At 47.1% G+C, this 144,179-nt stretch overlaps 2 protein-coding genes and 4 non-coding genes across 8 annotated transcripts; 2 read left to right on the forward strand and 4 right to left on the reverse strand.

Moving 5' to 3' along the window:
- Nucleotides 1–794: 794 nt before the first annotated feature.
- Nucleotides 795–38,723, reverse strand: BNIP3L (BCL2 interacting protein 3 like). 2 transcript variants are annotated; one of them, XM_066593510.1, is made up of 6 exons: nt 38,608–38,723; nt 25,479–25,662; nt 22,565–22,631; nt 10,054–10,157; nt 6,275–6,424; nt 795–4,596 (listed from the first exon to the last, which is right to left on the reverse strand). In XM_066593510.1, exons 1-6 carry the CDS (start codon nt 38,645–38,647, stop codon nt 4,548–4,550), a joined length of 594 nt encoding a protein of 197 aa, XP_066449607.1. In that variant the 5' UTR covers nt 38,648–38,723; the 3' UTR covers nt 795–4,547. The 2 variants fall into 2 exon arrangements, with proteins under 2 accessions (XP_066449607.1, XP_066449608.1); XM_066593511.1 differs by lacking the exon at nt 38,608–38,723 and adding an exon at nt 38,198–38,215.
- Nucleotides 38,724–45,631: 6,908 nt separating this feature from the next.
- Nucleotides 45,632–69,792, reverse strand: PPP2R2A (protein phosphatase 2 regulatory subunit Balpha). 2 transcript variants are annotated; one of them, XM_066593513.1, is made up of 10 exons: nt 69,644–69,792; nt 61,022–61,096; nt 54,201–54,292; nt 53,681–53,843; nt 52,973–53,085; nt 50,539–50,716; nt 49,871–50,035; nt 49,091–49,260; nt 47,973–48,064; nt 45,632–46,741 (listed from the first exon to the last, which is right to left on the reverse strand). In XM_066593513.1, exons 1-10 carry the CDS (start codon nt 69,648–69,650, stop codon nt 46,462–46,464), a joined length of 1,335 nt encoding a protein of 444 aa, XP_066449610.1. In that variant the 5' UTR covers nt 69,651–69,792; the 3' UTR covers nt 45,632–46,461. The 2 variants fall into 2 exon arrangements, with proteins under 2 accessions (XP_066449610.1, XP_066449609.1); XM_066593512.1 differs by lacking the exon at nt 69,644–69,792 and adding an exon at nt 65,187–65,337.
- A 1,404-nt stretch (nt 69,793–71,196) lies between these two features.
- Nucleotides 71,197–71,268, forward strand: TRNAE-UUC (transfer RNA glutamic acid (anticodon UUC)). Its single transcript has one exon. It is a non-coding gene; the product is annotated as a tRNA-Glu (tRNA).
- A 422-nt stretch (nt 71,269–71,690) lies between these two features.
- TRNAH-GUG (transfer RNA histidin (anticodon GUG)) lies at nt 71,691–71,762 on the reverse strand. The gene has a single exon. It is a non-coding gene; the product is annotated as a tRNA-His (tRNA).
- An 8-nt stretch (nt 71,763–71,770) lies between these two features.
- TRNAR-ACG (transfer RNA arginine (anticodon ACG)) lies at nt 71,771–71,843 on the reverse strand. The gene has a single exon. It is a non-coding gene; the product is annotated as a tRNA-Arg (tRNA).
- Nucleotides 71,844–72,274: 431 nt separating this feature from the next.
- Nucleotides 72,275–72,346, forward strand: TRNAE-UUC (transfer RNA glutamic acid (anticodon UUC)). Its single transcript has one exon. It is a non-coding gene; the product is annotated as a tRNA-Glu (tRNA).
- The last annotated feature ends 71,833 nt before the right edge of the window (nt 72,347–144,179 follow it).

Here is a 144,179-nt window from a genome sequence, read left to right on the forward strand (position 1 = left end):
CGCCCGATTAGACGCGCTTGCGCAGAAGGGTCTTCTCCCTTCTCTTGGGTCTCGGCACGAGTGGCGTTCTGGCTCCGCCCCTTCTACGCGTCATCGCGTAGCTCCGCCCCGTCACGTGTGCCGATTCTAGCCAATCAGGAGGCTGGAATCGGCAATGGACCGCACAGAGCCCACGGTGCACCATGGGAGAAGACCCGCGGTGCATCGTGGGTGAAGATCCCGGTGGCCATCTTGGTAAGGTAAGTAAGAAGTCGCCGCAGAGCGGGGATTCGGGTAAGTACTAAACTTTTTTTTGTTTTTTAACCCATCCCTTGTGTTTGTCTCGCGCCGAACGGGGGGCCTATTGAAAAAAAAAAAAAAAGCTGTTTCGGCGCGGGACAACCCCTTTAAAGGTCGTCTGTAGATTTGAATAGTTTCTATGAACAGACCTTGTCTTAAAGGGATATTACTATCTTAGTTTATCATATTCAAGATGATAATATTACCCTGTACGCCATAGTCAGGAGTACAGAATAGCCAAGCTGCGCTACACTGTTACTGTAACTCCCATCCACTTCTATGGGAGTTACAGAACCGCCGTCAGACAGTCCACTTGGCTAAAGACAACCTTGGGCCACCAGATACAGGGGTGGCCGGGCTCTGATCTTGAGATAGGCGTGAGTCCCAGAGCTGGGACCTGCAGCTATCAGACTGTGAATATGCCAGACGGGAATATATATTTAATGTATGTTATCTACAAACAGTAGGATATTCTACATCGTGCGGATATAAGAAATCAGACGCGAACGCAGACGTATAGTGAGAGCTTTAATGGTACAAAATGAGTACAGCTACAATTTAGGCATTTCCCTGGAAACTCTATAAAGGATGATTTCAGTATTCGCCTCGTTACGTTGGCGTGTAGACGGCGCCTGATGATTACCCGGCATGGAGACAGGCATCTTGTAGGTCAATGCCATCATTGAAGCAAAACGCCTTCCCATGCATATTAGTGTGGCCTCCAACATGGCCGCCTCAGGCGCACCGATTTAACATCTAAATTTGCCATTCCAATACAGTGGACGTAAAAAGTCTGCACCCCCCTGTGAAAATGCCAGGTTGGGGTCATGTTAAAAAATCCGACAACGATGAACCATTTCAGATTTGTTTCCGCCTTGAAGGTGCCCGTTATTTGTACAGATGACGGGTCACACCGAGGGGGGAAATAAATCATCGGTCCGATTTTATAACATGACCAAAACCTGGCATTATAAGAGGGGTGTGCAGACCTTATATATCCACTGTAGATGAAGATATAAAACCAGATACCAAAACTGCGGTCTCCCTTTTGCCCCTGATTATGGGGTATGTGGGGAGGGTAAACACGGCACTGCAAGGCTCTGCCAACTGAAGAGCGCAAACCATCACGGCAGCCATTTTTATTTTAGTCCGTCCGTCCTGTAAACACGCGTCCATTGTTCTGTGAGAACAGATATCTGTGTAGGTATATAATATAACACTGGATTGTGGACTCGGGCGCTGGCCGTATCCAATACAGTGACAAGGGTTACGCTTTACAAATTATTAGGGCCAGGTAATCTTCATGTCAGGGTCTCAGAATAATGATGCCGGGACTGAAAACGTGGTGGGATCCCAGCAGTTTACACCAGGAACGGCCCCTGTATGTTTACCGCATCTGTATGATGCCCTAATGATGCTGAATGGCAGCTTTATATAGGCTGGGGTAACAGCTTCCTGTATATGCCCCTCCCCTGCGAGCCCTCTTGGCCAATCAGGTTACTTGACACTTCTCTGCAGCTCTGACTCTCTTTCTGAGGGGGATATGGCACTTCTTGTAGCCTCAATTATGTGCAAGTGCCCATTTAAGCCCCTAGTGATGAGGCTTGTTTGGGCCTCACCAGCACACTCATTTGTTTTCATTTTTTCGTTTGCTTCAGCAGCCATAACTTTTTTTATTTAAATTATTTTTTATACAGATATTTTTTATTATATAAATTATATATCGCTTTGCTATCATTTAGGGGTAATGTGTGATTTGCATAATTTTCTCCTAAGTGCCACGAGAAGCCGTCAGGGGTGCCACAGAGTGGGAAAGGTTGTTTTTTTTAACGCTTTTTTTTTGTATTTTTTTAAACCTATTTTTTTTTTTGCAGGGGTGCCACGAGCCTAAAAAGATTGCGAAAGTTTGCAATAGGCACATCTCAAACTGTCTATTCGCTTAAAAATAGATCTACGCGGCCTACTAGCTGGAGCAGATTTCTGGCACTATTCCACGTAAATGTAAAAAGTGACAATTGTTTTTGATTGAGCCGAAGTGTTTCCAATTTTTTTTATGCCACCTTTGGTATCGTAAGTTCCCCCATAGTGTATTGGCATATTTATGTACACTAATAGATTATCCTGTGTATCAATATGATGCAGGTTGTTCCTAGGGCATCACTTTGTAGTTGACTGCATGGTGGTCTCCCTGTCCCTGATCGTGGCACAGTTGGTTGGAGGTCCATCATGGCACTGGACATTGCAAAAGTTTGCAGCCGGATAGTGAATTTAGACTTGTTTGGTCTGAACTCACTAACGGGGAAGCCCAGTGGTCCAAAAGGAAGGGTGGAGTCCCCATTGATCATGCCGCAGTCACTCTTTACCACTGGGATCAGAGACTTGTCTGATCCCGTCCTTTAGAGCAGGAGTTTGGCTGTCATTAGACAGTCGACTATCTACTCCAGGTCAGCACGAGGCTTATTTTACAGCAAGGTCCTGTAGGCCCCTAAATGACCGCCGTAAAAAGTCAGATTGGTGGCCATTAAGGGGTTATTACTTTAATTGTTCCCTTAGTTCTGCCTAGTTAGGACATCATACAGATACCTCAGTCTAAAGGGAGCCTATCCTTTTGACAGGCTCCCTTTAAGAAATAAGAAATAAGTAGGGCCTATGGGAAAATAACAGGCTTGAACAAAATGTACCTGCCAATCCACCTAGATATTGGATTGTCGGCACATCTGCCAACCAAGACAATGGGCATCAAGAGGAAAAGCCATTGTCCTTTAATTTAACATCTATGGGAGATCAGATGTGCCTTTATTAAGACTTGCCGCTCTTCTCCTATATTTGCTACATCGGCCACTAGTCTTCACTTGCATATATTGGTATATAATAGGAAGGACCTTGGTAACTGGTAGCGTTAAACAATCCATGACATGAAAGCTTCAGAGTCTCTTGACTAACAGTAGCCAGCAGTATAATATAATATGCTCCTCAGGCAGTCAATGTTACTCCACGGGGCCCCACGTACTCTCCGTGTCACAAGCCAGACCTCAAGTATTTCACAGTTGTGGTCCTCATCTTTGCTTATGCTCCAAACAGTCCATTTTGCTGTCCATATTGGCTTGTGCTCATGTATTATACGACTACACGTGGCCGGGGCCGCAGATATGATCCGCACGGAATGGACGTCCTAGCGTTACAGGTTCTTCAGTATCTTCTAAGCAATACAAATTCACATTTTGTATGTTAAAGATAAAATAATAAAAGACAAACATAGGGAGAAAGAAAGAAAACCACGGGAATGAGGGAAGGATCAGGCCACACAAGGTAACGACTGGTGGTGAGACTGATGACATTATGAGGGGGCATACCTAGGAACTGACTCTACTAATGGGGGGCAGAGCAGTAAAACTGGAGATTGTGATCCAGGTTCTAGCAATCCTGGTTGACGTCAGTGTTAGGAGGGGTGCTCAGTGGGATTAGTATCTCTACCTATATATATACCCTTCGGGCAGTGTGTGATTAGTCTCCAGGGACAGCGGTTTATCTAGAAGACATGAGATGATCATCGGTCCAGTTCACACTAGGATTTGCTATCTCTGTGAATTGGCAGACTAGTTACTTTACTTGAACCTTTCCAAAAATTGCATCTCAAAAAAATGAATGTTTCTTAGCAAGCCTCAAGTCCCCAACATATTACGGTATATTCTGTGGCAGTCCTGAGTTGGGATCGGAAAAGGCAATTCCAAAATTCCCCACCGTCAATGGGGTCAAATTATGCAATCCAAATAGATGAGCCCCGTGGGCCATCTGGCTTCTCTGCAGCTTGGGCGTTGATGGGACCAGATATGTGGACACCTCTCTGTTGGTGAAGGTGTTTTTGGGTGCTCTCACCAGAAGGCTACAGGGTGATCAAGTTATAGATCTAGGGTTGGGGCCCATCGTAGGCATGACCTGGTGGGTTTGGATGGTTGTCCGTGGAGAGAACATTTCTGGTCTGAGCCAGGCAGTGACCACGTAAAAGCACGGCTGGCTTCAGTCAGACACTTCTTCTTCTCCCGGGGGCTCTCAAGAGATGATCTGCTTGGTGAGTTGGGTTCTTCACATTAAGAGATTGGTGCTCCGAACCTCCTCGAGGTTGCTAGAAAGGGCTCCCAGGTTTGTAAGATGGGTGACAAGAAGAGGGTGCTTTGAGTCATGCTTAACATGGTGCAAAGTTCAAATGCACAAATGTGACAGGAACACACCTTCACGGGGTCAAGGGTTCGATTCCAGATCATGCTCCATCAATAAGAACTGGCAGATGGGAGGGTCAGTCTTTTTCCAATGTAAATGCTGCAATGACAAAAACACAAAATGGAACACAGTAAGAGATGGGCGCCCCTCGAAGCCTGGCAGTCTGATAATTCTATGCAAATAAAATTTTAAAAGAGTATTCCCATCTTGGACACTTATGGCATATCCACGGAGTATGCTATAACAATCTATTAGATGTGGGTCCCAACTCTGGGTCCTGCAACAAAGGCCAGAATGAGGTCCCCACACCCTGTCCTAACTCAGCGATGTGGCCGCAAGTACTGAAACAGCCAAGCTGCGTGTTCTACAATGTTTCTATATCTTCTCTAGAAGTGGATGGGAGTTAAGGAAACAGTGAAGAACAGCCAATTTGTCTGTCTTAGTACAACTAGCCACCAATGGCCGTGTCATACAGGCTGCTGGGCTGAGATGGGAATACCCCTTAAAAGGGCAACTCTAATTTACAGCAACTTTTCACAATTAAAGCCTACATGAAAAGTTTAGTAACTCTGTAAATACTTTCCACAAGTTACCTTGTCCTAGCTTTTAGTTGTATGGCATCATCTTTACTATCCAGATCCAAAATGAAAGTAAAGATTCCCACAATGCACTGCTATCTGGTAAAAGGAAGCCAGCAGAATTCTGAATTCAGCTTTATGTGCGAACAGAGAATAAAAGTTAAAGGGCTTTTTTGTCCTTTAACCTTTTTTAAAACTGATGAAGTATACCCTACCATCAGTAGTTGATGGAAGGGTGTCCGCCGCAGGGGATTCCTGTCCTTCAATTGGTCATCCAGCCCGCCATCCAGTACAACAGGTCAGATGTTGTCACAGCAGGAAGTGGGAGTGCTGGCTTCACTCCCATTGAAATGAACGGGAGCGCAGCGCGGCTACTACACTTCCTGCTTCTGTCCTGGTCAGCCTGGATGTGCGGCGCTCCCATTAATTTCAATTGGAGTGAAGCCAACGCTCCCACTTCCTGTGCTGACCGCTGATGACAATGTCTGGACAGCGGGTCAGAGGATGAGTCATCAATTACAAAAAGGGTGGAAAACCCCTTTAGAAATCTGAACGAGAGAGTAAAATATCTGCTAACACGACATGTAGCGTGGCTTTAAGTGTAAACATGCTGTGTAGAGATGAGCGAGTACCTGCCCGCCCGGAAGCAAAGATTTGGCTGCCGGCAGCGGCGGGGGAGAGAGGGGGGGGGAACGGAGGGGAGATCTCTCTCTCTCCCTCTCCCTCTCTCCCCCCCTGCTGACTGCCGCAACTCCCCTGTCACCCGCGTCGGCACCCAAACCTTTGCTCCCGAGCGGAGAGATACTCGCTAGGGGCAATGCTCGATCGAGCAATTGTCCTTAGCGAGTATGCGCGCTCATCTCTAATGCTGTGCAACAGTTGGGTTTTCTTTTAGGCCGTGTTTACACAACGGATTCTCCTATGCGAGTTCCGTTAAAGTGCGATTTGGATGGAACTCGCACAGCAAAATTACCCACTGATTTCAAGTTTAAGTATTTTTTCAAGTGAAACAACATGCAATTTTCACGCAAAACGTGTCAGACTCGCAGGCAAAAATCGCAGGTTTTCAAGTTTCTCTGATAGATATTGCGTTGGCCTGTGTGATGGGTCATCTGCAGTAACGTGGTGTATCCAGTCATACGTGGCACATAAACAATACATTAATGACGCATATTTCCAGTAGGGGCTGTCAGACTTACCCCAGCCCCAGAGCCAGGACATGGGAGATGAAAAGAGAAGGAATGAAAACTTTCAGGAACTCTGCAGAGAAGATGCCCCCTTTCTTCATGGCCCCCGTCTTCCTCATACTTAGAGACACTGATCTTTTGGGGTGTCGGAAATGAAACTCCCTGGTGAAAAAAAAAACAGAAATTAACACAATCCTTCTGGAGTTACTGGATGAGGTCACTGCCATCGTGTTCTGCATTATCAATGATCAGCCAGAAGGGGGAGCTGTTCTTCATCTCTACATAGTAAGAATAGATGTTGTACCGCTACCTATACATGGAGGTGCAGCTGCTACACTCACTGCTGACCATTCACTGAAGGGTCCGTCTCCCTATGGCACCTAGTTGTGCGTACCAGGAGCTGCTCATTAAGGTCGGGCCCTTTTTTAAATTTTCGTTTATTCCTCCCCATTTTCAAAAAATCCTAACTCTTTTATGTATCCATCGCCGCAGATGGTTGTTTTTTGCGGGACGAGTTGTATTTTTCAGTGGTACTATTTAATGTTCCATATAATGTACTGAAAAACTTTGCATTGTTGGGGTCTCGAAATTGTGCGAGGGAACGCTTTTTGCGGGACGTCCTGTAGTTTCTTTTGGAACCATTTTGGGCTATGTATGATTTTTAAACCGCTTTTCATGAATTTTTTTCTTGGAAGTGGGGTGACCAAAGAAGCGCAATTCTGGTGTGCGTGGTTTTTTTGGGGGGGTGGGGGGGATTCACTATCCGGGATAACAAATGTGGTACTTTGATAACTCGGAACTTTACAAATATGTTGTATTTCTTTTGTTTATCACTGATATGGGAAAAGGTTTTTAAACGTATTTTTACATTTTTTTTTAGTCCCCACAGGGGACATGAACATGCAATCATTTGGTCACTCATACACTATATTGTAGTACCACAGTATTACATTATAATGCATTTTGATCAAGGCTTGCTATGGCAACTGAATGGGATGTCGCGATCTTATTGCACGTGGGCTGTTCGGGACCCCCGAGCTTTGATTGGGGCATTTAAAGGCCATTGTCAGAATTTACAGCGGCATTTAGAGTGTTAACATCCACTGCTCTTGCTTAGAAGCAGCCAATACCCCTCCTTTATGTAGAGAGATCGACTCAGGATTCTGCTTCATACAAATCTCACATTAACATGAACCCTATTCTTTCGAATAGGGTCACATACATGAGCGTCTCTCCCCCCCCCCCCCCCCCCCTCCAGGAAAAAACTGCAGCATGTCCTATGTTTGGGCGGGTATTATCTTCTCACCACCCGGAAGCTAGGGGTTTGACAGGGCTTGGATGGAGGAACACCCCTATCAAACCCCTAGCTCCCGTTTGGCTGCAGTGCTAAAGGTCCTAGCAGCAGCGTCTGTAGTGACGTGACCGAAGCCTACAGAAGCCTTTACAGCAATAAATGTAAGTCTAATAGGAAAACTAACTCCTAACCCTAACCCTCCAGGCCAGCCGCTGCTGCTGTCCCTGTGCTCCCTCAGTGCTCCGTGCAGCCATTTCTTTGCAGCCGGCTGTCAGCTCCCTACCCGGCGCCAATTGCCCCGGTTACTCACTCATGGGGGCCGTTTACCATGTGGCTCAGCCGCTGCCTCTGCCTCACCCGCCGCACCGACTGTTGCCGCGGTCCTCCTACCGTGCCAGGACGCCACTTGGAGTATTCGAAGAGTCCGCCGCTTCCAGCCTTGGCGGTGTCCTCTGGCGTTTCTGCCGCCTCTGTGTGTGCCACCGCACCCAGCCTGGCCGCTGTCTTTATGCTGTCGCAGAATAGCAGTGGCCGATGTCCTCCGGCGCTTCTGCCTCTGACTGCGCGGCCGCTCCCTGCCTCGCCGCCATCCTCCTGCCCTGTCTGAATTTAGTAACGCCCCCCAGCCAATTAGAGGCTGGGGGCGTTAGTAAATTCTTTGACAGCTGGTACCTTGTCACCACCCCTAACTTACGGTGGTGAAATGGTACAATAATACCGTTTGGGCGTTCCCTTGGGGAGTCTCGCCCAATGTTTTCAGGGGAAAGCAGAAGCATTGTGCGGCGTACGAGGTGAATACAATGTGAGGCTTCCAATTAAAGACAATAGGACACACTTGCCGATCTTTCAGCTGCGCTGAAGGATCGCTGCTTCCCTGAAGTGATGCAAGGCATTTTTTGACACAGAAACGCTTCACATCTGTGGGCATATCGGACATTCCCAAGCGTGATATTAGGCCACGTTTCATGACCTGATATCGCACTCGCCCGTGTAATAACACCCGCTGGGGCACGTTACAAATACACTCGTGTGAAACTGGCCTAAAGGTAAACCAAAGACAGGGCTCCGTCAGGTGAATTGGTGCCTACAGATACATTTGGGCTTCCCCACTTCCCTAAGGCCTAATGCATAAGACAGTCTATATGGTGCTTAGTGTACAGAAGTTCATTTATAGATGTTTCAGGAAGGTGCTGGATGATCTATATAGTCTTATGAGCATGGTCAGTACGTTTTATGTTGCATGAATAAGACGTGTATTGCCTAGCTGCAGCACTGAAGGGGTTACTGTCTGGGTCATGTCTGGAAATGTATCTTGTGTAAGTCATGTGACCATGTTTCTTATATGTGGTTGCAAGCTGGATGATTGGGCTTTTTGCTTCGAGTCTTGGCTGGGGCCTGAGTTGGAAGTAGAGTGTTCTGTTGGAGTGTGGCCCGCATGCAGGCACCTTCAATCTGCATGTGGTGAAGACGGAAGAAGCAGAGAGGTGGCCTTGAAGTTTTCCCAAGGACCCGAGCCCTGAAGTGTGCCTGAATTGTGAAGTCCACTGTGCAGAGTTCCTGCAAGACATGTGAGTGACCAGTAGAGAGTTCGTGTTCTCCTACGGACTATCTTTTCCAGGAGTGGTGCTGCACAGATAACTTGGACTGTGGGCATGGTGTCATCCTGTGTCTGCCTCCCTGTCACCATTAATTCTGCCTGCACTGGTGTGTTTGCTACAGCCACTTTCATCTACTGCACTGTAGCTTATGTAAGTTGTTCCAAGTAAAGTTCCAGTTGCTGACTGTTCCTGGCAATTGCGTGTTTTCCCTACTACCCATGTGTGTGAACTTTATTACATTTGCAGTTTCACTGCGGAGGAAGGAACGGTGGCGTCACCCGTGACAACCACAGAATCAAGTAAGCAACCAACCCCATTTGATAGCCTGCCCTCCGCCCCTGGTTACCTTCCGGGTTGGAGACTGTAGTACCACTGTGACAAGGCCCTACTGTAATCCCCGCCGTCTTCTAGGCTGAGACCCGCTCCTGGGACGCTGCAGTGGCAGACATAGTTTCTACGGCTCTGTACTCCATGCGCCACCAGTTCTTCTAGCGCCATAATACAGCATCAAATCCCTCCAGTACTGTATGCTATCGGAGGTATACAGAGGTCCAGTGAGGCTCCTATGGGTGCCATATTACAACACCATAAAGTAGCCATGTGTACGACACCTAAAGGGATGTATGGGGCCTTTTGTGTATTTCCTGCTTTCTTCATGCAGAATAAAAGCCCCCATAATCAGGGCGATTTTCCATAAAACAGTTGTGGGAACATTTGGCCGCTCTGTAATATCTTCACGTAGCGCAGCTCTGCAAAGACTAATGAAAAAAACAGACTTCTTTATACCACATGAGAACGCCGGAGGAAAACAGAGGGAGGCAGCGGCCGGGACGGCTGCAGGGATCACACAAGTATGCCAAATATTTCCGCACGCTGCACAATATTAGTCAGCCACTTACTTTGGGGGGATGTTTTCGGGTCTACTAGACCAGTCGGATACCCAGTCTGCGCTCTTCTTTAACGCTTCTTCTTCTTTCTCTACTTCTCCATCTTCTTCTTCAGACTGCAAAAAAATATTGGCCTTATCACTATTGTACATAAGGTGTGCACGGTGAGTTTACTGCAGGCTGGAGAAAGACCGCAAGGTCGAAACGTTGCCTGTTTTTTCTAAACATGGAGCAATAAAGTGTTTTTGCTTTTATTATTTGGATACACCGTTGTTGCTGCGTTTAGACGGTTGGATTTAGATATGCATGTGGTAACAGAAACATAGTGTGTAAGGTCAAAAAAAGAAACGTGTCCATCTTGTTCCCCCCATTTACCCAATGTTGATCCAGAAGAAGGCAAAAAAAAAAAAAACAATGAGGCAGATGGGTTTAAAAATGTCCCTTTTATTGTCTGTACTCTTATTTGTGAGGACAATGCCCCACCAATAAGGTTACGGACATCTCAGAGCAGCTTGAATGATATAATGTATATATGAAGTAATAATATTATTATTCTCCATGGCCAGCCTGGACACACTACTCTAGAGTGAGGTGGATTATGGGTAAATATGTGCTGGTTTACACAGCTGTGTCCATGTGGTATCTCATCTTTATGGCCAAATACAGGGAGCGCCATGGAAAATGAGCCCGGCATCACACAATTATGAAAGTAGTCTTTAAAAAAAAAAAAAAAAAAAAAAAAGCTTTGCCGCCCATAGCAACCAATCACAGCGCAGCTTTAATTTTACATGACGTAAGGGTGCGTCATGGCAGCGGGGTACTTCCTGCAACTGGACGTACTCTCACGTCATGTGGATAGCGTGAGAGCAGCGGGAGCCGGTTGTCACTGATAGCCGGCCTCCCGCTGCAACAGCGGGGGTGCATCAGAGATGCGACCCCTGCTGTTAACCTCTTCTCTGCCGCGATCTATGTAGATCATGGCCTGGGAAGGGTTCACAGAGGGAGCGTGGTATCATCGTGTCCATAAGTTGAACACACTTTTTATCCTGCATGGCAAAAAGTGTAAAAAAAAAACCGCTAAATAACTGAGGCAGAATGCTAATTTTTAGCATTTTACCTCCCAAAAAACGCAATAAAAGTGATCAAAAAAGCCGTATGTACCCCAAAATTGTACCATTAAAAACTACAGCTCGTCTTGCAAAAAATAAGCCCTCACAGAGCTCCATACATAAAAGAATAAAAAAGTTATAGGACTTTGAATGCAGCGATTCAGGGGGGAAAAAAAAAAAAAAATCAAAAAAGGGGTTTTATTGCAGGAAAGTGATACAATCTAAAAAAAATATAAGAATTTTGGTATTGTTGTAATTGTACCGCCCTGCAGGAAAAATGTATTGTGTCATCAATTGATGTCTTCTCTCCCTGCTATCATAAAAAATGTATAAAAAAGTTTTACAATATAGTCAATGTACGAGAAAATGGCAACGATAAAAACTACAGTTCGCCACGCAAAAAACAAGCCCTTAAACGGCCGCGTCGACGGAAAAATACAAAAGTTATGGTTTTTGAAAAATTCTGATGAAAATCTGCCAAAAATCGCTGCGTCCTTAAGCCCAAAATAGGCCGTGTCCTTAAGGGGTTAAAGCTGCGCTGTGGTTGGTTACTATGAGTAATTAGGACAGATTTTTTTTCTAGATCGCTTTCATAAGAGTGTGGCGCCCAGCTACTTTTCCGTGGTCCCCCCCCTGGATATGTATGTACCTGTGTGGACAATTCGTGGTCCTCCCTAAACAGCTATTGGGGACCATATTCTGACAGCATGTTTCATATGACAGCACTATGGGGTCATTATCCGTCACAGGTTACACATTATACATGCCAAGACGTTATTGGGCCTTGTGTATCAACATGGTCTCACAGTAAGACTGTCCTTGTTGCCCATAGCAACCAGAGCGCAGCTTTCGTTTCTGAAATGGCTGAGGTAAAATGAAAGCTGAGCCCTGATTGGTTGCTAGGGGCAACAAGGACAGTCTTGCTGTGAGACAGTTCTGCATTGCATAGGCTGCTACATCTGTATAAAAACTGAGCAGAAAGAAGTAGAGGGAGTTGGAGTCCTCCACCTGGGGTGCAGGGAGTTTAGGGCAGTTTTCACTTGCATATGGGTGTACAACCTGATGAGTTTTGCCCTTTTTCTTATTTATGATCCTTTGCCCCTGATTGTGATCATGTAGTCCAAACAGTTTCCTGTACGGAGGAGGGAGTTGGAGTCTTCCTCTCATGTCCTTGGGAAATAGGGCAAATCTGTAAATCATACGGGTGATTTAGCAGATGAGGGTCTATTTCAGGCAGCCGGCAATCTGGATTTTTAACCTTTAGCAAGTGAATTTACAGTTATAACTAATACAAGTTACACTTTAGGTAACTCGGACCGGGGGATGACACCTTTTGGCATTTGCTCTTACTTTAGTGGCTGTTTTCAGTCTTCATACAGATACCCTGTAGTCAACAAATGTGAGAAGCATTGACTAGAAGGGGATTACTGGGACTACATTATTGATGATCTAGAATATTCTCCCAATGGATCCCTCCCAATCAACTGATTGAAGATGGCACGGTTCACACAGCAACCTCTTCTCAAGCATGTGACATCAGATTCATCTGTCACATGGCCTGAGAGCAGCTCTGTCCCTAAGTGAAAGGACTGAGCTGCAATACCGTGCACAGCCACTATACAATGCATGGAGCTGTGCCTGGCATGGAATGAAGTGCACAAGCACTCTTGTCAGTTCAATCAGTGTAGAAGTCAAGCAGTGGACCCCCCTCCACATCAACTGTTAAGTATCCTGAAGATACTGTAGGTTATCAATAGTTTAGTGCCAGAAAACCCTTTTAATTCTGGTCTGAGCACCTACAAATAATTGTATCAAATTAAGGTTACGTTCACATCTGCACTTTTTAAGGTCCACTCAAGCCCTGCATGTCTTGTCTGTCCATAAGGACAATGGCTATAAGTGCTTCACAAAGACCGTGATCCGTGCGGGACAAACCTGAAATAGCAGGATACAGATTAGGCAGTGATTTGTCACTAACTGGGTTACCATACTTCATACCCGCAGGCATTAGATAACAGGCTGATGGTGTTCCTGATGTAGGATGATAAAGCTACGGAGCGGCGGGCAGACTCCTCCTGCCTTACAAAGTGCTGCCCTAACAGGCGGATGCCTTATACCTCAAAAACAATGCTGTGGATGTTCAGGCGTAACTGTACTGTATGTAACCCTAACCTGCGGGTTAGCTGCGTGTGAATGCACCCTTAGACGGGGTTCAGAAGGACACACGAAGGGTGATATATGATGTGGACACATTAGACTTAGCCCCGTGCAGGTATAAAGAGCAGAGGACACCGTGAAGTACGGGGATGAGTAAGTGACCGAGCAGGTTCGTCTGCTCTATAAAAACACTCCAGCGTTCGGACTTACTTCGTCAGTAAATATTTGGATGCACCCATGTAATTACCGATTTCCAGCATTGTTCCCGTCAATGTAATTTGCTTTATAACCCAGGCAAGATATTTCAAAAAGATTTCCACGTTTAAGCTGCGGGTAGTATCAGTCTTATAAATCACTTACGTGGGTAGTATCAGTCTTATAAATCTCTTACCAGTCTTATAAATCACTTACGTGGGTAGTATCGGTCTTATGAATCTCTTACCAGTCTTATAAATCACTTACGTGGGTAGTATCAGTCTTATAAATCTCTTACCAGTCTTATAAATCACTTACGTGGGTAGTATCGGTCTTATGAATCTCTTACCAGTCTTATAAATCTCTTACGTGGGTAGTATCGGTCTTATGAATCTCTTACCAGTCTTATAAATCACTTACGTGGGTAGTATCAGTCTTATAAATCTCTTACCAGTCTTATAAATCACTTATGTGCTTAGTATCAGTCTTATAAATCACTTACGAGATCACCATCTCATATGGAAGCCAAACTTCTCTTTACAAGCTTGTTAACGCAGTCAACATACATTAATAACATTATAACCACTGACAGGTAAAGTGAATAAAGCTCCATTTACACGCAACGATTATCGCTCAAAATTCGCTCAAATGATGGCTTTTGGATGATAATCGTTGCGTGTAATTGATACCATCGTTTACTTTTTGGCTGAACGATGATTTTTAGTTCAGCTTAAAATCCATCGTTCGGACGGGATCGCTTCTCCACGGGAGCGCTGATAACATTGTATTCAGCTGCAGTCCCGCAGTAGAACAAAAAAGCTGTATGCAGATAACAGACCACCTGCTGTTCTTTGCATACAGCTCTGGAGGCTCATTTACATGTAAATGAAGCTAATAAGCTACTAATGGGTATTAGTGCCCATTAGCAGCTTATGCAAAATGATCGCTCAAACTGTCATTATCCCTATCTTTTGAATGAATTTTGAGTGATCATCTTTGCATGTAAATGGGGCTTAACACTGATCCTCTGATGACAATGGCGCCCGTCGGGGTGGGATACATGAGGCAGCAAGTGATTAGTCGGTTATTGAAGTTGATGTCTTGGAAGTAGTAAAATGGTCAACTGTGACCAAGGGCAAAGTGTGATGACTAGATGACCGGGTCAGAGAATCTCTTAAATGGAGGGTCTTGTGGGGCGTTCTTAGAATTTCGTAGCACATACCTACTAAAAGTGGTCCATGGAACGACGGTGAACCAGCAACAGGATCATGGCTAATTAACCCCTTAGTGACCAGTCCATTGCCTTTTTATGTCCTGGCCTGCTGGGCTTAATTCCCAGAGGACGTAAAAACATGCATCCTCTGGGAATGACAGCCCTGCAGGCTCTGGACGTGACAGCTCCATGCTGTCAGTTACGGAGGTAGCCGACAGCATGGAGCGGTCATCCCGGGTCGCGGGACCCCATTCCCGGTCATGCGATCGCCGGTATCCACCGGATACTGGTGATCGCATTAAAGTCTATGGATAGTTTAAAAAAATGAAAGTTGCAGCTCCCCTTACGGATCGGATCTGTAAGGGGTGCTGAGAATACTCACCCCCGGTCCTCTGCGCTGTCCGGCGTCTTCCTTCTCCTCCCCAGACCCACCGCCGGTGTCTGCGTATGCACGCCAGACGCATTACATCACGCGCATGTGTAGAGGGCCAGGAGGCCCGGGAAATTTAAAAACTCCCTGCTCCTGGCTAGTATGAATAGCCGAGAACAGGGAGCTGTCACCGGGAGCCGCTGTATGCAGTTCCCGGTCACATGATCGCTGCTATCCAATGGATAACAGCGATCATGTAAAAGTTAAAAAAAAAGTTTTAAAAAGTTTTTTTTTTAAAGTGTAAAAAAAAAAAGAAAACATTTTGTTTCATCTCCCCTCATATCATATCATAGCCGTAAGGGGAGATAAAATTAGGTACCTAAAGCCCCCGGATTCATCCGCAGACCTTACCTCAGCTTCTGCGCATGCGTCCGTTCCCAAAATGGCGGATGCAGGTGCAAAAGCTGCAGATTGCCGGGGTAATTTAAAATCTTCCTGCACCTGGCTACTAAATGTAGCCAAGAGCCTAGAGATTTCATGGGGGGCCACAGTATGCGGTTCCCAGTCACGTGATCGCAATGTCCCCCGACAGGATCCTTATCCGTGGACCTTTCCCCAGCTTTGGTGCATGCACCCGTCGCCAAAATGGCGGACGCAAGCACAGAAGCTGGGGAGGGTAAGGGGAAATTTAAAATCTCCTTGCTCCTGGCTACTAAAGGTAGCCGAAAGCTTTGAGATGTCACGGGGTGCTGCGGTGAGTGTTCCTCGGTCACGTGATCGCCATTATCCATGGATAATGGCGATCACGTAAAGATTAAAAGACAGTTAAAGTTTGATGTGCCGTTCAGTTTGGGCCCCGCTGTGCATTCAGACAGAAGATTAGGGCCACAATGGGTATGTCTCTGAACATGGGACAAACGGGGATCCATTTTGGGGTGAAAGTCTTCATTCCTATGTATGCTGTACAAGAAAAACTTTTTAAAATGACACAATTGCCATTGATTAATTCAAAAACGGTGGAGTCAAAATACACAGTACACTGCTAGATGAATGCGTTAAGGGGGTCTAGTTTTCAAAGTGTGATTTTGTGGGGGATCTATATCGTTTTGGCCGCTCAATAACTCTACAATTGGACAACGGGGTCTAAAACACCTTCCAGCAAAATGTCTGTTCTGAATCCCCCCCCCCCCTCTCTTTTAGGTTAGGGCCCTGTTCTGCATACAGACAGAAAATTAGGGCCACAATGGGTATGTCTCTGAACACGGGACAAGCAGGGGGATCCATTTTAGTGTGAAATTCTTCATTCCTATGTGTGCTGTACAAAAAAACTATTTTTAAAATGACATAATTGCTACAAAAATAAAAATCGTAATCTTTTCCTTCTGCTTTGCTTAGATTCATTCAAATACAGTGGGGTCGAAATACGCAGTACACCCCTAGATGAATTTGTTAAGGGGTCTAGTTTCCAAAATAGGGTCATTTGTGGGGGTTCTATATTGTTTTGGCCTCTCGGGGGCTCTACAAGTGGGCAATGGGGCCAAAAACGCCTTCAAACAAAATGTCTGTTCTGAAAATTACCGGCTGCTCCTTTCGGTTTGGGCCCCGTTGTGCATACGGACAGAAGATTAAAGGGGTTGTCCCGCGCCGAAACGTTTTTTTTTTTGTTTTTTCAATAGCCCCCCCGTTCGGCGCGAGACAAACCCGATGCAGGGGTTAAAAAAAAAAAAAAAAACGGATAGTGCTTACCTGAATCCCCGCGCTCCGGTGACTTCTTACTTACCTTGTGAAGATGGCCACCAAGATCTTCACCCTCGGTGGACCGCAGGGCTTCTGTGCGGTCCATTGCCGATTCCAGCCTCCTGATTGGCTGGAATCGGCACGTGACGGGGCGGAGCTACGAGAAGCCGCTCTCCGGCACGAGCGGCCCCATTCAGAAAAGAAGAAGACAGGACTGCGCAAGCGCGTCTAATCGGGCGATTAGACGCTGAAGATTAGACGGCACCATGGAGACGAGGGCGCTAGCAACCGAACAGGTAAGTGAATAACTTCTGTATGGCTCATAATTAATGCACAATGTACATTACAAAGTGCATTAATATGGCCATACAGAAGTGTATAGACCCACTTTGTTTCGCGGGACAACCCCTTTAAGGCCACAATGGGTATGTTTCTAAACACAGCACAGATGGGGGTATCCATTTTTGGGTGCAAATCCTCATTTACATGTGCACTGTAGAAAAAAATCCTGTGTTTAAAATTACATATTTGCAAAAATATGAAATTTTATATTTTTCTCGTCCAAATTGCATTAATTCCTGAAAAGAAACTGTGGGGTCAAAATACTCCTGACCCCCCTTAGTCAATACATTAAGGGGTGCAGTTTCTAAAATGGCATCATTTGTGGGGGTAACTATCATTCTGACTCCTATGAGCCTTTACCATCTTGGCTTGGTGCAGGAAAAGAAAATGTTCCTCAAAATGTTGATAATTAATGTTAAATTTGTACGTCTCCTAAATGGTTAAAAAAAAAAAAAAAAGGTTTTCCAATGTGCGCCCAGAATAAGGTAAACAGATGGAAATATATATTGTATCAAAAATTTCTATATTATGTTTGCACATATTTGAGATATTGCAGTTGAAAAGGTGAAAAAAAATGACGATTTTTTTCAAAATTTTCCCAATTTTGTCCCTTTTTAATAAATATTCACAGATTCTATCGGTCTATTTTTTCCGCCTAAATGAAGTACAACATGTGGGGAAAAAACAATGTCAGAATCACTGGGATATGCAAAACCTTTACGGTGTTAATCCATGTTAAAGTGACACATGTCAGATTTACAAACTTTGGCCTGGTCATTAAGGCGCAAACAGGCTTGGCCATTAAGGGGTTAATACACATGTGGAGTTAAGGCTGTCTGGTCCAATCCCACAGAAGAGCTATGGTAGTAAAAATGCTTAAAAAGTTCCTGTGTTATGATAGAACCGTGTCAGATCACACAAGACATCGCAGCTCACTGCACAATATTAGCCAGGTGGCTTTAATGTGACGGCTGATCAGTATACAGTTTGTAGAAATAAAAAAAACTCGTCCTGCAGTTCCATCTCAGACAGATATACAAATGATGAGAGTTGTGGTGATTAGATGGACGGTCTTGTCACCTGAGGCCCTAAAAGTGGTTCCTCCCTTGGCCTATAAGAGGCTCTCGGAGGCTCCTTGTGTGTAGTGACCTCTTCTTCCGCTTGTGTAGAGCTTGTTGGCCACTAGACGCCTCTACGACGCAGAGAAGAGATTTCACCCCGTTACCAGAGTCTGAGAGGGGCGCATTTATGGGATGTGAGGAGCTGGATGGTCGTATCGAAGAATTGTCCCCCACCAGGGCCGTTCTGACCAGACTGTTAGGAGGTGTTAGGACCAGTGGATGTGTGAGGCTACACAAGGTGACCAGGTTCAGGACGCCCCCTACAGACCACCAGTAGGGAGGAGCGTCTGACCAGACTGTTAGGGGGTGTTGGGCCAGTGGATGTGTGAGGGCACACAAGGTGACCGGGCTCAGGACTTCCCCGACAGACCACCAATAGAAAAGAGCGTCTGACCAGATTGTTAGGAGGTGTTGGGACGAGAGGGTGTGTGAGGGCACACAAGGTGACCGGGTTCAGGACGCCCCCTACAGACCACCAGTAGAGAGGAGCGTGTGACCAGACTGTTAGGGGGTGTTGGACCAGTGGATGTGTGAGGGCACACAAGGTGACCGGGCTCAGGATGCCCCCTACAGACCACCAGTAGAGAGGAGCGTGTGACCAGACTGTTAGGAGGTGTTGGGAACAGTGGATGTGTGAGGGCACACAAGGTGACCGGGCTCAGGATGCCCAACAGACCACCAGTAAAAAAGAGCGTCTGGTCATTCGACAAGCATCAGTAGCTCCAACTATTTAGTTGTCTGCCATCCAGAGACAGGGGCGCCATCGTTACACCCTTGTGTCTGTTGGAACCATTTCCAGGCCCTTGGCTGAGGGATATTTGGTCTCACGTATGCTACCCTTGTCACCCACTGTTGTATTCTTTTGCAGGCCTATCGCGAAAGACGAAACTGGACTACAAAACAGTGGAACCGGGTTGTCTCCAGCAATAAATCCAGGTTTTTTTGGGTACTTAAGACGACCTTGTTCATATCTGGAGACCCCGGGTTGAGCGCCTTAATCCTGCCTTTGCTGTGGACCGGAACACTGCCCCCTGCTGGTGTGATGGTCTGGGGAGCCATCGCATATGACAGTCTGTCCCCCCTAGTAGTGGTACGAGGGACAATGACAGCTCAGCGATATGTTCAGGACATCCTGCAGCCACATGTGTTCCTCTCATGGCGGCTTCCAGCAGGATAATGCTCAGCCGCACACAAGGGGGTCACAGGAGCCCCCACAACATTGTCACACTACCATGGCTACCCGGTCACCAGATTTATCACCAATAGAGCATGTATGGGACCATCTGGGGGGCCAACATCTACAGCCTATGAGTTTGCACGATCCAGAGGCTCAGTTACAGCAAATGTGGACCGATATGCTGCAGGATACCATACAGAACCCATAAGTTCCAAGCCTGCCCATATCACATCTTCTATACAAGCTAGAGGTGGTACAACAGGGTACTAGAGCCTCCATGCCCACCCATATTACATGTTGTATCCAAGCTAGAGGCAGTACAACAGGCTACTAGAGCCTCTATGCCACCCTGTATCACATCTTGTATCCAAGCTAGAGGCAGTACAACAGGGTACTAGAGCCTCCATGCCCACCTGTATCACATCTTGTATCCAAGCTAGAGGTGGCCCAACAGGGTACTAGAGCCTCCATGCCCACCCATATCACATCTTGTAACCAAGCTAGAGGCGGTACAACAGGGTACTAGAGCCTCCATGCCCACCCTGTATCACATCTTATATCCAAGCTAGAGGCGGTACAACAGGGTACTAGAGCCTCCATGCCCACCTGTATCACATCTTATATCCAAGCTAGAGGTAGCCCAACAGGGTACTAGAGCCTCTATGCCACCCTGAATCACATGTTGTATCCAAGCTAGAGGCCGTACAATAGCGTACTGAAGAGGGAAATTCGAGATCTTTGATTTGTTGTTGAATATGTGATTTGGGGGAGGAGTTCAGCCAAGGACGGCCCGCCTGACCCAATGACCCATGTAGAATCTGCATGTCATGTAGTGGCGCCTGATTCTTCTCACCAGTAATGATATTTCATGGGATACAGAAATGCAGGTTAAACAATTGCAATTAGTGTGAGCAGCAAATCTGGAATTAATTTATATGTTGTAAGAACTGGAAAAGTTATAATTAGAGCCATAAAACGTCCCTTGGCTGCAGCGGGCAGCATCTCATCTACTAATGGGTTAACAATGGGAATCTGGAAGTGAAATAACAATATACGCTCAGTTCTCAACCAGGGGGCACATGACCCGTCCTCAGGCGGAGGATCGCAGCCTCGGGGTACACCCATGTCATGTTTTCCCAAATAGAGGGCACTTGGTTTACGAACGCAGGGGAACCCCGATATGGAGAAGTCATGATAGGGTGAGGATACTGGCAGTACAGAGGGCCTGTGGTTATATAAAACAGCACAGCTGCAGGTCTTAGAACTTTGGCGCAGCTTAGTGCCGGGTTACATCAGCCGATAATTGTTCAGGTTCCCGCGAAACCAGTGAGGATCTGAAGGATTATCGCTAAGTGTAAACGCACGCAGCGACTGAACGACCAACCAGAATCTGTTCAGGGTTTTCTAAAAGGCTTTCTCTTTTTGCTGTTGTACAACGCTATCATCTGCTGACTAAAGCCAGTGTGTGTGCGCCACAGAGGCTCCGACAGCGGAGTGGCCGGCAATAGATGGTAAGAATACCCTGTCGGACGTCTTCTGACATTGGAGCTGTACAAGCTTCAATCAGAATGTAGGAAGACGTCAGACAGTGGATTGGAAAGGGTTAAGATACACAGCGGCCGTTCGCTATTGAACGGCAGCTGTTTAAACTTAAAGGAGATGTCCCGAGGCAGCAAGTGGGTCTATACACTTCTGTATGGCCATAATAATGCACTTTGTAATGTACATTGTGCATTAATTATGAGCCATACAGAAGTTATAAAAAGTTTTATACTTACCTGCTCCGTTGCTAGCGTCCTCGTCTCCATGGTGCCGACTAATTTTCGGCCTCCGATGGCCAAATTAGCCGCGCTTGCGCAGTCCGGGTCTTCTCCTCTTCTCTATGGGGCTCCGTGTAGCTCCGTGTAGCTCCGCCCCGTCACGTGCCGATTCCAGCCAATCAGGAGGCTGGAATCGGCAATGGACCGCAGAGAAGCCCTGCGGTCCATGAAGACAGAGGATCCCGGCGGCCATCTTCAGCAGGTGAGTATGAAGACGCCGGACCGCCGGGATTCAGGTAAGCGCTGTGCGGGTGGGTTTTTTAACCCCTGCATCGGGGTTGTCTCGCGCCGAACGGGGGGGGGGGTTTAAAAAAAAAAAAACCCGTTTCGGCGCGGGACATCTCCTTTAACGAAGAGCTTCGTCGCTCATCTTTTATGCAGCATAAGAGATGAGTGATGAAGCTCATCACTCATCGTTAGGTTTAAACAGCCACCATTCAGTAGCGAACGACCGCTGTGTATCTTAATGGAGAGGGGTGGGGGAGCGAGAGTAGAGAAATCTCCTGCACTGCCCCACCCCCCTGCTGGCCGCTCCGTGACCCAGCCTGCTGTGCTAGCTCCCATGCAGGAGCCCACAGGGACGAGTGTCGGGCATCGTTTGCCCGACACTCGTCCAGTGTAAATGGGCCTTAACATTACTTATCCTGTACTGATGCTGAGTTACACCCTGTATTGTCCTCCAGAGCTGCACTCACTATTCTGCCAATTGTTATGGGCAATAGTCAACAAGCCTATTGTTACCCTCAGTACAGCCACTATGGATGTGTCTAGTGGGACACTTCCAGTGCTTAGTCCTAGAATATGAATCAGCAGAATCAGCTCATTTCAGACTATGAGCCGGCAAAGAATTATGGGAGATTTAAGCTCTGAAGCCTGCAGAATTGTGAATGCAGCTCTGAGCTATAATACACAGGATTCGAACAAGTTAAGTAATAAATGGCATGGGCATAGCAATAACAGATCACACAAGGGTCACATGGGTCATGTTAGTCCATGGCAGAATTGGCAGCCCCTCCTCCTCTAGACCGACACCAGATCACACAGTACACAAGTATTGGGTTCATTTACCGTACTTCCCCCAGGTACATAGAGAGAATATATAAGCAGCCCCTACTAGCGACAGGAACCCACGGGACGCCCTGCTTCCATATGCTGGGTGCTAACGATGACGAGGTGGCACATGGAGTGCCAAGTCCTCGAAATAGCTGGCGCTTCTCAGGGACATCTGCTCAGAGACATGTGATGTGTTTATGTATACAGCGCGAACGCTTATGATCCTTACCTGGAAGCTGTCTTTACTTGTGTGCATCTCCACATCAAAGGTGATCTGCCCTTCTTCAGGCGAGGGGCTGCAGGAGCGGGGGAGAGAAAGAAAAGTCATTACACAGTCCGAGCAGGAGGGATAAAATGTACCAGGGAGAGGAAGGGAGATAAGAAGCTGGAGATGGACGCAGGTAGGGAGAAACAGAAGATCAATATCAATGGACAGCAGAGGCATATTATATTACTAGTGAGAGTACACACAGAGGCACAGCAAGCTTTAAATGTTTTTTTTGTTTTTTTTAATATTTCAGACTGTTGCATTTCTGACCTATCCTTAAAGGGGTATTTTCACTTTTTACTATTGATGACCTATCCCCAGGATAGCTCTTCAATAGTTGAATGGTGAAGGTCCACCACTCAGGATCCCAGCCTATCAGCTCATCCTCCGTCCACATTGGTGTCAGGGCCGGAAATGTAGTAGGAGGCATCGCTCCTTTTGATTTCAATGAGAGTGAAGCCATGTACTAACACTTTTGGTCCTGACCACTGATGCAGAATGATCTGATTTTTGTGCTCCTTTTCCCCACTGCACCTTTCTGTTTCTCTTAGACAAGAACGGTCCTGGAACTGGTCGTCTGCTGTTATAGATAATATGTGGTAAGGAATGATGAGTTGTGCGTTCAGACATGTTAATTGGAGGACCGGTTGGTGTATTTGGCTGCAATGGGCTTAACTATGCAGTGCTTGTTCATCAGAATGATTCCTGACATCCTCCTCTGACCCCTTTCATCGGTGAGTTGTTAAGGTCCTCAGGATTTCCTTTTGCTGGATGTGTTCCTCCATCGCACCACTCTCAGTAAGCTCTCCGCAGCATTACATGAGAAACCCCCATGCAGCTGGTAGTGATATCCCGGCCCTGGCTAGTCTAGCATCGATGATCGGGCCTCGTTGGAAGTCACTCAGATCACTAGATTTTCCCATCTGATGTGGATTCACACTGGCACTGATCCACTGATAACCTGTCATGTGATTTTATGCTGCACTCCGGGGTCACATGGATAATTTCTATACAGAGAAGCGCGAGTTGTGCATGGGCGAGGGTCTCTAACAAAGTGGCCGTTCAGTGTATAACGGATGATACAGGGACCGCTGTGCATCCTACCATCGCAGTCACACTGCTCAGTCTGACACATTACAGAGAAGCTCAATTGATAAGTTATTTTCCATAATATATTTGGGTCCTTATTAAGTGTCACGATTTGGTCTAAAACTGTCCCCGTATCTGTATCACATGGCCAGGGCGTTCCCTCAGAACACATCGACCATTGTTTTCAATGGGCCCGGAAAACAGATTACACCCCGTGCGATATGCATGCGAGGTTTCCCATTGAAGACAATGTGAACCACTTACTGATCGTCCACCACGGCTGGAAGCCATGCCGGAGGATCACAACCGTACTGAAGTGATGGTCCTCGATTTCACAGGTACATCGCTCGTGCGTGAGCGCGATATCGGGCGGAGTTTCACGGTCAGATATCGCGCTCGGTTGTGTGAAACAAGCCTCAGGAGCGTCAAAAATCAGCCTGATGTATCTGATGAGTCCCCAAGATCAGAAGCTGAACAGCCGCGTGTGGAGACTAGTCTTCCAAAACCCAAAGAACAAAATTCTAATCGGCTTTAGCTACATCAGTTTGACTGTTGCGCTTATAAACCGCTGCGCGTCCTTTTCAACGCAGGTTATTTGCGGTTTTATACAACTGGCAAAAATAAAGCAAATACAATGCATCCACAGCGGATACAGCGGATGCAGGGTATTTAAATAAGTCGTTTATAACCTCTTCTATGTGATTCCGCAGGCGCCTGACATAATCGCACATGGAAGCTACAGGACATGTTGAACATTGCCTGCGGTTCTGCAGTGCGTCCCGCTAGGCTTTTTAGCGCGGTTTTCTGTGGCCGGGTATGGACATAGCTTTAAAGAAGTATTCCGGTTGCGGGCATTTTCTTCTACCCATCCACCGGATTGGTGAAAACTGATAGAGTGGGAGGCCGACCACCGAGACCCACACCAATCCGAGAACAGAGGTCCCTTCTCCCTGCAGTAAATGGAGTGCAGGTTGTACGTGCGCCGTCCCACTCCATGGGATTGCCGGATATAGCCGAGTACAAAGCGCTCTGCTATTGCCGTCAGCCCTACTGAAATGAATGGAGCGGTGGCTGAGCAATAGTGACCTGCAGGTGAGAGAAGTCACCTGGAAATGAGAAGGATGTGGGAAATGGGACCCCTGTTCTCGGGATCGGTGGGGGTCCCGGTGGTCAGACCCCACTGATCTGTCAATTTTTGTCCATCCAGTGAATAGGTGAAAAAAAATGTCCGCAACCAGAATACACCTTTAAGGCCCCCATACCCTTTAGAGTTTACTTGTCCGGACCCTCAATAACGACAGGTCGGATGACTTTCTACTATGAATGGGGGGCAACTCAACGTTCCCCCAACAGATGATGTCTGTTTTGCTCCCCAGGAGATAAGCCGACCCCACAGCTCACCTCCTTAAACACACGAACATTCGGCTGAGCAGATCATTTATGCTGGATGTTCATGTGAATCATACATCATTCACGTGGACGGAGGAGCCGGGGAAAGTGCTGTCAGATGAATGATCATTCGTCCGACAGTTGTATGGGCACCCTTATACAGGAGTGTATGGCCGGTCTGCACACCCATTGCTTACATTGAAGTCTATGTACACAGATAAGGACATGTACTTAAAAACTATACACAGCACCCCCATAAACTGGGGTCCCCCACATCTTTGCTCGGGATCACAATGTCAGATGGAGTAAGTGCCATAACATCCGCTGTACAAGACCCCTTTAAATCAGTTATAAGAGAAAGGGGAGGGGGGGGACGCGGAGGGTGCGGACCACTGACCTGTCGCACTGGGAGCTGCTCCGAGAACTGCTCTGCCCGGACTCGTGCTGGGCGTCCAGGAGGATCTTCTCCATGTCCCCGTTGTGGATGGAGGAGGAGGAGGGTACGTGCTCCAGACCCCCTCCGTTCTTGTTGCTGTCCATGTTGTTCCCGTTGCCGTTCATCTGTAGTTCCACCCAGGAACCTGCGAGGAGAGACGTCTGATCAGCCAGGATGAACGTCTGCGCAATCTTATCACACGGGACAGACAGAAGAGGAGCGGGCAGATAAAACAGCTGAGCGGCAGATTAAACAGCTGAGCGGCAGTGATAGACCAACTCGGAGCGGTGACACGTCTAGGACATGCCCAGAGCCCGGCTCACGTGTGTGAGCGACGCACAATGGAATGACAGAAGGAAGCCGGCAATTAATTACATCATGTAATGACCGCGCAGCGACACCCTCCCTTTATACTTTCAGCACATGACATTACCCGAGGACTATGCGGGATTTAACCCTTTACTGGACCAGCGGACAGACACGTAGCTGCTGCATCATGGGAGGACTATGTGCAGAATGCAAAAGGACCGGACAGAAATAAACTTTACAAACTTGTTAAAAACTTTACTTCTGGGAACAGTGGGCAGCGATGGCTGCTGTGCGGAAGCTGTGCTGGGCTCGGGGGTGACAGGTCTGTCCTGTTATACAGTAAGGCCAGGCGCACACAAACGGATTTGAATTGCGGATTGTGCGACCGCGTCCGTGAGGAAGATTCGCGGTAAATCGCAGGGATTAAAAAGGCATGGATTTTCGAATTTCCCTTCACACCTGCGAGTACAAATTACGCATTCCGCAAGCACAGATTCCGTGTGGCCGGCCTCCATTAAAGTCAATGGATGTCTTAACATTGCGTATGAGCAGCGGAAACGCTCGCAACTTCTTTGGAAGATCGATACAAAAGCCATCTGGAGGGGAGAGAGATCCGCTGTTCATACGCATACATCGACACGGAAAAAACATCCGCGATCTTCAGCGACCATTCGCAATTACTTTCCGCTCACGATCTCAGGTTCTCCGCTGCGGGAATCAGCATGCGGAATCTGACCCGTTCGTATGAGCCCAGCCTAATACACCATCCGTGGAATCACTGGGTAAGACGATACGTTTGCCAATCTGGAGTCCAGGAAAGCTGGGTGGCAGCCATCGTGCGAGCCCTAGGGTTGGCCCTAGAAGCAGATACAACTAGGAAAAGGGCGAATAGACGTTTTATCAAAAGACGAGAGGGGGAGGGGGTGGAGACGCATGAGGCATTTACTTGCTATCCTGGTACACGCACACCATTTTGTAGGAACCTACATGGGTGAAATATGGCGCCGCGTCATAAAACACAGGATTTTGTATACAAAGGTGATAGTTGCCGTGGCTCAAAATGGGGCGCCATGTCGCAGAATCACGGGACGCTGAGCCACAATTCATCCAGGATTAGGATTCTTGATGTAATTATCGCTCTAGCTAAAGGTAACTTTACACGGGGCGATTAATGCCCGAATAATTGCTTAAATCAGTAGTCTTCTGTGACTGCCTGTTCACGGTGAATGGAGGCGGCCGGCCGGAAGGGATCTCCGACGCACTTTGCCTCTGATAACTATGGCTCCTGTGTGAAAGTGCAGCAGTGATAGTCATTGGGACAGTTGTCGGGCACATAGCTGCACCTTACAGGGAACCAGTCATCATGTCTGAGACCCATAAACTACGTCCAGCGCGTCTACATCCATCTGTGCGCGGCCACGTCGCCAGGACTCCAGGGGAGCATGAAGAGTCGCTCTCCGCGCTCCCCGTTCCATCATGTCTGGCCCCATAAACTACGTCTACATCCATCTGTGCGCGGCCACGTCGCCAGGACCCCAGGGGAACATGAAGAGTCGCTCTCCGCGCTCCCCGTTCCATCATGTCTGGCCCCATAAACTACGTCTACATCCATCTGTGCGCGGCCACGTCGCCAGGACCCCAGGGGAACATGAAGAGTCGCTCTCCGCGCTCCCCGTTCCATCATGTCTGGCCCCATAATGGAGTCCAGCGTGATGACAAGTTCTCCTTAAAGCAAAATCATCAGCATTTTAACCCAAATCTCCCGTATTGTTGCCGGCATCAACATTTCAGCTCCAGAAACCCAAAAATTAATCATCCTGCGCCCCGGTACTATTATTTTTCTGACACCAATGGTGCCTGATGTAGCCCATTAATTAGGATATGAACCGATGGGTTAACGTAATGGTAGCCATCTTTGTACTGGAAAAAATAGTGCCGTGCTGTGCAATATGTTTTGGACATTTATAAAAAAAAACCCTCATGTGACGGAAGGTGTGAACACGGCCTTATTTTGGAGTAGTTACAAAGTAGGCTAAAAAAGTAAAAGAAAAGGGAGAATCCAAACCAAATTCCGTCAAATTTCTGACCCACGTGAGCAGAAGCAGGGCAGCTGCTTCACACGGGGGGTTGTTTTCATGCAGAATAGGCGCGCAAAAAGATCGTGGCTAACCGCGCAAACAAAAAAGCGTGAATGAGCCATTTGCAGCTATCAAGTCCTGCGCTTAACTAGCGGTGCAATTGCCCATCACACGATCGGGAGCTGCGCGGTGCGTGCTGCCAGCTCCCATAGGAGTCTATGGAGAGTCCCACACAGCTCGCACCGTAGGTAGATCCGGTCCTGTCCTGTCTTTTCTCGCAGGACGGACCTGAGATGCGAGCTGCGCAGTCACATATTCTGTACGGGTTTTTTTCCGTGTCTAGTATTCCTTCATCTGAACGTTTCTATTGGAAATCATTGGTTCTAATAGACGCGATTTTTTGAGGCGCCTATTCTACAAAACGAAAATTTGCACACACACGTTGTGATTGCGAGACACGAAGAAGTTGCATGTAAAAAGAACCCATTATTTTAAATGGATTAATATATACGGTCTTGTCATTATTGGGATGTGAGAAGATGGATGGTCGTATCAATGAATTGTCCCACACCGGGCCGTTCTAACCAGACCATTAGGAGGTGTTGGGACCAGTGGATGCATGAGGGCACACAAGGTGACCGGGCTCAGGACGCCCCGACAGACCACCAGTAGAAAAGAGCGTCTAACAAGATTGTTAGGGGGTGTTGGGAACAGTGGATGTGTGAGGGCACACAAGGTGACCGGGCTCAGGACGCCCCCTACAGACCACCAACAGAGAGGAGCATCTGACCAGACTGTTAGGGGGTGTTGGGACCAGTGGATGTGTGAGGGCACACAAGGTGACCGGGCTCAGGACGCCCCCTACAGACCACCAACAGAGAGGAGCATCTGACCAGACTGTTAGGGGTGTTGGGACCAGTGGATGTGTGAGGGCACACAAGGTGACCGGGCTCAGGACGCCCCCTACAGACCACCAACAGAGAGAAGCATCTGACCAGACTGTTAAGGGGTGTTGGGACCAGTGGATGCATGAGGGCACACAAGGTGACCGGGCTCAGGACGCCCCCTACAGACCACCAACAGAGAGGAGCATCTGACCAGACTGTTAGGGGGTGTTGGGACCAGTGGATGTGTGAGGGCACACAAGGTGACCGGGCTCAGGACGCCCCCTACAGACCACCAGTAGAGAGGAGCTTCTGACCAGACTGTTAGGAGGTGTTGGACCAGTGGATGTGTGAGGGCACACAAGGTGACCGGGCTCAGGACGCCCCCTACAGACCACCAACAGAGAGAAGCATCTGACCAGACTGTTAAGGGGTGTTGGGACCAGTGGATGCATGAGGGCACACAAGGTGACCGGGCTCAGGACGCCCCCTACAGACCACAAGTAGAAAAGTGCGTCTAACAAGATTGTTAGGGGGTGTTGGGAACAGTGGATGTGTGAGGGCACACAAGGTGACCAGGCTCAGGACGCCCCCTACAGACCACCAACAGAGCGGAGCATCTGACCAGACTGTTAGGGGGTGTTGGACCAGTGGATGTGTGAGGGCACACAAGGTGACCAGGCTCAGGACGCCCCCCTACAGACCACCAGTAGAGAGGAGCTTCTGACCAGACTGTTAGGAGGTGTTGGACCAGTGGATGTATGAGGGCACACAAGGTGACCGGGCTCAGGACGCCCCCTACATACCACCAGTAGAGAGGAGCGACTAATCATGAGACAAGCACCAGCAGCTTCAACTGTTTCATTGTCTATCCAGTTGAGACTATTACCCCCCCAATCTTGATCCAAAGGAAGCCATAAAACCCCAGTGGGATAGAAGCCAATTTTCTAATTTAAGGGAAAAAAATTCCTTCCTGACTCCAATTTGGCAATTGGAATAATCCCCGGATCACCGACTTTTCTGCCGTAATCGGTGATAGAACGTATAATATTGTATCGCTCAAGAAGAAAGTCCAGGCCCCTCTTGTACTCCTATCAATGTTATAATCACACATGGAACGTTTCATTAGATTCCAACAACTTCTAGAGGAAGGATTGTTTTCGACAATGAGCGTATAACAAGTTTCCGGTATTAGTGTATCTTGACGCCACCGGAAGCTAGGGGTGTGACAGGAGGAACACCCCTCGCACACCCCTAGCTCCCGATAGGGTCAAGGCTACAAGGTCCTAGCAGCACAATGTGCATTGCTTGTTGCTGACTGTGGTGGCTTATGGTGAGGGTAACATTTCAATGTAGCCTTACATTATCACCTGTAATACGAAAACCAGGCCTCGCCCTAAGCCACCAGAGACGCCAAAATGCAATTCACAAGGCTCCCCTCAGAGTCGCTCACCGCTCTCGTCGCTGTGCTGCTTGTGTGCGATGGCTCTGGCCGGTGGATGAGGGCTCAGCGACGCCTGGCGGCAGTGTGCTGCGTCTGTGTCGCCGCCTGCCTGCTCTGTTACTGTACTTCCCCCGCGCATACTGTTTAGCCGTGTTCTGGCAGCGGCCGGGCAAACGCTCCTGCTGCTGTACTGTGCCGCACTGAAATACCTGGCCTCATGCAGCTGTCCTCTGCTTCTGGCCGTGACAGTGGTTCCCCCCATTGCTGTGCCCTCCGTCTTGCAGCGGCGATGTGAAGGTGAGCTTAGGGGTGTGAGGGGGAGGAGGCGGCGTTTGTGTGCCACAGTAAAGGAGTCTTGCCTGTGCTTTTGTGGTTCAGAGTTTTGTAGCCCGCACTCCTGCAACTCTGTCCTTCTGTCTCGGTAAGCCCCTTCCAGCAGGGTCTGCAGCTCTGGCCGCTGAATGCCTTTTAAGCACATGTATTAGTGCCCTTCCAGGACCTAGAGCCTTCGCATCTGTGCAGCCAATCACATACAGGGGCCGTCGCTCCCCTGTCAATCTTGACTCCACCAGTGCTTGTTGGTGGCTTCAAGATACACTAATACCCAAGTTTCCTGTAGTAAATATGTATCGTTGAATTGGAATGTTTCCACCAACCCTGACACAACCCCGAACCGACTGAACGCCGTACAATTAAGGCTATATCTAGACAACTTTTCTCACTTATGTTGATAGTATGGCAAGGACTCGGCTATCGGCGCACTCACAGGCTCCTGTTAACATTAGAGGGTCCCTCTGGCTTATTGCTATAACTTACTGTATTTTTTCTGCATAGTCGACTACGCTTTTCAATAAAAAGGCAACCAGCAGAAAAACGTACACCCAATGGTATAGGATATATGTTTTAACACGTGAGGCTATAGATATAGAAAATCAGAAGATTACAGTCAACGGGCACAGATATTCCCATAGAGGTCGGGTTACACAGAACAACTATTATTCGAATAGTCACTGGAAATAGTCGCTACAGCAAGTTATAAGCGTATAAACAACCTGTTGTACAAACGTTTAGATGGATGTCAGGGGAGCGCAGTCTGGTTAAGCAGTCAATATTAGCGGAGGAAACCTTTTACAATGACCTCGTGGTAACCAAGTGCAATAAATGCAGCAGGTGCTCCAAAATGCGCAATGTGATTGGTGCAATGTTATATACGTAAATGACCTACAGTGCCATACAAAGGCACTGGGTGAACCTGACTACCCATATACTACTCCGATTACTCCGACTACCCATATACTACTCCAACTACCCATATACTACTCTGATTACTCCGACTACCCATATACTACTCTGATTAATCCGACTACCCATATACTACTCCAACTACCCATATACTACTCCGACTACCAACTACCCATATACAACATCACCGGCCAACAATAATCTCTACAGAATCCAAATTCTAACAATCCCCAATGAAATATCTCACACATCTGATGCCGAGGATGCCTTGTACTTGCCGCCATCCGCCTTGGCACCGGGGGTTTCTCCGCCGCAATTCCTTCACATCAACCTACCCGAAAGCCATTCCCTCCTAATCTGCCCTGCTTTTCCCTGTAAGTCTCTGTCCTGAAATACTCCCAGACATCCATTCCTTTGCTGTGAGAGAAAGAGGAGGGGGCGAGTAGCCTGCAGAGACCTCGGGGTGTGGGAAGAACCAGCCACAGCTCCTACATTGTGCAGTTCTGCACGCACGCTGGCATCTCCGCCGCATTCACCCCAGAAACCCCAGTAATCCTCTCAGACACTATTTATATGCCGCCGCCGCGGAGGATCTTCGGTGGAGATGCAGGTTAATTGTAGTCAGACACAATGACTGACATGGACAACGCCGACCTGCCGGATCAACATCAAAGGCGGCATCAGCCATCAAGCCGTGTCATCCCGGCGCTAACCCTAGCTGCCGACAGAAGGATCTCCGCAGGAATCATCCGATCTAGGCTTCAGAAATACCTAACATACATTATATGCTCGCTGCAGGGGCTAATATATGTACGGATGCCCCGTTCTATGTAAGGGCGGGAGAAAGACGCTCAATGCCAAGCAGCAGCTGCAAAAGGGGACACATTTTTAATACTTCTAGGGTCCAAAAAGGAGACATAAACTTGTTATTTAATGGTTGCATTGCCCGTATATAAACCACTCTAGAATACGGGGTACGGGTTTAGGCTAAATTCACACGGGCGAGCGCGATATCGGGCAGAGATTCTCACCCGTGTGAACATAGCCTTATACAAACAGGAGACCTGGAGAAGGTTCGACACACGCAACAATATTAAGAAGACAGATAAGAAGTCTGTCCCGTACAGGAGGATATATATATACAGTTGTTCTTCTCTGCCATCCTTCCGATCTGCCAGTTCCGGGTCCTGTTTTCGGCTGCCCAAGATGTCCGCAGCGATTTTCGAACCACCTAATCCATACTGTACACTGATCTTTGATCGACCAGTGCTGATCACATGAGCAACTCTGGCCAATCAGACGCCAGGCATAGTGTACTGGTAGTCTAACACTACCAATGCATTACGGGGACTAGGTAGGTTGAAGAGGGAGTTGGCCATCTTGGATGGCTGTAAGGGGACCCGAAAGTAGCAAATCGGGGGGTAATATAACCCCACCGGTATGGATGAATGCTGGCCCACAGAGTGGCTTCACGGCTGTATTCGCACAAGTTCCGTCTGATTCCGCGATGGACCGCGCTCACACGGGAAAATAACCTTCATTTCAACGGGTTCATTTACATGATCGATTTTTTTCTCAGACCGACTTGGAAAAATCGCTGCTTGTTCTATTTTTCTATGGCGGCGTGAAAAAATGCCATGCGCCATTTATTCGAGTGCGATCCATTGTTAAACATTTTCCTATTGGAGGCACGCGCAATTTTTTTTGGATGTAAATCATTGAAAAAAATATATAATCGCACACGTAGGAAAATCACAGTGACATCGCTGGTAAAATGGTCCGTGTTTCATGAACGTACATCACACTCTCCGTGTGAACATAGCCTCATAGCTTTAGACTACTAATGCACTGCTCCATGATTGGCCGGAGCTGCTCACATGATCAGCACTGGCCAATCAGAGGGTAGTGCAGCGTACATTAGGTAGCCATCTAACATCCTGGGTGCCACGATGCCAGGAATTTGGGACGGTGACGCCACGGCCTCTGATTGGTGGACGTCCGGCCAGGTGCCGGGCCACAGGAGCCGCTCAGCTGCCTCCCAGGGGGCCAAAGTCGGGGGAGTATGACCACTTTGTTTTATAACATGCCCAGCCATTTTTTTTTTTGTAACGACAACCCCTTAAATGAGAACTTTGCACGCAAGATACGTAACTGCGCCGGCGCAAGATGGGGTTTATTAGACAATAACCCGGAAGGAAAATGCAAAATGCTCATAAAAAAAAAGAAATCAGATACAAAAACACCTCTGGGGGTCCCTTTCAGGAGGCGGTATGAGTGACAGCCCCCGGGCGGGGGTCTGGAGGGATTACTGGGGGTCACGCTGCAGTAAACGGACAGGAGCGCTCTGGATGCTCGCTCAGTCAGGCCAGACGCTGGCGCGTTTTCTAACATTCCTTCACGGAACATCGAAGAATAACTTTAAGTGGTTTCCTATGAAGAATTGAAAACATATCCGGCATCTGAAGACACTTGAGACTTGGCATGAAAGTCCTGCCATAGTGGGCTGATAACAGAAAGGCCGGCGTTACCACCGCAAGACAGAACGGAGGCGGTGGATCACACCTTATAGATATTCCTAACCGACGCATTTAAGAGGCGAGAGACCGGTCTCCACATGCCTTATTGAAAGGCACTGGCTTTCATGTCCTGTGGCTTTCTCCTTCTAATTCTGCATTGGGTTAACCCTCTGTTATTCCTCCTGGAAATATGTGCATAAATTGACAATTGGTTGTTACGTTTCCCTTGTCAATGTTCCTTCACAGCCTGGTAGTATCCAGTCACTGCTGCCAATGTCAGCCTGTGCAAGGGGAACAGTAACTCAAAATTGCCAATTTTTACTTAAATTTCCAGGAAGTATAACAGAGGAACGGCACAATGCAGAGCTCCTGATTTGTTATTTTATGGGGGACACAAGTATTTACTAAACCAGACATTCCAGGAGAGGAGACAGCCCCCGTTTAAAGGGTATATTGGGCATTTACTATAGATAGGTCCTCAGGGTAGGTCTTCAGTAGTTGAACGACAGGGGCCACCGCTTGGGATCTCCACCGATCAGCTGGCCTGCTGTCAGTGTATCAGGCTGAACACCGTCATGAAGTGTAATAGACCGCTTCACTCTCAGTAAGTTTAATGGGGTGCTGCCTCCTATTACTTTTCCGACACCGACCGCAGATTACAATGTCCGGCCCACTGCACTGACAGTGGGCATCCCAAGCGGCGGACCCTCGCTGATGATCAATAGTAGATGTCCTGGCATACCCCAGTATTAGATGGGGCAGGCCATTGTCCTCCTACTGGTCATTTCTTCCATTACGGACTCCACTGGCCACATCGCTGCGACGGGGAAGCAAAATACCCTGTTTCCCTGAAAATAAGACATACCCTGAAAATAAGACATAGCATGATTTTCCAGAATTTTTGAGGATGCTTGAAATATAAGCCCTACTCCAAAATTAAGCCCTGCTAACTGTTAAGTAAAAAGTCAATTTAAATAGTGTTCAGGCAGCTATACATGTAAAAAAGTTAAACCTTTTGAACAAAAATTAATATAAGACACTGTCTTATTTTCGGGGAAACACAATATATACTGTATATACACAAATACCGTATAGTGACGTACTGGGGCATCGTGTGTGCAACCACTAAATGGTTCCTACTGATACACAGGACTAGACTGACATGAGACCGGTTACCTATCATATGATTGTTGGACTTTGATCCTCGGCTCCCAGGATCAGTTTCCTGCTACTATCTGATCACCATTACATGCGGCGCTGTACCGGATGGAGGAGCCGGTCCGCACGGCGCTGTACCGGATGGAGGAGCCGGTCCGCACGGCGCTGTACCGGATGGAGGAGCCGGTCCGCACGGCGCTGTACCGGATGGAGGAGCCGGTCCGCACGGCGCTGTACCGGATGGAGGAGCCGGTCCGCACGGCGCTGTACCGGATGGAGGAGCAGGTCCGCACGGCGCTGTACCGGATGGAGGAGCAGGTCCGCACGGCGCTGTACCGGATGGAGGAGCCGGTCCGCACGGCGCTGTACCGGATGGAGGAGCCGGTCCGCACGGCGCTGTACCGGATGGAGGAGCCGGTCCGGACGGCGCTGTACCGGATGGAGGAGCCGGTCCGCACGGCGCTGTACCGGATGGAGGAGCCGGTCCGCACGGCGCTGTACCGGATGGAGGAGCCGGTCCGCACGGCGCTGTACCGGATGGAGGAGCCGGTCCGCACGGCGCTGTACCGGATGGAGGAGCCGGTCTGCACGGCGCTGTACCGGATGGAGGAGCCGGTCCGCACGGCGCTGTACCGGATGGAGGAGCCGGTCCGCACGGCGCTGTACCGGCGGATAATAATAATAATCTTTATCTGTATAGCGCCAACATATTCTGCAGCGCTTATCGGTCCGGGCGGCGTTGTACCGGATGACGGAACCGGTCCGGATGGCGTTGTACTCCAGCAGTGCCCAGTACTGTCCATTTATGTATGTCTCATGTGGCAGACATGAGGCCAGACAGACAGACAGAAGAAATTAGAGGGACATCAGATGTTGCGCCCTCTGATGTCACGCTCCATCAGGGAAAGAGACCGCGATCTGAGAGCGATATGAGAGAGATATCTGTTATGAGAGCTATGAGAAATCTATGATACAAGAGTGGTGAGAGAGATCTCCGATATGAGAGAGGTGAGAGATATCAGATATGAGAGAGGTGCGAGATATCAGATATGAGAGAGGTGCGAGATATCAGATATGAGAGATAGATAGACAATCTCCTGTTGTTATTCGGCATGAGGTAGAATTGGTGATTACTTAATATTATCACATTCATGACATCGTCTCGTCATTACATATTACTCTGCATAACATCAGGCGGCACATGATGAGGGCGGAGCTGCCCGCGGCACATGATGAGGGCGGAGCTGCCCGCGGCACATGATGAGGGCGGAGCTGCCCGCTGCACCGCCATGTGCTGCCAATATTCCACACTGATCACCTTGTTGTTACTTCACAGGCAGCGTGGCATATACCAACTGGGCAACCAGGAGGGGCACAGGAGCCCACCGCCATTACTGCTGCTGTCACATGAAGTAGTGATCGGAGAACAGAGGGGGACATTATTATACCCCAAAACAATTTGCCCTATATAATATAATGTGTCAGCAACTGGAAATAAGTGCGCAAATATGTTCGTACGACACAGGCCTACATTACACGGGCCGTGCAATTATACAGTACTGAAGACACTACTGGGGGTGGGTACTAATGGGGTGCTGTTACTATAAGCTAGAGGCGGTACAACAGGGTACTAGAGCCTCCATGCCCGCCTATATCACATCTTGTATCTAAGCTAGAGGCGGTACAACAGGGTACTAGAGCCTCCATGCCCACCTGTATCACATCTTGTATCTAAGCTAGAGGCGGTATAGCAGGGTACTAGAGCCTCCACACCCCCCTGTATCACATCTTGTATCCAAGCTAGAGCGGTACAACAGGGTACTAGAGCCTCCATGCCTGCCCGTATCACATCTTGTATCCATGCTAGAGGTGGTACAGCAGGGTACTAGAGCCTCCATGCCCTCCCGTATCACATCTTGTATCCAAGCTAGAGGCGGTACAGCAGGGTACTAGAGCCTCCATGCCCTCCCGTATCACATCTTGTATCCAAGCTAGAGGCGGTACAGCAGGGTACTAGAGCCTTCATGCCCACCCATATCAAATCTTGTATCCAAGCTAGCGGTGGTACAGCAGGGTACTAGACCCTCCATGCCTGCCCGTATCACATCTTAAATCCAAGCTAGAGGTGGTCCAACAGGGTACTAGAGCCTCCATACCTGCCCGTATCACATCTTGTATCCAAGCTAGAGGCAGTACAACAGGGTACTAGAGCCTCCATACCTGCCCGTATCACATCTTGTATCCAAGCTAGAGGCAGTACAACAGGGTACTAGAGCCTCCATGCCTGTCTGTATCATATCTTGTATCCAAGCTAGAGGTGGTACAACAAAGTACTAGAGCCTCCATGCCTGTCTGTATCACATCTTGTATCCAAGCTAGAGGTGGTACAACAGGGTACTAGACCCTCCATGCCCCCTCCCCCGTATCACATCTTAAATCCAAGCTAGAGGCGGTCCAACAGGGTACTAGAGCCTCCATGCCCTCCCGTATCACATCTTGTATCCAAGCTAGCGGTGGTACAGCAGGGTACTAGAGCCTCCCTATAAGGGGTCGGTTCTCCACAATGAATGAAGCTTTCGCTCTGATATTGTGGTCGCTGACTAATATCAATGTTACAATCACAGAGAGAACGTTTATTCCATCATTGTCTAGGGGAGGGGGAGGGGTGGCAGGGAGGAGTTTATAAACATACATCTTGCAGGGGTGTATATACATCACACACAATCTATCTATATATACTCTCTCGGGGGGGGGGGGGGGGTATTATATACACTGTTTCCCTGAAAATAATTTCTACCCCAGAAATAAGCCCCAGCACGATGCTACAGGATTTCTGAGGATGCTTGAGCTAGAAGCCCTACTCCAAAAATAACCGAAATTACAGTTAATTACAAAATAGTCAACTTAAATAGTTTGCAGACAGCTGTACATGGAAAAAGGAGCAACATTAATATAAGACCGTGTCTTATTTTTGGAGAAGCAGATTATAAATCCTGCCTCTGGGGTGGATATGATATATATGGTGGGGGTATTATTTATATATACACACACTACAGCTGTGTAAGCTGTCCCCCTTCCATTGCTGTGGCACTACAGCTCCCAGCAGGCCACAGGTTGGGAGCGGTGATACAGCCCGCTATGACGTCACATGACAAGGATACAGGACGCAGCGATCAGCTCAGACACGACAATAACAATACTGTGCACATCCTCCTCACAGCCCCGCCCACTAATTCCCACCCCTGCATCCCGATTGGCCCAAACCAAACATTCTTGCATTAAGCCCCGCCCCAAGCCATTGCGCTCGTTTGTGATTGGCCGGCGGTGATGTTTGTCTCGTTGCCTTGTCCCCCGTCTGTGTCGCCCAGAGAGGCCGAGCGGCGCCCAGAATCCCGTTTCCGCTCCATCCTCCGGTGTATAATACGCGGCCGGCTACTGGGACGCCCGGGGGCCACTCACCGTGCAGCGCGGGATCCTCCCCGTTGTTGTTGTCGGACATGACGGCGACAGCTTCAGTCTGTTAGGGAGAAGGCACCGCACTGCGTAGCCACACCCCGTGTGACGTCACCTCGCAGCATCACCTGAGGAGTGGGGGCGGGGCTGTCCGGTCACATGATTCGGAGAACACGTTATTAACTCTTGGTTGGCTGAGCAGTTACGTGGCAGAAGTGTGGGGAGTTCACAGCCTGCGGTTCCAGAGCGGCTCTGGGGCGGCTTTTCAAGTAGCAATGGAAAAAAAAAATACTAGTAGTTGTTGGAAAAAAAAGTGTTGCCCATAGCAACCAGAGATGATATATAAAATGATTATGCACTGTGGTCGGTAGAAGGGGGCGTGGTTATCACGACTTACATCGTCTGAGCTTGTTCTAGTGGCCCCAACAGTCCCCACTAGTAGTGCAACCAGTAGTAATAGTGTCCCCCACTAGTAACAGTGCCTCTAGTAGTACCTACCCGCAATAGTAATAGTACCCTCAGTAGTAACAGTGGCCCCATTAGTACCTACCCGCAATAGTAATAGTACTCTTAGTAGGAACAGTGCCCCCTAGTAGTAACAGTGGCCCCATTAGTACCTACCCGTAATAGTGCCCCTAGTAGTAACAGCATCCCCAGTAGTACCTACCCACAATAGTAACAGTATCTGTAGTAGTAAGTGCCCCTAGTAGTAACTACCCGCAATAATAACAGTACCCACAGTAGTGCCCCTCGTAGTAACAGTGCCCCTAATAGTACCTATCCACAATAGTAACAGTGCCCCCAGTAGTGCCTTCAGTTTTCACAATGCCCCCAGTAGTAACTAACCACAATAGTAATAGTGGCCCTAGAAGTAATAGTACCCGCAGTAGTAAGTGTCCCTAGTAGCAACAGTGCCCCTAGTAGTAACTACCCGAAATCGTAACAGTACCTGCAGTAGTAACAATGTCCCTAGAAGCAACAGCACCCCTAATAGTAACAGTATCCCCAGTAGTGTCTTCAGTAGCAACAGCGCCCCCCAGTAGTAACAGTACCTTAATAGTAATAGCATCCCCAATAGTAACAGTGCCCATAGTATAGTACCCCTAGTAGTAACAGTGTCCCTAGTACTAACTACCCGCAATAGTAACAGGACCCCCAGTAGTGTCTTCAGAGGTAACAGTACCCCTAGTAGCAACAATGTCTCTGGTAGTAACAGCACCCTCAGTAGTGTCTTTACTAGTAACAGTGCCTCTGCTAGTAACAGTACCCGCAGTAGTGTCTTCAGTATTATTAGTACCCTCCAGTAGTAACAGTCCCCTAGTAGTCCTAGTGTCCCTAGTAGTAACAGTGCCCCTAGTAGTGTCTTCAGTAGTAAGTGTCCCTAGTATAACAGTGCCCCAAGTAGTGTCTTCAGTAGTAACAGTGTCCCTAGTATAACAGTGCCCCAAGTAGTGTCTTCAGTAGTAACAGTGTCCCTAGTAGTAACAGTGCCCCAAGTAGTGTCTTCAGTAGTAACAGTGTCCCTAGTAGTAACAGTGCCCCAAGTAGTGTCTTCAGTAGTAACAGTCCCCCTAGTAGTCCTAGTGTCCCTAGTAGTAACAATGTCCCTAGTATAACAGTACCCCTAGTAGTGTCTTCAGTGGTAACAGTGTCTTCAGTGGTAACAGTGCCCCAAGTAGTGTCTTCAGTAGTAACAGTGTCCCTAGTGGTAACAGTGCCCCAAGTAGTGTCTTCAGTAGTAACAGTGTCCCTAGTAGTAACAGTGCCCCAAGTAGTGTCTTCAGTAGTAACAGTGTCCCTAGTAGTAACAGTGCCCCAAGTAGTGTCTTCAGTAGTAACAGTCCCCCTAGTAGTCCTAGTGTCCCTAGTAGTAACAATGTCCCTAGTATAACAGTACCCCTAGTAGTGTCTTCAGTGGTAACAGTGTCTTCAGTGGTAACAGTGCCCCAAGTAGTGTCTTCAGTAGTAACAGTGTCCCTAGTGGTAACAGTGCCCCAAGTAGTGTCTTCAGTAGTAACAGTGTCCCTAGTAGTAACAGTGCCCCAAGTAGTGTCTTCAGTAGTAACAGTGTCCCTAGTAGTAACAGTGCCCCAAGTAGTGTCTTCAGTAGTAACAGTGTCCCTAGTAGTAACAGTGCCCCAAGTAGTGTCTTCAGTAGTAACAGTCCCCCTAGTAGTCCTAGTGTCCCTAGTAGTAACAATGTCCCTAGTATAACAGTACCCCTAGTAGTGTCTTCAGTGGTAACAGTGTCTTCAGTGGTAACAGTGCCCCAAGTAGTGTCTTCAGTAGTAAGTGTCCCTAGTATAACAGTGCCCCAAGTAGTGTCTTCAGTGGTAACAGTGTCCCTAGTAGTAACAGTGCCCCAAGTAGTGTCTTCAGTAGTAACAGTGCCCTAAGTAGTGTCTTCATTGGTAACAGTGCCCCTAGTGGTAATAGTACCCTAAGTAGTGTCTTCAGTAGTAATAGTACCCCCCAGTATTTACAGTACCCACAGCAGTGTCTTCAGTAGTAACAGCACCCACAGTCGTGGCTTCAGTAGTAAAAGTGCCCATTGGTAACAGTACCTACAGTATTAACAGTGCCACTAGTAGTAATAGTAACCCCAATAGTGTCTTCAGTAGTAAAAGGACCTCCACTATTAATAGTGCTCCAAGTAGTAGCCCCAACAATAGCAGTCTCCCCAGTAGTAATAGTGCTCCCTGTAGTAATAATGTCCCCGAGTAGTAATCCCAGTAGTATCAGTGCACCCAGTAGGGTCTCCAGCAGTAATGGTGACCCCAGGAGTGGCCCCAACAGTAACAATGTCCCCTGTAGTAACAGTGTCCCTAGTAGTAGTGCACCCAGTTGTGACTCCAGTAGTAATGGTGTCCACCAGTAGCGAACCCAGTAGTATCCTCAGTAGAGATGAGCGAGCACGCTCGGTTAAGGCAGTTAGTCGAGTGAGCATCGCTCTCCTTGAGTAACTGCATACTGGTACAAGCAGATTCAGGGGGGGCGACGGGGGAAGAGAGAGATCTCACTCCTCCCGAATCTTCTCAGTATGCAGAGAGACATCTCTCTCACTCCTCCCGAATCTTCTCAGACCAGTATGCAGTTACTCGAGAAGAGCGATGCTCACTCGACTAACTGCCTTAACCGAGCGTGCTCGCTCATCTCTAATCCTCAGTAGTAATGGTGTACTCAGTAGTGCCTTCAGCAGTAAGAGACCACAGTAATAATAGTGTCCCTAGTAGTGGCCCCAGTAGTAATAGTACCCCAGTAGTGTCCCTAGTATAGACTTCTGCCCCCTCCTCCACTCAGCGGTTTCATCCTGCGTGACACACTGCAGAGGATTGGGGAAAGTGGTCAGGGGTCACAGCTCTGGTAATAAGTGACCCCAGTAGTAATAGTGACCCCAGTAGTAATAGTGCCCCCAGTAGCGGAGGAGCCGGGTGCTACAGAGGAAATGTGAAGTCCCTGATGCTGCAGGGATGCTGTCTGGCTATTATGTGTTACTGCCCCTTAATGCCCCCAGTAGGTACCTTCACCTTTATGGCATTCTACTGAACGCCATGAAAACCTGCAGTATAAATCAGAGGGCACAAATGTTTCCACACAAGAAGTCTGACATCCACTTCATGGAAAGAAAGTGATGGATGTTAATGATCTGTACCATGCCATACAAAATCCGCATGGACACTGCGCCACCGCTGCAGGCGGATATACCCCATCGACTGGGGCTAAAGCCATGGGCAGAGCTGTATTAAATCCTTGACAGAAGTCCGCGGTTTCGCTAGGGACGCCGGCCTTTTTCTTCTCCAATGTTTGATTTTTCATCCCCACTTTCCAAAAAAAAAGACATGAAGTCCCCAGTTTCACTACCATTGCACGATAATTGCATTTGGGGGGAGGGAGGGAGGGGGGACGAACAAACACAAAAATGATCCTGTTGCCATTTTACCCTCGCTGTAGTAGTGTGAGGGCTCGTCTCTGGACGTCCAGTGGTTTTCCATTCGCCCCAAATTGGAGTACATACAAACATTGTGGTCAATTAAATTTCAGCTTGGAGACGAGTGAACAAAAAAAACAAAAAACGCAAGTCTGCCATGTTTTTTTTTTTCCTCTCTAACATTTACCATGTGGGATAAATAATGTTACTTTTCTAGACACGGCCCTCCGAACTAAATTTGGGCTTTTTTATGCTTGGTTTTTTTGTAATCATAAATACAGGAAAAGTTTTTTTCTAACCTTTATTTTGTACAATGGAAAACTTTTTTTTTTTAAACTTAAAATGTAACTTTTTGTTCCTTTTTTTAGTCCTCATTAGGAGAATTGAACTTGCACTTGTTTGATTGCTTATGCTATATACTGCAATACTTTAGTATTGTAGTGGATTGTATTTCTGCAGGCATCCTATTAAAGCGTGCCACAGGCTTGTCTTAATAGGCAGAAATACACGCAGCCCCGGGGGCCTTTAGAAGGCCCACAGGTGCCAATACATCTAGATGCACCTCACCCTGGGGGGCTGTTCAAGGCTGTTAAGTGAGGCATTTAAAGGGTTAAAGAGGTTTTTCCAGGACACACACAAAAAATGTTAAGGTTTAAAGTGAATAAAAATTGAAGACTTACCTATTCCTGATACTCCCCATGTAGCAGTCCGTGTAAACAGGCGGCTCATCTATTAACTGCTACCTATTTACTGTGAATGGAGCTGGGTGGGCCGGAGTGATCCCCGCTTCACCTCCATTCACTGAGCGATGATCAGCCCCCTCCCCCGTCCTAACAGCACCATCACTTGGTTTATGGCGATGCGGGCACAGGTAACTTTTTAGGATATGTTCACATGTAGGGCAATTGGTGCAGATTTTTCACAGTCGAAACGCCGTGGGAAAAAACGGCAGCGCAGATGAGGATTTAACACGGAGCTGCAGCAGACTCTGCCTCTTCCATCGAAGGGCTGAAATCTTCTGCACGTCAGTGTTACCATCCACATGGAGGGTGCGGGGAGGGTGGTGATGCACTACATGCAGAAGCAGCCTGACGGGGATTTCTGGGTCTCTGATACTGAGGTCTTATCCTTAGGATAGGTCACTAATATCTAACTAGCGGGGATCTGCTGCTCGCCGCAGCATTCATTCATCAGGCAGCTTGAGTGCCGCTCAGAGTCTCCCTCCCCCACCCCTCCAGTGGTGGGCAGCTACGCCCCCTCCTGACAAGCGGCACACTTTTTGGGGAAAGCAGTATAGCATTATGGCATACCTGCCAAAAAAATGGCAAAATGTTTGCACAAGCTGGGCTTGCACCAATTTTGCAATTTTTACAGCAATATGAATCTCCACCTATACGTTAACCCCGCACAGCACCAGTGAGAGCCGCATATACAAGGAGTGGGCATAGCTACAATGTGGTACTCCATTGCAGCAGCTGCCAACTGTTAGCCAGCAGCTAGGGCCGGGGATACTCCAATCCTGTGGGTTTTACCCCTCAGATACGGCTAGAGGGTGCTGCTGGGTTGTCACTGCAGCTGGGAGCTTGATAACAGCCTGCAGGCCAGCCATCTTGGTACTCCCAGTACACCCAGTCAGAGGCAAAAACCTCCCTCCACATCAACATGTACAACTAAAACACAAGTCAGCATTACAGAGTCCATACAAGGGTGGACAGGTTATTTATCCCGCCTGGTGAACTCCGTTACACAACGCCAGGATTGCTACTTGGTCAACTCGTCTCCCTAAAAAAAATTCGGAATAAAGTGCAAGTAAAATGTCCCCTGTACCCCCCCAAAAAAGCAGACTGTGAAAGAAATCTCATGGGTGTCAGAATACGGCAGTCAATCCAGGACTACTGTATAGAGATGTGGTGTACAAGGGTCACCGTCTACTGAACCTTCACCGCCATAAAAACTAAAAATGGTGAACGGCTGCCTGTTATGGAACTCTGAAGGTTGGGGGCGATAAAACAAAAAAAAGGGAAAAAAACGGCTGCGTTCTTAAGGGGCCACGTCTGCCTGTTCACGGGCGAGTTGTCATTGTGTTATCCGCGGCGACAATCCAGTAGCGGGTAACGCAGCGAACGCTTTCCATAGGCTTACCATGGAAATCGCAGCCCAGTGTCCACGAGCGGAGGAGCATAGTGATTCTCCGCTCGCGGGATTCAAATGGCGGCATGCTGCGATTTTCCGCAGTGAGCCTATTAGATAGGCTCACCGCCGAGACCTGACAGTTCTCCCCTGGACAGGCAGCCTTGTATTCACACACATAGGGAACGCGATATAAGGGATTTCTTCTCCTTCCCGCTTAGTGATCGCAGCCGTATGGTGGACTCAGTGTTCTGAAGATTTCATTTTTCGCCCTCCAGAAGCGATGGAGCCTGACGATACCCCAACCTCTCTACATACACGGCGCTTCTGCTGTGTTTGGCTCTGAGACCGCACGCAGCGGGCGCGGTGCTCGCCCATATCTTTCTATACAGAACACGTCAAAATACGTGTGTGTGTAAAGTGGGCTTAAGGTGCGTGCGCAATTGTGCAAACCTTAGTGCAACTTTTTTGCGCTATGAACGAGGCGTTTTAGCAGGCGTTGGGTCAATTTTGCTGTCTTTTTTTTTTGCACGCAGGACACAAATCCGCACCAAGACGGCTAAACGTATAACAGAGTTTCAGGTGTTTAAACGGCCGCGCTGCGACTTTACATTTTACAGTGTATTTTAACCCCTTGCTAATTCTTTGCTCCACATGGATGATCCTTCCTAAATCCTGCGGATTCCCTACTGACGAAGCTCTGCAGTCTTTACTCCCTGTGAGAAGTTTCCCCTATAGGGCAGGTTCACCCATAGTCACAGATATGCAGTAGATTTCACCCTGCACCTTGTTAGCGACGTGGTAACGCACCCTCACACAGGCCGATGGGCGCCGGAGCAATAAAAAAGGTGCCCCAAGACATTACCAGTTGTCCCAGACTCCGGCCATATGTGGGAAGCCATTACCCCCACCACAGTAACCATCATGTCTGAGCGTTGAGGATCTCTAAGAACGTCTATAAACACACACATCTTTTCTTTCATGGTCTTTATTCAGTAGTTTTTTTATCCTTCGTTTTTTGGCTTTTTTTCATTATTTTCTTTTTTTAAAGTCCTTTTTGTTTCCCCCCCACCCCCTCTTTTTTTTTTTTCCAAACGCCAAACAAGGCAAAGAAGTGATTACAGTCAGGTCATCATTAAAATGAGAGACCAAGACAACTCTCAGCAATAGCCTTGTCCCCTACCCCCATGCCTCCAACCCTGCCATGGTCAACCCAATTTCCCTGTGCGCTTTCCTAGCAGTTGGATGTTAAACCAGTGCAGGGCACCATGGGGAAGAAGAGCAGGAAACGGGACGTTGAACGTACAGAAGAATTAACTTCTAAGACTGCAAGAAAGATGTAAAAAGAAAAAAAAAATCAATAGCAGAAAACAAGAAAAGAAATGGAGTGAAGGGGGTAAAAAAAAAAAAAAAAATGCACAGACTGAACCCCCGACCACTCTTTAGTCCTACAGAAGGAACATTTCAGAGCGCAGGCTGGTACTGCAATGGACATCTCAAAATAAAAAAAAAAGACAAATTAACCCTACACATCAGGCAAGATGGTTAAAAAGAAAAAAATACAGTAATTCCTGCTGTTACCCCCACAGGGCGAGAAGCCAGCAGGAGCAGGTTTACCCCGCGCAGCTATAAAAAGGATAATTGATGGCACCTTAAACACTGGAAAAGTCAGACGGGGAGGGACTGGCAAAAGTTCCCGCACTGTCAGAAGTTTTCTTCGGTTTTGGAACGGGGGACGAATTCTAGGCTCGACTATTAGAACTAGTTGGACTAAAGGACTGTCCTGTATGGAAAGGCCAGTACTAATTGACTCGGTCCTGGAATATATACAGGTTATTGGTGGTGGCCACGGCAATGATGTTCTCTTTAGGGTGCCAGGCCGTGTGCAGGATCTTCTTGTTGAAGTCCAGACTGTCCACCGTGATCTCATCTTTCTTCCGTTTGCCGCTGGCACACACTTTGCGCGGTTTCAGCACCATACGTGGCTTGCTGTTCTCCCGTGAGGCCTCAAGGGTGATGTCACGTTTGGTGTTGCGGTCAAACATTCGGAAAAAGTTGTTGTAGGAGCCGGTCATGACGACACTGCGAGGGAAGAGCGGGAAGAGTTAATACAAAATGAAGGCACTTAAACTCCACAGCATAACCCCAAGTTACTTCCACTCCAGGCTGCCCATCTGTCCAGTTATGGATTCCCAATCGCTTCTGCTTCCTATTGCCTGCTTTGGTGCAAATGAAAGTGACAACAGGAGCGCCGGAAAGGAAACAGCAAGACACCCAAAAAAGGGACTGGAAACAACTCCGCTCTCCTTCCTGACTGATTTTTCTCTAGTTTTGCTGGTGGCCTTGTCACTACCGGTACATGAGGTGCTACCTGCAGCGCAGTCAGGTTGTACCGGTAGTCCTGCTCCTCCAGGATGGCACATCCATACATACCGTCACTAGAAGGTTTACTGTGTCTCCCAGCACAGTCTCAGGAGCATGGAGGACATACCGGGATACGGGCCGTTACGTGAGGATAGCTGGACGGGCCGTAGAAGGGCATCAACCCAACATCAAGACCGGAGGAGCGCTGCTATGGCCTACGAGATTACCTCCAACAGGATAATGGTCTGCATGTTTCTAACCAAACTGTCATGCACAGACTCCATGAGGGTCCGACGTTCTGTAGTGGGACCTGTGCTCACAGCCCAGCACCACACCGCTCAATTGGCATTCACCACAGAACCCCAAAATTGGCAGGTCCACCATTGGCGCTCACCTCTCTTCCAATATGAGTGGAGGTTCACACTGAGCATGTGTGACAGACATGATAAGGACTGGAGGTGATGGGAAATCCGATATGTAATTAGTGTTCCTTCATTTTTTTTGTTGAGCCGTATATAACGGTGCAAGGTGTACTCAAACGGAGACCAAGATCGCTGGTTGTCCAGCCAACACAGACAGACATTTTTCCCGAATCCCCTATGCACATGAATGCCCGGTTCGGCTGGACGTTCATGTTTTTTACATGTGGACAATGGTGAGGCAACTCTGGCGGCGGCGCACCTCCAAGGGAACCAAACATCCAACCTCAGAGAAAGTAGGGAGGCCTCCGTATACACAAGTTGTCTGGCTCCACAAGGGGACTTGGATCTCTATAGTCTAATGTGAAAGGGGCCTTTACATTTGGTGTTCAGCTCCAACCTACACCTGACTGCAGCCCCCAGCATAGTGGTTGGGATGAGCGGATCATCCTATCAGTCTAACACTAATTAGTGTCTATAATCCCCCTATCTTGTCGGGTACGAGGAGCGGCGGACTCCGTTATACTTACTTGTCAGGTCCGTTCCAACAACACTCAAACTTGTCAAAGATGCAGTCGTTCTCGTATAAGGAGCAGAGCTTACTCCTGAGGTATTCATGTACCTGTAGAGGTAAAGCAACGTATTAGTACTGACGGCAGGACGTAACACGCACACCACAAAAAGGGGGATTTTGCCGTCAACCCTTTACTCAGAAAAAACAAAGAATGGAGTGTCATTACAAAAAGCATCTGTCTCTGGCGGACGCACCATGGGTGCCATGACACATTACCCCGGGCTCTCACAATATCCGCTGATCGTAAGTGGGTGGGCGCTGGATCCAGAAGAGACCCCTGTCAGTTAAATATAAGGGTGCCCAAGTGACTTATGTAGGCCGCCAGGGTTTTCTGTGTTTCAACACCAAGAACAGATCTGCATGCCGCTCTGAAATTTGGCATGTTGTAAGCTCCATCGTGTTATTAATGCTAGGGCCACATGTAGCGAGCGAGAAAGTATCGGAATAGTTGTGCCACTTATCTGCAACCAAAATGTAACTGGTTTGGATTTTCTGCGACTGCCGTGTTGGATCGCAATGCCACTGGCAAATCATTAGATATGACACATGCCATACTACGATCTTCAGGTGGCGGTGTAGCCCTAGGCTGATCTGGGGACATGAAGATCACAAGGTCACACTGCAACAAGATATTGAATGCGGTCACATTATGACGGGATGCGATCGCGACACTTCAGCTGCCAAATCCAAACCTGCCAGACTTTTAGTCGCAGATCGAAATTGACTTTTACGGCATAGAGATCACTTTAAGCTGGGCACGACTGACTGACCTAAATCAGTAGCCTTTTTTTTAGCTCCTATGAGAGCTATAAATCATAGATTGCAGGCGACTCGGGATGAAATTGCATTCAGAAATAGTTGTGCGACTTCAGTGCAAGTCGCAGACATATCACAAACATTTCTGGATGCGTGACTTGATGTCACATGACTCCAGTCGGTGGGGCCCTCGCTTGTTGTAATTAAACTGTTCAAAAGTTCTTCACCCCACAGAAAAGGGAAAACTTAAAGACGTCTAGTTCCTGGGTTCTTCATAACCTAGACTATGCTTTTCTCTACGACTTCCTGTAGCTTCACCTGATATGTTTCCACGGGACGGTTCTCCATGTTCAGGTCCCAGATTTTGATAGACAAGTAGTCCCTGGTCATCATGTATCGCCCGTTGTGGCTGAACTTCACATCAGAAATGGAAGAGATGATCTCTGAGAAGAAGGACCGATTGCTGGGATCTTCGGGCTCCTCAAACACTGGAAAGAAAAAAGGACCATTAACCACTTCAGTACCTGTCGAGTCTTCATGACCACAAGTTTTCTTTAAACCCTCCCTGCTGACACCCCCCCCCCCCCCACTTCAAATAGTCATAACTTATTTTTCCAGTAACATCGCTACAGCACGGCTTGTTACATGAGGGACAAGTTGGATTTTTAATTGGTACTTTTTACTGCACCATATAATATATTGATACATTTTTTAAAAACTAGGGCAAAATTTAAAAAACAAACACAGTTGCACCATTTTTTTGGAGGATGATCGGGGTTGAAGGGGGGATTGGGCATTAATAGTGCAGTAAAAGTGGCATGTTATCTTTACTATTTTTATTAAATCCCCATGCGATTGTTTATGCAGTATACTGCAATACTCTAGTATTGCATTACACTATTTTGACAGGCATTCTATTATTAAGGGGGTGGGGGATATACGACATGCCCAGGTCCGCTGCAATGACAGCGGGCCAAAAGATTAGCATCTGAACAGCAGTAGCCGTCTACTGTTGAAGACCCCAATCTGAGGACATGGCATCAATAGCAAAAGCCCAGAATACCCATTTAAAAGACTCCCGATGATCTCCTAACTTACACTTGGAGTGGCGATCGCACAGCGCTGACTCGCGCATATCACACAGACGGATGGTGCCTTTGCTGCTGCTGTAAACAAAAGTGTTGCAGTGATGCGGGTGGAACTCCGCTGCCGTGATCACTTCTGTTAACTCTTCCATGTTGGCAGGTTTAATATCTACGATATCTGGAGTAGAGAGTGAAGGAAACGTACTGCAAGATACGGAGGGTGAAGCGGCTGACAGGGACGGGAAGCATATGCAAGGATTCTCTTTTCTCAGACATTACCACTGTAATACACTGCAACGTGAAAACAGGCAGTAGCGGCTATGCCTGGTATTGCGGCTCAGTTGCATTTAGCTGGATGGGATGATGGTATAGTAAACTAATACCAGGCAGAGCGACTACTAAAAGTACGCAGCTGTGTCTGGTAAACAATAAAGGGGTGGCGACGCTTGCCTGAATGCCGAGACCCCTACTAACAGCTTATTGGTGGGGATGCCAAGACTCATCCCACAACAATCTAATATTGGTGGCCTATCCTACAGGATAGAACTAGATAGCCCCTCTTAGTTCAGGCTGTAGCAGCCACTATGGGGTAAGGGGCAGAAGAGGATGATTCCCCTGGTAAAAAAAGCAGTCGGATGAAAACACTCTTTCCTAAAGTTTTCGATCTCTTGGGAAGGATACTAAAGCTCCTGTCTGTGATCTCCAAGTGCCAGAGGTTGACCCGCAGGTCGTCCGCTGAGAGATATGTCTCATAGTCGCTGTTGACAGAGATGGAATTGATGTGATACGTATGAGCATTGGCGAATATTCTACGAGGACTTGCTTCAACCATCAGGTCCATGGGGCGGAATACTGGCACCTGCAAACCAGAAACAAAAACTCAATTTAGACTTCACAACAAGAAGCACCATTATTTACAGTATTTGGGAAGTACAGATTTATTTTTTCTTCTTCTGCTGCTGCTGCATGTACATTTGTGGAGTAATGGCTGCCTCCGCTGGTGTAGTGCACTCTCCCCTACCCCTCTATCTGCCTGCTGTCCCTTTAATTAGACCAGTGGTTTCCAAACTTTTTTAGCCATGGAGCCATTTTTGAAGCAAGAGCTTCTCATGGAGCCCTACAAAAGGTCTGGTCAGGGGAGGGGTTAGGGGCATGGCTTATCACATGCTTTGTACTCCAGTCGTGTAAAAAAGGACAGGGACATGTACCAATAGCGGCCCCGCATACCGATAGCGGCCCCAGTAGCATCCAGTTTCTACGAAAATAAGCCCTAACCTAATTTTTTTGGGGGAGGCATGAAATATAAGTCCCACCCCGAAAATAAGCCCTAGTTACACTACATGAAAAAAAATATATCACCTAACAGGCTCAGTCCAGGTCCCTTCCGCTGCTCTCTAGAGGTTCGGCGCGGTTCCTGCAGTCCTCAACCGCTTGTACATCACTTCATAAATCCCACCTCCAAGAAGCGATGGCTGTGACTGGTTCTTTGACGGTTGCTCAGCCTATCAATGCAGCGCTGGATAAACCAATGTGATGGCTGTGATTGGCCACGGCTAAGACAATTGATAAATCCCGCTTCTACAACGGGATGGCTGTTTATTGGCTCTTCTACCACTGCTCAGCCAATCAATAACAGTGCTGTATAAACCAATGCGATAGCTCAGCTAATCACAGCCATCGCATTGGTTCATCCAGCACTGTTTTGATTGGCTGAGCAGAGGTTGAACCAATCACAGCCATCGCTTCCTTGAGGCGGGATTTATGAATACTGTAACCAAGATGTGATGTTGTATGAGCAGTCGAGGACTGCAGAAAGCGTGTTGGAGCTGTGGAGAGCAGCGGGAGGGACCTGGACTCAGCCTACTAGGTAAGTATAATAAGACCGCCGCACAAAAATAAGACCTAGTGCCTCTTTTGGGGCAAAAAATATTAAGACAGGGTCTTATTATCGGGGAAACACTAATAGGGCCCCCCATTGCCGCCCCAGTAGTATTATGGGTCCCCAATACCCGTTATGGTCTTCAGATCCAGGGAGAGGGTTAGCAGTGCAGATTACAATAGGGGTGATTGGAACGGCCATTAGTCCCCTTGGAGTCTCGGGCCCGGGGGGAGGGGGGTTGGTGTCACCCCAATTATAATCTGCCATTGGTTCACACTCTACTCACTGCTGCAGTGGAGTCTGGTCAGCCTGTACTGAGGAAATAAGCGTGCAGGACCTGTGGTCGGCTATGCCAACCACAGGTCCTGCACGCTCAATTCCTCAGTACAGGCTATCCAAACTCCGCTACAGCGGTGAGTAGAGCGGGACCCAGACCCTCTGTCGGAGCTCCTGACAATCACTCCACGGAGCACACTTTGGAAAACCCCGAATTAGATCATATAAATGGATATCCTACTTCCCCTGGCTTTATTTGTAGGCTTCGGCCCAGAGAAAGGCATCTTTCCCAGCTTGTTATAATTAAACCATAGACCTGGTATCTGTAAGCACGGTCACCCCCATGTTGATTGATATACTTTAATCAAACTATGTACTAAGAATCTGGCATTTTTTATGTGGTTAGTATATGTATTGGTTATGGATTTTTCTGATAACTAAAGTACAATTTCTGTTGCCATGTGTTTCTACTTGCAGCGGTGAATTACCATGTACCTATAGATTTAGTGTATTTGGGAGCGCTGACCATCTGGGACAACAACTTCGACAGCCTACAGGTCTGCACAATCTAGAGGCTCAGTAACAGCAAATGTGGACCCTGTATGGACTCCATGCCCGCCCGTATCACATCTTGTATTCAAGGCAGAGGCAGTACAACGGTACTAGAGCCTCCATGCCTGCCTGTATCACATCTTGTATCCAAGCTAGAGGCAGTACAACAAGGTACTAGAGCTTCCATGCCCGCCCGTATCACATCTGTACCGCCTCTAGCTTGGATACAACAGGGTGCTAGAGACTCCTTTCAAGTGTTCAGTGTTCCACAACAAGCGATCACAATATCAGAGCAAAAGAATACTTCTATCAAACGCTACAATCACATATAAAGCTTCATTTAATGCCGACAATTAAGCACTGGTGTTTTTTGCTTGACAATGTATTTACATAAAGGTAAGTACTCACCCTGAGAGTGGTCACAGTGGTTGGATCCCTATATCTCCCATTTTCTTCTTTAAGGTTGTAACCTTCTGGTCTTTTGTCACGTTCACTGATTTTCCACAGCTTGATAGTTTTATCTATGGAAGAAAACCAAAACTGGCGTGAAATAAGGGGTTAAAGGGGTGGTCTGCCCATGTGATGACCGGTGACCGATTTATCCTCTAGTCAATTCTACTTTAACTCTGTTTTACTGCTCCGAAAATGGAACAGAGATGGAAAGCCCTACTGCGGGTGCGAGGCTGCCCTTCATTTCTTCAATTGTCCCAGGAGGAGACTTTAATTAGTGATCTAACTGTATGCACAATGTAGTTCAGTACTGCAATGTATTGTACATTTACAGGCAAGGCTTAGCAGGAAGTCACCCATGGCACATCTGGGGGTCTTCACAAGACCCCAGGCTAACATGGTAACCGGATGGTATCCAACGATTTTGTCATGGAAAGGTCATACCAGAAGTCGAGGGAGCCCCTCCGTGTCACACGCCATTTATATGTTGCTTTAAGAAGTACTGACAGCAGCATCTATAATGGCTGGGTGTCCACAGTCATCGACAGCCAACACCTGCTGTGTATCACGTGGGCTCGGGTCCCGGGCCTGCCATGTGTTGTACATATATCCGTAAGGCACTAAACACAAGACACCCTTCATGCAGTAAAAAGCAAAAAATCTCACCATTTGTAGACAACAGGAACTGTGCTGCGTTCTTCTGCGGCAACCATCGGATCTTATTGATCTTCTCTTCAATTTCTAAACTCTTCAAGTAGTCGAATTCAGGCTCGTGGCTCTGGAAAGTGCTATAGACACTATATTCCCCTCTGTGATAAGGGCTTTTACTCTGCAGGGAACAAATGTATTACAGTTCTGTATAAGTTTTGCAATTTAGTGTCCTACCATGTGCAAATCTGCTCTTCGCCACTAGATGGCAGCAGCTACCATAAGACAACAGCAGCAGCCAGGAACGCCTTCAGACTTGCAGCAGAAGACGGGGATGATCAGGTTACTAGATTTACTGCAGTCCTTCAGTCCCGGCGGCGGCAGGAGGGATGGGACGCCTGAGCTTCATACACACACTTTTAAAATCAGATTTGCTAAGTGTGTGTAATAAAAAAGTGACGGCTCGAACAAAGATGACAAAAAACACCCCAAAAAGGTAAAAAAAAAAAAAATCAGAGGAGCCCCCGACTATACTGACCTCTTGCTGAAAAATGACCACACGTCCTCCTTTATCTCCAGTGGCTAATAATTCTCCAGAATGATTAAATTCTACCGTAGATATGATATCCGCTGCAACGACAGAAGGCGACAGCGTTATACACAACTTCAGGATTAGGGTTACCTCTGTCACCTCAGGATGGGCAAATGCAATCTGGAGGACAGACACCACCAGGACCAGTACAGAACGCGGCTATAGATATAGTAGGACTGAACGACCGAGGAGAGGGGATCACTAGCCGACCAGCAAATAAGCAGAGGTCACACTAGGTATTTCTCAGTAAGGTGACTCCATTATGGCTCCTCTCCACAGGTGATATGTCCCTGCGTTACCTGCGGCCGGATTATCGCCGCGGGTAACGCAGTGAAGGCTGTCCACAGGCTAACTATGGAAAGCGCAGCCCCGACCTCCACGAGCGGAGAATCGTAGCGATTCTCCACTCGCGGGATTAAAATCGCGGCATGATGCGATTTGCCACGATTTTCCGCGGTGAACGTACTAGATAGGTCTCCGCGATCAGCCTGTCAGGGCTCCACCCTCCTCCCCCGCGGCAGAATATCGCTAGTGATATTCCGTCACAGCCGTGGACAGGCGGCCTAGGAGAGAGCTGCCCTTTGACGAACTTCGAGGAAAATGTGAAAAAAGTTTAAGAAAAAACTTATTTTAATTTTTTTATTTATTTTTTTAACAAATCCTTTTCCAAATCCCCACAATAAATAAACGAAGAGTTAATTACCAGGGACCCGCCCCTCAAGACTGATCACCCAGTCGCTGACAGAGGGTTGGAAGAGGAAGCGCCCCAGCTGGCTGCCCTCCCATTGAAATGAATTGGAGCGCTGCCACCTTCCGCATCCAACCCCGCTGTCAGAGGCCGAAGTGCTGGGAGTGTCGTAGCTGCTCCAGCGCCCCTTGGCATCAGTAGGAGTGAAGCCAGCTTGGCCTTTCCTGCTCCAGTCTATGAGATCGCTGCTCTGACAGCAGGTGATCGCTGGGGATCCTGAACGGAGGGATCCCAGTGATTGACTATTGATGACCGATCCTCAGGAGAGGTCAGCAATCGTTTTTACCCGGAAGACCCTTATCTGCTATTCCTAGTATAGGGAATAAGTGTCTGATAGCTGCGGCCCGCATGGGCGCACCTGAATGTGATTGGGTCAGTGGGGCACATGCTTGACTGCGGCTCCATTCACTTCTATGGGACGGATGGTGATTGATGCATTTGGCAGCCTCCACTTAGAATTGTAATGCCCTTTTTCCAAATCACCACATTAAAAAATTAATAATCGTTGCATCTATAAAAGTTGAGGTTATTAGATCACATTTCTTAAAGGGGTGGTGAGAAATAAGGGGCTGCGGTGGGAAGGGGTTCAGGGGGAACTCTTAAGGCCTTTTTACACCGCTGTGTATTGGCATGAATGTTCCTTCACTCGTCCAATACCCGGGCCGTGTAAAAGGGACAATCAGCCAATGAGCATCCGTTGATCAGCGGATCGTTGGTTTTCCGTGAGCATAAGGGTGCGGCCAGAAGCGCCACAGAACTTACTGCACAAGCCACGCGGAGGGGATTTAATCCTTCACAAGGAGCGAAGAATCCGAGCGCCGAACCTGCAGACTCCTCCAAACCTGTAACGTCCATTTATGCTGCAGAAGTCAACCGTGAAATACAAGGGATAAACCGCGCAGCAGATCGGCAAGGATATAAAACACGGCCGAACCTGCGCCATTTAGGCTGCCTGTCCACGGGCGTAGGGATCAGATGTCCACTGCGGGAGCCACTGCCAGAGAGCGGGTGAGAACTGACAGATACTCACCGTGGAGAATCGCGGCAAATCACATTGCGATTTAGATCCCGCGAGAGGGGAATCCCTAGGATTCTCCGCTGGTGGACACCGGCCCTGCGCTTTCCATAGCAACACTATGGAGAGCTTCAGACTGCGCGATTCGTCGGCAATTTACCGCCGGCGAATCATCGTCCGTGGACAGGAGCCGATTTGCACTGCAGGGTTTCCATCGCACAACGCCTGCAGCAATTGAGTCACATGCGGCGGCGTCCTAAAACCGCTGGCCATCAGCTATACATCTCCGCGGGGACATACAGCCAGCTTACGGGGGCCGCCAACTGCAGTTACAACCGCTCGTCCCCACGCTGGGCTGAGAGTGCGGCTTGTGGAAAAGGAGTGACAGCCGAGGAGAAGTACAGCATCGTGAGAACTGAATGTAATAGGAAAAGTAGTTTGAGGCAAAACCTTTTAACTCCTTAAAAGCCAAGCCGATTTTGGGTTGTCCCACCACATCAGATGAGCCCATTACACATAGGTGACGCTCCAATGTTTGCACAGCGCCTGGAGCCCGGATTATCACCTCCAGGGAAGCCCGCCGCTGACCACAGATGTCAGCTCTGCAGGCGGTCAGCGTATGACATCGAGGGCTCGGATCTACAACAGCTGCGAAAATAAACCCGCCGAGCGTGCTGCACCATGGCATCACATCCACGCCGACTAACCCCAGGCTGCCAAGTCCCAGCTTGTGAAGGCAAGTCTGGGAAAACAGGTCTGGGAGTTCACTTCTGGGTGGAGAAAGCAAAGTTATCCTACAAAACGCCAAAGTAATCACCCACCAAGTTGGAAAAACCCGCAAGTCAGGTGACCGGCGCTTCCGAGAACTTCTGGTTCTCGTCTATAAGGGAGGAAACAAGGCAGGAACCGTCTGGTGAGACCCGGGGACCGCTTCCTTTGGCTTTATAACAGGTTGTGGTGGTAAACTATGTAAAATCCCTACGGGGTTCCCCGAGGAGCAGGCGGTCTACCGGGTGGTCGCAGCAGCGGTCTCCGCAGGGATCGTGAAGCCAAGGGATTTCTCAGTTCCTTTTATTGTCTTCTATGTACTTACTAAGTCAAGCGTTCAGCGTTGGGTGAACTCCCGAGCCGCGACCCTGGAATCCACTATAAAACTATTACACAAGATATTCCTGGAAGTCACTTAGCGCCACCGCTGGATACAACAAACAGCGCCTCTCACTGGCAGATACAACAAACAGCACCTCTCACTAGTAGATACAACATGGGGAAGAACTGCAGCCAACACCGAGGGAAAGTAATGTCACCCAACAGGTTCCGTCATCGGATTACATGGAGGAGTTATGAAAGGAAAGCTCCAGCAACATGACAGGACGACGGCTGAAGTTACCCGTACCGGGCGACCGGCCCTCAAAGGGAAGGGGTCATCAGGAAGTGACGGTGCAAAAAAAAAATCAAGTTTTTACATTAAAACATTCTAAAAGAATTTTAAGAGATTTTTTTTAAATGTGCGATGTCATGATCTGTATTTGGAGAAATCCTAAAAACCTGCAGTTCTCACCAGTCAGCAACTTCCTGTTCTGTATAGAAAACTTATCACAGGCCGGATTATGGTACCTTTACACAGGAGGACTGTCGGGCCTATAAGTGCCCGACTGCCGGCCCAGCGACTGCCGCCCGACCGCCGGCCCAGCGACTGCCGCCCGACCGCCGGCCCAGCGACTGCCGCCCGACCGCCGGCCCAGCGACTGCCGCCCGACCGCCGGCCCAGCGACTGCCGCCCGACCGCCGGCCCAGCGACTGCCGCCCGACCGCCGCCCGACCGCCGGCCCAGCGACTGCCGCCCGACCGCCGGCCCAGCGACTGCCGCCCGGCCGCCGGCCCAGCGACTGCCGCCCGGCCGCCGGCCCAGCGACTGCCGCCCGACCGCCGGCCCAGCGACTGCCGCCCGACCGCCGGCCCAGCGACTGCCGCCCGACCGCCGGCCCAGCGACTGCCGCCCGACCGCCGGCCCAGCGACTGCCGCCCGACCGCCGGCCCAGCGACTGCCGCCCGACCGCCGGCCCAGCGACTGCCGCCCGACCGCCGGCCCAGCGACTGCCGCCCGACCGCCGGCCCAGCGACTGCCGCCCGACCATCACTCGTGCTTACACAGCAGCAATAGTCAGTCAATGGAGGTGGAGCGACCAGAGATGCTTCCTAACCGCCCGCCGCCTTTCACAGGCACATTCAGCGACTCCTGTTTAAACGGCCCGACAGGCGCTTGGTCTTTAGTTCTGCTGCGACTAACATGTGAGCGTTTAGTCACTCAACGCCCTGTCCGATATATGGGACGATTATCGCCTGAATTAGCCGTTTCCAGCAAGAATTCGGCCAATGATGGCCCCGTGTCTAGGTACCTTTACACGGCATGGTAACAGCTATATGCAGATAGCACAGGAGCCACTGTTCACAATAAGTAATGTCACGGTTAAAGACTTCTTTGTAAGGCCAGTGGCAGTACCATATTTTGGCCGCCGTTATGCGCCTGTAATACGGAATGATGCTCAGAGTTCAGGTCAGTCCGGGACGCACTTCCTTATTACAGACACAAACCAGCAAACGAAATACAGGAGTGTGTTCCTGGTCCAAGTCAGCCAATACCCCTCCTCCTCACTGGCTGCAGCAGGAACCTCTCCCCTCTGCCCTAGGGTCTAAGGCCTCATGTCCACGGGCAAAAGAAGAATTAAAATCCGCAGCGGATTTTAACTCTTCTCCTGCACACGGATCCGCACCCCATAGGGATGCATTGACCACCCGCGGGTAGATAAATACCCGCGGATGGTCAATAAAAGTGATTTAAAAAAAAAATGGAGCATGAAAAAATCTGGACCATGCTCCACTTTCGTGCGGGTCTCCCGCGGGCTTCTATTGAAGCCTATGGAAGCCGTCCGGTTCCGCGGGAGACCAAAATCGGAATTTACTCACCCGCTCCGGATCTTCCCTTCGCGGCGGCTTCATCTTCTCTTTGTTGCGGCCGTATCTTTTTTTCTTCGGGCCGGCGCATGCGCGGGGCACGCAACCGACGTGCCCTGCGCATCCGCCGGGCCGAAGAAAGAAGATCCGGCCGCGACGGAGAGAAGATGAAGCTGCGGCGAAGGGAAGATCCGGAGCGGGCGAGAGGTGAGTTAATTCTTATTTTTATGCCTCATGTCCGTGGGGCAGGAGGGACCCGCTGCGGGATTCTCCATGGAGAATCCATAGCGGGCCTGATTTTCCCCGTGGACATGAGGCCTAAAGGTTAAACCCCACCCCTCGCCTAAGCCCCACCTCCTCCGCAGCTCCAAGGCTGAAAGTGAAAACCATCAACCGGACCTTAAAAGGAGCCATTCAGGAACAGCATAAAAAGGCTTCTGTCATTTCAGCCAATGGAAACCCTCCCTAGAGCAGGAGAATTCACGTGTAGACCGTAGGGGGCCTAAAGCTACACTGTTCTAAATAGTCCAACGTTAGGCCTGGCGCCCTCTGTCTGCATGCGAATTCTCTAGTTGAAGTACTGTTAGGATCCGCCCCTACAGCCCCGCTACCCCAGGCTAAACACGACTTCTCTTTTGTTTCTACGGACCGCAGCCATCTTATATCATTCTTGGACAACCCCTTTGAAGAGATGTTCAAGATTATCTTTAATTTCTTGTAATTTAGCACCAATAATGTTGAAGAACACCCATTATTTTCTTAGCCGTTTTTCTTCTTTATTGCCTCTTCCATTTCGGCTGCAGCCCTCTCCGGACTACATTTCCTGACATCCTTAGCACTGGCATTTAAGCCAGAGTTTTTTTGCCCCACCCTTTGCCCTCCCAAAACTCAGCCCACTCGATCCAGCAGCGGCATGGTCCTCACTCTAATCTTCCAGTCATGTCCACTTGCCCGGCTAAAAGCCCCTTTACACACAACGATTATCGCTAAAACGGCCGCACAACTGAACAGACAGACAACATTTTTGCATAAGATTACACGTACAGATAATGGCTTTTAATCATCTCTGTTTCCCTCATTAGCTAAAGTAAACTCACTAGGAGTTATTTGCTCTGGTGGGCGTGTGTTTCTGCGAGGGATTATCTGGCTGGCAGGATTCCATCGCCTTCTCCTGGCATGAGTAAACAATGTACTCATTATGTATGCAAGTCGGAAAGATGCTCAAAAGGCTGAATGAACTCCATTCAAAATTAAATGTCTTTTGAGCGGCTTGACGACTATTTTTATGGCGAAAAACAGCGGTCAATGAAAAGTGAACGAATAGCGCACGGCTGCCCGCGTTATATGTAACAAACATTACTCACTTTGGGCCGTTTGTACAAATTTTACAGATACCAGAATGAAGAGGTTAATAAGAACAGAGCCGTCACATGATGCACTGTGGGATCAGACGAACAGCGCGAGGTGGATAATAAAACCCCATTACCCAATAGCTTTCTTGCACCTTGATAGGTTTCAAGTCCAAGACAACCCCTTTAACCCCTGCAGGATTGCTACAAGACTGAATGTTTGAAGAACATACAGAAAACCCCGCAGACTCGCTGCTCCGCGACATTTTGAAGCTTTTCAAAAAATTCTGTATTCCCATGGTGTCAGAGGTGTAGAGTCCCCAAAACCTGGCAGAGAAGGACACGGATCACTCACTATACAGGTGTCAAACCTCTACAGTGAGCTGAACACGGATCTGTCCATGTGACATCCCCACTGTACATGCAGTCAGGTGGTAGACCTTGTACACATAATCCCGGAAGAAAAAGTCCTTTGTAAAATAACTTTTTTTATAAGACGGCTGAACGGAGACCATTAAAGCCAATGGGGTCGCCTCGGCGGTGCTCATTTCCATCATAAGACGCATCCACTCGGCCAGAAGATTCCCCTTTACTGCTTCCGAAACGGAGCAGAAAACTAAACCCGCCTTAGAAATAGGAGAATTTCATCATCATCAGTTTAGTCAGTGACCAATAAAAAAAAAAAAAAAGGGTAAAATACCTTCTGAGACGTCGTCTTCCACAGCTCCTTTCACCTGAGAAAAACACCATTGAATATCATTGCCTCCACCAGCTCCTGGGGGGAAAGAACAGAATAGTTATTTAGGATTAGAGGAGATCTTACAGTTTCCGTGCTGCCGATTTGTTTAAATCTCCAGAAAATGTAAGTACTGACGTGCGGACCACCACCAAGAGCAAGAATCCTTTAATCTGGCACCTTACGATGCAGAAAGCCCGATAATCCAACATGCCGACGTGCTAACATAAACCCACCCCCCGCCGAGCATTGCTTGTCCATGTGGAAGAACGGTGTCTGGTATTGCCGCGAATCACTGAATGTAGCTGACCTGCAATACCAGAGACGGCCAACGGAAAGAAATAGCGCATTTCTGACAAAAGAGAAGACCTTTACATTTGTATTCCCAGACACCCGCTTTAAAGGTCAGGGGTCACACACCAACCTTTAAAGTGGGTTTTTGATGCAGTTGAAGCGCGTTTTTAGGAGCCAAAGCTAGAAGTACATCCGGCATTAAGAAAAAGTCTAAGACCTTCCATTATATTTCCCATTGACTTTGGCTGAAAACCTGCATGTGTTACGGTGGCTTTACACAGGATGACTCTCGGGCACTTGGTCATCCCAAAACTGTGCTTTCTAATAGCAGTGATAGTTGTTGGAGGCGAAATCAGACCGGGAACAGGCAGTCTTTAAGGATAACGACTCAAGTTGCAGCACATTAACTCAACACCGGTGTAGTGGGAACCTTAAGGGGACACTTTGAAGATGCCTTCGATAACGGTTGGCCAAATGCTCATTTGGCCGACAACTATTCCCTTTGACCCTCCCATAAACATGTACCAGTTGTGGTAAGAAGGGAGTAGACCGCTGCCAGATACCTTTGACATTGACTTATCTCCCTCGATAAAGTCTTTGGCATGTTGAAATCCAACCTGCCCAACCCCGCTCCTCAATCCCCTGCCATCAGGGAAGAGTGGAGTCATCCACATACGGTAGTTGACTGGTCCCATAAAAACAAACCAATGTTCATCTAATGTATGTGGCCACCTTAAAGCAGTTGTCCAGAACTTTACTTCAAAAGAGGGGTGGTGTACCAGGGACTGAGGCTTGGAAATACACCACTTTTCAAATAATGGACTTCAGGGCTGGGAAATGCTACGGTAGCATCTCAAAGTGACCATTCATTGGCAGATGTCTCGAAGTCTAAAACTGGTCGTAAACAGCAACAGGCTGATAATAGTCAGTCAAGGCGGCACTTGTGGATTAGATGGATTTGTTTCCAACCTCCCCCACCACTACTGCCTCTCCACCCTCCATCCCAATCACGTCCTACCGTCGACATCTGCCCAACCTGAAGTCAGGAGGAGACAGCTGTTGTCTCAAGTTGGTCGTAGACATAAAGGGCCATCTGCTGGGCCTTCCATACACACAACTAGCAGGTGTCCAATACGTATTGATTTTCCACCATAAATTGTACAATTACCCATCACTGTTAGACACGGATCAGCTACCAATACAACGCCAAGCTCAGGGAAAATAACCCTAAGGCTGGGGTCACACAGGACCGAAATCCCACAGAAATACCGCCAGATTTCTGCAGGAGAAATGCAGCTTCAAAACCTGCTTTCACCACGGATTTTGGAGCGGCTTGGCCACCTGCAGGCCGTTTCTCCCCAGAGAGAAGAGTGGCCGCTGCAAAAACAAGGAAAGAATTGACATGCAGCGCCTTTAAATTCCACGCAGCTTGGCCGTAGCATGTGGATGAGATGTTTGCAAATCTCGTCTACTTTGCTGCTTTATCCGGGGCTAAAAAGCTGCGGGCGGAATATCCGTGCAGAAAGTGGGAACCCAGCCTAAAGATAGAAAGCAACATCTGCTAGACACCAGGTGGATCTGGTCAACGGTGGCCATCTAGTCTAGGATGGGCAGACCACACTCCGTTATTACCCATCTCTGATCTGCTCATGGAAACAATTCAGATCATGTCCTCTACATCAGGGGTCTCCAACTCCGGTCCTCAGGGACCCCTAACAGGTCATGTTTTCAGGATCTCCTATAGTAAGAACACCTGAGGTACTGACAATAATCACCTGTGCAATACTGAGGAAATCCTGAAAATATGACCTGTTGGCAGTCCCTGCGGACTGGAGTTGGGGGAACACTGCCCTACATGTTGAAGGACACACGCTACTAAGCCAACTAAACCATCATGGAGTCTGGAAAAAGTATCAGGCCTCCAGGCAGAAGAAGAGACAACAAACTTGGGTGCCTGTGGCTCCTACGCGGAGAAATTTAGGACAATATAATATATACAGAGCAGTGCCCTAGTATAGCTTTTGTACAGCCCGGAAGTGCAATGGTGAAACTCGTCACAAATGGCAACAAGATTAGTGCAAAAGGTTAGTGGTTGCGGTGACCATTTTAGTCTTACGTACCCGCCTATATACACCCCACTCTAGTGTGCACCTCCCCACAACCTCAGTGTCCAGCACATACCTCACTATATGGACCCAACCCTCCAGCATATACCTTAATATGCGCCCGCCTACTGTCCGGTTTACACCCCGTATCCTCCACTGTACTTGCTGTGGGTCCAGCAAGTTGCATTTAGTTGCAAATGCTGAAAAGCTGTGAATTCTTGTTGCCATTTGCAGATTCTAGGGGGCATCAGGGACCATTTGGAGCCCTGTTAGAGCTAAAGGTTATTTCTTGGTCACAATGGCCATCATTTTAGTCAATACCTGGACAGGAGTACAGATGTCAACTGGAGCCTAGGGCAAAGCAAGACCTGAAGCCTAGAGTCTTTATAAAAGCCATGCCATACGGTGGAGGTCTAGCAACCTGATCCACCGCTGGTCTTTGGAACCCGGTAGGCCTCCTTCACACGGTGTAATTTTGTCACCATTTTAGCATTCTAGTGAATGCTATAACAACGCCGGCTGCAGTTCTTACTTGTGGATTCTTTCACACACGGATCTTAAAATCCGCATTGTGGAAAAACGTCAGTTTATGGTATGTAAACCACATGGCGTAGCGGGGTGCAGATCTGCCCAACTGACTGGAGTTAAATCCGCGTACGGATCTCCCAGCCAACACGTGCCGGGAACATTCTGCAGAGATGCCGGCCGCAGCACAAGCCAGGTGTATTACCGAGCGTGTGACGCAGCACTAAACCTCCATGTATATCAATGCGGCCTCTCAGGGTAACGGCTTTATGTGCGCAAAAATCACACGCAGCGCGTCCTATTTTGGCACGTATTTCATGCATAAATCGCCCATTAAAATGAATGCGGTGCATTAAAAAAAATTGAAGCAATATGACATGTAATACTGTGTTTTTTCTTTTTTTTGGGGGGGGGGGGGGGTTACATGCAGTTTGCTATCTCAGCGGGAGGAGGGGAGGAAAAGAGTGGCGACATCAGCTTATGTGGCCTTATATGGGGATTTTGCTGCAAATTCCCTGGATTTTCAGATTCGCAGCACGCTTGTTTTTCCGCTCGCACAGGGGTGAGGTCTTCACAGCGCACTAGAAGATGAAGTTTTGCAACAATTAAGAAAGCCAAAAGTTGGAAACCATCGTGCACGCCAACCGCCCATAAGTTCTCAGGATCGCAGACAGTAGCACGATGTTCCAAGCGTAGGTCGGCTATAGCATATAATTATAGAGCCATAAAGATCAATTGATTTATATACTGTAGCGTAAACCCAACATCGGGACGACTCGGACAACCCTACATCTTGGGCTCCGTCCGCTCACGCCGTGCTGACCTGAAGCGAACGCAGCGTAATGATCCAAAAAAGATCCATTATGTAAGCTTTAAAAAGGAGCTTTAATAGTTAAAAAACGCCAAAGTTATTAAAAAAAACAAAAAACGCTGAGACGACTAGTCATAAAACCGTCACCGCTGATGAAAGCTTACTGCCACGCTAACCACCATTTAAGAGGGATATAAAAGGCACACATTAAAGCCAGTGAGGGCACACCTCAGTTTTAATGAAGCTCCTTTAAGCCTTTATGTAAAAGCTGGAACCACCACTGCAGAAGCTCCAGGCGATCCGTGAAGACGTCTTATGACTACTAATAGGGAGATAAGTGTTTCCTACAGCAGAGATGTAGTCCTTGCACTACGGCTCCTACCGGATACACTACCCAGAAAGATGGCTCTCGGAGAAAACTTCTGAAACATCGATTGCGTCTGGGAGCGCAGCTGCCATTCAGGAGAAATCCCGCACCGCCCTCGCCATCAAGAGTTCCTAGTTCCGCCAACACAGGAAGGAGCCGAGTCTCAATCTCCTCACCCCCTCGGGAGGATCCGGCGCTGAACTCTGCCGTGTAAGAACATGCCCAGCACCGAGGCATTCCAACAACAGGTTAAATGACCCCGGTGACTAACACACATTTCAGGTTTTAGTCTCTGGCTATAGAGGATGCTGCCGGAGGGGAAGAGGGTGGGGGGGCAGTGTGCCTGCGAATAAGGGCTGGACCGCCCCCTGGAGGAAGATGATGCAGAGCTGGAAGGAGCAGGCATCCGGTCCTGGAAATGTGCAAGATGGGAGTGAAATCCTTGAAGAGGACTTGAGATGGAGGGGTCACAGAGGGTGTGGGAAGGACCTGCTTCTTTATAGGGAGAGGATAGTTATACGAGGGATGCCAGGGACAAATGAGCAAGCATGGCGGATAAGGACATAATCGGTATGTGGACAGACAACATTGATTAATGGGTTCCCAGAGTGGGAGGCTGAGGAAGGGTAATGCCCATACAAAGTACGATGAGCCCTACATGTGACACTCCCACGATCAGACCCAGAAAAGCGCTACAAAAAGGTCTAAAACTAAAAGCGTAAACTGAACACAAATGTCGTGTAAGAGACCGAATTGGGTGCACAAAACTAAAAGCACGGCGGCAGCTCAGATGCAACGAGGGTACTAACTACCGATGGTCTGCAAGAAAGGTTCAAGTCAGCCCCCTGATGATGTCATGGTTGGGATTACATCACCGTTTCCCTAACAGCTCGATCTGTCAAGAAAGAACAGCCATTCTTATCGGGGTCTGTGGGACACTCATGTCTACCAAACCCTTACAAGGGTATTGGGGGGGGGGGGGGGGGGGGGGCACGACCTTAAGGCCTCATGTCCACGGGGGAAATCAGGCCAGCTACGGATTCTCCATGGAGAATCCGCAGCGGGTTCCTCCTGCCCCGCGGACATGAGCACTGAAAATAACAATTACTCACCTCTCCGCACGCTCCGGATCTTCTTTTCTTCGCGGCTTGATCTTCTCTCCGTCGCGGCCTGATCTTTCTTCGGGCCCGGTGGATGTGCACAGCACGCCAGCTGTGTGCATGCGCCGGCCCGAAGAAAAAAGATCCGCGGATCCGGACGGCTTCCATAGGCTTCAATAGAAGCCTGCGGGAGACCCGTACCTAAATGGAGCATGTCCATTTTTTTTCATGCTCCATTTTTTTAATTCACTTTTATTGACCATTCGCGGGTATTTATCTACCTGCGGGTGGTCAATGCATTCCTATGGGGTGCGGATCCAAAATCATCTTTTGCCCGTGGACATGAGGCCTAAGGGAAAGAACGTTGAGAACGCCGCTGCGCCGAGCAGTCTAGGAGTGACTTCTACAGACTCTCTCGGATTCCTCCTGAAGCAGTCAGGGCGGTGGACTGACCGGATCATCATAGCCGCAGTAAATCCTAAGTTATTGTAGCATAATACCGATCAATGGGACGGAAAGTTCCGCTTCTCTAAAACTTGGAAAGACTAAAGCAACTTGGTTTTATAAACCACTAAACTTTCGACACGGCTGGACCAAGTCCAGGAGCTTCAACATCTACTGCTGGGACCTGGTTGTCTATAAGAGGGCAGGTTTTGTTGGAGGGTTTTATGCAGTTTAAGTTAAAAATCAGGAGGGACTGAAAGACCGCATTTTAAAAAACCTGAACACAACGTGCTCGTGTGATGGAGCTCCGAGAGTGCTTGGAAGGTTCAGGGGACCAAATGGGACCCCAATAGGCATTGTGCCAAGTTTAGGGTCTGTTCACATCTGTTTGAGGCTCCCTTCAAAGTCTCCAGCACAATATCATGGATGAAACGGCTCAACATGGCTGGACAGCGATGAACCGCATTATAGCCAATGGGACCAGTGGCCCCTGTTTGGTTCCATTGTAGGTCAAATCCGTTCCCATGATGGAACCAGAGAATGGAATACCCAAACGTTAACCGAGCCCAACATTTGTCCCTCGTCAACAGGATAGCGGGTAAGGGCTTCTGTCCACGGGCGAAAATTTAACTGCGGTTCCCGCGACAATAATCTGGCCGTGGGGAGCGCAGTGAACGCTTTCCATAGCCTTGCTATGGAAAGCGCAACCCCCCTGTCCACGAGCGGAGTATCATAGCAATCGGCCAGCAAATTGCAGCATGCGACGAATTGCCACGATCCCGTCAGATATGCTCACCGTAGAGATCCGTCAGCTGGCTCCTGCTCCCCGGAGATCCGCCGCAGGATATCGCAATGTCGTGGACAGGCAGCCTAAGTGCCTCATCTGTTCAACCGCTGGGAAACCCATCTATGGCAGGAATGGGTGTCCGGTGTACCTCTGCACACTGCCACTATTCATTTCAATGGGAGCGTCGGAGATCGGCGAGCACTTCTACTCTGCCATCTTAAGTGGACCATTAAATAAATGACGTGGCAGCACACAGGCTCAACCACCGCGCCATTTATTCAGGAGTACACCCTGCCCTCATGGGAGTCGCCTCGGCTGGACCCTGACCAACCAGACACTTGTCCCCTATTGTGTGGATAGACAGACGTAAAAGGGGTTTTCCTGTCAAATCCTATTGCTGATCCATCCTCCGGATAGCTCATCAATAGTCGATCGCCGGTGACCCGCCACCTGGGATCCCTTGGGATTAGTGGATTACCTGACCCACCGTCAGCACAGCAGGGCTGGATGTCCATGGGGTCAGAGGCGGAAGGGACACAAAGCTGCAATCCCATTGAAATCAGTGAAAGTTGAAGTCTATGACACGTCTGGCTTCGATCCCGGGGTGAGGGGTAATAGGAGGCAGAGGTCCTATGGATTTCAATGGGAGTGAAGCCTTCCATGACGCTTCTGCCTCCGACCCCAACGATCCTTGAGTGCAATGAGGCCGGACATAATTAACTATTAATGACCTGAGGAGAGGTCATCATAGGATTAGCCCGGAAAACCCCGTTAAACTTGGCACACCTCCCTTAATCTATACGGCATTTAGTGCGCTCCCATATCTCCGTCCACAAGTGGGGACCCAACGACTTCAGGACTCCGGAGCGACAGAGGTTGGGCCATGTACAGCCCCAGGGCGCCCGCACGCACTCGAATCGTCATCCAATCACGCCGTTGGGTCCCGGCTGGTCTCTATGGGACTTTAACGCCCAAAACGTTTGATCCCTGGGAGATAAAATGGCGCCAGAGCTGCCTGGCTGTGGAAACAGCTGCTGGATGGCCCATCGCTCACCGAAAGTAGGTGATGGCGGACGCCTAGAAGAGGTCGACCATCAGTAGGAGGAGCTTATCTGATCACCGGCCCGATGCTCCATCATGGCGGCGACATACGTACAGTATACTGCCCGGGCCGCACCGTAGGAGGAACACTCCCTCCTAGGGGGTCCCACATCTGTTCGGGGGGTCCGCTGCAGACCTGGCATAAAATACCGCTGCATGTAAAATACTGGGCGGCCGAGCGGAAACCGAACAGACGTTATAGTCAGCAGGGTCCACTCAGCGCGGCGTAGAACGCATCCAGCCGGCCAGGGGATTCCTTCTTCCTGCCCCCTCAGCGCAGTCGTATCCCACAAGCCATCCCTCCATATACGCTGGATAATACTTTGTCGCTGGGACTTGTGGTTCTCCAGCTGGTTCAGGGTCCAGTCACACCATAAGGCCCCCGTGTAGTCAGCTCCCCTTTACACCCATATTGGCCCCCGTGTGACTTACGGACGCCTACGGCTCCATCTTGGTTTGGCGTGAAGTCGTTCACAAAGGCCGGAGAGCCGCGCACTTACCGTGACCTCCGGGTTTGTACGCCGGGGAGGTCGCCAAAATACCAGCGACCTCCTACAGCAAACACACGCGGGCCGCCGACCGAACTGTGAGACGACTGCGGCGGACGACCGCGAGCGGAGAAAGAATGGCGTAAAAACGGAGCCGCATCTAACCGCACCCCTATCAGGACGTAGAATGAATAAGCGTCGGAGCGTCAGGAGGCGTTATATATATATATGTGCGCCAAATATTAGTGGTATAATATATGCAGATATCATATAGTATGCTATATACACACCCAGACAGTGCAGATACACAGCAGCATATACACATACACCATATCCACCCACTAGACAGATATATCCCGGCACTGCGGGCACACCTCCCGTATCGGCACTCATGGCTGCAGCATACACATCCCCCAGCATGCACAGCGCCCTCCGTACCCCCAGCAGCCCCTACAGACTGCAGCATCCCCCATCGCTGCCCCAGGAGGGGTGATGGAGCCCGGCACACAGCGCCCCCCTCCACAATGTCCCCGCCATTACCCCCAGCCCGGACTTCTCTCTCACCCGCCATGCTGCCCCCTGGCCACTGCTGGTCCCGGGCTCCAGATGGAGGCGGATACCGGGGAGGCCGCTGCCCGGGGCGGGAGGACCGGACTCTGAGGCCGCGGCTTCAAGATGGAGGCCGCAAGCACGGTGACGTCACTGGGCAAGGACCGGAGGCGTGGCTTGGGCGGGAGGGGGCGGGTGCAGTGTGACGGCGGGTCAGCAGAGGGCGGGAGATGAGCTGTGAGGAGCGCCGGCACCGCAGATGTGCCGCACTCACCTCAGGGAGGGAGATATCAGCGCCCCCGCGTGGGGATGGGAGACGGCAAGGCCCCTGCATGGGGAGGGAGATATCAGTGCTCCTGTGTGGTGAGGGAGCGGCAGCGCCCCCGTCTGGGGAGGGAGATATCAGCGCCCCCGCGTGTGGAGAGCGAGACGGCAGCGCCCCCGTGTGGTGAAGGGTTGTTAGTCACCAGCTTTTCAGTCAGGACTCTTTTATATGAGGCGATTTTGCTCAAATAATCACACGAAAACGGCGACAATCGCGGACGGCGGAGCGATAATTAGTTTGCTTATCGTTTGTCGTTCATTTAACGCGGGTATAAAAATCGCTGCTCATCGTTTGCAGGTCGTTTCGTGTAAAAGGCGATCAGTCATCTGCAGACACTTTCCAGACTCCCCTGACCGACCAGCGATGGCGTACATGAGCGCTGACAAAAAATAACGGGTTATCGGCGCGGAAAAACGGACATCGTGTGAAAGCAAACACCTCCATCATCATTGGCGCAGTCCAACGACTAACTGCTCCGTGGAGAAAGTCCTCTGATTCACACGGCGAGCGCGGCTAAGAAGCTCCGCCCAATATCACGCTCGCCAACGTGCATTTTTCACACAGATATGAGGCGTTTTTTCATTCTTAACCCCTTCTTGCATCCCCTCTGGTCCGCCGGCGGGTCGGGAGCGCCAGTGCTTCTCATTGGTTCCATCGGAATACATCGCATCATACGGCCTACGGGAGGCGTCTTTTATGGTCCCATTGAACACAATGGGCGCGGCGTCCTGTGGGAACGTCACAAGGCGCCACATGCTGCCATTTTTATCTGCATTGCCGTAAGGGGAAAATATCAGTCATGTGACCTGCGCCATTCATAACAATGAGGGGGATATTCACGCGAGTTTTGTGCGTTTCACAACACATAGAATTCGCACAAGATTCTCGCTGGTGTGAATGTCGCCCCAGACCGCTGTCACAGGCGTAAGCGCATTTATGCCGGGGATTCGCACAACAGAAGCTGCTTATTTGCATATTTTGTGCGCAACCATTTTGTGTGTTCATTAAAATGTGCAGTTAGTGTAATTAGTTCAATAAGCGCTGGAGAACAGAGCGCGCTGCGGGTGTTGTTCAACCGGAATACAAAAAATGCGCAAATACGTTCATGTGAGAACAGCCAAAGGGCGCATTCAGGCGGGCAGAGGGGCATCCCAGCCTGTAAAAATGCAGCACATTCACGGACTGAAACAGAGCTGCCTTGCAATTTTTTTTCCTTTCTGCACTTCATTGTGATTGTAGCAGTTCCCATATGGTCTAGCGGTTAGGATTCCTGGTTTTCACCCAGGCGGCCCGGGTTCGACTCCCGGTATGGGAATGAGTGTTTTGCTAAGCTTGTGCCTGCATTCAAAGGCCTGCACCTTTCTTGCAGAATTAAGCGGCTTAGGTTGCAGATGCTCTTGGCAGCCAAAAATGCTGCGCTAACGAGGCCACTTGCAAGTGGTTGTTGATGCCATCCATGCTTAAAAATGAGTTTTCAAATCATGAAACTGATTTTTTTTCTACTTATTACTGAAAAAGGGTCTCAGCGGTTCCCATATGGTCTAGCGGTTAGGATTCCTGGTTCTCACCCAGGCGGCCCGGGTTCGACTCCCGGTATGGGAATGAGCATTTTCCTAAGCTTGCAACTACATCGAAAGACCCTCTGAATTAAGATAGCGCTCAAAAAGTTCATAAAACTATCATTTAGGCTTGCCGCACAAGGAGTCTACAAGAGCACCTTTGCTTTTTCATCAAGAATGCCGTGACCCGGATTCGAACCGGGGTTGCTGCGGCCACAACGCAGAGTACTAACCACTATACGATCACGGCGACATTCACGAGCCAGGTAGGAGTCGAACCTACAATCTTCTGATCCGTAGTCAGACGCGTTATCCATTGCGCCACTGGCCCTGTGTGAGAGGTTGCCACTAATCATGCTCCCCATTTTGGACTTTTGCTACGCTCGCAGCCATGTTCAAAGACCTCAACACGGTTGCTTTTAGCCCCTAGCCAAAACCCTTCTGCCTTGTTTGCTACCTTTCCATATTATCCAGTATCGTTTCGGTATTGAATGGCAAAGAGCTGTGCCTATCCAGTTAAGGCGGAGGGAAAAAACAAGGATAGATCCATGCCCCGTGTGAGGATCGAACTCACGACCTTCAGATTATGAGACTGATGCGCTACCTACTGCGCTAACGAGGCATCTTGCATGTGATTGGTTGTTGCCGTCCAGAGATAAGATGGAATTCTGTAAGCACAAAACTTCTTTTTTTTTTTTTAATATGTACATGTATATATCTACATATATTGGAAAGTTTAAAGCAAACTGTGAAAACAACTTTTCCCATATGGTCTAGCGGTTAGGATTCCTGGTTTTCACCCAGGCGGCCCGGGTTCGACTCCCGGTATGGGAATGAGTGTTTTGCTAAGCTTGTGCCTGCATTCAAAGGCCTGCACCTTTCTTGCAGAATTAAAGGGGTTGTCCCGCGCCGAAGCGGGTTTTTTTTTTTTTCAATAGCCCCCCCCCCGTTCGGCGCGAGACAAACCCGATGCAGGGGTTAAAAAAAAAAAACGATAGTGCTTACCTGAATCCCCGCGCTCCGGTGACTTCTTACTTACCTTGTGAAGATGGCCGCCGGGATCTTCACCCTCGGTGGACCGCAGGTCTTCTGTGCGGTCCATTGCCGATTCCAGCCTCCTGATTGTCTGGAAACGGCACGTGACGGGGCGGAGCTACGAGGAGCCGCTCTCCGGCACGAGCGGCCCCATTCAGAAAAGAAGAAGACCGGACTGCGCAAGCGCGTCTAATCGGGCGATTAGACGCTAAAAATTAGACGGCACCATGGAGACGAGGACGCTAGCAACGGAACAGGTAAGTGAATAACTTCTGTATGGCTCATAATTAATGCACGATGTACATTACAAAGTGCATTAATATGGCCATACAGAAGTGTATACCCCCACTTTGTTTCGCGGGACAACCCCTTTAAGCGGCTTAGGTTGCAGATGCTCTTGGCAGCCAAAAATGCTGCGCTAACGAGGCCACTTGCAAGTGGTTGTTGATGCCATCCATGCTTAAAAATGAGTTTTTAAATCATGAAACTGATTTTTTTTCTACTTATTACTGAAAAAGGGTCTCAGCGGTTAGGATTCCTGGTTCTCACCCAGGCGGCCCGGGTTCGACTCCCGGTATGGGAATGAGCATTTTCCTAAGCTTGCAACTACATCGAAAGACCCTCTGAATTAAGATAGCGCTCAAAAAGTTCATAAAAGTATCATTCAGGCTTGCCGTCTACAAGAGCACCTTTGCTTTTTCATCAAGAATGCCGTGACCTGGATTCGCTGCAGCCACAACGCAGAGTACTAACCACTATACGATCACGGCGACATTCACGAGCCAGGTAGGAGTCGAACCTACAATCTTCTGATCCGTAGTCAGACACGTTATCCATTGCGCCACTGGCCCTGTGTGAGAGGTTGCCACTAATCATGCTCCCCATTTTGGACTTTTGCTACGCTCGCAGCCATATTCAAAGACCTCAACACGGTTGCTTTTAGCCCCTAGCCAAAACCCTTCTGCCTTGTTTGCTACCTTTCCATATTATCCAGTATCGTTTTGGTATCGAGGGAGGGAGAGCGGCATCACTGACGCTTACCGATGTTCCACACTCACCTCAGGGAGTAAACCTTCCTGCCATGGAAGACAGACTCCGATTTACATGGGGAGCGGATATTGGGTTGAGTGACTCGGACCAATATCGCTCTTGCCAACGTGCATTTTTCATTCAAAAGCGCCTGGCATCATTTCTGTGATTTCAATGGGATCCATCGCGCTGATGTGCACCTCACACGGCATACATGTGGGTGTGATGTCTTTTAAGGTCCCCTTGAACACAATGGGCGCGGCGTCCTGTGGTAACGCCAGGAGATGGAACATGCTGCGATTTCTATCTGCATCACTGTAAGGGAAAAAAATCAGTCATGTGAACAACTCCAATTAAAAGAATGCGGTTCATGTTCACGCGAGCTTTGTGCGACTCGCAACGCATAAAACGTGCATGAGATTCTCGCTGGTGTGAATGTAGCCTAAGCCTGGTGTCACACAGGCATAAGCGCATTTATGCCGGGGATTTGCACAACGGGGGTTGTGTGTTTGTGTGTTTTACTCTCTCTTGTGCACAAATCATATGCATTTGTGAGTGTGCAGGAATGCTCCCATTCATTAGGATGTGCAGTTAGTGCTATTAGTTCAAGACGTGTTCCTTCCCTGCGCAAATGCGCTGAAAAATAGAGCATGCTGCTTATTTTTTTGCTTAAAGGGGTTGTCCCGCGCCGAAACGGGTTTTTTTTTTTATTCAATAGGCCCCCCGTTCGGCGCAAGACAAACCCAATGCATGGGTTAAAAAAAAAAAAGGTTTATTACTTACCCGAAACCCCGCGCTGCGGCGACTTCTTCCTTACCTTACGAAGATGGCCGCCGGGATCTTCACCCACGATGCACCGCGGGTCTTCTCCCATGGTGCACCGTGGGCTCTGTGCGGTCCATTGCCGATTCCAGCCTCCTGATTGGCTGGAATCGGCACACGTGATGGGGCGGAGCTACGAGGACCAGCTCTCCGGCACGAGCGGCCCCATTCAGCAGGGAGAAGACCGGACTGCGCAAGCGCGTCTAATCGGGCGATTAGACGCTGAAATTAGACGGCACCATGGAGACGGGGATGCCAGCAACGGAGCAGGTAAGTGAATAACTTCTGATAACTTCTGTATGGCTCATAATTAATGCACGATGTACATTACAAAGTGCATTAATATGGCCATACAGAAGTGTATAGACCCACTTGCTTTCGCGGGACAACCCCTTTAACCAAAATACAAAATGCTGCGCAAATATGTTCATTTGAGAACAACCACAGGCTGCATTCAGACGGGTGCATGGGCATTTCACAGCATATAGAATATGCTGTTACCTTGCATTTTTCTGCCTTTCTGCAATTCTTTTACTCATATAAATATGCAATGTATTCATGTGTGTAATAAAAAAAAAAAAACACACAAAATTGTATTGATTTTGTGTGTAAACATGCAGCGGATACGCAGGTTTTTTGCGTATTTCGCAAGCATTTACAAATGCACATTAATTTCAGTGGGTTTCTACGGTGCGTAATACTCACCAAGATAGGACAGGGTGCGGATTTTTCATGAGTGAAAAGGCCACTCAAGTGAATACAGTGATTGAATGGGTTCTATTCACTGCGTATCACACACACAACAATTACGCACATAATACGCTGTGGAAATACGATTGTGTGAATGAGCCCCAAGGGTAGCTTTACACAGGACAACTATCGTCCAAATGGTTGGTCAATAGAGTGAATGTGAGCGACGGCTCCTAGTTGAGTGACACGCATGTATTTGTTACAAGACGTTTCTTTTCAGCTCACCTAAAAATAGTCGCTGGTTGATTAAGTATCGTCTGGTGTAAGCAGGCAATTGTTCGGCTTCCAATGGCTACCCAATAACTTTGCAGTGAACCACAATCTGTGTAAAAGCACACAAACAGTCGTTCATACGCTAACAAGTATTTTGAGCGACTAGTCAGACAATGGTTGTCCTGTGTATAGCTGACATTAGGCGTTGAAGGGGTATTCCAATTATATCAATTTTATATTGGGAATTATTAGCTGATGGGTGGGGGTGAGACCGCTAGGACCCCATCAATCACCAAACAGTGGTCCTCTGAGAGACTGGCAAAATGCATGGGGAAACAGTATGCTCGGCCACCATAACATTCATGTTAGGGCTCCCACACACTGCAATATCGCTGGCAAAATGAATGGCGAACATGTACGTATGGCCACTGCTCCACTCATGTCAGTAAGATCGGTGGGGGTCTGACTATTGGGAGCACCACCAATCACCAGAATGGGGGTCCCGGGTCCCCCGAGACTGGCAAAATGAATGGCCGAACATGTACGTATGGCCACTGCTCCAGTCATGTCAGTAAGAGCGTCAAAAACAGCCAAGCTCAAGCGTTTGCCAATATCTAGCAGTCTCTCACTAAGGGCTCTTACCCACTTCGGTTTTTTTAACACTGCGATGTAGCTGTGGTTTTTAAACGCGATTGTTAATGGGACTTTCTAATGTTAAAAACGCATCGCGAGTTTGTGCTTTGCGATTTTTGTGCGATGCGTTTTTAACATTAGAAAGTCCCATTAACAATCGCATTTAAAAACCACAGCTACATCGCAGTGTTAAAAAAACCGAAGTGGGTAAGAGCCCTTAGTGAGAGACTGCTAGATATTGGCAAACGCTTGAGCTTGGCTGTTTTTGACGCTCTTACTGACATGATTGAAGCAGTGGCCATACGTGCATGTTCGGCCATTCATTTTGCCAGTCTCGGGGGACCCGGGACCCCCATTCTGGTGATTGGTGGTGCTCCCAATAGTCAGACCCCCACCGATCAGCTAGTTATTCCCTATCCTGGGATAGGGGATAACTTAATGTCACTGGATTACTCCTTTACAAGGTATAAACAACAAAATTGGGCAATACATGGGTGTTTACAGATGAGAAACCGGCCTATTAATTGCCTCACTGCTGGAGTATTTACAGATATAGGCATGTGCCCTACCTTCCATTCACAGAGATTTTCTCAGGTCTGCAAATGCTTTGGGGTTTCATTGGTAAGCGCCACTCAGCACTTTTTCCTTAGGTGGCAACACTAAGCGTCATTGAAGTTTTGCACATGCGCTATTTGTTCACAGCACATACTCATCCGGCTGTGGAGCTTAAAGGGCTTGTACCAGAATATGAAGTTATTCCCTTTCCACAGGATATCTTGCTGATCATGTGGGGGTATCACCACTGAGATCTCTACCAATCAGGAGAATGGGATTCGCATCTCCTACTCTTCTGCCACTGCGGATCACTCACAATGGGTAGAAATACAGGGAGGAAGAAATAACAAAATCCTGATAGGGGTTTTCTATAGGCCACCAAAACAACAGAAGAAACTGAAACCTTACTATTAAGGCAGAAAAGGTGTCAAACCGCAATGAAGTAATTATCATGGGGGACCTTAATTATCCGGATATAACATGGGAAAACGAGACCTGCAAATCTCACAAGGGTGATAAGTTCTTGAGAACAATTAAAGATAATTACCTTACCCAACTTGTGCGGGAACCAACTAGAGGGAGGGCCATTCTGGACTTAGTGTTAAAGGAGATGTCCCGCGCCGAAACGGGTTTTTTTTTTTTTCAACCCCCCCCCCGTTCGGCGCGAGACAACCCCGATGCAGGGGTTAAAAAAACCACCCGCACAGCGCTTACCTGAATCCCGGCGGTCCGGCGTCTTCATACTCACCTGCTGAAGATGGCCGCCGGGATCCTCTGTCTTCGTGGACCGCAGCTCTTCTGTGCGGTCCACTGCCGATTCCAGCCTCCTGATTGGCTGGAATCGGCACGTGACGGGGCGGAGCTACACGGAGCCGCTCTCTGGCACGAGCGGCTCCATAGAAGACTGCTGAAGACCCGGACTGCGCAAGCGCGGCTAATTTGGCCATCGGAGGCCAAAAATTAGTCGGCACCATGGGAACGAGGACGCCAGCAACGGAGCAGGTAAGTATAAAACTTTTTATAACTTCTGTATGGCTCATAATTAATGCACAATGTATATTACAAAGTGCATTATTATGGCCATACAGAAGTGTATAGACCCACTTGCTGCCTCGGGACATCTCCTTTAACTAACAAACCGGACCGAATAACGGGGGTACAGGTCGAGGGGCACTTGGGGAACAGTGACCACAATATAATCAACTTCCAGCTGTCATTCAATAAGAAGCCTTATCAGGGAGCGACAAATAAACTAAACTTTAGTAAAGCAAAATTTGATCAGCTCAGAACTACTATCGGTAACATTAATTGGGACAACATCCTCAAAAATAACAGTAGAGATGACAAATGGGATAAGCTTAAAAAAAACAACTAATCACCTCATGTTAGCAGTTCATACCCTTTAAAAATAAAAAAAACTTCAAGTAAAAGGAAACCAATGTGGCTCGATAAAGAAAGTAAGGGGGGGGGGGGGATTAACGAAAAAAAGAAAGCGTTTAAACTACTAAAACAAGAAGGCAGCGAAGAAGCTCTAAAATCATACAGGGTAAGATCAAAATTTTTAAGGAGGAGGCAGAAAGACTGATCGCCAAAGAGAGCAAAAACAACCCTGAACTATTCTTCAATTATATTAACAGTGAAAGGATTTGTACTGAGAGCACTGGCCCTTTAACAAATAATGCAGGAGAAATCATTGAAGATGATGGGGGGGAAGGCAAACCTATTAAATAGTTTCTTTTCAAGTGTATTCACAAACGAAAAGGAAATGTCACATGAGATGCAGGAGAATAAAATGAACTCCTCACAAAATATTACATACCTAACACAGGAAGAGGTGCGGAACCGGTTAAAGAGGATTAAAATCGACAAATCACCAGGCCCAGATGGAATACACCCAAGGGTTCTAAGGGAACTAAGTGATGTGATAGCTAGGCTGCTATTTCTAATATTTACGGATACTATCAAGACCGGGGTTGTACCACTGGATTGTCGAATTGCCAATGTAGTTCCAATATACAAAAAGGGGACCAATAGAGAGCCTGGTAACTACAGGCCGGTAAGTCTCACTTCAGTAACTGGAAAAATATTCGAGGGGTTTCTGAGAGACACCATCATACAATACCTCAAGGAGAACAACGGAATAACTCACCAGCATGGGTTCATGAAGGGTCGATCATGTCAGACCAATCTGATCAGCTTCCACGATGAAGTAAGCTCTAGGCTAGACCTGGGAGAGTCTATTGATCTTGTATATCTGGACTTCTCTAAAGCATTTGACACCGTTCCACATATTAGGTTGATATACAAAATGAGGCAGCTTGGTCTGGGCGAAAGCGTGTGTATTTAGGTAAAGAATTGGCTCAATGATAGAAAGCAGAGGGTGGTATTAAATGGTTCATACTCTGATTGGGCCACAGTCACTAGTGGGGGCTACAGGGTTTAGTATTAGGCCCCGTTCTGTTATATATATTTATCAACGACCTGATAGAGGGGCTGCACAGTAAAATATCAATATTTGCAGATGACACAAAATTATACAAGATAATGAATACAACAGAGGACAATGTGCGGCTACAAACGGACCTAGATAAGATGGGGGCTTGGGCAGGAAAATGGCAAATGAAGTTCAATGTTAATAAATGTTAGGTTATGCACATGGGCAGGAGAAACGGATGTCACCCATATACCCTAAATGGGGTACTGCTAGGGAAAAGTGATATGGAAAATGACCGGCGGGTACTAGTGGATTGTAGATTTAACTGGAGTAACCAATGCCAGTCAGCTGCTGCAAAAGCAAATAAAGTCTTGGGGTGCATTAAAAGAGGTATAGGGACGAGGGACAAGAACATTATCCTCCCACTATATAAGGCACTTGTCAGGCCCCACATGGAATACTATGTACAGTTCTGGACTCAGGAAAGGTGTTGCAGTGCTTGAGGGGGTTCAAAGAAGGGCAACTAAATTAACACATGGAATGAAGGGACTGTAGTACGCAGAGAGGCTATCAAAATTGGGATTATTTACCCTGGAAAAAAGACGGCTAAGGGGGGATCAAATAACTATGTATAAATACATGAGGGGACAATACAAGGATCTCTCCCATGATCTGTTTATACCCAGGACTGCAATGGTAACTAGAGGGCATCCGCTACGTCTAGAAAAAAGCAGGTTTCATCACCAACACAGAAAAGGGTTTTTTACTGTAAGAGCAGTAAGACTGTGGAACTCTCTGCCTGAGGACGTGCTGATGGCAAAATCCATAGAGGAGTTTAAGAGGAAACTAGACATCTTTCTAGAGCGGAAGGATATTACAGGATATAAATTTTAGGCGACCAGCGGGTTCTTGATCCTGGCCTTACAGATAGGTAAGAACTACTAGAAGTTGATCCAGGGATTAGTCTGACTGCCATTAGGGAGTCGGGAAGGAATTTTTTCCCCGAAAGGGCTAATTGGCTTCTGCCTCTTGGGTTTTTTTTGCCTTCCTCTGGATCAACAAGGAGGTTGAAACAGGCTGAACTAGATGGACATTGTCTTCATTCGGCCTTACATACTATATTACTTTTCCTCACAGTGGTGTCACTAAATGGAGCGCTTTCCAAGCATGCACAATAAGCGCTCCATTCATTTCAATGGTGGCTGACTGAAATAGCCAAGCGGGTGTGCCATTCGAGTGTTCAGCAGTCAAATTGAAAGTGAATGGAGCGCTGATGTGCGGCCCCCCCCTCCATTTAGTATCCTCCTCACTGCAGGGGATACAGTAACCCCGCAGTGAGGAGGACACAGGACACCATTCTGGAGATCAGCAATGGTCTCAGAAGTCTGATGACTAGAGATGAGCGAACACCAAAATGTTCGGGTGTTCGTTATTCGGAACGAACTTCCCGCGATGTTCGAGGGTTCGTTTCGAACAACGAACCCCATTGAAGTCAATGGGCGACCAGAGCATTTTTGTATTTCGCCGATGCTCGCTAAGGTTTTCATGTGTGAAAATCTGGGCAATTCAAGAAAGTGATGGGAATGACACAGAAACGGATAGGGCAGGCGAGGGGCTACATGTTGGGCTGCATCTCAAGTTCACAGGTCCCACTATTAAGCCACAATACCGGCAAGAGTGAGCCCCCCCCCCCCTCCCAACAACTTTTACTTCTGAAAAGCCCTCATTAGCATGGCATACCTTTGCTAAGCACCACACTAGCTACAACAAAGCACAATCACTGCCTGGATGACACTCTGCTGCCACTTCTCCTGGGTTACATGCTGACCAACCGCCCCCCCTCCCCCCCACAGCGCACACCAAAGTGTCCCTGCGCAGCCTTCAGCTGCCCTCATGCCACGCCACACTCATGTCTATTTAGAAGTGCGTCTGCCATGAGGAGGAACCGCAGGCACACACTGCAGAGGGTTGGCACGGCTAGGCAGCGACCCTCTTTAAAAGGGGCGGGGCGATAGCCCACAATGCTGTACAGAAGCAATGAGAAATATAATCCTGTGCCACCGCCATCAGGAGCTGCACACGTAGGCATAGCAATGGGGAACCTATGTGCCACACACTATTCATTCTGTCAAGGTGTCTGCATGCCCCAGTTAGACCGGGCTTTTTAATTCATAGACACAGGCAGGTACAACTCCCTATTGTGAAGTCCCTGTGGACCGACAGCATGGGTGGGTGCCAGGAAGCCACCGGCGGTACATAGAAATATCCCATTGCATTGCCCAACACAGCTGAGGTAGTAATGTCGTGCGTAATACAGGTGGGCTTCGGCCCACACTGCATGCCCCAGTCAGACTGGGGTTCTTTAGAAGTGTACAGATGTATTAAAAACTCCGTGTGCACCTACAGCATGGGTGGCTCCCTGGAACCCACCGGCGGTACACAATAATATCCCATTGCATTGCCCAACACAGCTGAGGTAGTAATGTCGTGCATAATGCAGGTGGGCTTCGGCCCACACTGCATGCCCCAGTCAGACTGGGGTTCTTTAGAAGTGGACACATGTCGGTTAAACTCCCTGTGGACCCACTGCCTGGGTGGGTGCCAGGAAGCCACCGGCGGTACATAGAAATATCCCATTGCATTGCCCAACACAGCTGAGGTAGTAATGTCGTGCGTAATACAGGTGGGCTTCAGCCCACACTGCATGCCCCAGTCAGACTGGGGTTCTTTAGAAGTGTACAGATGTATTAAAAACTCCGTGTGCACCTACAGCATGGGTGGCTCCCTGGAACCCACCGGCGGTACACAAAAATATCCCATTGCATTGCCCAACACAGCTGAGGTAGTAATGTCGTGCGTAATACAGGTGGGCTTCGGCCCACACTGCATGCCCCAGTCTGACCGGGGTTCTTTACAAGTGGACACATGTAGGTTACACTCCCTGTGGACCCACTGCCTGGGTGGGTGCCAGGAAGCCACCGGCGGTACACAATAATATCCCATTGCATTGCCCAACACAGCTGAGGTAACGTCAGCTGTAATGCAGGTGGGCTAAAAATTAATTTGATTACACTGTAGGCGAGGGCCCACAAAAATTGCTGTATCAACAGTACTAATGTACATCCCAAAAATTGGCCATGGCCAGCCAAGAGGGCAGGTGAAACCCATTAATCGCTTTGGTTAATGTGGCTTAAGTGGTAACTAGGCCTGGAGGCAGCCCAGTGTAACGAAAAATTGGTTCAAGTTAAAGTTCCAACGCTTTTAAGCGCATTGAAACTTATAAAAATTGTTCAGAAAAATTATTTGAGTGAGCCTTGTGGCCCTAAAAAAAATTGCCCATTCAGCGTGATTACGTGAGGTTTCAGGAGGAGGAGCAGGAGGAGGAGGAGGAATATTAGACACAGATTGATGAAGCAGAAATGTCCCCGTTTTGGATGGTGAGAGAGAACGTAGCTTCCATCCGCGGGTGCAGCCTACGTATTGCTTACGTATCGCTGCTGTCCGCTGGTGGAGAACAGAAGTCTGGGGAAATCCAGCCTTTGTTCATCTTGATGAGTGTTAGCCTGTCGGCACTGTCGGTTGACAAGCGGCTACGCTTATCTGTGATGATTCCCCCAGCCGCACTAAACACCCTTTCCGACAAGACGCTAGCCGCAGGACAAGCAAGCACCTCCAGGGCATACAGCGCGAGTTCAGGCCACGTGTCCAGCTTCGACACCCAGTAGTTGTAGGTGGCAGAGGCGTCACCAAGGATGGTCGTGCGATCCGCTACGTACTCCCTCACCATCCTTTTACAGTGCTCCCGCCGACTCAGCCGTGACTGGGGAGCGGTGACACAGTCTTGGTGGGGAGCCATAAAGCTGGCCAGGCCCTTAAAGACTGTTGCACTGCCTGGGATGTACATGCTGCTCGATCTACGCACATCCCCTGCTACCTTGCCCTCGGTACTGCGCCTTCTGCCACTAGCGCTGTCGGATGGGAATTTTACCATCAGCTTGTCCGCAAGGGTCCTGTGGTATAGCAACACTCTCGAACCCCTTTCCTCTTCGGGAATCAGAGTGGGCAGGTCCTCCTTATACCGTGGATCGAGCAGTGTGTACACCCAGTAATCCGTTGTGGCCAGAATGCGTGCAACGCGAGGGTCACGAGAAAGGCATCCTAACATGAAGTCAGCCATGTGTGCCAGGGTACCTGTACGCAACACATGGCTGTCCTCACTAGGAAGATCACTTTCAGGATCCTCCTCCTCCTCCTCAGGCCATACACGCTGAAAGGATGACAGGCAATCAGCCGGTGTACCGTCAGCAGCGGCCCAAGCTGTCTCTTCCCCCTCCTCCTCATCCTCCTCATGCTCCTCCTCCTCCTCCTGTACGCGCTGAGAAATAGACAGGAGGGTGCCCTGACTATCCAGCGGCATACTGTCTTCCCCCGCCCCCGTTTCCGAGCGCAAAGCAGCTGCCTTTATGGTTTGCAGGGAATTTCTCAAGATGCATAGCAGAGGAATGGTGACGCTAATGATTGTAGCATCGCCGCTCACCACCTGGGTAGACTCCTCAAAATTACCAAGGACATGGCAGATGTCTGCCAACCAGGCCCACTCTTCTGAAAGGAATTGAGGAGGCTGACTCCCACTGCGCCGCCCATGTTGGAGTTGGTATTCGACTATAGCTCTACGTTGTTCATAGAGCCTGGCCAACATGTGGAGCGTAGAGTTCCACCGTGTGGGCACGTCGCACTGCAGTCGGTGCACTGGCAGCTTAAAGTGATGTTGCAGGGTGCGCAGGGTGGCAGCGTCCGTGTGGGACTTGCGGAAATGTGCGCAGAGCCGGCGCGCCTTTACGAGCAGGTCTGACAAGCGTGGGTAGCTTTTCAGAAAGCGCTGAACCACCAAATTAAAGACGTGGGCCAGGCATGGCACGTGCGTGAGGCTGCCGAGCTGCAGAGCCGCCACCAGGTTACGGCCGTTGTCACACACGACCATGCCCGGTTGGAGGCTCAGCGGCGCAAGCCAGCGGTCGGTCTGCTGTGTCAGACCCTGCAGCAGTTCGTGGGCCGTGTGCCTCTTATCGCCTAAGCTGAGTAGTTTCAGCACGGCCTGCTGACGCTTGCCCACCGCTGTGCTGCCACACCGCGCGACACCGACTGCTGGCGACATGCTGCTGCTAACACATCTTGATTGCGAGACAGAGGAAGGAGGAGGAGGAGGGTGCTTTAGTGGAGGAAGCATACACCTCCGCAGATACCAGCACCGAGCTGGGGCCCGCAATTCTGGGGGTGGGTAGGACGTGAGCGGTCCCAGGCTCTGACTCTGTCCCAGCCTCCACTAAATTCACCCAATGTGCCGTCAGGGAGATGTAGTGGCCCTGCCCGCCTGTGCTTGTCCACGTGTCCGTAGTTAAGTGGACCGTGGCAGTAACCGCGTTGGTGAGGGCGCGTACAATGTTGCGGGAGACGTGGTCGTGCAGGGCTGGGACGGCACATCGGGAAAAGTAGTGGCGACTGGGAACTGAGTAGCGCGGGGCCGCCGCCTCCATGATACTTTTGAAGGACTCCGTTTCCACAACCCTATACGGCAGCATCTCAAGGCTGATGAATTTTGCGATGCGGACGGTTAACGTTTGAGCGTGCGGGTGCGTGGCGGCGTACTTGCGCTTGCGCTCGAACACTTGCCCAAGCGACGGCTGGACGGTGCGCTGAACTACACTGCTGGATGGGGCCGAGGACAGCGGAGATGAGGGTGTGGGTGCAGGCCATGAGGCGGTAGTGCCTGTGTCCTGAGAGGTGGGTTGCATCTCAGTGGCAGGTTGGGACACAGGGGGAGAGGCAGCGGTGCAAACCGGAGGCGCTGAACGGCCTTCGTCCCACCTTGTGGGGTGCTTGGCCATCATATGTCTGCGCATGGTGGTGGTGGTGAGGCTGTTGGTGTTGGCTCCCCGGCTGAGCTTTGCGCAACAAAGGTTGCACACCACTGTTCGTCGGTCGTCAGGCGTCTCGGTGAAAAACTGCCAGACCTTAGAGCACCTCGGCCTCTGCAGGGTGGCATGGCGCGAGGGGGCGCTTTGGGAAACACTTGGTGGATTATTCGGTCTGGCCCTGCCTCTACCCCTGGCCACCGCACTGCCTCTTGCAACCTGCCCTGCTGATGCCCTTGACTCCCCCTCTGAAGACCTGTCCTCCTGAGTAAGCGTTGCACACCAGGTGGGGTCAGTCACCTCATCGTCCTGCTGCTCTTCCTCCGAATCCTCTGTGCGCTGCTCCCTCGGACTTACTGCCCTTACTACTACCTCACTGCAAGACAACTGTGTCTGATCGTCATCGTCCTCCTCACCCACAGAAAGTTGTTGAGACAGTTGGCGGAAGTCCCCAGCCTCATCCCCCGGACCCCGGGAACTTTCGAATGGTTGGGCATCAGTGACTATAAACTCCTCTGGTGGGAGAGGAACCGCTGCTGCCCAATCTGAGCAGGGGCCCGAGAACAGTTCCTGGGAGTGTTCCCGCTCCTGAGCAGGTGTCATTGTAGTGGAGTGAGGAGGCTGGGAGGAAGGAGGAGCAGCAGACAGAGGATTCGGATTTGCAGCAGTGGACGGCGCAGAACTGCGTGTTGACGATAGGTTGCTCGAAGCACTTTCTGCCATCCAGGACAGGACCTGCTCACACTGCTCATTTTCTAATAACCGTCTCCCGCGTGGACCCATTAATTGGGCGATGAATGTGGGGACGCCAGAAACGTGCCTCTCTCCTAATCGCGCAGCAGTCGGCTGCGACACACCGGGATCAGGAGCTCGGCCTGTTCCCACACCCTGACTTGGCCCTCCGCGTCCTCGGCCGCGTCCACGTCCTCTAGGCCTACCCCTACCCCTCAGCATGCTGTATTACCAGTGATTTGATTTCACAGGCAGGAAATAAATTGGCGCAAGACTGCAGGCCAAATATAATTTTTTCCCTTTTTGGAAAACGAAAGGCCCCACTGCCTCTAGTGAATGAATAATCTAAGTTTAATAACTGTGCTGTTTTCCTGCTAATGTGTCACAGAACGTGAGGGTAGCAGAGTTATTAACTGTGGCAGAGCAGGTATTTTTTTTCCCAATTAAGGAAAGCAAATGGCAAAGCCAGGAGTAAAACGTAGCTGGCTGCGTCTGATTTTTACAGGTTGCACACGCAGCCGACACGTGTCCAGCGGCGTTAGGACGGACAGAGGCAGGACAAATAGAATTATTTTCCGTTTTTTGGCACCAAAAGGCAGCACTGCGTATATTCAATGAATAATAACTGTGTTGTGGCCCTGCCTACACAATTCTTTCCCTGCAGTATCAATGGAGGGTGCAATGCTCTGCAGAGGCGATTTTGAGAAGCAAAAAAAAATGCAGCACAGCTAACAGCAGCCAGCACAGTACTGCACACGGTTAAATATGGCCCTAGAAAGGACCGTTGAGGTTCTTGAAGGCTACACTCACTCCTAACACTCTCCCTGCCTATGCAGCACTTCTGTCCCTAATGCCGGGTGCAACGCTCTGCAGAGCCGATTTTGAGAAAAAAAAAATTTGCCACTGCTAACAGCAGCCAACACACAGCTATCAGTGGCCCTAATAAGGACCTTTGGGGGTCTTGAAGCCTACACTAACTACCAATTCTTTCCCTACAGCAGCTCCGGTACCAGCAGCACTGTCCCTCATCTAACTCACACGGCATCTGAGGCGAACCGCGGGAGGGGCCGACTTTTATACTCGGGTGACATCTGATCTCCCCAGCCACTCACAGCAGGGGGTGGTATAGGGCTTGAACGTCACAGGGGGAAGTTGTAATGCCTTCCCTGTCTTTCAATTGGCCAGAAAAGCGCGCAAACGTCTCAGGGAAGGAAGTGAAAGTAACCAGAACACCGCATGGTGTTCGTTACGAATAACGAACATCCCGAACACCCTAATATTCGCACGAATATCAAGCTCGGAAGAACACGTTCGCTCATCTCTACTGATGACCACTGTGTAAATTCAGGTTGAAGCATACAGGTAGACTGGGACATCCTGCTACAGTGATTTAAGCACACTTGACATCACATGTCAAGAGCAGTGAGGGGCTGAACCCAAGGTGAATATTCATCCTATTGTAAACATATAACATATTGCTTACATGAACATAAGTCTTTAATTTGGGCTTACAGTGATGTTGCCTAAGGTTGTGCCGCCAGCAAGGGTTAGGCGCTGGGCCGTGTTTGCTAGCAAGAGAGAGATCCGCTTAGCAGACTTAGAGAGGTGTCTTGTGAAGTAATTTACATATTGCAATAAACTACTTTAGCTCTGCAGGGAAAGCAATGTGAACAAAAGAAAGATGTGTTCCCACATCTGTAAGTGCCTATCAAACCCTATGAAGCCTTTAGTTGGCATATTTCTCCTATCAGACTCCCTTTAAAGGGTTATTTTCATCTTATAGTGTAATGGCAATTCCTGGGATATGGCATTATTGTGTGATTGGTGAAGGTCTGACCACCGGGACCTTACCGATAGGCAGTGCTCCTTTCCCTTCCATACAGTGACTGTACAGGTTGCTGCAGCTTAGTCGCTGTCACTTGAATGGAGTTGTGTTGCAGTTCGCTGCACATTGGGTGATATTGACTGTCAGTATGACCAACCATCCATTACTATATTCTTGATCTGTGAATTGTTGACTGTTGGCACCTTCACCACTGTTATGTGTTGCTATTGACCTTGTATTGCACTGCAGATAATGTCCTTGCTACTCTAATCTGCACTTTATTTACAGACTGTCAGATGAGAAATGTATACTTGACTCACATCTATAGGCCTCTCAATAGCCAATCCAAAAATCTACTGCACACTGATGAGAAGCAACAACCCCCAAAAAAAGGTTGTCAGTACAGAGTTATCTTTTCCTTCTGCAGATTCTGGATTTAGCTCATAATTCCCGGTCATTGTTACAAGGCTTCTTAAAAAGTCTGACATTGACTTGCAGGAATGCTGCCTTCCAATAAGCCACACTGTAGAGGTATTGTTCCATCTTCCCATTTGCATATTTCCCAGAGGAGCATGCATGGCCTTATAGGTCTCGCCACACCTAGGTGCTCTCCGTAAGGAGAAACTATACCCTTCCTGACCTACTTGTACACCATAATCACGATGATGATTCTACCTTTATTTGTCCAGCCTTTGTTTGAAGACTTCCATTAAAGGAGAACTCGCCACCTCCCGTGGTAACCTGCTCCACTCATTGATCACCCTCACTGTCAGAAAGTTTCTTCTAACATCTAATCTGTGTCTCCTCCCTTTCAGTTTCATCCCATTGCTTCTAGTCTTTCCTTGTGCAAATAAGAATAGGGCTGATCCCTCTGCACTGTGACAGCCCTTCAGATATTTGTAGACAGCTATTAAGTCTCCTCTCAGCCTTCTTTTTTGCAAGCTAAACATTCCCACATCCTTTAACCATTTTTCATAGGACATGATTTGCAGACCGCTCACCATCTTGGTAACTCTTCTCTAAACTTGCTCCAGTTTGTCTATTTTTTTTAAAGTGGGGTGCCCAGAACTGGACACAGTATTCCAGATGAGGTCTGACTAAGGAAGAGTAGAGGGGGATATTGACCTCACGTGATCTAGACTCTATGCTTCTCTTAATACATCCCAGAATTGTGTTTGCCTTTTTGGCTGCTGCATCACATTGTTGACTCATGTTCAGTCTGTGATCCATTAGTATACCCAAATCTTTCCACATGTGCTGCTGCTTAGCCCAATTCCTCCCATTCTGTATGTGCTTTTTTCATTTTTCTTGCCCAGATGTAGGACTTAGCATTTCTCCTTGTTGAATACCATTCTGTTAGTCACTGCCCACTGTTCAAGCTTTTCTAGATCTTTTTGAATACTCTCTCTCTCTTTTCCCTAGTGTTAGCTATCCCTCCTAGCTTTGTGTCGTTGGCAAATTTGATCAGTTTCCCATCAATTCCCTCCTCCAGATCATTTATAAAAATGTTGAATAACACTGGGCCTAGGACAGAGCCTTGTGGTACCCCACTTGATACATTCTTCTACTTGGATGTGCAGCCATTTATGGCCACTCTTTGAGTACGATCACTCAGCCAGTTGTGAATCCACCTAATAGTTGCCTTGTCAATCCCATATTTGGTTATTTTTTCAATAAGTATGGTATGAGATACTTTGTCAAATGCTTTACTAAAATCAAGATAAACTATATCCACCGCATTTCCCCGATCAACCCAGTTGGTGATTCTGTCATAGAAGGAAATTAGATTAGTCTGGCATGACTTGTTTGTTACAATCCCATGCTGGCTCTGGTTAATTACTCCATTCTCATCCAAGTACTTGCATACATGCTGTTTAATAATTTGTTCAAAGATCTTTCCCACTATAGAAGTCAGGCTCACAGGCCTGTAGTTTCCTGGATCTTTTTTGAAGATAGAGTCAACATTTGTCCTTTTCCAATCTTTTGGGACTTCTCCTGTTCTCCAGGAATTTTCAAAGATTATGGCGAATGGTTCAGCAATTGTCTCTGCTACTTTCTTTTGTAATTCATCTGGACCTTAAGACTTAAATTCATTTAGGTTAGCTAAGTGTTCCCTCACCATTTCTCAGCTTATAGATAGCCTGCATTCTTTTATTCCCCCAATACACAGAGAAGATTAGTTGATGTCCATCTACTTTCTGAGAGAAAACAGATACAAGTGCTGCGGAATAAGTTGGCGCTATACAAATAAAGATTAATATTATTAGGTGTAGTGTCTTATACTAATGATCCATACCAATACACAGTGTGCATCAGGCAGCCAGAGAAGCTGGTGTGCCCATCTTTGTTTCTCCAGGAGGTTTCTTTCCCCCTAACCTGAGAGCTGTCAGCGAAAGGCAATTGCTAAAGGATATAAGAGACAAAAATGACTAACTGAGTTGCTCACGTTGTTCATTGACCTGAATGTTATGTAATGCAAAAAAAAAATCCTCCTGAAAGTGTTCATATTTATAATATAAATATAAAAAATATTAAATTGACATAAATTAGATTTCTTGGTGGAGATTTTCTTGCCACAGAAGCCCCCTATCTCACCATCATGGTGGGTGATAAAACGTTTCTGCTTCCAAAATCAGCACCCTCAAATCTATTAAGTTAACACAAAGAAAAATGTTATCTCGGTACTTGGTGCCAATTTAGCAAAAACAATACCATGTTCAGAAACAGCGCCATAAAGTTATCCTCAAAATGCTGTAATACAAGTGGCACTCAGAGTAGTGATCTCAACATGATAGCTGTTGCTTCAGTTTTAACCCCTTAATGCCACAGGGCGTAACTGTGCGTCCTGGCAGGGTGGTACTTAACGCAACAGGATGTACAGGTACGCCCTGGGAATAGCGCAAGATCGGAAGAGATCCCGCGCTATCCAGGAGCAGGAGCCAGCTGTCAAGATAGCCGTCCTGCCCCTGCAACAGGATATAGATCGCGGCATGTGAAGGGTTAATGGAGCGGAGGGTCAAGGCGTCCTGCATTGCCAGTTCCTATGATCGCTATAACAAGCGATAAGGCATTGCAGGACAGAAGTCCTGCAATGCTTTATCATAGCGATCATAACAGCTATGGTACAAGTCCCCCACAGGAACACAAATAATGTAAAGTAAAGATCAAAACAGTGTCAAAATTTTAAAAAAATTTAAAACTTTTTTTTGCTTTTTCCCCTATTTTTTTTTTAATTTTAAACCCACATATTTGGTATCATCGTATCCGTAACGACTCGCACAACAAATTAAACACACTTTTTATCCTGCACAGCAAAAAGCGTAAAAAAAAAAAAACTGAGGCAAAATCATTATTTTTTCATTTGGCTTCTCAAAAACAGCAATAAAAGTGATGAAAAAAGCTATATGTACCGCAAAATGGTACCCATAAAAACTACAGCTCGTTACGCAAAAAAAACAAACCATCACAGAGCTCCGTACATGGAAAAATAAAAAAGTTGCTGGACTTTAAATGCAGCGATTGATAAAAGCAAATAATTTCCGAAAAAGGCTTTTTATTGCAGAAAAGTAGAAAAACCTAAAAAAAAAATAACAATTTTGGTACCGTTGTATTCGTACCGACCCGCATAAATAGTGGATTAACGCTGTAAAAAAACCACAAAAATCTATGGCAGAATTGATGCGTTTTTTTCTCCCTGTTATCATAAAAAAACTAATAAAAGTTTTACAATACATTATATGCACCCAAAAATGGCGCCAATAAAAACTTCAGTTCGCTACGCAAAAAAACAAGCCCTCGTACAGCCGTGCTGCAGAAAAATAAAAAAGTTACGGCTTTTGAAGAGTGGAAATGAAAATCCACAAAAAAAATCATTGCGTCCCCTGGCCAAAATAGGCCGTGTCCTTAAAGGGGTTGTCCCGCGAAAGCAAGTGGGTCTATACACTTCTGTATGGCCATATTAATGCACTTTGTAATATACATCGTGCATTAAATATGAGCCATACAGAAGTTATTCACTTACCTGCTCCGTTGCTAGCGTCCCCGTTGCCATGGTTCCGTCTAACTTCGGTGTCTTCTTGCTTTTTTAGACGCGCTTGCGCAGATGGATCTTCTCCCTTCGGCTGGTCTTGGAAGCAATGGCGTTTTGGCTCCGCCCCCTTGTACGCATCATCGCGTAGCTCCGCCCCGTCACGTGCCGATTCCAGCCAATCAGGAGGCTGGAACCGGCACACGTCATGGGGCGGAGCTACGCGATGATGCGTACAAGGGGCGGAGCCAAAACGCCGATGCTGCAGAGCCAAGCCGAAGGGAGAAGACCCATCTGCGCAAGCGCGTCTAAAAAAGCAAGAAGACACCGAAGTTAGACGGAACCATGGCAACGGGGACGCCAGCAACGGAGCAGGTAAGTGAATAACTTCTGTATGGCTCATATTTAATGCACGATGTATATTACAAAGTGCATTAATATGGCCATACAGAAGTGTATACCCCCACTTGCTTTCGCGAGACAACCCCTTTAAGGGGTTAAAGGTAATGTAGAGATGTTCTGAAATCGTCTTTGTAGCTAAAGGAGAAAACAAACTAAAGATTTCATCTGTTGTGAAATATGGAATTACAGTTTGACAATTGCTGCTCACTCCGGTAAAAAGGACATATGTGACACGCCAGGCATAAGAGGAAGTGCTTGGCACTCGGAGATATGATCACTTGGCACAGAGGTAGGTAAATAAGGATATTCTCGGTGTGCATCCACGGCACGCCACACATTACAGGGAAGGTGCAAATACTTAAAGGGGTTCTAACATGAATAATGTTTTTATGCTTTAGCAGCCATTGTTCCCTGGTGTGCCTAATGGACCCAGGGAACTCACGGTTTAATGGCTGCTAAAGCATAAAAAGATAACACTTACCTGTTCTTCTGTTGTTGTTGACATCAGGGGGTCAGCTCCCGGCAGGCAGTCTTCTTCCTCCAGCAGCCGCGCCGCTCCGGGATCGCGCGCATGCGCAGTGGAGAGGTGCCCTCTGACAGGAGTCAGGACGGGCTGCGTCTCCACTGCGCATGCGCAGCACTCCGGAGTTCAGCCGGACGGACGGGCCGCCCACAGCAAGCACTGCTTGTGACGTGCTTGCTGTGAGCGGTCCGTCCGTTGACCTCGGAAGTGCCTGACGGACGGACCAGAGCAGGAAGCGGTCTTTTTGACCGCTCCTGCTCTGCTTTAAAGGCACAGAAGAAGATGCCGGCTGGAGGGGACATGCCTGGCGATCGGGCCAGGCCAGGCAAGGTGAGTACAATTTTTTTTTTTTCATGTCAGAACCCCTTTAAAGGGGCTGCCGGCCGTGACAAATGCGCTTTGCAATATAGTGTGTGCTTTGTAAATGAGCCATACAGAAGATACATACTTACCTGAACGGGTGTCCGTTCGTCCCCACCCAATGGGTTTACGATTCTGTTGTCCTTGGTTACAGCAAGTTTTACCTTCGGTCTTTTGGCGCGCAGGCGCCGTAGCGCTTGTCCACGGCTCGTGAACGCACGTCTGATCTGTCTGCACAGTCCATTGGTCGTGGCCTCAGCATTGTCTGCCTGCTCCCGCTGACTGTCCGTAGCTGAAGCCAATCCACAGCAGCGTCCACCGGCCAACGGAAGGGTAAGTAGGGGGTCACTGTTACTACTGGGGGCAGTATCGGAGGTCACTATTACTAGTCCTGCCACAGGTGGTGGTGGTGTCCCTATTACGACTAGGGCAACTATTGGGTGTCACTATTACTACTAGGGGAAAATATTGGGGGTCACTATTACTGCTGGGGCAACTATAGGGGGCCACTATTAGTGCTGTGGCAACTGTTTGGGGTCACTATTACTGCTGGGGCAACTATTGGGGGTCATTATTACTGCTGGGGCAACTACAGGGGGTCACTATTACTGATAGGGAAACTATTAGGGGTCACTATTACTGCTAGGGCAACTATTGGGGTTCACTGTTAATGCGAGAGCAACTCGCTGCTGAGCAGATGTATCTAAGCCGATCCTGTGTAATACAGCATCTAAGTAGATGTATCACATGATCGGATTATATACATCTGCTTTGAAGACGTATCACACAGGATCGGGTTAAATACAGCGTTTCAGCAGATGTATGGCTTAGATACAGATTCTCAGGAGACGTATCTAAGCTGATACTGTGTGATATGTCTGCTGAAACGCTGTATCTAAGCAGATCCTGTGTGATACTGCGTCTCAGCAGATGTGTCACATGATGTATCACACAGGACCCGCTTAGATACAGTGTCTCAGCAGATGTATCACATGATCGGATTAGATACATCTGCTCAGCAGATGTATCACACAAGACTGGCTTAGATACAGCTTTTCAGCAGATATATTGAAGCCGATCCTGTGTGGTGTGTCCGCTGAGCTGCTGTATCTAAGCCGATCCTGGGTGGTTGTGTATCTAATCCGAGTGTAGAGGGGAGGGTTAGTGTACCTAATCCGAGTTGGGTGGTGGGGAGGGGTAGTGTATCTATGCCTGTCAGGTGTGATACTGCCAGCTGAGATGCTGTATCGATACACCTGAGGGGTTTGATACACAGCTCAGCAGAAAGCACATCAAAATTTGAATGGACGGGAGGTGGGTGGGAGCAGGAGAACATCCCCTACTGGAGAGTGAACTTAGAGAGGGCGGGGCCGGTCAGAGCTGGGCGGGGCCAGGAGAGACTGCTGAGGAGTTCAATGCATCCTGCCATCAGAGGGTTGGGGCGCAGGGCATTGTGGGATTGCAGCACAACGGTGCCATCTTTGAAATCTGCTTGCAACATCAGTTTACAAAGTAATAAAAAGACAGACCAGGTAATATGCTTGGCGTTTTGATCCCCTGTATGCTGGGTTTTAGAATGCTTAGTGAAAGGAATGCATTATTATTATAAAAAAATGTCACCCTGCGTGGCCGGACAACCCTTGTAAGACATTTAATGCATGCATTTTACAGGGTGGGCTACATAAAAAGTAAGCCGGCACCCCACTCTCATTAAAGCCCCTAGCAACCAATCACAGCGCAGCTTTCATTTTACCTCAGCTGTATAAGAAATGAAAGCTGCGCTGTGATTGGTTGCTAGGGGCAGCAAAGATTTTCATTTAGGTGGCTTTCATAAGAGTGTGGTGTCGGTTTCTATGGCCCACCCTGTATATTCTGTGTGAAGATACACAGCGCCATTACGTGGAATACCTTTTACGAAACAGCGCCATTTTTGCCCATGGTCTCTGTATGATATTGGAGTTCAACCTCATCCATATGTCTCTGATTCAATGCGATTGGAGCCTTTTCTCATAAAAATTCAGAAATTGATTGTAAGAATGTTTCCATCCAATAGGCGGTAGTATTTTCCATCTTCTTTGATCCTCTTCTATATGCATCAGAGATAAGAGACATGATAAAACTGTTGCATTCCTCAGCCCAGTTGACTGATTTAGTACTTGTTTCTCTCCTCAGACTGCCTTGTGTTTTTTTTAAGTCTCAAATTTCTGTATGTGAACATTTATTTAAATCAAGAGGTGCCCACCCCCCCCCCCCCCAGCATCTGTACATTATAATTATGTACCATCCAAACTAGTTTCATTCATTAGCCTGAGGAAGGGGATTTCCTGAAAGCTTGCTGTAACATCATGTCTTTTTGTTAGCCATTAAAAGGTATCATATCTACAAGATTACTTGTTTTTTTCCTACTTCTCTTCACTCTACTGGCTAACACCGTACCACATCTTTTCCCCTTAGGGTACTTGGACAACGGGGCCATTAGCTGCAGATTTTCCACAAGGATTTTGAAATGAAAAATCTACCCCAGCAAAATAGATGAGATTTTTTAGTAGTTGTCCAGCCCCCATTTCCTTTTTAAACTTTCTCAGGGTGATGCAAAATCATAAACTAGTCATAATCACCAGTGCCCCATGCTCTACCACTCCCATTCCACCAGTTCCCCATCTCCTACCACTCCCGTTCCCCCAGTGCCCTATCCCCTACCACTCCCGTTCCACCAGTGCCCTATCCCCTACCACTCCCGTTCCCCCAGTGCCTTATCCCCTACCACTCTCATTCCACCAGTGCCCTATCCCCGGCTGCCATCTACTTCCTGATGATGTCACCAACACCTGGGACATGCGACTGCTACAGCCAATCATGGGCCTCCTTCAGTAGTTGCAGCAGTCATGCATTCCCTTGTCAGGGTGTCATCGGTGCTATCGCAGTAGTGGGGAGCAGCGGGTTAATCAGGTAAGTACTTTTTTATGTTTTTCCACCACCCAGAGATTTTTTTGTTATTAATTTGGGGTCTAGATAACCCTTTTTACGATCTAAATTGTCAAACTGACCTCCAGTACCATTTTCTGGTGACCTCTGCCACCGCTGCTTTCTAGCTAGCTTCATATTTCCACATTGTTCTATATATGGCCTCCACGGAGTGCAAAATTTACCTCTCCCATAATGCCTCACTGCCAGTTACTGACAAGTGTGCATTCACAACTGTACAAGCTATGTGGCCATTACTGTGTTTCCCCAATAATGCGTCCTACCCTGATTTTCAGGGGGGAGGCTTGAAATATAAACCCTCCCCGAAAATAAGCCCTATTAGCCGGCATTCAGGTCCCTCGTGCTGGACTGCGACACTGCTGCAAGGTTCCGTGTAGTCTTCAGAGATGACAGAGCATTCTTCCTCCAGCAAGTGATTGCTCTAATTGGTTCATCAAGTGCCGCATCAGCGCTCGATTAACCAATCACAGCCATCCAATTATGTCAGTCAATGAATGGCTGTGATTGGTTAATCGAGCGCCGGCTCTAATTGGCTGATGCAGAGCTCAATGAACCAATCAGAGCAATTGCTTGCAAGTGGCGGGGTATTCAAGCCCAGCTACCAGGAAGAAATGCTCTGTCACCGCTGAGGTCTACATGGAAGCCTGCAGCAGCACCACAGCCCAGCGTGAGGGGCCATGAACGACGGCTGCTAGGTGAGTATTACAAGAAACTCCCCTAAAATAAGACACTGTGCCTCAGTTGTGGCTAAAATTAATATAAGACACTGTGTTATTTTCAGGGAAACACGGTATGCTCATGTACATTATCTCTTAAAAGGATTGTTTCATCGGGGAATGTGCCATGCCAAACAGTTGATTTTGCCAGGGAAGGTCACAGCCACAGAACATGTGGCATTACATGGCGGTCATTCAGGTGATTGGAGCTAGTTTTGTTTGCTGCCATTTAATCACTTAGATGCTATGGTCAATGTTGACTACAGCATCTAAACTGTTTCACACGGGCGATCGTGACTTTGCCGTAAGAAAATCGTGGCAAAATCGTGTCTTTCTTCCCATGATTTTTGCTTTTTTCTTAGAATAATCTCACATCGCATCTCTGTCGCCCACGGTAAAATTGTGTAATTTTTTTTTTCTCAAAAGTTAATAGGAATTTCTAATGTTAAAATTGCATCCCAATGCCTGTGATGTCACATTGTGATGTGATAAAACGAAGGCAAAACGAAGAAGAAACATGGGTGATAACGAAAAGGCAAAACGCAGAAAGATAGAGCATGCTGGGATTTTTTTGCTCTCGCAAAATCGCCTTAGTAAAAACATTGTTAATGGGAAGGAAATCATTGTAAATCATTGGATTCATAATCTGCTTTTTTGCTGACTCTCACGATTTTCTCGCTCGTGTGGAGCCATTGTTCCCCATGCAATGTGCTTATTGGGTGCTAGTGGGAAGCTATGGCAACATTGGGCCTAGTAAAGTCTCCCGGGGCTCCTATTTGTTTATGACTGTTTACAGAAGTATTGTAGTATATTATACTAGTGATGAAGTGATCGCATGTTTAAGTCCCCTAGTGGGACTAAAAAAAAAAAATCATACAAGTTAATCGAGCGCCGACTCTAATTGGCTGATGCAGAGCTCAATGAACCAATCAGAGCAATTGCTTGCAAGTGGCGGGGTATTCAACCCTTTTTACGAACCTCATGTATATGCTGTGGAAATATTCTGAGCGTAAATTGACTTGCGATACAGATTTTGGAATCCTTAGCATATTAACCGGGTATTGTGGAGACTGGGCGAAATTGTCAAAATTTCACTCCTGTTTACACTTATCGCCATTATGCCAAATGTCTATCTAAATTGTCAAACTGACCTCCAGTACCATTTTCTGGTGACCTCTGCCACCGCTGCTTTCTAGCTAGCTTCATATTTCCACATTGTTCTATATATGGCCTCCACGGAGTGCAAAAATTACCTCTCCCATAATGCCTCACTGCCAGCTACTGACAAGTGTGCATTCACAACTGTACAAGCTGTGTGGCCATTACTGTGTTTCCCCAATAATGCGTCCTACCCTGATTTTCAGGGGGAAGGCTTGAAATATAAACCTTCCCTGAAAATAAGCCCTATTAGCCGGCATTCAGGTCCCTCGTGCTGGACTGCAACACTGCTGCAGGGTTCCGTGTAGTCTTCGGAGATGACAGAGCATTCTTCCTCCAGCAAGTGATTGCTCTAATTGGTTCATCAAGTACCGCATCAGCGCTCGATTAACCAATCACAGCCATCCAATTATGTCAATCAATGAATGGCTGTGATTGGTTAATCGAGCGCCGACTCTAATTGGCTGATGCAGAGCTCAATGAACCAATCAGAGCAATTGCTTGCAAGTGGCGGGGTATTCAAGCCCAGCTACCAGGAAGAAATGCTCTGTCACCGCTGAGGTCTACATGGAAGCTTGCAGCATCACCACAGCCCAGCGTGAGGGGCCATGAACGACGGCTGCTAGGTGAGTATTACAAGAAACTCCCCTAAAATAAGACACTGTGCCTCAGTTGTGGCAAAAATTAATATAAGACACTGTCTTATTTTCAGGGAAACACGGTATGCCCATGTACATTATCTCTTAAAAGGATTGTTTCATCGGGGAATGTGCCATGCCAATCAGTTGATTTTGCCGGGGAAGGTCACAGCCACAGAACATGTGGCATTACATGGCGGTCATTCAGGTGATTGGAGCTAGTTTTGTTTGCCGCCATTTAATCACTTAGATGCTATGGTCAATGTTGACTACAGCATCTAAACTGTTTCACACGGGCGATCGTGACTTTGCCGTGAGAAAATTGGGCAAAATCGTGTCTTTCTTCCCATGATTTTTGCTTTTTTCTTAGAATAATCTCACATCACATCTCTGTCGCCCACGGTAAAATTGTGTAATTTTTTTTTTCTCAAAAGTTAATAGGAATTTCTAATGTTAAAATTGCATCCCAATGCCTGTGATGTCACATTGTGATGTGATAAAACGAAGGCAAAACGAAGAAGAAACATGGGTGATAACGAAAAGGCAAAACGCAGAAAGATAGAGCATGCTGGGATTTTTTTGCTCTCGCAAAATCGCCTTAGTAAAAACATTGCTAATGGGAAGGAAATCATTGTAAATCATTGGATTCATAATCTGCTTTTTTGCTGACTCTCACGATTTTCTCGCTCGTGTGGAGCCATTGTTCCCCATGCAATGTGCTTATTGGGTGCTAGTGGGAAGCTATGGCAACATTGGGCCTAGTAAAGTCTCCCGGGGGTTCCTATTTGTTTATGACTGTTTACAGAAGTATTGTAGAATATTATAATAGTGATGAAGTGATCGCATGTTTAAGTCCCCTAGTGGGACTAAAAAAAAAAAATCATACAAGTAACTTGAACCCTTTCCAATCCACTGTCTGACGTCTAAAGACATTCTGATTGAAGGCTGTACAGCTCCGATGTTGGAAGACGTCCAGCATGGTATTCTTACTGTAGATTATTGGCCGCTCTGTTGTCAGAGGCCTCTCCAGCATGTCCCATACCGCAGTACTGGCTCCAGCCAGCAGATGGCGCTATTGTATAATGGCAGAAAGAGAAAACTACCTAGGAAACCCTGAAGCCAAAATTGGATTGCAAAGGGTTAATAGCCTTTTTTAAAATATTAATTTAATAATAGTTAAAAAGAAAACCTTTTCCCATCTCTCTTAACCTAAAAAATGTAACTGATTCTGCCACATGAAAAGTCCAAACTATTAGAGGCCGTGTACCAGAATTTGAAATGATACCCTTTCTTAGGATAGGGGATAACTGACTGATCAGTGGAGTTCTTACCGCTGATATCCCCACTAGTCTCTAAAATAGAACTCCCATTCTTGTGGCACTATGGGGGTCGCTTCATCCCCCACAGTGATGTCAGCATGAAGGGAGCGCTGACCGTACATGTGTGGTCAGCACTCCATTCATGGGGCTGATGGAGATAACCGAACGGGTGCCGTTCTGATGGCTTGTCAGTCCCGTTGAAAGTGAATGGAGCGCTGGTGCGCAAAAACGACCAGTGCTTCATTTGGTCTCCTCCGTACTGCGGTGGGTGCAGAAAGCCTACAGTGAGGAGGATGAGGGGACACGCAACCACCGTTCTCAAGGTCGGTGGGGGGCTCAGATGTGTGACCCCCTACAGATCAGCAAGTTATACTCTAAACTGTGGATAGGGAATAACCTGAAATTCTGATAAGCCCTTTAAAGGGATTTTGTCCCTGTTTCATGCTGCCCAAACCCCTGCAGCGTTTCGGAATAAACTGACTCAGAACTGAGCTCCGAGGTCATGGAGGTGGGCTGCGCCGGCTCTCCCCACCTGCATCATGTAGAGCAGTGTTTCCCAACTCCGGTCCTCAGGGACCCCAACAGGTCATGTTTTCAGGATATCCTATGGTTAGAACACCTGCGGCAATGTCTGAGGCACCGACAATAATTACATCACCTGTGCAACACTGAGGAAATCCTGAAAACATGACCTGTTGGGGCGCCTTAAAGACCGGAGTTGGGAAACACTGATGTAGAGTGATACCTCTCTTCCTATACACAAACAGGGAGAAAGTTGTCACTCTGCATGTTGCAGATGGAGAGAAGCCGTTTCAGAATAAAACATACCCAGGGGCAATGAGCGTACCCGCCCCGTGGTTCAGGGTGCATTAACTTGGTGACAGAATCCCGTAAAAAAATTACACAATGCCAGAATTGCACATTTTTTTTGCGCACTCCGCCTCGAAAGAAAAATTGAAGACAAAACAATCAATAAGTTGTAAGTTATATGAACTACAGCTCACCCCACAAAAAACAAGTCCTCAGACAAAAAAAAAATAAAAATACTATAGCATTAAAAACACTATAAATCTGGTGTCATCTCAATAGTACTGATCGGCAGATTAAATAAGTCATTCTTAATGCACCATGAACCCCGTAAAAACTAAACTCAACGAGCCACTGTATTTTTTTTACCATTTTACCCCATTTTTTTTTAAGCTTTGCAGTACATTAACCCTTACCAATTCACTGTCTGACGTCTTCCTACATTCTAATTGAAGCTTGCACAGCTCCAATGTCAGAAGACGTCCGACAGGGTATTCTTACCGTCTATTGCCAGCCACTCCACTGTTGGAGCCTCTCTGGCGCATATGCACTGGCTTTAGCCAGCAGATGTCACCGTTATATTACAGCAAAAAGAGAAAGCCTTTTAGGGCTCAGTCACACGGGCGTTTTGATGCACGAATTTTTGAACACATCAGTTATGAATTCATGAATGGGTGAGTGCTGCCTCTGATTGGCTGAGCACAGGGACCAATCACAGGCAGCTCTCAGCTGTCATTCAATAACTGAGAGCTGCCTCTGATTGGTCACAGTGCTCAGCCATTTAGAGGCAACCCTTTCAGCAGGCGGGGATTTTAAATCTCCGCCAGCTGAAAAATCCTCAGAACAGTATAGGAGAGGAGCCGGCTGGACGTGGCTGAGCCCCGGCAGCTGCAGAGAGGTGAGTATACATTTTATTTTATTTTTTACACATTTTTGGATTGATTTCCAGGGAAGGGCTTCATTGAAAGCAATGGGCTGCCAGCAAGCGCTTCAGTGATTTTCAGGAAAGGGCTTAAAATATAAGCCCTTCCCCGAAAATCACTGAAGTGCTTGCCGACTGACCATTGCTTTCAATGGAGCCAGCTGTATTGCGGGCTTCATTGAATTCAATAGAACATCGCTCTCTTCTGCCACAGCTCTGACAGCTCTGGCAAAGGATTGCTATCTTCATTATATGTTCTCAATGGGGTCGGCTGCCACTGGCCCCATTGAGCACTGTCACATCCAGGGGTTTCACATACATATAACACCGGTTTGCCGCAGTTACATGCGCTCTGCGAACTGGTGTCCTATAATTTTTGTGACGTGCGTTTGTGTGCATGTAAAATTCGCACATGTGCCAGCTCCCATTGAAAAGCATTGGTTCTATTTAGATCCGGCCGGCAAGCGCAACTGACAGGCGCGCGTACAAAGGCCCGTGTGACTGAGCCCTTAGGAAACCCTGAATCAAAAATTGGATTGGAAAGGGTTAAATGGTACCATTAAAAAATGCAACTTATCCATCAAAAGAGAAGCCCTCATACACCGCTGTCGTTGGAAAAATTGAATACTTATAGCTCTTGGAGGGCTGGGCCAAAAAAGCAACAACAAAAAAGGGCTCGGGGGTGAAGGGGTTAAGCACGTCCCTTTTTAAAGCGGTAGATGAGCTATATTGTAACATAGGAACAAAATCTCAGATCTCTATAGAACAGAGATTCCGAAAAGCATCACATGATGCTGCAGGATGATGAAGCAGCATCCTTGGTTGTTTGCGCGTCCTTCAGTAACATCGAGTTGTTCTGTAGCACTGACGGCTTTTCTTTTTTTGGCCTCCGTCATTTCTTCTGCGCGCTCACGGCTCTGATACCGTTCAACCACTTACTGCATGCTAGCATAATAGTACACCAAGGACAGCAGGCGGTGAAGGAACCTTGATGTATTATGACTAGAGATGAGCGAACGTACTCGGTAAGGGCGATTTCGCAATCGAGCACCGCGATTTTCGAGTACTTCACTACTCGGGTGAAAAGTACCCTGGTGCGCCGGGGGTGAGCGGGGGGTTGCAGAGGGGAGTGGGGGGGGGGGGGGGAGAGAGAGAGAGAGAGAGAGGGCTCCCCCCTGTTCCCCACTGCTACCCCCCGCTCCGCCGCGCCTCCCCTTGCCCCCCGGTGCACCCGAGTACTTTTCACCCGAGTAGTGAAGTACTCGAAAATCGCGGTGCTCGATTGCGAAATCGCCCTTACCGAGTACGTTCGCTCATCTCTAATTATGACGTCTAGGTGACACATATCTATTGCCTGCGGGAGGATGGCAGTAACTGATCTTCTATTACTGTTTGCACATCCTAGTTACCAATGTTTTTGATAAATAAGGGCCTAGATGAATAAAATATATTTATAGGACCTTTCAAAACTTTTCTAAATTCCTGCGAAAGGAAATATGCAACAAATTCTGCAATTCGTTAATTTTACCATATCTATAAAAATGTCTGTCTTTCTGTCTGTCTGTCCTTTATGCGCTACTACACGATTCATCCAATCGCCATGAAACTTTGGGAAGTTGTTGAGTACACTCCTGGGAAGATTATAGGCATAGTAGAACTATCCTACGATATCGTCGACAGTTATGCCCCCCAGACGTAGATTGACCAATCGATTTCCATCTCAAGCACGAAAGAAAAAGGCATTACGAGCTTCAGAAACAAACGAGCAACGGAATGCGTGTTCAACTACAAAATGAAACATCCGCCGAACGTTTCGCAAAACAATTGCGGTTGCTATTCCTTAGAGTTTAGTCACAAGGGCTTTATCGCACGATTTTTTGTGCGCAAAACTGACGCGCACAAAAAAATCGCGTGACCGAAGCCAGCGTCACGACTGAAAAAAACGCTGCTAGCAGCGTTTATCAGCCCAGGGGGCTCAGTCACATGGGCGCTGCCTGCTATCCTCTGCCACAGCTGTGGCAGAGGAGAACGATGTTGACCCATTGAATTCAATGGAGCTGGCAATACAGCTGGCTCCATTGGAAGCAATGGGCTGCCAGCAAGCGCTGTATTAATTTTCGGGGAAGGGCTTCAAATATAAGCTCTTCCCTGAAAAGCATCCAAAAAAAGTGTAAAAAATTAAAAAATATATACATACTCACCTTTTTGCAGCTGCCAGGGATCAGCCGCATCCAGTCGTCTCTTCTGAACTGCTTTCTGTAGTATTCAGCAGCCGGGAATTTAAAATCCCCGCCTGCTGAATGGGCTGCCTCTGATTGGTCCCAGCCCTCAGCCAATCAGAGGTAACACTCACTCACCCATTCATGAATTCATGAATGGGTGAGTGAGAGCTGCCTCTGATTGGTCACAGTGCTGAGTGAGTGAGAGCTAGCTCTGATTGGCTGAGGGCTGGGACCAATCAGAGGCAGCCCATTCAGCAGGTGGGGATTTTAAATATATTGCTGTATTGCCAGCTCCATTGAATTCAATGGAAGAACATCGTTCTCCTCTGTTACAGCTGTGGCAGAGGAGAACGATCTTTAGTATATGTTCTCAATGGGGTTGGCGCTGCTACTGCCGGCCCCACTGAGCGCATATACAAGAACAACGATTTGTGCAGAACGCAGTTACATGCGAATCGTTGTGTCATATACTTTTCGGCACATCCGCATAAAAAACGACCATGTGACAGCTCCCATTTCAAAGCATTGGGTATATATAGACGCAGATCGCAAGCGCATCTGAAAATCAGTAAAAAAATACGCCCGTGTGACTGAGCCCTTATACTGCTGAGGTCACATGAAAGCTGCGCTGTGATTGGCTGCTATTTCTTATACGGCTGAGGTATAATTAGAGCTGAGCTGTGATTGGTTGCTATTTTTTATACTGCTGAGGTAAGATGAGAGCTGTGCTGTGATTGGTTGCTACTTCTTATACTAATGAGGTGACATGAAAGCTGTGCTGTGATTGGTTGCTATTTCTTATACTGCTGAGGTAACATGAAAGCTGTGCTGTGATTGGTTGCTATTTCTTATACTGCTAAGTTAACATGAAAACTGCACTGTGATTGGTTGTTACTTTCTAAACTGCTGAGGTAGTATGAAAGCTGCGCTGTGATTGGTTGTTATATCTTATACTACTGAGGTTACATGAAAGCTGTGCTGTGATTGGTTGCTATTTCTTATACTGCTGAGGTAAAATGAAAGCTTCGCTGTGATTGGTTGCTATTTCTCATACTGCTGAGGTAACATGAAAGCTGTGCTGTGATTGGTTGCTATTTCTTATACCGCTGAGGTAACATGAAAGCTGCGCTGTGATTGGTTGCTATTTCTTATACTGCTAAGGCAACATGAAAGCTGCGCTGTGATTGGTTGCTTTTTCTTATACTGCTGAGGCATGCTGAAACCTGTGCTGTGATTCATTGCTATTTCCTATAGTACTGAGGGAACATAAAAGCTGCACTGTGATTGGTTGCTCTTTCTATACTGCTGAGGTAACACGAAAGCTGCGCTGTGATTGGTTGTTATTTCTTATACTGCTAGGGTAAAATAAAAGCTGCGCTGTGATTGGTTGCAGCAACGCGCGACGGGTGGGCTAGTTTATAATAAGTCGGGGTTGGTGCATTTCTATTGACTCCACCAAAATGGAACTCTGACTCCAACACCATAGCCCTAGTCAGAAGTTCAGTGAAATGAACATTTTTATGGGATTTTTAGAAAAAAAAAAGTATATTTGGTGAACTTTCTTGTATACTAACTTGACATCTCTCCACTTCTCCGCAGTTGGAGTTCTCTTTCCCTTAATGCTTCTTATTTACAGTAGGATTTCAGCATGCCCAACTCCTTATTTCGCTGGGGGATAAGCTGTATCAGTTATAAACTTATTAAAATTAACATGGCTATCCAACTGATCTGTACATGCTTGTTTATTAGGGACTCCATCATATCTCATGTACACTATCCTAACCTAATTGGACACCTGAGCAATAATCAAAGTAGTATTTATTTCCATGTGGTAATACTTCGTGGGGCTCCTTTGGACCTAATTACATTGGATACTTTCTACTAACGTCTGATACGCTCCAGCTGGTATTTCCCTCAATTCATCTTGCAAACGTCTGATGAGTTCTCTCAAAGAAGATGGATGCTGTTCATGTTTCCAGACCTGACATTCCAGTTTGTCCCAAAGATATTCAGTAGGGTTCAAGTCAGGACTCTGTGCTGCCAGTCCAATCGTAGAACATCCATATCCTCAAACCAACGTAAACAGCGTTGGATCTGTGACAAGTTGGAAGTATGGTCGACCATTACTACATTGTCAGCAGCACATTATTGCCTAGAATGTCAGGTTCTTGCCACTACAACCAATAGACTGAGACCATGCCATGTAAACCATCCCTAGACCATAACAGAACCTCCACTATACTTAACTGTTGGCACAACACACTCAGGTCAAAAGTGTTCCCCCCGGGATCTGTAGTGGCCAGAAGTCTATGTTGCTGGCCCCTCCATAAATGTCATACATGTCATGTCTTTTGGAGATGTGCTGTGCTAAGTTGTCCAGTCATTTTTTTATGTGTATTGCACAGCTGCAGCAAGTGAGAGGTTAATGTTTGCATGAGACTGGGAGATGCTTGCAATGTATCAATATTTGTCTAGTCACATGATCTATGTTGTCTATAAGTATGAGTTCTTCGGGAGTGGTAGGGAAGTTTTTAAGAGAGTTCCATTTCTTCTGGGTTCCTGAGTAAGAGTGCCGGCCACATGGGGCTATCTTTAACACTCATGTGGTGAAGAACGGAAGAAAAGGAGGGGTTTCTGAGGATCTATATGCCAGTAACCGCGGAGGAGTGAGCGCCGGAGGAGAGAGAGAGCGTGAGCATGGGAGCAGAGAGACAAGGTTGAGATCACCGTGCAGAGGTACTATAATCAAGAGTGTCTGTGGAGTGTCCCTACCCTTATCCTCTGGAGATTTTCCTCATCCAGGAGCGGTGCCTGTCAGATAACTTGGCCTGCAGGACCGGTGTTATCCTGTGTTTTCCTCCCAGACCTTAAGTCTACTGTTTTGCCTGAACAGCCATCTTGTATCCTTGTGCCTTATACTAAGTATATATCAAGTAAAGTTTTGCCGGCCCGACTGTTTCCGATGAACTGAGATATTTTACACAAGTCTGCGGCTCATTTATTTACTGCTGAGGGTCATTCCGGTGGGTAACGGAACGGTGGCATCACCTGTGACAACTTCAACGCCTGTTCGCATGTTTATTGACCATCCTTCTCCTAGGGCTGTTCGGAAGAGGCCCATCGTTGCTCTTGCCGAGGTTGTGTGTGTCCCTCTGGGAGGGAACCTGGTAAGTGCCACCGTGACAAATGACCACCTACCCTCCCAGCTCCTCAACGTGTGCCTTGTGTTTGGAGTCACCCTGCAGATCCTCCACACGTAGGCACGTTGACATAATGTGAAAATGGTGTAGTGTGATTCATCCCTCTGTAGAACGTTCTTCCATTGCCCAACTGTTCAGTGATGACGCTCCTTGCACCATTGTAGACGGGACGATGCATTGTACTTTAAGTTGGACGGCTTAGGTTGGGAGAGCTGTATTGTTCAGTATTTGGGGTCTGTGCTGTTCATATACAGTAGGGAGACTTCACCTCTGCGATCTACTAGTAGAATAAGGCCTGACAATATTTCACACTGCATTTTATGCATGCATGTTGACTGTACCACTCCTTCACAGATGTGGCAAATGTGAACACTGATGACTAAAGAAGCACTCTGGAAGTAATGATTAAGAAGTTATGGAAGCGTTCGGAAGGACAGAATGAACTACATTATCCTTAGGCCGCCTGCAGACGAGCGGGTCGGATCCGGCAGCGAGAATTCTCGCCGCGCGATCCGACCCGAGCGCCTGCAGGGACGAGCGCGTACTCACCCGCGCCTGGCGGCCCCGACTCTTTCATGTGCCGGCTGCCGCGCAGCCGGCGCATGCGCAGACCGGAGCCTGTGGCCGGGTGAGTGCGTGCCCCGCAGAAAATTAGGACATGCCGCGGTTTGTTTGCCGCGCGAGATTTCGCGCGGCCAAACTGCGGCCGTCTGCATAGGAGTGCGTATTTTAATGCACTCCTATGCAAACTTTCAGCGGCGGAAATCCCGCGGGAAATCCCGCGGCGGGATTTCCGCTCGTGTGCAGGCGGCCTTAGTTATAGTTATATATACAGTAAACCCTTGAGTAGCATTGCTCTTAAGTAAAGCTGTTTTCAACTAAAGTCGATGTGTCAAGGCTGCGGCGGTCCCTCAAATAAAGTTGCATTTCTCAGATAAGGGCGCCAACTACTCCATGACTCTGGGCGCCGCTCAGTGAGACGGTGTGTAGCTGATGCCGGTCACTTCCTGCTTCTCCTGCATCAGCGCGCGCCTACTCCTCCCCCTCTCCACTGTGCACAGTGCCGGCTGAACATTGTTGTGTCTGCCTGCCTCCTGACAGAGTACAGCAGCTGAATCCCCAAAGTGCCGGCTGAGCGCTGCCTGCCTCCTGAATCCCCACTGTACTGGAAAATGTAAGTACTGTACAGATGAGTACAGTACAGTAGAGAAACGTTTACAAATAAATACTACAGTCCTATGTCAAACCACAGATAACACAGTGATATGTACTGCTATAATGATGTTCCTGCAGTTCTATGTCAAACCACAGATAACACAGTGATATGTACTGCTATAATTATGTCCCTGCAGTCCTATGACGAACCATAGATAACACAGTGATACGTACTGCTATAATGATGTCCCTGCAATGTTAATTTATTCTTTACAGTTGTGTTTTATATTCATTCAGTATTGTTATTGTTTTTGGTATTAAAGACCAGAGTTATTCTTTATTAAATGGGGTTTGGTGTGTTTTTTGGAACTTCTAGAACCAATTAATTGGATTTACATTAATTCCTATGGAAATAATGTCCTCAACTAACATTGATTTCTACTAAAGTCCATTGCTTCCGGACGTTAGTTGAGGTTCTACTGTGTACTGTAAATCTTAGACATACAATGAAAACTTTTAACAGAAAACACAGAACACGGTTTATCTCTCAGGTTCATGAATATAATGCCAGAACTACAATGCAGACTGACACTTCCATTGATAGACCAGTGGGTATGGGCATAATTATAAGGCAAGCAGGCATTGCTGATGCCTAACAACAAAGAAGACCCATCTCTACAAGAGGTAACATGCAGTCAGGGATAGCTAGAGGTGATGAAGGGGGTGGGGAAAACAGAATGTGACCCCATTCTATGTTTTACTATTGAGCCCAATGGTTAACCCTAATGCATGCAATATCCCTTTTTGTGACATCATTTTTGGCATTAACCCACTACACTGACATCATGTATGCATTACAACTGCATGTAATTTATAAGTTTTTCTTTACCTGTGCTGTTATTTCATGATATATTTGTTTATCTTTTTTGTCTGCATTATACGTATACTATAATATCACTGTGTATATTATCCCTGTAATGTGACATCACTGTGTTTATTGTATCTGTACTGTGACATCACTGTGTTTATTGTATCTGTACTGTGATATCACTGTGTTTATTATCCTGCACTGTAACATCACTGTGCTTATTATCTCTGAACTGTGACATCACTGTGTTTATTATCCCTGTAATGTGACATCACTGTGTGTATTATCTCTGAACTGTGACATCACTGTGTAAATTATCCTTGTACTATGACATCCCTGTATTTATTATCCCTGTACTGTGTACAGTTTTTATTATCTCTGTACTGTGACATCACTGTGTTTATTATCCCTGTAATGTGACATCACTGTGTTTATTATCACTGTACTGTGACATCACTGTGTTTATTATCCCTGTAATGTGACATCACTGTGTTTATTATCACTGTACTGTGACATCACTGTGTTTATTGTATCTGTACTGTGATATCACTGTTTTTATTATCCTGCACTGTAACATCATTGTGTTTATTATCCTGCACTGTAACATCACTGTGTTTATTATCCCTGTAATGTGACATCACTGTGTGTATTATCTCTGAACTGTGACATCATTGTGTAAATTATCCTTGTACTATGACATCCCTGTATTTATTATCCCTGTACTGTGTACAGTTTTTATTATCTCTGTACTGTGACATCACTGTGTTTATTATTCCTCTACTGTGATATCACTGTGTGTATTATCCTGTACTGTGACATCACTATGTTTATTGTCTCTATACTGTAACATCACTGTGTTTATTATTCTGTACTATGACATCACTGTGTTTATTATCCTGGTACTGTGACATCACTGTGTTTACTATTCCCATATTGTGACATCACTGTTTATTATCACTTTATTGTAACATCCATGCATTATCCCTGTATAATGACATCACTGTATTTATTATCCCTGTTTTCCTACAGTAATGTTATCAACTTTGCTCTAGTCTGTCACAGCTGTCAAAAAGAAGGCGCAGGCTGCCCCCTGCTGTCCTGCACAAGCTTCAACATGCTGGACCACCGCAGTCTCCGAAATGAAGGGAAATTCTTACAACAAGGTTTCTCGTTGAACAGACATTTTTATTCCGCCCCCAAGAACAGCAATTAATACACTTTTGTTGCATTTAAAAAAAAAATCATCTTGTGCCTATTGTACAATAGTGAGAACTAGACTGCTATAGGGGCATCGCCTGCTATAGGGGCATCACCTGCTATAAAGGCATCGCCTGTTATAGCGGCATCGCCTGCTATAGGGGCATCACCTGCTATAGGGGCATCACCTGCTGTAGGGGCATTGCTTATGAGTCTCAGAAACTCATGTACTGGCTATGTTTGAAATTCATGAAATAAGAGATGAATCACAGCAGTAAGTCATTTAGAGGTGAGGTATTGATGCTTCGGTGCAGGAGATCAGCTACAGGCAACATTTCTTGCTCTGAAAGGCTCAGTACAACCTTGCACAGCATTGATTTAATAAGAAATGTGTAATTCTGAATTTCTCCTGTGGGGGAGCTGTAGGTAAATTAAACACTTGCTACTGGATTCCCCCACAGACTACAGCTGATTACCGAGGATTCAACCAGCTGTAATGGCCCAGAGTTCGGGTGTCTTTAGGGTAGGTGTATGTATGTCTTGTGTAACTGTTTTATGCATATATGTTCTATGTGAGTGCCAGCAAGCTGTGTCGTGTTAAGTCGACCCCACTTACTTGTCAGTTGTGTGTGTTCTCGTGGGAAGCTAGGGGTAGTGCGGAAGAGGAGTCTAGTGTGGAGAAGAAAGTCAAGAAGGTGCAGAGATGCAGTCGGTGGAGGAGGACGTCTCAGCAAGAGGCTGAAGCTCGCTTTGGCTTCTACCTATGCAGAGCGTGGGCCTGTCTCACTTTCAGTGAGATATGTCCTCTTTCGAGGGACTGTAGCTCAGAGCAACAGCTCATACCGGGACCAGCTGGAAGAGTAGCTAACAAGCAAGGCAAGGCAGGAATTGTGTGGATACCACTGTATCAGGCGTGTACCCCCGGGGCTCGTCTAATCAGATAACTTGGACTGAGGACACCTAGAATTGGGAAGGAAAGTGCCTCCTAGAAGAATGCGTGAGAGTGTGTATGTAATGGAGATGACTCAGAAGGAAGCCTGTTAGAAGTGCTGTGTCTGAACTGTCAACTTGTGTTCTTGGAAAATCAAAGCTGGATGCAGTGAGTAAAGAAAACCGTGTACCTCCGGTTTTGAAAACTATTTTTGTTTGTGGACTTTATTTAAAGACAAGCAACTGTCTACTGGAAAAGAGGTACTGGTGTCACGTGACAACACCATTAGGATTAATTACCATTGCTTTTATCTGCCTATTCTATTTGCAATGAGCGCGACCAAGCTGGGCCCTTTGCAGCCATTGTCAGGAGAGATCACAATGTCACCCTTGACGACCATCCTGAGAACTTCCGTGGTCTTCTCCGCAATGGCTCTCCTCTGCTCAGCTGCCGCACAGCCGCATTACCTATGATCAACTTATTGGACTGCTCAGGCAGGTAAGTTAAGAGATGGTTCACACTTTGCTGTAAACTATATCAATTTTTACTTTTCAGCAGAAATGGCAACACAGTCTTTAGTAACACAATCTTGGTCGCACAGACCTTATAGGATCAAGTTACAGTCTCCTTAAAGGGGTTGTCTCGCGGCAGCAAGTGGGTCTATACACTTCTGTATGGCCATATTAATGCACTTTGTAATGTACATTGTGCATTAATTATGAGCCATACAGAAGTTATTCACTTACCTGTTCCGTTGCTGGCGTCCCCGTCTCCATGGTGCCGTCTAATTTTCAGTGTCTAATCGCCCGATTAGACGCGCTTGCGCAGTCCGGTCTTCTTCTTTTCTGAATGGGGCCGCTCGTGCCGGAGAGCGGCTCCTCGTAGCTCCGCCCCGTCACGTGTGCCGATTCCAGTCAATCAGGAGGCTGGAATCGGCAATGGACCGCACAGAAGACCTGCGGTCCACCGAGGGTGAAGATCCCGGTGGCCATCTTCGCAAGGTAAGTAAGAAGTCACCAGAGCGCGGGGATTCAGGTAAGCACTATCCGTTTTTTTTTTTTAACCCCTGCATCGGGTTTGTCTCGCGCCGAACGGGGGGCTATTGAAAAAAAACAAAAAACGTTTCGGCGCGGGACAACCCCTTTAAGCACACAGCAAGCCTGGTGTGGCTTCAGGGTCACAATCGTCAGCATACAGGAGTATGCACTCTCAGTGTCTATGGTGGCAAGGCTTCCTTCCAGTCTCTCAGCAAGACACTGACCGAAGCTCACTGTGCTTCCACAGCCGAGAGTCCCCAGCGCTCTCTTGCAGCTCACTGCTTTTGGCTGCACCCAACTTCTACAGTCACTACCAGGAGACTCCAGGCTTTCCACAACTCAACCATAAAAGGAGTCCGTCATCTATTTTACTTCTATAAGTTACGCTTATGGGTTGAAAGTAGTTGACCTGTTAAGTTTGGAGATGTAAGTTTTATACTTACCTTCCCCTCCGTTCCTTCGGTGTCAGCAGGGAAAGCTGCCGCTGCAGTGCATTGAACAGCATGCTAAGTAGTCCTCCCATTAGGAAATTAGAATGGGTGGACCACTTACTGCACTGCTCAGTGAATTTTGTCACGGCTTTGAGCACCGACACCGGGGGAATGGCAAGGAAGGTAAGTATAACACTTAGGGCTCCAGCACACTTGCGTTTTTCTTGCGTGTTTGTTTCACGCGATTGTCAGTGGGACTTTCTAATGTTAAAAATACGTCGCAAGTTGGTGCTCGGCTATTTTTGCGCAATGCGTTTTTAACATTAGAAAGTCCCATTGACAATCGCATGAAAAAAATGCGCAAGAAAAACTGAAGTGTGCAGGAGCCCTTACATCTCTGGACTCAGCAGGTCACCTACTTTCAGCCCATAGGACTAAAAGTAGCTCACAGACTCCCTTTAACCCCTTAATGACACGGCATATTTTGGGCTTAGGGACGCAACGATTTTTGGTGGATTTTCTTCTCCATTTTTCATAAGTCATAACTTTTTTATTTCTCCGTTGATGCGGCCGTATAAGGGCTTGTTTTTTGCGTGGCGAACTGTAGTTTTTATCGGTGCCACTGTTGGGTACATAGAGTATATTGTAAAACTTTTATTATTTTTTTATGATAGCAGGGGGGAAAAACGCATCAATTCTGCCATGGATTTTTTTTTTTACAGCGTTAATGATGCAGCATATATGACACACTACATTTTCTCTGCGGGTCGGTACGGTTACAACGATACCAAAATTCTTACCTTTTTTTTACGCTTTTCCACTTTACTGCAATAAAACCCCTTTTTGTGGAAATCTATTTTTTTCTAAATCGCTGCATCCAAAGTCCTGTAACTGTTTCAAATTTTTTATGTACGGAGCTCTGTGAGGGCTTATTTTTTGAGTGACGAGCTGTAGTTTTTATTGGTACCATTTTTGGGTACATACGGCTTTTTTGATCACTTTTATTGCGTTTTTAGGGAGGCAAAATGCTAAAAATTAGCATTTTGCCTCAGTTTTTAGTGCTTTTTTTAACACTTTTTTCCCTGCACAGTCAAAAGCATGTGCAACATATTGTACGCGTTGTTACAGATGCGACAATACCAAATATGTGGGGTTTTAATTTTTTTTATGCTAATATGAGAAAAAGCATAAAAAAAGGTTTTTTTTACTTTTTTTTTACATTTTTCTTTTTTTATTCATTTTTCTTTTCTTTTTTTTTACACTGTTTGTGTCCCCCTGGGGGACTTACAGCACAGCACTTATGATCACTGTGATAAGGCATGGCAGGGCTACTGCCCTGCCATGCCTTATCGCTTATACAGTGATCACAGGCTATGGCAATACAGGACGCCAGTGTCTGGCATCCTGTTGCCATAGCAATCAGCAGGCTCTCTGCGATAATATCGCGAGAGCCCAGTGACGTCACAGAGGGAGCGCGCTCCCTCTGTAAACCCCTCCCATGCCGCGATCTATGTAGAAGGGGTTAACAGCGATGCACTCCCGCTGTTGCAGCGGGAGGCCGTCTATGACTGACAGCCGACTGCCGCTGCGGGATAGCGTGAGGTCATAAATGATCTTGCGCTATCCCCAGGACGTAAGTTTACGCCCTGTTGCGGGAAGAGGTTAAGGGCTCCTGCACACTTGCGTTTTTCTTGCGAATTTTTTTACACGATATCGCTGCGTTTTTTAAACACGATTGTCAATAAGACTTTCCAATGTTAAAAACGCATCGCACAAAAATCACAAAGCACAAACTTGCGATGCGTTTTTAACATTAGAAAGTTCCATTGACAATCGCGTGAAAAAAACGCAGCGATATCGCGTGAAAAAAACGCACAAGAAAAACGCAAGTGTGCCGGAGCCATAAGGCTGATTGCACAAGGACATATTTGCATTGCGGAATCCAAAGCCGGCGTCCGCCTCCGGATTCCACAGCAAATACCACCCATAGCATGCTAAGGAAAAACGCTTTTTTCTACACACAAGCGCTAAATCAAATGCGATTTTCTGCTTTTGCAGAGGAAAATTTGCAGCGTGCACTATTTTTAACTGGATTCCGCGCCGATGTCTTCCTTTGAACTCAATGGAAGCCATTAGAGATGAGCGAACGTACACGGTAAGGCCAATTTCGCAATCGAGCACCGCGATTTTCGAGTACTTCACTACTTGGGTGAAAAGTACTCGGGTACGCCGGGGTGAGCGGAGGGTTGCAGAGGGGAGTGGGGGAGAGAGGGAGAGAGGGCTCCCCCCTGTTCCCCGCTGCTACCCCCCGCTCCGCCACGCCTCCCCCCGCCCCCCGGCGACCCTGAGTACTTTTCACCCGAGTAGTGAAGTACTCGAAAATCGCGGTGCTCGATTGCGAAATCGCCCTTACCGAGTACGTTCGCTCATCTCTAGAAGCCATCCGACCTGCGGCCCTTCTGCAATGAGACTGCGGAAAGGTCACAGATTCCGCATCATCACCAGGTGATGACGCAGGAAAAGCATAGATTTGAAAAAAAACTCTACTGCGCATGTCCGACGGCTCGCCATAACAGACGCTGCAGTACAGAAAAGAAGAAGAAAACAGGCACACACGGATGCCCCCTGGGCACAGGGTCGGATTCCGCTGTGGGCTCCCGCATGCAGAATCCAAGCCATCCGTGTGCAGCCGGCCTTAGGGCTCCTGCACACCAGCGAGAGGGCTGTGATTCACGGCCAGATATCGCCCTCGCAATTCTTCTGAAAACCCCTGGATGCGAGGTGTTCTGACATGGAAACAGCCTCGCATCCCTGCAGGGGTTGCCTTCATGTGACAGCCGCGGCAGGAGAGTGTGCTGTTCTCCTACTGTTTTCAATGGGGCCGGTGAAGCAGTGCGGCCATCTTTATTTCTCCAGGATCGGAGGGTCGCTTTAAGAGCATGTGCAGTGTTAAAGATCAACCTTGGCAATGAACTTGTCTCCTCATTGGGAACATCACAAGGTCTGCGCACACATCTGTGTTTTTTCAATGGCTCTTGTTAAGTATAATCGGGCAAATAGTTTTATTTAATAAGGAAATGGCAAAGCGAAGAGCAAACAGCCTGATGTTTACTCGTGTCAGACAGCGCCGTTCATCACGATAGACCGCAGCTCGGAGCTGTATGTAAATCTAAAGGATCTGACTCGGTGTAGTCATACGGACATTTACAGGACTTGTTCTTATAGAAAGAGCGCCCCTCTATGGTGGCTCCGCATGGAGAAACGGCACAGCTTTGGCATAAGTGGGGATATTCAGTGTTTAATTTAGATCGGAGCACCTGTAAAGTACCCTTTTAATCCCTTAACCCTTTCCAACCCAATTTCCCTGCCGCCCCCCAGCTCTTATTTATTTTGGGTGGGAAAGAACGTTGTGGATTCCATGGAATTACTCAACAGAAATACATAAAAATGACCCGTCATGATGATTTCATTAGCAACTTTTTGAAAATGAACAATTCCCAATCCAGTCTCGGCCCTCGTCCGACATTAGGATTTCCCTGCATCGGCGAGGGCTGACACATGTTACTAACATTATGCAGGACAGAGCTCCGATGTTGCAGGCTGTTCTGCATAACGCTCACCTGGATATCCATGTGGCTCCGATTATCATGTGACCTTTCGGCTGTGTGAAACCGGCCTTATTGAGAACTTTGAAAGTATACTTTTCAAACCACTATGACTTGTTACTGGGAGTATTTGGGAAGCACTTCTTGGGAATTGGGATGTGGAGACACCTAAATGCTGGGACTTCCTGGGCAGTTGTCCCTTTTACCCACCCTACAGCCTTAAGGTTTAGTCGTCTGAACCTGCCGATAACAGTGGGGCTTCATGACTTCCTAATCTGTATGGAGGCGGCTCTACTTTCCCCCGAGAGATGATGCAAAAAAAGGACTGAAGTCTTGACTTTCAGCAGCCAATTCTTTGCTCCCCGACAAAGTTGCCATCACCAGAGCTGTCTGGCTGTGGGTAATACCCCCAAAACACGAGGGCTTAGTCAAGCAGAATGTTCATGTGTATGGGGAAGCCGGGTGACAGTGATCAGGTGGAATGATCGTTCCCCCGCCAGTAGTTGATGATTTCTGGGCACCTCTCCTCCATCATGGACAACTGTTAGCTATGGGAAGTGGGACATAGTAAATATGAAGAGCTCATCTACACACGTCCCATAATGTTACACAATGTCTACTCTCCCACTGTCACTAACAGATCTATTATTTAAATTACTGTTGCCAAGAAGAAAAACTTTCTGCTGTTGAAATAATTCACCATTTGGCCTCTAGAGGGAGCCAGAATCCCTATTAATGCACAAAACGTTGTAGGAGCCCTCTTGGCTGGAGTATTCCAAGTGTATTCCAATCACATTGCCTCCTTCGAGAGTCCCTTTACTATCCACATATAGAGTAAATCGACGTAAAATTTAAAATAACTATGAAAGAATTCTCCGGCTTCAGAGCTGAACTCTCCCAACATTCCCTGCTGGCTCAGTATCTACACAGAACTGGCCTTCATTTGCATTCTGGGAAGTGTAGTCTTAGGCCGAATACGTATTTAATCTGCACTTTTGTAGCATCGGGCGCTGCGTCTTTGTGTGTGCAGCTGCGTTTATTACTGTACTTTTTGCGCACGCAAGTCATACACATTTTGCGTGTGCAAAGAAAACCCCCACAGGAAATTGCTTATTGGCCTAATTAGTCTAACATGTTCTAGTTCCCTACGTAAATGCAGAAAAATATAACATGCTGCGTATTTTTTTTCCGTGATGGAATTGCGCACTTGTAGCACAGCCCAGAATCGGACATGCAATATCTTATGTCCATGGGTATCAAGCAACACACAGCGGAATCCGGCTGTGACTGCGGCTGTTTGCTCTTCTTTACTGCGTATGACCGCGGACACTCGCCAGCCGACATGCGCAGTAAAGATTTTATTTAAAACATATTAGTATTTCCTGTGCCATCGCTGGGCAATAATGCCGGCACCCACGGCCTATCCACAATGCCAATGGAATCCATCCGAAGGGAGTCCGCACAAAAATAGAACATGCTGCGATTTTGACGATCGCGGATTCCGCAATTCAAATCGGGTCGTGTGAGACCGGCATCAGGTCTTCTGGTCTAGTGACGTCCTGTAAACTTGTCACGTGGGCCTCTAATGTAAGAGCACCCGCCTATTTACGGACGTCCCTGATAACATCCCTCCTCTTGGCTGCAGCGATCACATGACTAGAGAACCACATGAGCAAAGCAGAAAACGTGTAAGCAAGCCACCAGAGGACCAGAGCGGCAGCGGGGCGCCAGAGGTGAGTCTTTTTTCAGTATGTGTTTCGTCCTCCCAACTGCCACCAGTGTAGTTGTATTTCGGACAACCCCTTTAAGTTGTGTCTGACCCAACGTGGATCTGAAACTGAATCCGTGACGGAAGTCTAAGGCCCGGCTCACACGAACGTATTTGAATTACGTATTACGCACGGGATGTACGCGCGTATGATACACGGTAATTCACAGGCAGTCCAATACATTGATTTACGCTGTTTTGCTCATATTTGCGTGTAAGCATCGCGTATTATGCGAGCGCAAAAAAAGAACGCAACATTGACGCGGATTACGCGCAAGAGAGCCCATTGTTGTCTATGGGACTGCAGGTAGGAGCTCACAATATGAGAGTCGCAATAGAAACCAATGGGCTTTTAGCACTGCATATTACGCGCGTGAGATATACGCCAGAACCGTAAGCTTTCTCTATTAACTTAACACAATTCACGAGTGAGATGACACAATCAGCTCTGCTACATCAGAAGAGTCATCATAGCTTTTGGCAGTTTCCAGCGGTGATTTGCGTGCAGCATATGCCGCCGGTACCCTCCCAGGTTATAATTAGGGAGTCATTTTTGTATGATTTCTCAGGTGGTGCGGATAATACCCTCCATATGGTCGGTTTTGTGCTTTAATTCTAGATCATTTTTAGATGTAATTTCCCACTTAGGGTCCATCTGTCCTCTGTAATTATAAGGCCGGTTCACTGCTAGCAGACCATTCAACTGCCTTCCTCTTCTTCCCATTGTCTGGACGACACAGGGAGATCCTCACAAGACGCCACAATCGTCATTTCTGTTATTTGGCTTATATGGCTGATATGATAATGGAACCAAGCAGGACCGCCCTTCAATATATCTGACCCCACACGGGGCTCCGTTACTGTACTTTAGAACCCATAAAACACATTATAACATGATCAGAATGAAGCATCATCCCCTCTCCATGAATGCATCTTTTCAAGCTTTCGGTGGGCTCCTGGAGGGAGGGGGTTCACAAAGTTAACTGACGGTTTCATGTTTCCATATTTTTCCCAATATGTCGGAGCCTCCATTTCTTAGGGGTCCCACAAGAATGAAAAACCCAGGAACAAATTCAAAATGGGAAGTGAATTGTAGTATTAACTGAGAACTACACTGACCGTCGCTTTATTAGAGCCCCAGGACTTTTACTAGAGCCCGTGTCCTTTATTAGAGCCTCTGGCCCTTTATTAGAGCTCCTAGCCCTTCATTAGAGCCCCTGGCCCTTTATTAGAGCTCCCGGCCCTTTATTAGAGCTCCTAGCCCTTCATTAGAGCCCCTGGCCCTTCATTAGAGCTCCCGGCCCTTTCTTAGAGCCCCAGCCCTTCATTAGAGCCCCTGGCCCTTCATTAGAGCTCCCGGCCCTTTCTTAGAGCCCCAGCCCTTCATTAGAACCCCTGGCCCTTTATTAGAGCCCCTGGCCCTTCATTAGAGCCCCGGCCCTTCATTAGAGCCCCTGGCCTTTTATTAGAGCCCCTTGCCCTTCATTAGAGCTCCTGGCCCTTTATTAGAGCTCCAGACCCTTCATTAGAGCTCCTGGCCCTCTATTAGAGCCCCTGACCCATTATTAGAGCCCCCGACCCATTATTAGAGCCCCCAACCCTTTATCAGAGCCCCCAGCCTTTTGTTAGAGCTTCTAGCCACTGGCGTAACTATAGGGGATGCAGGGCATGCGGTTGCACCCGGGCCCAGGAGCCTTAGGGGGCCCATAAGGCCTCTCCTCTCCATACAGGGAGCCCAGTACTATGAATAAAGCATTATAGTTGGGCCCTGTTACAAGTTTTGCATTGGGGCCCAGCAGCTTCAAGTTATTCCTCTGCTCCTAGCCCTTTATTAGAGCCCTCGGCCCTTTCACGGCTGGTGCTCCCCTGTATGAAAATTCTCCCCGTGACCCTGGACTGCAGCATAACTGTTACAATTGTGTGGGCAAACTAAGCATGGGGGCCCACACGATTGTACCCAAAGGAGGACTGGGTATGCACACGGGTTTCAAGCAACTGACCCTGTGCTACAAAGGGGATGACAGTGCCCTACCTAAGCGGAGACAATAAAGGCAGGCAAGCGGACTTTGGATCTGGGCCCTAGCTGATACTAGGAGCCACACGCCAGAACAGGATGCATTCACATGCCACATGACAGGGACTGAACAACAGGACACACAGAGCCAGAATACACCGCATACAGCAGCCAAAATGCAACCACTAGTAACAGATAGGAAGCTGAATATAAATACCAGGTATTAGTTGACATTTTGTACAAAACATGAAAGCTAGCTGGCCACTTCACGGCTCCTGGTTATACCGCTAGTCCCTACACTAACCAGGAGTCCAGCAGACCCAGACAGAGTTCACACAGCACACTGCAACAGGAAGGACACAGATCACAGGTCACACAGCAAGCTGACACAAAACAGACAGAAATAAACGAATAAACGGACATGAACCAGCACAGCGCACAAATCACACAGCAAAATTCAACAGACAAGGATTCGTGACTGCTCACCCTGAATACCAGCCAGAGACTGACCAGGAGCTGGATTTATATGTGACCACAGACCCATGAGATTGCCCAGCAGGAAGTACCACACCCAGCCAGCTCAATCAATTAACCCTGTGAGGGCTGTGCTGCTAAGAAGCTTAGAACTACAGATCCCAGCAGCACACGTAACAATAAAATCATGTAACAAGTTTTGCATGGATCAGTTTCAGTGTGAATCCACATTAAAAGGGGAAAATCCAGCGATCTGAGCAGCTTCCAATGAGGCCTGGTCATCGATGCTAGACTAGCCGGGGGCCGGGATTTCACTGCCAACCGTGTGGGGTTTTCTCGTGCAGCGGTGTAGAGAGTTTATTGAGAATGGGGTGACCAAGAAAAAACATCCAGCAAAAGGGGATCCTGTGGACAGAAGCAGTTCGTCAATGAAAGTGGTCAAACGAGGATGTCAAGAATCATGCTGATGAACAGGCAGTGCACAGTCTGCCGAATACAACAGTAGTGCTCCAACTAACATGTCCAAACATCAAACTCATTCTTCCTCACCACGGATGGACTACAACAGCAGGTGACCAGTTCCACTGTCATTGCTATCTAAGACAAATAGACGAAACTTCAGCAGGCAAAAGAGCGCAAAACTTGTATCACTGATCAGCAGAAAAATATCTCCTGGCCAGATGGATCCAGATTTCTGTTTCCCCGTGCTGATGGGAGGCGAGAATTTGGCGCAAGCAGCACGAATTGATGAACCCTTCCTGTCAGCTGGTCAGAACATGTACCTCCATCTAATATGGCAACTCCAAGAAACTTCCTGTCCGCAGGGGCCAATATTCCTGCAGAATAATGTCAACAACTAGTGGAATCTACAACGTGTGGAATTGCTGCTGTTCTGAAGGCCAAAGGAGGTCTAACGTGCTACTAATAAAGTGGCCATTCCGTGAAAATGAAGTAATAATTGGCATAGTGAGGTGATGGCCTATAAGACGTTGTAGTGCCTCCATAGCAGTTAATACAGAGCTAGTGCACTCTCATCTAGCATCACGGGTTCAGTTGCATCTACTAACTCTGTCCTCCCCTATAGCTGTGCCCAGGGTTGGCCTTAGTTTGGATGATGCCCGGTGTGATATCTTCTGTCAGCACCTCCTCCCTTTCCATATAGTATAGGGTCAGGTATTGTTTGATAACAGTATCATACGGCATCTACTAATAATGGTCATGGAGTATATGGTCAAATAACACTCTCACATAGTTGCCCAAATAGTAGTATTATGTGATGCACCACCACCATGTGTCACAAAACGAATGTATTGTGAGCAAGTAGTGGTGCCATGCAATATCACCATACAATGCCTAAATAATACCAGCATACACTGAATAATCACCGTATTAGGGACAGTTGACACATTATATTTTGGGATCAGTACAGCGGTACCACATGATGGCCACGTCAGGATCTACTCTCAGATAATGCACTTGAGCGACTCTGACTGCGGGCAGATTGTTGGTGCCCAGAGTGTGGTGCCAGTATTTCTGAAACAGTTGCACTTGTTGGCTGTTCCCAAATCGCAGCATCAAGAGTGTACCAAGACTGGTTGAACCAAGGGCAGACATCTGACAGAAGATCACAAAGCAGCGGCCACATGCAGTTGCTCCTAGAGGTGAGCATCTGGTGGCACATCTGGTATCTGATCACCGCTGTGCCACAGTGGGCCAACTGACCCAGCAGTATAACGGTGGGGAAGTTAGATACATTTTCACAATGACCATGCGGTATACCTTGTCCTTACTGGGGTTCAATAGCCAAAGACTGATAAAGGTGCCCCCCGATGACCCTGCGTCATCACCAACAATACCTCGCATGGCCCAGGAAAGACATCAGTTGACCTTGGACACATGGCAGAAGGTCACCTGGAGTGATGAGTCCTTTTTCCTGCTGAAATATACGGATAGCTTGGTCTGCATCTGGTGTAAACAGCATGAAGCCATATTCCATGGGTGTACTATTGGGGTTCAACAGGCCAGTGGTGCTGGTATCATCGTCAAGGGAACACTTTCCTGGCATGGTCTAAGACCGTTGGTCATCACACCACAATCCATGATGTACCTTCAGGAGGTCTTCCCCGGCCACAGTGCCATCTACAACAGGACTCTGTGTCTTCGAGCTCGGATCACTAGGGAGTGGTTGGAGGAACACCACAATGCATTCTCCACACTGCCTTGACCCCCAAACTCATCGGACTGTAACCCAATTGGACATGTTTGGGATATACTGGAAAGGGCTGTGAGATCTGCTTCCACTTATCCGCCAAATGTGCACCAACTGGTGGAGCTGCTGCAGCGGGCATGGGGGGTGTTCAGTTGATTATAGAAGATGTTCACCACCTTGTGGAATCTGTTCTCCGATGTCTGAAAGCCGTGATCGCCCAGATAGATAGTCCAACCGATAACTAGGTGTTCCTAATGCAATGATTGGTTAGTGTACGATAACCATATAACAGCTAGATACATAACGTAATGGAATAGTGCTATCCAATGTCTAAATAATACCGCTATACAATTAATATTAAGAATTATGGCGGTGATAAGTCTGGGGTACTGGGCTTTCTGTGGTGCCCCCTGCAGGAGGGGTAGTTAATGTGCTCAATGGGACTACATTAGTCACGCAATCCAAAGGCACAGGTCCCGGCTGGGTCACACTGCCAACATCCGCTTCTAGTGCAGAGCAGTGTGCATTGTTCTCTCTCCTTGACTCTTCCTCCTCCACAGATGCCACTAGGTGGCGCCAACGTCCAGCAAGTTCTCGCTAGTGATAATAACTGCAATCATTAGATTACAAACAATTAAACTAATTGCAGAGTGTAATTTAAAGCCAGTATTTTAAAGACTCTTCATTTTGAAGGGAATTATTACTGCTGTTGGTATTGTTACCTCCCTAATGAAGAAGCTTTATATATAGAAGTGCACATCTGTTGCTGTAACGTCCCAATGCACAGATGGGCTGGACCTGCGCTCCGCTTCGCACACAAACATCCAGAGAGAAATGTAGATATTGTTCCTGCTCTGCTCCCTTCCTTTCCAATCCTGTATTCCTTCGCTCAACCCTTTCAGTGCTGGAGGGGCAGACGCTAAACCCCTATGACTGTACACGATACTGACAGATGGCACCTGTATTGTCATTTATAACACTCCAACGTGTGCTATACTGTTATTTATATGGCGCTTACATACCGGGCTGCAGTGTCCCCACGGGGGTCACAGCCGGCATCAGATTGTGGTATGCAGGGTCCGTCCATAAATCCGTAATCTACTGAGTTGTGTTGAGCATAATTCAATGTATACAGATGTAGCAGAGGTCAATTTGTTACTTAAAGGGGAAAGGTGATAAAAGTCTGATCACTGGGGTCTCACGGCTGACGCATCAACCAATCCCAAGAATGATGGTCCTATGTTCTCCTGTCCTCCTCACTGTCGGATTACTGGATCCCCATAGTGAGGAAAAGATAGGGTTGTCGCTCACAAATACCACCAAAGGTTAAGAACTGGCATGGTTTGGGGTGTTGTTAGGGGCTTATCACAACATATGTTTTTATGTTATTCCAGTGGCCCCAGTACTAATAGTGCCCCCTTTCAATGGCACCAATAGTAATAGTGCCCCCTCTCAATACTCCCTATAGTAATAGTGCCTTCTCTCAGTGCTCCAATAGTAATAGTGCTCCCTTTAGTGGCTCCAGTACTAATAATGCCCCCCCTCAATGGCTCCAGTAGTAATAGTGCCCCCTCTTACTGTCACCAATAGTAATAGTGCCTTCTCTCGGTCCCCCAATAGTAATAGTGTTCCATTTAGTGGCTCTAGTACTAATAGTGCCCCCTCTCAATGGCTCCAGTAGTAATACTGCCCCTTCTCACTGTCCCCAATAGTAATAGTGCCTTCTCTCAGTGCCCCAATAGTAATAGTGCTCCATTTAGTGGCTCTAGTACTAATAGTGCCCCCTCTTAATGGTCCCAGTAGTAATACTGCCCCTTCTCACTGTCCCCAATAGTAATAGTGCCTTCTCTCAGTGCCCCAATAGTAATAGTGCTCCATTTAGTGGCTCTAGTACTAATAATGCCCCCTCTCAATAGTCCCAGTAGTAATAGTGCCCCCTCTCACTGTCCCCAATAGTAATAGTACCTTCTGGCCTAGATAGTGATAGTGCCTTTTTAGTGGCCACAGTAATAATAGTCCCCCCCCCCCTCCTTTTGGCCAAGCAGCAACAGTGTCATCAAGCACTATAATTCAGTGTGAAGCTCCGGTCGAGATGGGATGCCGCTGCAGCATGCAGAAGTTCCCAACTCCTCCCTCCAGCATCTGTGCTGCATACCGTACATGCAGCAATGCAGACACTGGGAGGAGAAGTCAGGATGGATCTTCTCTGAGCTGCAGCGGCGCCTTGTCCCAACCAGAGCTTCACAGTGAGCTACAGAGCTTGATAACAGGGTTGCTGCCCACCACATAATTATTTTTTAATGGCCATTAAAGGGGTTGTCTAGTTGTAGACTATTGATAGCCTATCCTTAGGAAGTAGAGAGCTCCATTCTTTCTGCAGTGGTTAGGCATGGTGTTACAGGCCATTAACTTCAATGGGAACTTTGGCTGCAATACCAAGCCTGGCCACTGCAGTGACAACAGAGCTGTCTGCTTCCTGCTGAAACCAGCTCTGTGCATGAAGCACATCGGCCTGGCAAACAGCTGATCAAAGCCGGTCCCGAGTGTCAGACACCCACTAATCTGCCATTGATTGCCTATTCTGCTGATATGCCATCAGTAGTTTACAATTGGACAACCCCTTTAAAGAAAATAGCATTTAATGGGTAATTCATTATACAGATCTTGAAAGCTTTGCATTTACAAATGCCTTTAAATATCTCATTTTAAGCATTGGATGTATCAGCTCACTCAGTATATTTCAGATGTAGTGGAGATGAGTTTGCAATTTTGGCACAACTCATGATGATGTGTTATTTCTGTGGTTTTTCATAAACAGCAGCTAATCTCATCACTTTATCTCAGTTTAGGAAAATTATCTCTATGCAGAAACCAAACTACTGCAGAGACTTAAAGGGGTAGTACTCCCACCGATCTGGAGAACGGAGGTCAAGACAGTCCCCACAAGGATAACGTGATGGACGCACATGCTTGTCGCCGTTCCATCGTTTTCACTAACAGCACCAGAGTATGAAGCTGTGAGAGCGGTGGCGCGTATACACGTCCTCCATTCCAGTTTTACGTGGACCATCAGCAACCCTGTTCTCTGGATCAGTGAGGGTTCCAGCAGTCAAACCTGCACAATCATGGTACATCCCCTTTAAGGCTGCTTTCTTACAAGCATAATACGGGCACGTTTTTGCGTCTGTATTACAGACAAGTGTCCCCCAGAATCCCCGGTAATCAGCAGATCGTCCAGCCCTCTATTAGCGCAGCAGGGCCGGACGTCATCATTGATGGGGTCAGAGGTCGAAGCATCAGAAGGCTACGCTGTCACAGAGGGTGGCCACCTCCGATCCCGATGACAACATTCAGACTCGCTGTTCTGACAGCGGGCAGGACCATCAGCTGATTATCGGGGATCCTGAATGGCGCGTCCCCAGCGATTCACTGTTGATGACCTCTCCTGTGGACACAGCGGGTCCAGAAAGTCTTCAGACCATTTCACTTTTTAAAAATATTTTATCATATTGTGGTCTTGTACAAATTAAGAAAAAAATCAGATTTTTCGACATTATTCTTCACTCATAATGTCCCTTAATGACAAAGTGAGAACAGAATGTTGGAAATCTTTGTACTTTTTTGAAAATGAAAAACTGCCACGGGTACTCAGTACTCAGTTGAAGCGCCTTGGGCAGTGATTCCAGCCTCCAGTCTTCTTGGGTATGATGCCACAAGGTTTGCAATCCTGGATTGGGCGATTTTCTACCATTCTTCTCTTCAGATCCTCTCAAGCTCTGTCTGGTTGGATGGGGGCCGTCTGTGGAGCCATTATCAGGTCTCTCCAGAGATTTTCAATTGGGTTCAAGTAAGAAATGGCTGGGCCACTCAAGGACATTCACAACGTTGTCCCTAAGCCCCTTTTGTGTTGTCTTGGCTGTAGGCTTAGGGTCAATGTCTTGTTGGAAGGTAAACCTTCTGCCCAGTCTGATGTCCCTTGTGCTCTGCATCAGGCCTTCATTAAGAACATCTCTGTACTTTCCTCCATTCAGCTTTCCATCAACCCTGACTGGTCTCCTGTCCCCCAGCATGATGCTGCCACCATTAAGCTGCACTGTAGGGATGGTATTGGGCAGGTGATGAGTGGCGCCTGGTTTCTTCCAGACATAACTCTTAGAATTGAGGCCAAAAAGTTCAATCTTGGTTTTACCAGACCAGAGAATCTTGTTTCCCGCAGCCTGAGAGTCCTTTGGGTGCTTTTTGGCAAATTCCTGGTGGCTTTCATGTTTTACTGAGGAGACTTCTTTCTGGCCCCTCTGCCATAAAGCCCGGATTGGCGCAGGGCTGCAGTGAGGGTTGACCTTTTGGAAGTTTCTCCCATCTGCCCATAGAATCTTTTGTAGCTCAGCCGGAATGACCATTGGGTTCTTGATCACCCCTCTTACCAAGGCCCTTCTACCTTGATGACTTAGTTTGGTGGGTCGGCAGCTCTAGGAAGAGTCCTGGTTGTGCCAGACTGATTCCTTTTAGGATTTATGGAGGCCGCTGTGCTCTTGGGAACTTTCAGTGCAGCAGAAATGTTTTTGTAGCCTTTTCTAGATCTATGCCTCCACACAATCTTGTCTCTGAGCTCTACAGGCAGTTCTTTCCTCCATATGGCTTGGTTTTGGCTCTGATATGCATTGTGAGCTGTAAGGCCTTATATAGACAGAGGTGTGTTTTTTAAAACTATGTCCAATCAATTGAATTTACCGCAGGTGACTCCAATTATGGTGTAGAAACATCTCCAAGATGATCCAAAGAAATTGGAGGCCTCAGAGCTAAATTTGAAATGTCATACCAAAGGGTGTGAATACTTATGTCCACGCAAAATGTTATTTCTCATTAGAAAAAGCAAAAACTACAAAGATTTCTAACATTCTGTTCTCACTTTTTCATCATGGGGTATTGTGTGCAGAATGATGGGGAAAAACCTGAAATAGTTTTTAAATATGTACAAGGCCACATCATAATCGAGTGTAAAAAAGTGAAAGGGTCTGAAGACTTTCTGGAGCCACTGTAGGTCATCAATAGAAGTTATCCAGGAAAACCCCTTTAATGTTACTGTGGCATGCATAGCAGAGCTGAATTGGGCGTTTCATTCTTATGGGCTGCAATCTGTGTATTGTATTTGCTAAGTGAGTTCTAAGACATGTGACAAACTCAGCTCTGCTATGCCTATTTTTCACAGGGCTGTTATTGGGAAATTGGAGAAGTGATGCAATTATCTCTGTATGCAAAAATGAAGCAACAGATTTCTCAATGGTGAGTAACAGTGATGAGTTAACAGAAGCCAAGAAGCAACCACAGAGGCAAGAAGCATATACTACAGCGGACTGGTATCTATTGGCATCCGTTTTGGGGACAAAATCCATATTTTTGACATTTTTGTAGCTGTAAATTAATCGCATAATTAATTCCTATTTACATGATGAATTGTCTCTTTTGGAGTCTGTGGACATTTTTCTCGTTACTTGATAAACTTGACAACCGGTGAGAAAAGTCGCAAATGTTACGGCTAAAATCTGGCACCAAAAGTAACATAAATTGCAAAACAAATGCAGGTCAAATCACTTGTTCTTTATTTTTAATGGTAACAATACATTTTAGTTTTATGAAAACATTCCCTGGGGGTGGCCATATTGGATTTACACATTGCCTTACTATATTCTCTGTATAGACAGTACAGCAGGCATTGTGTGCTTTGTGCTACCTGAGAAGTGTCAAAGATTATTACAGTCTCCAGGTGGTGATGTAGGAGCTGTATACAGAGCCCATATCTGTATGTACTGTATAGTGTTACTATCCAGCCTTATCCAGTCTTCCAGTAGTACGATAGCTGTCATTATCTCACCTGCTCTGTAACAATGATGAGATGACTCTGCTGATTATATCCCAGTCTATATAGCAAAGCTGACAAATAAGCTACAAAAAGCAGGAAATGATGGAGTAATAGGGAAGCTACATACAGAGCCCTGTCTGTATATACTGTATAGTATTACTATGCTTCCTTATTCAATCCTCTAGCAGTACAATAACTAGTATAGTACCTCATCTATGATAATAAGATAACTCTGCTTATCATGTCCCAGTCTATACAGAAAAGCTGATGAGTGAAATCAAGAAGTAGTAGCCTATTGTGTGAAACTGGAATATTTCAATATACTTTTGAATGTGTGTGTGTAATATATATATATATTTGACTACTATGGGGCATATATATCATGTTTTGTACATCCGTTCTCTGGTGTAGAAAATTGCAACTTTTTGAAGTTCTCTGGCACTTTTCAACGAGTAGGCACGGCTCAGTATCAGGGGCACGTTGGCATGTGGACCATCACATTTACTCTGTAACAATGATGAGATGACTCTGCTGATTATATCCCAGTCTATATAGCAAAGCTGACAAATAAGCTACAAAAAGCAGGAAATGATGGAGTAATAGGGAAGGTACATACAGAGCCCTGTCTGTATATACTGTATAGTATTACTATGCTTCCTTATTCAATCCTCTAGCAGTACAATAGCTAGTACAGTACCTCATCTATGATAATAAGATGACTCTGCTTATCATGTCCCAGTCTATACAGAAAAGCTGATGAGTGAAAACAAGAAGTAGTAGCCTATTGTGTGAAACTGGAATATTTCAATATACTTTTGAATGTGTGTGTGTGTGTGTAATATATATATATTTGAATACTATGGGGCATATATATCGTGTTTTGTACATCCGTTCTTTGGTGTAGCAAATTGCAACTTTTTGAAGTTCTCTGGCACTTTTCAGCGAGTAGGCAGGGCTCAGTATCAGGGGCACGTTGGCATGTGGACCATCACATTTACTATGATTTACGCCATAAACTGGCCTTATTTATAGTCGGGACCTACTCCAGCTCACAAATGTTGTTGGTTTCGGTCTGGCGCATGGAGATGCCGCCAGAGGCTCGTGCCTCTTAGTACATTTGTGGCACTGACTCGGCACCTAGTTTACTTAGACCGTGGTACGCCAGTCTACGTAAATATCCTTCTGTGATAATGGCTGCCTACTTCCTATTGTTCTGTGGGATTATTTCCTGAGTCGTTACACTACTATACAAGATATTTTGTTCGTATCCCGCTCCGGGATTTAACAGCTGGAATATCATCCTGCTGGGACTCTGCTACGTTCCACAAATGAATTCTCCCATTCCATCGACTGAACTACCTACTCAATAATGCCATTCAGGCGGCTGGCGATGTATGCGCACATATGCATGTATAAATAGGTACGCATTTATTAAAGCGCGTTTATAAGTTCATTTACAATTCATACATAAGGTTCCTTCCAAACTCAGATAAAATAGATGAATATCTCAGGGGGTCACATAGGAAACTAATGCGCTGGAGAAACAGCTGGTAGGAGTGAGAAAATGGAAAATCTATTGGAATATGCAGCTTGTCAATAAGAAGCCGTGACGGCATTATAGGGGGTATATAGGGACTGGCAATTAAACCATATTAACTGATCCCATTGTTGTTTAGAATCTAATTAGAATTTACATATATGGTAATGAGGGAAGGAGTACACCTCATTCTAAATTAAATATGCATATCTGTCACCTTCACGTTCTGCCTGGGGTAGGGGGCATAAACTTTTTCTTCAGCAAGTATTTTCCTCAAGGGGTATCCATGTGCCCCTCCATCCTGTTCCCATGTACACTTTCCAATGCAGGAAATTTTGCCCATCTCACTATGCTGTACACTGCAGCCCAACTCTACAGGAAAGCGCTGATTGGATACATTTGGCTCCTGTAAATAAAATGTTTACCGCTCTGTGAAGCGCTGATTCTTCACTAGTGCATTGGCATAAACTGTATAAATGACTCCCCCTCTCAATGGTGCCCTTTGCAGCCGCCTACTCTGCTAGCCCTAATCCCAGTTCACTTCCGCTTTGTTATATTAGGCCCTGGATTAAAAGGGATAGTTCAACCAAAGACATGTATGGATTTACTGTATTGTGCAAAGGTTTTAGGCAGGTGTGCAAAAAAAAAAAAATGCTGTAAAGTAAGAAAGCTTTCAAAAATAGACGTGTTAATAGTTTTTGGCCAATTAACAAACTGCAAAGTGAACGAGCAGAAGAGAAATGTTAATCTTGGTACACTTGCACATAGTTTTTGAAGGAACTCGGTAGGGAGGTTGTTCAAGACATCTTGAAGAACTAAGCACAGATCTTCTGTAGATGTCGGCTCGTTTACATCCTTCTGTCTCTTCATTTAATCCCAGACAGACTGGATGATGATGAGATCAGGGCTCTGTGGGGCTGTATCAGCACTTCCAGGACTCCTTGTTCTTCCTTACACTGAAGATAGGTGTTAATTACCCTGGCTGTATGTTTGGGGTTGTTGTGCTGCTGCAGAATACATTTGGAGCCAATCAGATGCCTTCTGTTTTTGAAAAAACATTCTTACTTTGCAGCATTTTTTCCACATCTGCCTAAAACTTTTGCACAGTTCTGTATATCTTTGGATGTTTCCAGAACAGTTTTCTGGAGAGGCTCCTGCATGTGTGTGGTCGGCTATCTCCGGCTTCTCCTCCTAATTGCACCTGCATTTTTCCCAGTGAAGTGAAAAATTATGTTTTTGCTCAGCATATACTTTCAACCAAAAACAGGCCATGTTAAGATATTATTATTAGGCCATGTTAACATATGGCAGGATTGCTGTGGCCCTACGCAGAATCCATAGTGGTAATCAACGGCAATTTTACAGTACGCTACATCTGGATGGAGATTTCAGAATCAGCTAGAGTTCGAGGTAAATTTTCAAATTGGCAGTCTCCTCTTTCTTGGGCAAATGTGGTGGATTTTCACAGCAGATTTCATCGTTTGCCATCAAAATCTGCAGCAAAATTGGCAGCAGATAAGTCTGCTATGTGTGAAGTTATTTCAGGGCCAGGATCACCTGACAGTAAGTTTTCATTTTCTCTGCAGCACCTCTAGAGGAGAACTGAAGCATTATCACAACCGGGTCCTCCAATGCAAGAGGCACTTTTTATAGCCACCCTCCACTAAGACTTAAACCACATGACCATGTAATAACTCATCTGTGTTGTATCTGTAAAAAACAGGTCATTTTCATCCAAGTGCCGTCCCTTTTGCCATCCGTATGCCGTCTCTGCATCCACTTTAATTCTCGTGGATCATCCATTTTTCAAAACAGACCCGTTTTCTTTTTTTCACTAGAGGGTTAATGGGGTTGTCTGACTTAAAGATTTAAAAAATACACTAGCCATGCACTAAAATAACCGCAGGATGTGAGCACTGTTGCCAGGAAAGCTGGCGGTGACACTGCTTTCTCTGATTGGCTGCAGCGTTCACCTGACTTCCGCTGTCAGCAGGGACTGCCTGATCGCTGCGGGATCTTCTGCACCTTTTTACTGGGGGTACTATGTTTTTTTTTGTTATTTTAGTACATGGCCATACGTTTACTTTTTTTTTTTTTAAGTCAGATAACCCCTTTAATAAAACGCCCCCCCCCCCCCCCTCCAACTTCTGTCAACTCCAAATTCCCTAATAGGGTTCATGGAAATGGGTTTTCTAAACTTGACAACCCCTTTAAAAAGGCTTTCAGTCTCTTTAACACAACTTATTCTAGAAGGCTTTCCTCCGTTTCATGAAATTCCTTTTGGAAATACGATTGCCGCGCTAAGTAGTTTCAGGAACAATTAGAGTAGTGGAGAAAAATGTTAATTCCTCTGTGTCGTCAGCTGCTTCGGCTTCAAACACCTTTTAAATAAATGCTTCCTGTCACTTATTCTGTGAGAAATGAATCTTTTATGCCCCTCTGGGCTCCATGAAATCCCAGCAACTGAATGATGACAATTGATCATTTTATTTAATGTTTATTTCACGTTTCTAATTGTTTTCAAAGCGCAATTTCACTGAAACCGACATGTCAGCCTCTTCAGCTCATAAATCTTTGGCATTTTGCTTCATCAATTAAATACAAAAAAATACTTCAGATTTATTTCATTTACCAAAATCTTTTTATAGTTAATATATAAATAATTAAACTATACAAATATATAAAAAAAAGGAAGAAAAAAATGTATATTATTTAAAAAACAGTTTTAAAAAAACGCTCCTCCAACGCGGCAGAATATGTCGATGACACCGAAATTAATTAATATTCATATTTATTTTTTAATGCGTAAAAAAGTTGCAAAAAGTAATACAATTCTACAAAATGAAACGTAAAACCTAAAATCTCACCCAAACGATATCTCTTATCATTCCTGATTAAAATATGACATAATTAATCATAATAGTGTAAAGCGTAAGTAATAATTATAGAAATGATGATTAATAATGGGGATGATCAAAAATGGTGCCCTTTTGTAGTTTTACGCCAGCTTTGCCACAGTGTCTGGGGCTTAGGCTGGATTCACATGAACGTATATCGGTTGGGTTTTCACGCCGAGCCCATATACGTCGTCTCTCTCTCTGCAGGGGGAGGAGGCTGGAAGAGCCAAGAGCAGTGCTCTGAGCTCCCGCACCCTCTCTGCCTCCTCTCCGCCCCTCTGCACTATTTGCAATGGGGAGAGGCGGGACGGTGGCGGGGCTAATTCTCGAAATGTAGCCCTGCCCGCGTCCCACTTCCTTTAATTGCAAATAGTGCAGAGGGGGGCGGAGAGGGGGTGGAGAGGAGGCAGAGAGGGGGTGGGAGCTCAGTTCCTGCTCCTGGCTCTTCCATCCCCTCCCCCCTGCAGATGAGGACGATGTATATCGGCTCGGTGTGAAAACCCAACCGATATACGTTCTTGTGAATCCAGCCTTAGGCAAAGGGGGCGCTTCCAGCTGTGGCCTGTTAGATTTACTTTAATTTATGCCAGAATCTGGCGTAAATTTCACAGTCCGTCGCATGGACTGACCGAACATGCAACAAATTTATTGAGAGCCGCGCGCTTCTTAATAAATTTGTCGCACTTCACTCCAGCGCACAGTTTACTTAGACTGGAGTTTTATACGCTGTTCTATGCAAAGTTTTCTGTAAACACCAGGCAATATAAAAATGTGCCACGTTTATCACAGTGGCTCATGGTGGAGGGTAAATTTGGCACATCTTACACTTTTGTCTAACCATATACCACCAATTGGTTGGCTTCGTTTGTGCCAAAAGTTTGCACAAAAATGTTGGCAACCATTGTCATATTTAAGTCAAGTTTCTTTCATGCTAAGGCTTCATTCACACGGGCGCAACGATTTTCGGCCAAACCTCTCGCAGCGCAGCCACAAATAGCGCGAACGAGAGGCAGCAGTGATGAAGTCACGGCTGCAACTCCCGTTTTAACGCTCATTCAGACGGCTGAGGCTGTGGCGCATATACACCTCAGTCCTGGGATACTGTTGGCCAAAGGGGGGAGTTTAGCTGAACTAGTCCTTCCCTGCCGGCAAGGGGGAGGGGGCAGGACTTTAGCACACTAGCTCTGGCCCTCTCCCGCTCCCTCCCATTACAGATAGGCGGCAAAGGGCGGAGAGGGGGAGAGAAGGGGGAGGGAGCTTAGCAGTCATGCTGCTAAACTCCCTCCCACCTCCCTTCTCCGGCAGCTGTCATAGGCTCCCGTAGGAGTCTATGACAGCACCTGCCGTATTCTGTTCGTAGATAGTTCCAGAACTATCTTTTCTGGTCGGCGTAAAAACGTCCACCGGAATGTGCGCTGTATGCGCTATCTTTGCTGGCCGGACGTTTTTATGCATTGGGAATAACTCAATTGAAGAATTGGAAACCAAGGCATCAGACGGGTATCGTATATCATCTGGCAAGGAAAGCGCGACCGATATACGCTGATGTGAAAAAGCCTAAGTTATGTAAAAGGTAAAAAACTGGGGCCCCAGATGTAGCCCTCGGATTTAGTCTGGTTTAGAGGCACGGCGGATCCACATCCATTGACATCTAAGCTAGTTTAGTCATTAATAACGACATCATTGCATAATTACGGTATATGGGTCCTACTGTATATAGATTCGATTTGTAAACAGGTTGATGGCTTAAGGTTGGAGCAGGAACGTGTACCTAGAATTTAATTTCATTGTATCTAAATAGGCCCAGGATTGCGTTTTATATGGTTCTAAGCTCTGTAGGGTTCTGAAGATTACCTGCTACCTTTTACACTAACATGGAAATATGTGATAATCTTTCTTCCTGCAGTCACCACTAGGGGGAGCTCAGGGCATAGTGATTTATACAGCTCCCATTGAACTCTGTATTAAAGGTGACCTGACATGTTGTAAAGGCTGTGGGGCTGGCTGTATAGTTCTGCTGCTGCCACTCTCTGACTCTATTGCTGCTTCTCCCCATACTCACTTCCATTCTCTTGTATAGGCTCTTCTTAGATCCAGCTCCCAGTGTTGTGAATGAATGTGCCAAGTGAATGGTCCCCACCACCCGCTGGCATGGGCTGGGTTATTGTATGTATCTCTGGCCAGCAATACAGAAGCCAAGTCATGTTAACTTTCTCTACTGACACTTGTCTACTGCTATACCTGATGGTTGCAGTGTAACCACATGTGAAAGCGGAATGAAAACCACCCAATATTCAATGCTGTATAGCCACCACATCACATTATGCAGAATATCATCAGCATGTCTTACTAGGTGTCAAGTTATCAGCCATTTATAAGTGAATCAGTCAATGAACGCAGACAGTATAAAGCTGTGCCTCAGGCAACATGGTGCAAGAGATATGAAATGTTTATATTCTGTTTTGACACCTTTCTTATCTAGTGTTGTATCAGGTCTTGAGGATATGATAGGTAGATGGATGAATGGATGGACAGATATGAGAGCGAGAGAGAGATAGATAGATATGAGATAGATAAATAGATATGAGACGAATAGATAGATAGATAGATAGATAGATAGATAGATAGATAGATAGATGTGAGATAGATAGATAGATAGACAGATAGAGATAGATATGAGAGATAGATGGATAGATAGATAGATAGATATGAGAGATAGATAGATAGATAGATATGAGAGAGATAAATAGATATGAGACGAATAGATAGATAGATAGATAGATAGATGTGAGATACATAGATAGATAGATAGATAGAGATAGATATGAGAGATAGATAGACAGATAGAGACAGATATCAGAGATAGATAGATAGATAGATATGAGATATATATATATATATATATATATATATATATATGAGAGAGATGATAGATAGATAGATAGATAGATAGATAGATAGCTGTAGATAGATAAATATATATGAGATTAATAGAGATGAGATAGATCGATATGATATAGGTAGGTAGATCGATCGATAGATAGATAGATAGATATGAGATAGATAGATATGAGATACATAGATATATATGAGAGATAGATAGATATGAGATAGATAGATATGAGATAGCTAGATATGGGATAGATAGATATGAGACGGATAGATAGATAGATAGATAGGAGATAGATAGATATAAGATAGATGGATGATAGATAGATAGATAGATAGATAGATAGATAGATAGATAGATAGATAGATAGATAGATAGATAGATATGGGATAGATAGATAAGAGATAGATAGATAGATAGATAAGAGATAGATAGATAGATAGATAGATAGACAGATAGATAGAATGTAGATAGATATGAGATAGATAGATAGAATGTAGATAGAGATAACAGCGAAATAAATCTATAAAGAGATATCAGATAGATAATAGCGAAATAGATATGTGCTTGATAAATAGTTATGAGATAGACAGAAAGATCATAGTGAAGGAAATAGATGGATATGATAGAAAAATAGAGAAAGAAATCAATACATAGATATGAGATAGGCAGATGTGAAATAAGCAGATAGATTGGTAATAGCGAAAGAAACAGATATGACCTAGATGAAAAGTTCTGAGCTAGATATAAGATAGATGATATAGCCAGCTAGATATTGGGGAGATCATTAGCCTTCACATTTACATCCCCCTAAGTGGGCCGAGCTGTTCCTCATTGCTGGTCATATCACACCTATTTTGTATACTGAGGTTCACGCAGCTGTAATTTCCGCTATCAAGTCAGCGAATATGAGCAGGTCTGTATCCCACAGTGGAAAATATCTGGCACTGCCGACAGAACATGTGCTGGGGGACTGATTCGCACATTATTAGGAGCGGCCACACCTTGCAGCTAAGTTTCCATTTCACTGGGAGGGTCAGATATAAAGAAACTGGACCTTCTAGTTAAAGTTTTATTTTTTACTTTTAGTTTTTTTTCCACATTTCTGCAAATATGAAAATATGTAATTTCAGAATCATTAAAGGGAACCTGTCAAAAGTTGCCGGCAGCATAAACCAACTAAGTGGAAAACATCCCACATCTGTATCTGTTATTTTGCAATATTTCTTCCTATCCTATGGAAGCAGCTTTTAACCCTTTCCAATCCAATTTGCATCCTGGTTTTACTAGGGGGCTTACTCTTTTTCTGCCGTTATAAAATAGCGCTATCTGCTTGCTAAAGCCAGTACTGCATGTGGTGACAAGTTGGATAGGCTGCGACAGGAGAGAGGCTGGCAATATACAGTAAGAGAACCCCGACGGACGTCTTCCAACATCAGAGCTGTACAGCCTTAAATCATAATGTCTTCAGACGTCAGACAGTGGATTGGAAAGGGTTAATATGTGCCCACGCCGTATGCTAATGCATTCCCAATAGAGATGATCCAGTATACTCGCCAAGGCACATTACTCAAGCAAGTAGTGCCTTAGACGAGTATCTCCCCGCTCGTCTCTAAAAATTCGGGTGCTGGTGGGGGGCGGGGAGCGGCAGGGGAGAGCTGGGAGGAACGGAGGGGAGATCTCTTTCTCCTCCCAGCTTCCCCCTGCTCTCCGCCGCAACTCACCTGTCACCGGCGCCTGCCCTTGAATCTTTAGAGACGAGCAGGGAGATACTCGGCTAAGGCACCACTCGCTCGAGTAATGTGCCTTAGCGAGTATACTTGCTCATCTCTAATTCCCAACAGTCCGGTGGGTGGGGTATGACCAGTTCTGCCATCCTGCCCCTCTGTTGATAATGGACGTGGATGACTTCCCCTATGCCATCCACAGTCCCATTCAGATATGGAATATGTGCCATACAACCAAGAATAGTTTAGATATGTGGGCGCAATTGTCTGGCTCTTCTGTGTATGCGCCGGTCCCTGGTTATACGCCAAATGTGTGAGGTTTGAACAGGAATATGGATGACGTAGGGGGCATCATCCACATCAATCATCGGTAGAGGGGCAGGATAACAGAGGACACTGCAGTCAGCAGGAAGAGTCCGTGCCCGCCCACCGGACTGTTAGGGTTGCATTTGCATACGGTGTGAGAATTATTAAAAGCTATTATCAATAGGTAGGAAGAAATAATGCAATATAACAGATGCGGATGTGGGATGGTTTCCACCTCATTGATATCTACATAGGGACAGCAGGGGCTACATGGCCCATGGCCACACAAACCATCCACAAAACCTGCATCAGGTAGGACTACCACTACATTCATGCACAGACTGCCATCTCCTGTATGTCCTAATTGCACACGCTCTCACACACCTCATTCCCCCACCCTTTTCCCACTTCCATCCTACTGTGGTACTCACTGTACTTTCAGGGATGTAGAAAAATATAAAATAATATAAAAATGGCCAAAAAAAGTTAAAAAAAAACAAAAAAAACTATTTTGCGCACTTTCCCGTTACAAAAAGTATGTATCACCGCATCAGTAATGACCTGTACACTAAATTGAACATTTATCCTGCACGAAAAAAACATTGTAAAAAACAGGAAAAAAAAAACCAGAATGATTTTTTTGTTCATTTTGCCTCCGAAAATGCAATAAAATGATCAAAACAGTCATATGTATCCCAAAATACTACCATAACTACAGCTTGTCACGCAATGAGCAAGCCTTCAGACAGCTATGCCAATGAAAAAATAAAAAAGTTATGGGTTTTATAAAGTGTTGGATGAAAATCCCCAAAAATCCTCGTCCTTTAGTACCAAACTAGGATCTGTCCTAAGGGCTTATTCAGACGGGCGTATGTCAGAGCTTGGCTCCGCCCCTCCCATTGCAAACAGTGGCGAGGGATGGGAGCTCAGTGCACTAGCTCCTGCCCCGTCTTGCCGCCTCCCCTTGCAGAAAGGGGCAGCGTATATCGGCTGGGTGTGAAAATCCCACTGATATACGCCTGTCTGAATAAGCCCTAAGGGGTAAAACTGCTCTTGACACTGCTCCGTGCCACATCGACAGTTCCACCCGGCTTTGCCGCAACGGATTGGCCGCCCCGTGTGGACAAGTTTTTTGCAAAATCTTGTCCACATGGCTGGCTAATCCCAGGATTAGGAGCCGTGCTGCAAATCCGTTTTGCGTGAACCCAGCCTAAATGTCCTGTGCTCCTGAAGTGTGTATGGAGTGGACTCGGGGGCCGAGTTGGCTCCATGCCCCACGGCTATCAGCTGTTTCTCAATCAGTGATTAGAGCTAGCTCTGATTGTAACAGATGATTGCTTAGATGTTGTGGTCAAAGCTGATCGCCTGCCAAAACAGTCAGCGCAATAGGAGGGTGCTGATGGGCTAGCATAGCAGCCAAGCATAAATGCTTTTCAAGTTCTACCCGTGGCAGGGCTTAAAATGCAGCATCAAAAATCACTATATACTTCAATACTGCGATACTGCAGTGTATAGTATAAACAATCCCGTGATCGCAAGTTCAAGTTCCCTGTGGTGACTAAATAGGAGTGTAAAAAAATAAAAAATATTAAAAGTTAGAAAAAACTGCTTTTCCCATTTCGTCTCGTCCAAGTTTAATCCGTTTATCACATACATAAAAAAAAAGAAGTTGCGCAACTGATGTCAAGTAAGTCATAACCCACTAAAGTCAGTGGGTGTGTGAAAAAACCATCCATATCAGTGCATTCCACCTTTTCTCACACCCACTGACTTTAGACGGCTGTCACCGGGGCGTATTTGCACATGCGAAATTTAGACACGTACTACGCAGAGCCCATTGATTTTAATGTGTTTGTTCACATGCACAGATTTCTTTTGTTGATTTGTGCACCAAAAGCCCCCATAGAAGTCAATGTGGAGGCACAAATGTGCGCAAAATACACAAGGAGATGTTGAAATGCTGCATAATTGTGCAAGAAAAAAGCACATCTGAAAGTCGTTAGACTAATTAGTCTTTGCAATCGGTGCGTCTGTTTGTCGCGCGTAAATGAACATGCCTAAAAAAACAGTAAAATATGCCAATTCGTGTTTCATTCTGCAAATACGCAACACACACTAATATGCATACGCTCGTGCGAAGGCGGCCTTAATGGGTAATTGAAGTGTATGAAAAGGCACCAAAATAGGACCATCAGTCCGTGAAAAAAAATCGCACTGCATTCACTTTAATGGGTCCGAGTTCTGTCTGTTGCAAACTCAGAAGAAACTCAGATGCTAAACCTAGCCGTATGAATAAGCCCTTCGAGAGACTCTCACTCCATCCCGCAACAATGCAGTATATATAAGGGGCTCAGACATGCCCATTAATGATAGCAGTACGAACTCATTCCCACCAATTTGCTGTGGTTTCTATTGTTTCTATCTGAGGTTTTCTCGGCACGTTCTGCATCTGGGTGCAGCATCTGCACATAGCGGGACTGCACTGACTACATAGAGCAAGCAGAATCTTCCTCTGGCCCTTTAAGTGCTGGATTCACTACCGGCAAATGTGTTCACTTTGGGAATACGACTCCAGCAGAATCAGACGTGCAAGGATTATAAACTTCATAGATTAGAAATACGTTTACACAGAGGAGGCGGCCAAACAACTCATGGAGCAGCAGAATGTATTCGTCATTATCAACCAGTCCCGTCTAACATGAAGCCCTGATTCTAGGGGAAACCAGAAAATATACTCTTTGTCATAAACAATGGAGCCCTTAGAAGAAGTTGTCGTTTTGATGCAAAACCCGGCATACAGTTCCATCTCAGGCAGATATGTACATGATGAGAGTAGTGGCCCAGCACATCATTCTGGTCCCTCCATAAATGTCATACATGTTTGTTTCATGTAGATGAACTGTGCAAAACCTGTTTTGTCAATTCCAGGGTGTGTGTTGCACAGCTGCGGGGCTTGAGAGGTTAACTCTAATAAAATTGTAGTCTGCCTGTGAATATATCAGTCAGTCCTGTCATGTGGTATAAGTGAAGGTATAAATAGGAGTGATTGCGAGCGGGAAAGGTTCCGTCTTCTGGAGTTGAGAGTACTACCAAACACAGAGCCACATGAAAGCACCTTCAGCTTCCTTGAGGTGAAGATGGAAGAGGAGGAGAGATATGCCTTAGCGATTGCAGTTTGAATGAGAGCGGAGTGCGCCCAAGTACAAGAGAAAGCCTTCGTAAGTAATCACAAGCCCAGTGCAGAGGTACTAATACAAGTTTTTCAAGTTGTTCCTACGTGGCCATCTAAAGCCAGGATCACCGCGTAGAAGTACGCTACTTAAAGGGGTTGTCCCGCGAAAGCAAGTGGGGTTATACACTTCTGTATGGCCATATTAATGCACTTTGTAATGTACATTGTGCATTAATTATGAGCCATACAGAAGTTATCAGAAATTATTCACTTACCTGTTCCGTTGCTAGCGTCCTCGTCTCCATGGTTCCGTCTAATTTTCAGCGTCTAATCGCCGGATTAGACGCGCTTGCGCAGTCCGGTCTTCTTCTTTTCTCAATGGGGCCGCTCGTGCCGGAGAGCGGCTCCGTGTAGCTCCGCCCTGTCACGTGCTGATTCCAGCCAATCAGGAGGCTGGAATCGGCAATGGACCGCACAGAAGCCCTGCGGTCCACCGAGGGAGAAGATCCCGGCGGCCATCTTCAGCCGGTAAGTAAGAAGTCACCGGAGCGCGGGGATTCAGGTAAGCGCTGTGCGGATTTTTTTTTAGGTCCCTGCATCGGGTTTGTCTCGCGCCGAACGGGGGGGCTGTTGAAAAAAAAAAAAAACCATTTCGGCGCGGGACAACCCCTTTAAGGTTTCACGCCCACATGTCTGCAGTGAGGGGTATAAATTCTAAAAGCTAAATAATTGCTGCCAAAGTGTCTGTGGAGTGACCCTACGCCCTTCCTCCTCTGGAGTGCTCCCTTTCCAGGAGCGGTTCCTGACAGATAATGTGGACTGCAGGACCGGTGTCATCCTGAGTTTCCTCCCTGACCTTTGATATCTTCTTCTTTTACCTGCACTGTGACGATTGTATCTGAATTGTTGTGTAACAATTGTTTGCCAACGTTATTTCAAGTAAAGTTCATACTTGCCCCTAACCATTCCTGAGGACCCTAGCGGAAAGAAACCTGTTTCTGTGATTATTCTCTGTCGCATAGGAATGATGGCATCACCCGTGACAACTACTACCCCCATCATCCTGTTTATTGGCATTCCCTATCCTAGGAGTGTCAATGGTGGCCTATAGTATACTCTGGACTTGGCTGTGTGTTATCCCTCAGGGAAAAGGAGTCTGGTAAGTGCTGCCGTGACAAGCCATCACTTAACCCTCCCAGCTTCCCACGTTTGTCAAGTGTCCGGGGTACCCTTCTGGGGTGTTGCAGTAGGTTGATTAGATGAATGGTCTTGTCACCGTAGGCCCTAAATGTGGTTCCCCCCTTGGCCTATAAGATGCTCTCGGAGGCTTTGTTGTGTGTAGTGACCTCTTCTTCCGCTTGTGTAGAGCTGGTTGGCCACTAGACGCCTCTATCATGCCATCCAGGAGATTTGCCCCGTTACCAGAGCTTGGGAGGGTAGAAAGTCCACCCCCCACCTTCCATGATGGCACTGTCATCAATAGTCTTACCCAATGTTAGTGAGGAGTCATAAAATCTCATGTCTACATCAGGTTTCATGCAAATACAATCTCAGGTCATAAAACGTGGTATTATCAGATTTATTTTGCAAATTTGCAGGTGCATAAAACTGTATGTAAATATGCAAATTCCCCTCCACCCATAAGGGCAATCACCCGATAGTATATGCCGATCCACTGCGACTGAAAAATGGGATAATTGCAGGATGTAATATTAATGTGAAGCGTAAAAACTAGAAATAAAAGAGCAAAAAAGAAAAAATGATGGCATTGGTATAGATATAGAAGAACCCTTCCACCGGGTAATAGTGTGTGTAGAGAGGATGGGGAGGAACATATTGCTGGGATCCTTCTGCCATGGGCAAAGGGTTTGTGGACGTTAAAAAAACCTTGCCCCAGGGTAGGGAACGGCATAGAGATGGCCATATGAATGATGAACGTGACAGTCCTTTTAATCACTTAGAAGCTGTGATTAACCCCTTAATGACACGGACAATTTTTGTGTCTTATTTTTTTTCATTTTTGGTTTCTTCTCCCCACTTTCAAAAAAATATCTTTTTTTACTTTTTCATTGACTCGGTTGCCTGAGGGCTTGTTTTTGTGGCAATTTTACTATTTACTGTATCATATAATGTACTAGGTGATATACCCACGGCACTACAAGCGCAGGGATTGGTTATTGAATAATAACTGATGTTACTGCGTCACTTTGCAGGGGCTTCAAATCATCCGTTCATCAAAAATTTAATTACGAGGCGATGCGCAATTGGCACAACAAGCTTACGCACAATTATCTTCAGTAATATGTCTTTTAGCTGAAATGTTCATCACTGTCATTAGTTGCTACATAAGTGCTACATAAGTCGCTGACATTACATAGGGGGTCACTTACTTTCACGCCCCTTTACTTTTCCTATTACACGTCCTTATGAATGGTCGTGCCAAATTTCACGCTTGTAAGACACTGGGAAGTTAGAGAATTAGATTAGGTACATTACATATGGGGTCACTTACTTTTGTGCTTAGAATTGAATAATCAAGTTGCAGTCCCTTAACTTTTTAATAGCTATAGCTATTTGTTTTTCTAGAATACATAGTGCCATAACAACGTTATTCCGTGGGTCAGCACATGATTACGAAAATACGGAACTTATGTATGTTTTTTGTTGCGCTACTTTTAAAAACTAAAATATCTTGAATACATATTCTCTGTCGCCATCTTCAGGCCGCTATCATTTTTTGATTTTTTTCATCAAAGCAGCTGTATGAAGGCTTTTTGCGGGACGACCTGTGATTTCTAAGGGTAACATTGGGATACATACGACTTTTTGATTGCCTTTATTAAAGGGGTTGACCGAGTAAGGAAACCCCTGTCAACTGGCCCCCCATGCATTAAAATATAAAATCCCCCGCTACTTACCTCTCTCTGCTCCCCCGTTTGTCATCCACTCTGATCTCCATCTGTCAGTTTACAGGCTTCTGTCACATCCCGTAAACCTTCTGTAGCAGCCAATGACAGCGCTCAACCATGATTGCTGAGCGCTGCTATTGCTTGTTTGCAGACCAGCTCAGCCTATAAAGTGACATCACAGGAAGACTGATGCCGGCGGCTGAACGGGGCCGCGGTGTGGTGAGTTACTGCTAATTTTTTTAATTTTAATGCAGAGGTTGACAGAGGTTTTCTCAACTCGGGCAACTCGTTTAAGTTTTTTTTTTCTTTGAGATAGGGTGAACAAAAAAAAATTGAAATTCTGGTGTTCTGTATTTTTTTGGACAGTGTTCACCTTGCAAAATAAATGATGCACTCTTTTAATGGATGGGACTTTTATGGACATGGTGAAACCAAATTTTGTTTAAATTATTATAAATATG

The sequence above is a fragment of the Eleutherodactylus coqui genome, chromosome 2 (assembly GCF_035609145.1).
Source record: "Eleutherodactylus coqui strain aEleCoq1 chromosome 2, aEleCoq1.hap1, whole genome shotgun sequence".
Classification (NCBI taxonomy): Eukaryota; Metazoa; Chordata; class Amphibia; order Anura; family Eleutherodactylidae; genus Eleutherodactylus; species Eleutherodactylus coqui.

Coding starts and splice junctions, on each gene's coding strand:
- BNIP3L (XM_066593510.1), bottom strand. CDS start 38,647: ATGTCCGACAACAACAACGGGGAGGATCCCGCGCTGCACG. Junction 6,425..10,053: donor CCCGAAAACATCCCCCCAAA/GTAAGTGGCTGA, acceptor TTTTTTCACCAG/GGAGTTTCATTTCCGACACC. Junction 4,597..6,274: donor GTCCTGGCTCTGGGGCTGGG/GTAAGTCTGACA, acceptor TTGTCATTGCAG/CATTTACATTGGAAAAAGAC.
- PPP2R2A (XM_066593512.1), bottom strand. CDS start 65,223: ATGTTTCAGAAGTTTTCTCCGAGAGCCATCTTTCTGG. Junction 53,844..54,200: donor TGGTCATTTTTCAGCAAGAG/GTCAGTATAGTC, acceptor TGTTCCCTGCAG/AGTAAAAGCCCTTATCACAG. Junction 48,065..49,090: donor GTCCCGTGGAAACATATCAG/GTGAAGCTACAG, acceptor TTACCTCTACAG/GTACATGAATACCTCAGGAG.